The 144,179-nt window shown below is 45.1% G+C and overlaps 2 protein-coding genes across 7 annotated transcripts; both read left to right on the top strand.

The window, feature by feature from the left end:
• The first annotated feature begins 24,841 nt into the window (after positions 1-24,841).
• LOC115642554 (E3 ubiquitin-protein ligase TRIM71-like) lies at positions 24,842-83,087 on the top strand. Of its 3 annotated transcripts, none has more exons than XR_003998203.1 (6): positions 24,842-26,710; positions 35,766-35,933; positions 54,488-54,622; positions 57,349-58,025; positions 66,505-66,838; positions 83,047-83,087. XR_003998203.1 is itself a non-coding variant. In XM_030546176.1 (6 exons), exons 1-6 carry the CDS (start codon positions 25,988-25,990, stop codon positions 66,527-66,529), a joined length of 1,803 nt encoding a protein of 600 aa, XP_030402036.1. In that variant the 5' UTR covers positions 24,842-25,987; the 3' UTR covers positions 66,530-68,903. The 3 variants fall into 3 exon arrangements, 2 of the variants coding, with proteins under 2 accessions (XP_030402036.1, XP_030402037.1); XM_030546176.1 differs by lacking the exon at positions 83,047-83,087 and adding an exon at positions 65,785-65,859 and having other exon boundaries at positions 66,505-68,903; XM_030546177.1 differs by lacking the exons at positions 66,505-66,838; positions 83,047-83,087 and adding an exon at positions 65,711-65,855.
• Positions 83,087-97,588, top strand: LOC115642556 (bone morphogenetic protein receptor type-1B-like). 4 transcript variants are annotated; one of them, XM_030546179.1, is made up of 6 exons: positions 83,102-83,128; positions 88,830-88,995; positions 89,555-89,852; positions 90,862-91,037; positions 92,710-92,840; positions 95,971-97,588. In XM_030546179.1, exons 3-6 carry the CDS (start codon positions 89,677-89,679, stop codon positions 96,226-96,228), a joined length of 741 nt encoding a protein of 246 aa, XP_030402039.1. In that variant the 5' UTR covers positions 83,102-83,128; positions 88,830-88,995; positions 89,555-89,676; the 3' UTR covers positions 96,229-97,588. The 4 variants fall into 4 exon arrangements, with proteins under 4 accessions (XP_030402038.1, XP_030402039.1, XP_030402041.1 ...); XM_030546178.1 differs by lacking the exon at positions 88,830-88,995 and having other exon boundaries at positions 83,087-83,128; XM_030546181.1 differs by lacking the exon at positions 88,830-88,995 and having other exon boundaries at positions 83,119-83,198.
• The last annotated feature ends 46,591 nt before the right edge of the window (positions 97,589-144,179 follow it).

Raw genomic sequence — 144,179 nt, 5'->3', positions numbered from 1 at the left:
CCCAGCTCTGCCAGGAGACTGGGGAGCGGCTGTTACTGCGGGGGTGGGGTGCTGCCTTCCCTCCCCAGTTCTGTGAGGGGAATGGGAAACGGCCATTCCTGTGGCGACGGGGCGCTGCCTTCATTCCCAGCTCTGTGAGGGGCTGGGGAGCGGCTGTTCCTGCAGGGGCGGGGTGCTGGGTCCCCTCCCCACCTTAGTGAGGGGTCTGGGGAGAGGCCATTGCAGCGGGGGTGGGGCACTGCCTTCCCTCCCCAGCTCTGCGAAGGGAATGGGGAGTGGTCATTCCTGCGGGGGCGGGGAACTGACTTTCCTCCCCAGCTCTGCAAGGGGAATGGGGAGTGGCCGTTACAGCGGGGGAAGGGCACTGCCTTCTTTCCCCAGCTCTACCAGGGGACTGGGCACTGGCAGTCCAAGCGGGGATGGGGCACTGGTTTCCATCTCTGGCTCTGCGAGGGGAGTGGGGGGTGGCCATTCAAGCGGGGGCAGGGCCTGCCTTCCCTCCCAGCTCTGTGAGGGGACTCGGCAAATGTTGTTCCTGCAGGGGCGGGGCGCTGGGTTCCCTCCAAAGCTCTGACTGGGGACAGGGGAGCAGCCGTTGCTGCGGGGGTGGGGTGCTGGGTTCCCTCCCCAGCTCTGGCAGGAGACTGGGGAGCGGCCGTTCCAGCGGGGACCGTCCCCTGCCTTCCCTCCCCAGCTCTGCGAGGATAATGGGGAGTGGCCATTCGTGCGGGGACTGGGCAGTGGGTTGTCTCCCCAGCTCTGCGAGGGCACTGGGGAGTGGCCATTCCTGGGGGGGTGGAGCGCTGTGTTCCCCTCCCAGCTCTGCGATGGGACTTGAGAATATCCATTCCAGCGGGAGTAAGACTCTGCCTTTCCTCCCGAGCTCAACAAGGGGACTGGGCAGCGACATTTCAAATGGGGGCGGGACACTGATTTCCCTCCCCAGCTGTACCAGGAGACTGGGGAGCAGCTGTTCCTGCGGGGGCAGGGCGCTGGGTTCCGTTCCCATGTCTGCGAGGGGACTACGGAGCGGCCGTTCCAGCGGGGGCGAGATGCTTGGTTTCCTTCCCAGATCTGCAAGGGGAATGGGGAGCGGCTGTTCTTGTGGGAGAGGGGCGCTGCCTTCCTTCCCCTGCTCTGCCAGGGGACTGAGGAGTGGCCATTCCTGCGGGGGCAGGGCGCTGTGTTCCCTCCCCAGATCTGTGAGGGGACTGGGTACTGGCCGTTCCTGGACGGGATGGGTGCTGTGCTTCCTCCCCAGCTCTGCAATGGGACTGGGGAGCAGCCGTTACAGCGGGGGAAGGGCACTGCCTTCTTTCCCCAGCTCTGCCAGGGGACTTGGCACTGGGAGTCCAAGCGGGGGCGGGGCGCTGGTTTCCATCCCTGGCTCTGCGAGGGGACGGTGGAGTGGCCGTTCCTGCACGGATGGGGCTCTGTGTTCCCTCCCCAACTCTGGCAGGAGACTGTGGAGCCGCCGTTCCTGCAGGAGCGGGGCGCTGCCTTCCTTCCCCAGCTCTGCGAGGATAATGGGGAGTGGCCATTCCTGCGGGGACTGGGCAGTGGGTTCCCTCCCCAGCTCTGCAAGGGCACTGGGGAGCGGCCATTCCTGCAAGGGCAGGGAGCTGTGTTCCCCTCCCAGCTCTGCGATGGGACTTGAGAGTGGCCATTCCAGCGGGGGTAAGGCTCTGCCTTCCCTCCCCAGCTCAACAAGGGGACTGGGCAGCAAAAATTCAAACGGGGGCGGGACACTGCCTTCCCTCCCCAGCTGTACCAGGAGACTGGGGAGCGGCTGTTCCTGCGGGGGCTGGGCGTTGCCTTCCTTCCCCAGCTCTTCAAAGGGACTGGGGAGCTGCAGTTCCTGCGGTGGCGGGGCGCTGGGTTCCGTTCCCAGCTCTACGAGGGGACTACGGAGTGGCCATTCCAGCGGGGGCAGGGCCTGCCTTCCCTCCAAGCTCTGTCAGGAGACTGGGGAGTAGCCATTCCAGCGGGGGCGAGGTGCTGCCTTCCCTCCCCAGGTTTGACGGTGCTGCCCGTGGGAGCCAGCTGAGGTCACTCAATCAGGGTGAACTGCATACAAAACAGGGCAGACAAATCCCAAACACTGGTGGTTATTCCAAAACTTAGATTTACCAAGGCAGCACAAAACAGCTTCTATAGTACCTCAATGGTTACTTAGAATTTCAAACCATGCAGTTTCCTTCAAGTGCTCAACCTCAGGCATCCTTAATAAACCTCTGTCATGGTATAAATCTCCACTCTGAACATTAGCATCCAAAAGATAGGGTACCAGCATGAATTCCTCTAAGCTTAATTACCAACTTAGAACTTGTAGCGCTGCCACCAACCAGGAATTCCAGTAACTGGTACACTCTGGTCCCCCCAAAACCTTGCCCGGGGACCCCCAAGACCCAGACCCTCTTGATCTTAACACAAGGAAAGTAAACCCTTTCCCTCACCGTTGCCTCTCCCAGGCTTCCCCTCCCTGGGTTACCCTGGAAGATCACTGTGATTCAAACTCCTTGAGTCTTAAAATAGAGAGGAAAATTCACCTTGCCCCCTTCTTCTCTCTTCCCCTCCCAGACTCTCCCTGAGAGAGAAAGTAATCTTAACACAGAGAGAAATTAATCTCTTTTCCCCCCTTCCCACTTCCCCCCCAATTCCCTGGTGAAGCCAGACCCCGTCCATTGCGGTCTCACACCAGAATAAAAAAAACCAAACAATCAGGTTCTTAAACAATAAACGTTTAATTAAAGTGAGATAAACAGTAAAAATTATCTTTGTAAATGTAAAATGGAATATGTACAGGGTCTTTCAGCTATAGACACTGGGAATACCCTCCCAGCCTAAGTATACAAGTACAAATTAAAATCCTTTCAGAAAAGTACAAATTTGAACTCCTTCCAGCCAAATACACATTTGAACTTCTTCCAGCCAAATACACATTTGTAAATAAAGAAAACAACCATAAGCCTAACTCGCCTTATCACCTAGTACTTACTATTCTGGACATATAAGAGACTGTATCAGGAATATTGGAGAGAAACCTGGTTGCACGTCTGGTCCCTCTCAGAACCCAGAGAGAACAACAACCAAAATCTAACAGCACACACAAAAACTTCCCTCCCTCAAGATGTGAAAGTATCCTGTCCCCTGATTGGTCCTCTGGTCAGGTGACAGCCAGGCTCACTGATCTTGTTAACCCTTTACAGGCAAAAGAGATATGAAGTACTTCTGTTCTATTAACTCCTACTTATCTGTTTATGACAACCTCTCACTTCCATGCCAAGCCTCAGTTCTGACATAACTGGTGGCGCACAAGCGACCAGGGAGCTTAGCGAACAGGAGCTGCTAACAGGGAGTTTTGCAAGGGAGTTTGGAAGGGGAGTAGGAAGGGAGGGGGGGTCCCTTGTCGGTCTCATCTGTGACCCATTGGTCCCCTGAACCCATAACCTGAGCCACATCGAAAACCTTTCTGTTTACAGCAGAGAGGAGCGGACAGGGAGCTGTAGACAGGAATTTGAGAGAGTTTGACAGAGGGAGGCTTACAATGGTGAGGAGGACCCGCAACACCTGTGCCAGCACTGCTTCTGTCTCCTCCACCTGCGCCTGTAGCCAGACAGAGCACCAAAGCATGGATGCTTTTAGCCAGATTCTGGTGTGGGCTTGCAAAGACTGTAATTTGCAATTTCCACTTACTGATATCCAGGCTGGGGGTGGCATCCAATGTGAAAGGTGCCTACTGGTGGAATCTCTCAAGCAGCAGGTGGGAGAGCTACAGGAGGAGGTGGCCAGGCTGAGGAACATCCACGTCCATGAGCAATTCCTGGACAGTATCCATGTGGAGACAGCTGACGGTGCTGTCCCAGTTGACAGGACTATTGACACTCCAGTGGAGGAGGAGATGCCTCAGGGTGTATCTGACACACCAGTGGAGGAGGAGGCTCAGGGTGGACACAGCCAGCTGGTTACTTCTAGCAGCAGGCAGTGCTCCACCGCTGCTGCGAACCCTCCTGTTGTGGTAAAAGATAACCATTATGCTCCTCTTGATACAGGATAGAAGAAATCACCCCTAACAGTTAAGGGGGTGAAGCCTCGTACCCCTAAGGCTGGGAGGTCTGCTGCCACCACTGATAAGAAACGTAGGGTAGTGGTGGTTGGAGACTCTCTGCTGAGGGGGATGGAGACACCCATCTGTCGCCCTGACCGTTCATCCCGGGAGGTATGCTGCCTGCCAGGGGCCCGTATCTGAGATGTTACAGAGGCTTTGTCGAGGATTATCCGGCCTTCTGACTACTATCCCATGCTACTCATCCATGTGGGCACAAATGATACTGCGAGGTGTGTCGCTGAGCAGATCAAGAGTGACTACAGGGCTCTGGGAGTACGGGTTAAGGAGTTTGGAGTGCAGGTGGTATTCTCTTCGATTCTTCCCGTTGAAGGTAGGGGTCCAGGCAGAAACAGATGCATCGTGGAGGTGAATGCCTGGCTGCGAAGATGGTGTCACCAGGAGGCCTTTGGCTTCCTCGACCATGGGATGCTATTTGAGGAAGGACTGCTAGGAACAGATGGCGTTCACCTTTCGAAGCGGGGAAAGGCCTTATTTGCGCACAGACTGGCTAACCTAGTAAGGAGGGCTTTAAACTAGGTTCGACGGGGACAGGTGAGCAAAGCCCACAGGTAAGTGGGGAACAAGACCTGGGAGATGGGTTGGAAACAGGAGGGAGCACGGGCTATAATGGCAGAGAGGAAGGAGGGTCAGGGCAAAGCTGGGAGGCAAGATCAAACCAGTATCTTAGATGCCTTTATACAAATGCAAGAAGTATGGGTAATAAGCAGAAAGAACTGGAAGTGCTAATAAATAAATATAACTATGACATTATTGGCATTACTGAAACTTGGTGGGATAATACACACGACTGGAATGTTGGTGTGGATGGGTATAGTTTGCTCAGGAAGGATAGACAGGGGAAAAGGGGAGGAGGTGTTGCCTTATATATTAAAATGTACACACTTGGACTGAGGTGGAGATGGACATAGGAGACGGAAGGGTGGAGAGTCTCTGGGTTAGGCTAAAAGGGGTAAAAAACACAGGTGATGTCGTGCTGGGAGTCTACTACAGGCCACCTAATCAGGCGGAAGAGGTGGATGAGGCTTTTTTCAAACAACTAACAAAATCATCCAAAGCCCAAGATTTGGTGGTGATGGGGGACTTCAACTATCCAGATATATGTTGGGAAAATAACACCGCGGGGCACAGATTATCCAATAAGTTCCTGGACTGCATTGCAGACAACTTTTTATTTCAGAAAGTTGAAAAAGCTACTAGGGGGGAAGCTGTTCTAGACTTGATTTTAACCAATAGGGAGGAACTTGTTGAGAATTTGAAAGTAGAAGGAAGCTTGGGTGAAAGTGATCATGAAATCATAGAATTTGCAATTCTAAGGAAAGGTAGAAGGGAGTACAGCAGAATAGAGACAATGGATTTCAGGAAGGCGGATTTTGGTAAGCTCAGAGAGCTGATAGGCAAGGTCCCATGGGAATTAAGACTGAGGGGAAAAACAACTGAGGAAAGTTGGCAGTTTTTCAAAGGGACGCTATTAAGGGCCCAAAAGCAAGTTATTCCGATGGTTAGGAAAGATAGAAAATGTGGCAAAAGACCACCTTGGCTTACCCTTGAGATCTTGCGTGACCTACAAAATAAAAAGGCGTCATATAAAAAATGGAAACTAGGTCATATCACGAAGGATGAATATAGGCAAATAACACAAGAATGCAGAGGCAAGATTAGAAAAGCAAAGGCACAAAAAGAACTCAAACTAGTTATGGGAATAAAGGGAACCAAGAAGACTTTTTATCAATACATTAGAAGCAAGAGGAAGACTAAGGACAGGGTAGGCCCACTGCTCAATGAGGAGGGGGTAACAGTAACGGGAGACTTGGAAATGGCAGAGATGCTTAATGACTTCTTTGTTTTGGTCTTCATTGAGAAGTCTGAAGGAATGTCTAGTATAGTGAGTGCTTACGGGAAGAGGGTAGGTTTAGAAGAGAAAATAAGGAAAGAGCAAGTAAAAAATCACTTAGAAAAGTTAGATGCCTGCAAGTCACCAGGGCCTGATGAAATGCATCCTAGAATACTCAAGGAGTTAATGGAAGAGGTATCTGAGCCTCTAGCTATTATCTTTGGGAAATCATGGGAGACGGGGGAGATTCCAGAAGACTGGAAGGGGGCAAATATAGTGCCCATCTATAAAAAGGGAAATAAAAACAACCCAGGAAACTACAGACCAGTTAGTTTAACTTCTGTGCCAGGGAAGATAATGGAGCAGGTAATCAAAGAAATCATCTGCAAACACTTGGAAGGTGGTAAGGTGATAGGGAAGAGCCAGCATGGATTTGTAAAGAACAAATCGTGTCAAACTAATCTGATAGCGTTCTTTGATAGGATAACGAGCCTTGTGGATAAGGGAGAAGCGGTGGATGTGATATACCTAGACTTTAGTAAGGCATTTGATACAGTCTCGCATGATATTCTTATAGATAAGCTAGGAAAGTACAAATTAGATGGGGCTACTATAAGGTGGGTGCATAACTGGCTGGATAACCGTACTCAGAGAGTAGTTGTTAATGGCTCCCAATCCTGCTGGAAAGGTATAACAAGTGGGGTTCCGCAGGGGTCTGTTTTGGGACCGGTTCTGTTCAATATCTTCATCAACGATTTAGATGTTGGCATAGAAAGTACGCTTATTAAGTTTGCGGACGATACCAAATTGGAGGGATTGCAACTGCTTTGGAGGACAGGATCAAAATTCAAAATGATCTGGACAAATTGGAGAAATGGTCTGAGGTAAACAGGATGAAGTTCAATAAAGATAAATGCAAAGTGCTCCACTTAGGAAGGAACAATCAGTTTCACACATACAGAATGGGAAGAGACTGTCTAGGAAGGAGTATGGCAGAAAGAGATCTAGGGGTCATAGTAGACCACAAGCTTAATATGAGTCAACAGTGTGATACTGTTGCAAAAAAAGCAAACGTGATTCTGGGATGCATTAACAGGTGTGTTGTAAACAAGACACGAGATGTCATTCTTCTGCTTTACTCTGCGCTGGTTAGGCCTCAACTGGAGTACTGTGTCCATTTCTGGGCACCGCATTTCAAGAAAGATGTGGAGAAATTGGAGAGGGTCCAGAGAAGAGCAACAAGAATGATTAAAGGTCTTGAGAACATGACCTATGAAAGAAGGCTGAAGGAATTGGGTTTGTTTAGTTTGGAAAAGAGAAGACTGAGAGGGGACATGATAGCAGTTTTCAGGTTTCTAAAAGGGTGTCATCAGGAGGAGGGAGAAAACTTGTTCACCTTAGCCTCCAATGATAGAACAAGAAGCAATGGGCTTAAACTGCAGGAAGGGAGATTTAGGTTGGACAATAGGAAAAAGTTCCTAACTGTCAGGGTAGTTAAACACTGGAATAGATTGCCTAGGGAAGTTGTGGAATCTCCATCTCTGGAGATATTTAAGAGTAGGTTAGATAAATGTCTATTAGGGATGGTCTAGACAGTATTTGGTCCTGCCATGAGGGCAGGGGACTGGACTCAATGACCTCTCGAGGTCCCTTCCAGTCCTAGAGTCTGTGAGTCTATGAGAGTGTGACGAGGCCTTCCAAACGCTCAAAGCAAACCTCTGCCATGAACCAGTCTTGTATAGCCCATTTTTCAACCAGACTTTTATCCTGCAGATGGAAGCCTCGGAGGTGGGGCTCGGAGCTGTCCTCTCCCAAGAGGTAGATGTGGAAGAGCATCCGGTCCTCTACATCAGCCGGAAGCTGTTCCACCGAGAAAAAAGTTATGCAGTGGTTGAGAAGGAAGCCCTTGCAGCGAAGTGGGCTTGCGACGCCCTGCGGTACTATCTCCTTAGGGTCCCATTCACCTTGGTCACTGACCACGCCACCCTCCAGTGGTTAGCCCGCCTGAAGGACCATAATATGTGGCTGCAGCGGTGGTACCTGGCACTGCAGTGCTATGCCTTCACCATTCACCATAGGGCCAGGAAGGACCATGCAAACACGAACTTCCTTTCCCACCTGTGGGGTATGGAAGGTACTGGCCCCACTGCATGGGAGCCAGCCTTGAGCGAGGGGCCGTGTAGCGAGGCGGCCCGGCTCCCAGCTGCACCCAAAAGGGCAGAGCCAGAACAAACGCTGAAGTGGGCGTAGCCATCGCTGCCTGTTCCCACCCCCCGGAAGTCAAGGGGCGGGACTGGAAGTATAAAGGCCCGGCCCCAGCACTCAGTTGGCCACTGGCCGCTGGAGAGGACAGACGCTGGTGTCGTAGCCCCGGCTGAGCCGAGCCTGCCCCGTGCTCGCTACCCTGAGGAGCACTGGCCGAGTCTGCCCCACGGTCACTACCCTGAGGAGCACTGGCAGAGCCGGCCCCGCACTCGCTACCCTGAGGAAGATTGGCCGAGCCAGCCCCGTGCTCACTACCCTGAGGAGGACCGGCCAGGCCTACCCCTCGCCCAGTGCCCCGAGGAGCAGCATGTATGTCCCAGCGCCTGGTATTCCAAGGACCAGCCCCGCTTACCCAGCTCTCAGTATCTTGAGGAGCCCATGGTATGGGACACTGCGAAAGATGCAGGTGATACACAGGTACCAACTGGAGGGGAGATTGGAAGTGGCCCAAGGGTAGCCGACCCTAGTCTGGCTCCAGGAGACCCCGAACCAATGCCAGTGTGTTGCGGTCAGGATCCCCACTGGCACAGCAGCAGACTGTCTGCCGTTGTTAGGGCCCCGGGTTGGGATGCAGTGGAGTGGGAGGGCCTGCGTCCCCCCTGCCACCCTTCCAGGGGTGGCAGACTCCCCCTCTTGCTGGCCTGAGAAGGGCCTAAGCCCTGAACTGCTCGTTGCTCCACCCTGCCCAAGGCTCTGGGCTTCTGTCCTGTTTGTTTGCTCAGCCCCGTCCTGAGGGCCTGGGCTCCTGACTGTTTCCTGCTTCACCAGGCTAAGGCGACAGTTCACCCAACTCATGGAGTGAGGCGGCCTGGCTTCCAGCCGTGCCCAAGAGTGCCGAGCCCCCACACCGGACCCTTACACTGCTGATGCCTCATAGAAGAAAAATTCTACTGAAAGAATGCTATTCTATCTTTCTGTTCTTTCACTCTATTCTCTTCATTAGTAGGGATGCCTACAAGAAAGGGGAACATCAGTTTTTAAATGTTAACATGTTCTCCTGCTTAATTCTGTTCGTTTCACCATGACTGATGTCAAACCAGTGGTACAGTGCAGCAAAGGCTTATTAGAAAGTAATCTTTAGTTACAGTAGCAAGGCTTTGTGAGGGCTGGATCTGAATTACGAGTTCAGATACCAAACCAGGTTTATTGCAATCTTGGACACAATGGCAGTACCCCTGAGATTACTTAGTCTACCGGGCATACTACGAGAAAGTGCCTCTTGGCAATGGACCCGGCTCAGTCAGTGGCGGGACTTTCCACTGCCCCCTCGGCCGGACCAAGGCACCGCCCCAGGGATACATTCTTATACACAGGTACAAACAAATTACACGTCACTCCTGACGTACTGAGGTGCAACCCCTTTACCCATTAAGGTACAACCCCTCTACATAGTAAGGTGCCGCCTCTCACCTTGTACAGATTGGTTCGATCAAAACAACTCTATCCATCATATTACCCTTTTGCCCTTCTCATTGCGATGGGTCGGTCTGTTCCTTGTTATCTGTGTGGAATGTGCAAGTATGTGAATGTTCTGATCTCTAGTGTTCAGTACCTTTTAGGTACGTATCTTCTTGCAGCATCAGCCCTTTCCTTGCCAGTTTCTGTGAGCAGGGCGTGCCTCTGGCTCACAGCTTCACTTTGCTTTATGTTAGCAAAGTCTTGACCATTACTTTAGTTCAGGCCTTAGGCCTCATACCAGGCCTCTGATACCAAGGTTTACATCTTCGGGCCTCCTCTTACAACATTCCCCCACTTTTTGTCTTTTTATGGGGAGGATGTTTACCCATCATCCCGGAAAAGCATAATGCATAGACTAAAGATAACCCAGTGGGCTAAACACTGTTATGTGGTTACCTTATTTTACCATTCATACACTCATGCCCCATCTGTCTTTTTAGTCTGCACATTCCCTCGTACGACTGTTAGGCAGATTTTATTATCCAATTATTTTTTAGTCCCTTATGCTGGGCCTGGGAATGTTAGGCCTGGGATCATGACTGAGGAATGTAGTATTATGATTGAGTTTTAGAGGCATTCTCAAATAATTAATATGAATTATATGGCTATTGCATGTATATTTGTAGTGTGTATGGGCATATATGTATAGTATGTATGTGTACGTATGACACCAACTTATATCCAAGTGTAACCATGTTTTTCCAGGCTGCTGGTGTACTCTGGCCCTTTTACTTTGGTGATACAGACAGAAACACACTTCCATTAGGGCAATTCCAGTGACCACTTCTCTCATTATTAGTAGTAGGCTGAGTATTTTGAAATACTGGGATAGGGGTTGTGTAGTGTGTCCTAAAGCGTATATGAGAAGTAAAACAGAAATTTGGAGTAATGACACTACCACTGAGGCCTTTATATATAAATATATTGTAATTAGCTGCTACACAGTACTGTCTATTCATGTTATAGGTTACCCTTGCTGCTGGTTGTCACCCTTGGGGGTGTGCTTTACTGGGCAGGAAACAGAAGTGGGTAGCTTCTCTGTTCCATTGGTTGAACTGCTCTGTGATACACCAGTAGTTGATGTAGATCCAGTTGTTTCTTATGGATGCTGTCTTCCAGATAACCTACTGAACAGACAGTAACCAATTTATCAAATACTGCTGTGCCAGTATTTAATATTGGTACCCAGACACTAAACAAAATTGTTTTGACTAACATGTGCCTCAGTTAGGATGCAGTGTCACTGACCCAAATTATGACTTGTACTAACAGGGAATTTGTTTACCCAATTTGTAGTTAGTAAGTAACTTAATTTCTTTACCAATTTGTTTTTTCCTTGCCTTCATGTTGTTTGCTGCCATTTTTTTGTTGATTTTTACCTGTGGGTTGGTTAAACAATTTAGCAAGGTTATACACATTGTACATATTGTACAGCAATAATACAATACAGCAATAACACAGCAGTACAATAACAATACAGTAGTACAGCAATAATATAGTTGTTTTTACACAGTAACCATGTTGAAATTAAATGACAGTTTTCCTGATCCAGCTAGTGTTTTTTAGCTGATTGTCAACTTAATTGTCCATATATGGTAGATAGAGGTGTATTTGACCAGTCTCTTATTTATAAAGCATTTTTCTTTTCTTGATGCTTGGAGGTTTCTTCACTGTATACAGTTATTATCTGGTGTCTTCAGGGTGTGATATTTTCTAGCATCTTTGATCTGTGGGATGCAACTTAAACAACTGTTAGTAAATTTTTGTTTGTTTGTTTATTTTCAGTAACCCAAACTTAATACACAGTTTTAACTTAGTTTGTTTACAATGTAATAAGAACAATGTAATAGGGACCGAGCCTTTTATAACACAAGCTATACTTTTGCAATTGTTGTATAGACATTCATTTTCATTTAGGGTTCATTACAGCTAAAATAAATGCTCACAATCTTCCATGAGAAGGTGTATTGCTTTCCCTTGCTGAACACTTTGTTTCTGCAAAAGAGTTAGTAACATAATTTTAACAAGCTTTTCAGAGTTAATTTGCTTGTGATACCAACTTTACTTTTGTTAATTGTTTAGAAGCACAAAACCTTAACAACCACTGCTTCCCATTAACATAACATAACATAAAAGAAAAGCATATAAAATTAAACCAACTATAAAATTAAACCAAAACAAATTTTAAATACAGATACATGGAAATACCTTGAGGGTATTTGAGGGTATACTTTCAAGATGCTTTGTTATGTCTGGGAGCCAAAGGTGGAAACCTGTTAAAAATGTGGAAACCTGTTGAAATTGTTTGGTTAGCTTTATGCATAAATTGTGATTTTAAAACATTTTGGTTATGACAATCTTATAACTATCTTTAACAGTGCAAACAAGTTTATAAAAAGCCCAGACAAGAAATTGACATTTTGTTAATATTGTTGTTGGTGTCACTCTGGCATAACCCTAGGTAACTCAGAAAGGTGGTAGACCACAAGTGTCAATGAAGCCCTCCTGTTGTAGGCCTCAATGAACCAATGTTCCTCCATGTTAAACACTTTGTGTAACCTAGTGTAACCTAATGTACTAATAGCTGCAAAATGTAGTGTTAGCAGTTAGTTTTCGGTTGTAACAGCCAGTTCTCTGTTGTAATACATTGAAGCCAGGCTAAAGCCAGCTCAAGGCTGTTTTAAGATACTGTATACATGTCTCAGCAGCGGAGAGGGGGGAGAAAGGGGGAAGACAAAAGATTGAATGAGAAAAGATACTGCAGCTGGATGGGAAAGGAGGGGGGAGTAAGAGATTAGCTAGTAAGCACGAACAAGTTTTGTAGTAAACAACTGGGATATAAAAGGAAGAAACTGCTTGTTTTAGGGGGGCAGGATTTGAGATTTTCTCCCTTGCACCTTATTTGAGCTCAAATAAACTTGGTTTGCTTCTCCACCCTGGTGTGTTTATTGGCACAGCACACCAGGCGACGGACCCCTCTGCTGTTGCTTGGCCTCAGGTAGTTATCTGCCGGCAACATTATCTTTACCCTAATGTTGAGGTTTTCCCTTACATTTTTTCTTTGAATATCAAATTTAAAAAAATAAAAAACAAAATAAAACTGTGATTGATAAAACAGAATTCTTTTTGTTTGCAATTTGATTATTTGTTGAGGCAGAAATATATCTACATATATTTGTAACTGAAACCTTTTTGAACTTTGCACAAAAAATTGGTGTTAATAATACTATGATTATACCCCAACCATGATCTTAAAATAGTGTGGTACCACATATACTTATATATATATATATTTAAAGGGTATAAAATTGACTTTTGTTGCAACAAAAAAATGAAAATAATTTTTAAAAAATAGTCATGTGACACACACAACATAGACACAAGACACACACACATGACATACAGGACAAACTTACAATTAAAAACAAATGGCGCCAGAATTCTATTCATAACTATACAAAATAACAACACCAAAAATAAAAAGTAAAAAGGGTTAAACATTTGAATAAACAAGTTATTACCTTATTTAAAACTTGTAGCATGAATTTGATAAAAAATATATTAATATTTGCCAAATGTATTGTATTAATTTGGTAACAAGGAATTTTGCATTACTTTATATTTAACATTATTTTAAAACTCTGCTGTATGGAAATAAGAAAAGCCCATGTTTCAAATACTAGTTAGTGGTTAGGATTAGAAGCAGAAAGTGCATTTCTGTTGCTTGGCAACCATATCTTCAAGAAAGTTAGGAATCATTCCAGCTGTTGCATTCCTGAAGGGTTAAAATAATTAATTTACTGGATTTATTTAAAATTTTACCTTGTTTTCTTTTTGTTTCTTGTTTTGTTCTGTTTTCAATTGCTTTATCTTTTGGAGGTTTTTGTAAAAACTATAACTTTTAACTTTTAAAACAAAGAGAAAAAGTAGAAGTGAGGAGAGGCGGGGGAAAAAGGGGGGGTGGGTGAAGAGCAACCTAGGAAGGTAGCGAGACTTGAGCCAAGAGAGATTAACTCCATCAAGGTATTTGAAAGTACAGACAGCAGCAGCAAGTTTAGCAAACTGAGAAAACATATAAAAGACAAAACTTAACCGGTATGTAAAAATATTTGAGAAAGAAGGTTCTATTTTGAGATCTGAGCGCGGAGTGTGGTTTCATGGGTCAAAGCAATTGGGAACCTACACAGCTGGGAATTGCGCCCCTGGTTTTTATTCTGGCTCTGAGAGGAGATTGGGGGTAGTTACCTGAATTTGTTCCCCCAGTGTCTGTTGCTTTTGTGTGCATGCCAAATGGATAGTGGGAGTGACCATTTTTGCTGCAGTTAACTGTTTTTGGGCTGCTCCATGTGTTAATGCATCAATTCTAGGTGTTAACCCGCTTAATTTCAGTTTTTTAGTTTGAAATTCTTTTTTATTCACTCCCCTGTGATCCAGTCGCAGCTCCTGTCTCCTAATGTGCTCTGTGAACTGTTCCATTTTATCCCTTCATTTGACTTACCAATTCAGTGAGAGTATTGTTTGCTACTCTTTCCTTCTGTGCACTTACTTGTCCCATTCTGACAGGCACCAGTCTAGGTTCCGGTTTAAGTTTAACTCGAACCCAGCTTTTATCATAGGGTGATGGTTGCAATGCAGTGGACCCAATTTCATCTTTTACTTTTACTAGGACCACCTTTTTCCGCTTCTGTCCCCATTTTTCAGGCACAAGGTAGCTACCTGAAGCCTGCTGTTTACCATCAATAGTTATAATGGGACGGCACATGTATTTTTTGTAGGTTCCCTACAGTTGTTTCCTGTGTTTCACTCTGTTCCTGTACTGGTTGTCTCTGGGTTGCTTGCCACCCTGCAAGGGCGGTGGGAGCATTCCAGGGCTGTGTAGCTTCTTTTGATTCTTTTAACTGTTCCTTTGTTACTGTTACTTGCCCTGCTTTTTCCATTACTTGTTTGGCCAGCATGCCAGCATGGTGTTTCAGCCATCTCACTGCCATAGACAGTAGTTGCAAAATTGTTGCCTTTTTACTTTTATTACTATTTTTCAGAGCCTCGGATTCTACCATCGCTCTATATATGCCAGTCCATGTTTCCCCATTCTTTAATTCATATGGACCCCCCTTACTGGCAATCCAGCGGGTCCATGAGTTATAAAACTCCATGAGGATCAAAAAGGAGGGGATCAGGGGGTTCCCTAGCTCGAGCTTTGCTGCCATGTTAGATTGCAATTCTTGCCAAGGCAGGTTCGCTTACTCACCAGATCAGCGGTTGGGGTCACCAGTGTTGTCAGAGGTGTTGTCAGATGCTACTGGTGTGGTGCTCTGCTCTCTCCTTGTTGATATCACTCGGCTGCGTGCGTGTGTTCCCTCTGTGTGCTGCCCCAGCTCTGCGCAGATAGCTGACACAGCAGACCCGAAGAGAACCCCCAATGACCAAAGAGTCTAGTAAGGTTCGAAGTCACGTCGGCTAGGTTTAATGCGATCTTGGACACAATGGCAGTTTCCCGGAGATTACTTAGTCTACCGGGCATACTACGAGAAAGTGCCTCTTGGCAATGGACCCGGCTCAGTCAGTGGCAGGACTTTCCACTGTCCCTTCGGCCGGACCAAGACACCGCCCCAGGGATACATTCTTATACACAGGTACAAACAAATTACACATCACTCCTGACGTACTGAGGTGCAATCCCTTTACCCAGTAAGGTACAACCCCTCTACGCAGTAAGGTGCCGCCTCTGACCTTGTACAGATTGGTTCGATCAAAACAACTCTATCCATCATATTACCCTTTTGCCCCTCTCATTGCGATGGGTCAGTATTGTCAGGGACTCTAACCCCGACGGCAAAGTTCGTTGTCTGACCGCGAGAGAGACAGGCAACACCAGCAAGGTCCGATCAAAAGCTCTTTATTGACAAGTGCACGCATCAATAGAGAGCAGCTCGTCTCCAGAGAGAACCAGCCCCCTCTTACATCTTAGTATAAGCCTATATAGACAGTTCCGTTGCGTCATAAATTATTCACTGGAGCAACCCACCCCCTTCTTCTAACAACTAGAAACTAGACACCTTTAGTATACAGGCATGCCTAAAGTTAGAAATGTAGGGGAGTTAAAAACAAACAAAGAACAAAACCAGGGAGTGAAAACAAGGAGGCTGCGAAACTAGGACTCTTATTAGTTCTTCGAAGGAGCTGCCCGAACACAGCACATCTGGTACTATGCCAGGAATGCAGCTTCTCTCTTATCTCACTTTTTCCCAGCGCTTGTGAGACATGCTGCTGCTTCTCAGTGTTTTCCACTCAGGGATTACCCACAAACCTCTGTTAGCCTGACTTTGGTCAGGTTGGCATACCTGGTTTTGTCTGCTATATCTTTATTCAGGCCTAACAATCCCCCCTTTGTCCCTAGAGGACCATAATGGGACTCTTGGGACACATATCCATTTAACAATTGTACGGGGGAGGCTAGTAAACCATGACACAAGGTCTGAGTGGAGGTCCTTAAAACTAAAAGTGTGATTAAGAGATATAGCATGGAAAACAACAGCAACATTTTTAATAGCTTGTAAATCCTTGTCAATTAAGCCAGAGTGATTAACAGAAAAGCAACATTTTTCCCCGATGTGAGCACAAGCTTTTCCCTAATTTAGCATTCATAGCATTTAGCACACGTTTATTTTGCAAAGTTACTTTTGCTACTTCATCAGTCTTTTGTTGCAACTTTTGGAAAGCGTTTATTAATGCATTAGCTGTTTTTTTAAGCTTTGCAGAAATATTTACAACTGCTCTCTTGAGCTTAGCCACCCACAATTCAGGAATGAGTGCACGGACAAAAGAGTAGAATTCTGTTTGTCTGACAACTAAGGGATTGGGCACTGACTATAAATCAGTTAGGTACACCAAGTGGTCTAATTTCCCAGATGTTTCGGTGAATAATCCAGTTTCATGTGCATCCTCCCCATGGACCCGTCAGGATTCGGTATGTGGAAGCCCACACCCCCCGGTCCAAATGCTTGGAAGGAGCACTGTAAATGTTTACACTTCCACCCAGAAAGTTTTTAGTATATCTTCATGACCACAGATCAGATGGTACTTCTGATGTTTCTGTAAGGGCAGTGGGCCAAATCTGGTACTCAAGATCACTCCGAATGGCCATTAGCTGGTTATTCAGGAAATTCTGAATCTCCAAACATACTAGATCCCACTGCAATGCCTTTCCAGCCTCAGTGATATTTAATACCATTTTTTCTTGGTGTAGTACTATATTACATTTGTTATTTAACTATTTTAGGTACTTTTAAAAGGCATTGACATTAATAGCATAGGAGGGGGTTACATTATTAGTCACTGGAATGGTTTCAATACAGGTGAAATTTCCAGTGGCAGAACAAACTCTTTGGGTACTTGTTATTTAAAATCCAATACATGCTGAAGAATTTATCCAGAACACAGGGCACAGCCTGTAGAATAAACCTCAAAATCCAATCAATACCACATTCCCAAGCATGGGTCCCACAAATTTTTTCTGCCAGTGTACAATTCTTTGTTTCTTCACCAGGGTCAGTTCTTAATGTCCTTTCTAGTCAGGAATTCCTGGACTTTGGCAATTTCAGTGAAGTGAGTGTTTCTTCTTCTTTCCCAAAACAGTCCTGGTGCAGCATCATATAGGGCAGAGGTTACTAGCACATAACCCTGTAATGGCTTTGCTTTTTGTAGAAAAATTCAAAGGCACAATAGATCTGTCGGTGGACAAAGGAGAGGTTACTAGCACGTCACTTTGTACTTTTTTCCTACTGTCCAGAAGACACAGTGGAGCTAGAAGGAGAAATAGGCTAATCATCAATAGGAGAATTTTCCCGAGTTGGAGGGGTCTTTTTGCAGTGAGAATCATGAGTCCAAACAGTCAGTCTTTGGCACTTCACAGCGGTGTTGGTAGTCATCAGGACTTAAGGGCCTTTCCAGCATGGAGCCAAGGCAGTCTTTCGTTGGTGGACCTTTACATTAATCTTGTCTCCTGGTTGTAAGGAGTGGCAGGGCTGCTAGGGTCTTTGGGTAGCGCTTCCTTACCTGTGAGAAAAGAAACTTAACACATTTCATTAGTGCCTGGCAGTGTTTTTCAGATCTCATAGCTGCATGGGCAAATTTAAGCTCTCCTTTTCCTGGTTGTTAACCAAGTCTTAACTGTGAGCAGTGTCCTTGAATGGAGTCAGTGTCTTATCTATAGCCTGAGCTTGCTATTTTATTTTATTTTATTTTATTTTATTTTATTTTTTCAGTCAATTTATTCTGTTCTTTGTTCTGCTTTCCTTCTTGGCTTCTTTTAACCTGCAAAGGAAACTTTCACTTTTTACTTATACACATTTTTCCCAACAATGAATACCTACACACTGTCATTATACAGTACATTAGTCTTATTATTTAATGTATGCCACATATACCCTTTCACTAAAATAACTTTATTACAGAACTTTGGAGCAACAGGCCAGGACAAGCACACCCACTTTGAGGAGTTCACTTAATACAACCTCTAGTTCAATAGCTTTCCACCATCCCCAGCTCTCTGGCTAGAAATCTGAGGTAGCCAGAAGGATCCCATGTACAATATGGGGAGTGGGTTAACTTTTCATGTCTTTGCTTTCAAAGACTGTTGGTATGCAAATTTTAACAACAATTTTTGCAATTAACAATTTGGCCAATGAAGTTTTTTTTTCTTGAGGAAATGCATTAGACTTTAGTATATCACATTTTCCTGATTTATCCAAACACTTTGTATTCCAAGTTGAACAAAACAAATATCTGCATTTTAATTTAACCTTTTTGTTTGATTTTAAACTAGACTATTTTATAAAAATATTCAACACAAAAATTCCGGCCACAAGACAAACACCACAAGACAGAACATAGAACACAAAACATAATTTCTGTTGTGCCAGTAAATGCATGGTATGTTGAATGCTGTTCAGCTGGCATCAGTTTTCTCTGATTATCTGAAAGACAAAAAAAAAACAAGAGGTCTACCCACCCTTTCTGGGCAGACAATCATCACTTGAAATATACAAATACTCTTGTTGGCTTCAGGCAAAACAGAGGAATTACCCCATAGTTTCTTGTATTTGTTTCATAGGCAGCCCAGGTTTTTAATTACATAACACTGTATACATTTTTCAGCTAATTTAACTAAATTGTTCATAGCCACACCAAATGATTGCAATCCAATAACTTCTTTGCCTGAATTTATTTACAAACATTTCACAGACACCAAAAACTTTTTTTTTTCTTTAGCATTTTTACAAAGTTCAACTGCCGTTTTTTCCAGCAACTACAGAGTTAACTTCTCACTCTCCCTTAAATCACTTGCTTGTCTCCCAACAGCCACTTTTATCAACTCAAATCACCATTCCAAGTAAGTCCTGGGTATCTGAAATTCCCAGGCTTACACTTACTTACTCCTTCCTTCCACTACACCCTCAACATTTTTCAACCTGTTTTCCAATCTCTCTGTCTGTTGCCTGCCCGCCTGGGCCCAATCCTGCTTTTCTCACTGAACCGTCCCTTCCATAGGCACCAACTTATTCCACTACCAGTTTAGCTAGGAGGGTGGGCTTCTCAACTAGCCCCCCACTCCTCCTGGTCTCTTCCCTTAAACATTCTTACTTACAAAACTACCCGAGTCCTCCTTCATGAGGCTTGCCACCTGGACGAAGACACATGGCCCATTGGGCAAAGGCCATTTACTTAACATATAAGTTAAAGGACTATTCTTAGAGGGTTTACCCAGAGACTCATTCATCTGTTTGACACTTAAACAGAAAAGAGAATTACACAGAGAGCAGAGGGAATTACAGTCTAAGCCAGACTTTCCCACTTCTATACACTGACCGCTACAGGGGACAGGACAGAAGGATCTCAATTCCACCTTAGAGCTCTTTTGCACACATGGCTTCCACTCCGAGGAATTATGAACGAGAGGTTCAGTTCCACCCACACTCCTAACAATCCCAAATGAACAGAGCAAAAAAAAAAAAACAACAGTAACTGGTTAGATAGAACAGAACCAGAACCAGATAGTGTTTCCTTATCCTATTAGGACTCACTTTTACTCATGCAGTTTTCAGCATATAACACCAACAGTACCAAGCAAAGCAAACACAAAATAACAAGGGTAAAACAAATAGATGGTGTAAATTCTGCAGGGCTCCCCTCTTCTTAACTGCTCACCAAACTGTGACAAATTTCTGTTACCAATTTATCCCTTGTGTCAGGTGATCAGGCTGACACTACAGGATTGTTGGGGGAAGATAAAGAAAACACACCATATAACTGAATTTTAAAGCTTTATTAATAAAATAATAAAACAACAACGGAGAGTGTTGGGAACGCTCCCACATTACTCAGGAAAATATTAATGCCCCAAGCCCGAAGCTCCTTTTATACTCACACACGTACGTTCAGACTGGCCACTTCTGTGTATAATGTTCAGAGAGGGGGGAGAGGTGGATAGGAGATTATCCTGTTTACAGCTTGTCCAGAATTTCCAATATGCTTCTGCTCTTGGGAGGGCTGTTCTCTTACACCCTGGAATCTCCTGCGGCGTCTCTTTCAGAGATTCCAGTCCAGGTCGGCTGCCTGTGGCTTTTTTGGTGTCACCAAGCCACACCGACTTCAGGGTCACAAAGGCACTCTGTTGGATCTTACTGGACAGTTAAGCTTTGCAAATGTAATTTTAGTTTTGTAACTTGTATTTCCTTTGCTTTGCCTCTGTCTATATTTTTTTCTTCACAGCCAGCTGGGGCCGAAAGCAGCCCCTCCCTGCACCAAGCACAGTCCGCGCCGATTTCTGACCCTGAACGCAGAGCAACCCCCTCCTTCCATTCCGGGACCAAGATGATTTTTAAATTAACCCGTTCCTTATGTCTTTTTCTTTTTTTTTCTCTTTCCCATTAAACATTCTAGTAGCAATGCTAACTACTTCAGACAAACTTTTTCCTTGCGTACCATCTGGATGCTTTCTAAATCTCTTTGCAATATTTTTTGCACATTGTGACATGAAAACCATTTTAACCATCTCCTTTTCATGATCAGTTTTAGGATTTAAATTCCCATGCTTTTTAACTTCACAAATCAGTCGAGCACAAAAGTCAGAGAGGTGCTTATCTGGATGCTGAACACAAGCAGTTACCTTGCTCCAAATTGGAGTAGCCTCCCCTGCATTTTTAATACCATTCAAAACAGCTTTTAAAAATTCATCCAACTGTGTTTTTTGAGCTGGATTATTGGGATTCCAGTTAGGGTCAGTAATTAGCCAAGGTGCATTCAAATGAGCTGCAGATTTTTTTTTTACTTTTTGTCTTTCATCTTTTGTCATGAGAGTATTTAATAACTGCTTTACATTTGCCCAAGTGGGCACATGAGTGAAAAAGATTGTGCAGAACATTTTTTCCACTGCCTCAGGATTGTCTCATAAGTGAGGCATAGTGCACTGCCAGTTAAACAAATTTGAAGTTGCAAACAGGGTACGGGTAAAACCATCTCATGTTTCCCAGCAACCAGTAGAACCAGATAAGTTTTCAACGAGGCTTGTTATATCAGGGGTGTCTTAGAAACATTCTCCCCCATGGAGTTAAGTAACCTAGTGGGGGTCCACAAGGGCAAGGACGAGGGCTGCTGTAATATTGGGGGTGTTTGAAAAGCAGTCCCTGACCAAGTTTGCAAAAGGCTGGCTGGAGGCTGCACAGAGGGGGTGAGGCTGCCTGATTCTTCTGAAGATGAGGGACCATCACTCTGAGCTTTCCCTTGATTCTTCTCTGTCCCTGAACTGTCCCTAACCTGCTTTTGAATCTTTGCACTCCATTAGGTGGGGAAAAACAGGAACAAAATTGTCCTTCTCCCGGTGCAGCTCTGGGGCATATGGTGGGGGATTTTTTTTTACAAGAGCTTTTCATACAAACAGCTTCAAAAGCTATCCATCCCTCCATGGGTTCATAATTATACCATACAAAGAAGTAATCCATTTGTCCCGGCCTAAGATCAACCAAAATATCCCTTAAGGAGTTCATCCTATCTGTGGAAAAAGTTTCACCCTTCGACCAGTCTCTAGTCGGGGACAAATGAAAGGTAAATGATGGCCATTGGATCCACCACAGATTTCTCATCTTAAATTTAATTAGAACAGCTGTCTCAGAAATCTTTTTCCAATCTCTAAGTATTAGAGACAACGGGGCGTTCCCCGGGCACTTATTGCCAACTTGTCCCATTTTAGTGAAGGGACTCTAACCCCTCTTCCTGAAGGGACTCTAACCCCTCTTTCCCGGGTCGAGGTAAAGGGACTCTAACCCCCACCTCCCAGCGTCGAGCGCTTGCTTACCTCTCCAGGGACTTGAACACCTGGACTGGGACTCAAACCCAGACAACTTGGATCCTGTGCAAACCTGGACTGGGACTCTAACCCAGACCCGGACTGGGACTCTAACCCAGACCTAAGTTGTCAGGGACTCTAACCCCGACAACCTGGACCCTACTCAAAGGGTAGGTGGACGTTGCTGGATTTTTACGAGCTTCAGCTGGTTCACAGAACACGCCTTATCGCCAACGCAGAGATCAGATCACCAGGCAAGGCTCCTCTAAACTGGAGGATGCGCGCTGCGTTGCCTCAGGGTCCGATCCCCCGCCGGAGAGTCAGACGGGTCCCGGCGGAGTCGCCAAAGATGTCAGGGACTCTAACCCCGACGGCAAAGTTCGTTGTCTGACTGCGAGAGAGACAGGCAACACCAGCAAGGTCCGATCAAAAGCTCTTTATTGACAAGTGCACGCATCAATAGAGAGCAGCTCGTCTCCAGAGAGAACCAGCCCCCTCTTACATCTTAGTATAAGCCTATATAGACAGTTCCGTTGCGTCATAAATTATTCACTGGAGCAACCCACCCCCTTCTTCTAACAACTAGAAACTAGACACCTTTAGTATACAGGCATGCCTAAAGTTAGAAATGTAGGGGAGTTAAAAACAAACAAAGAACAAAACCAGGGAGTAAAAACAAGGAGGCTGCGAAACTAGGACTCTTATTAGTTCTTCGAAGGAGCTGCCCGAACACAGCACATCTGGTACTATGCCAGGAATGCAGCTTCTCTCTTATCTCACTTTTTCCCAGCGCTTGTGAGACATGCTGCTGCTTCTCAGTGTTTTCCACTCAGGGATTACCCACAAACCTCTGTTAGCCTGACTTTGGTCAGGTTGGCATACCTGGTTTTGTCTGCTATATCTTTATTCAGGCCTAACAGTATGTTCCTTGTTATCTGTGTGGAATGTGCAAGTATGTGAATGTTCTGATCTCTAGTGTTCAGTACCTTTTAGGTATGTATCTTCTTGCAGCATCAGCCCTTTCCTTGCCAGTTTCTGTGAGCAGGGCGTGCCTCTGGCTCACAGCTTCACTTTGCTTTATGTTAGCAAAGTCTTGACCATTACTTTAGTTCAGGCCTTAGGCCTCATACCAGGCCTCTGATACCAAGGTTTACATCTTAGGGCCTCCTCTTACTACAAACAGTAGATGATTTAACACATTGGGGAAAGAAATGTTTTTTAATGTAACAAAAGGTTGCTGATTCAAAAATGTGGGGGGAAGCATGCTCAGCAGAAAAATCCATTAAGCTATTAATTGTGCAGTTAAAGATAGATGAGGTGTATATGAATGATCAGTTAGCTAATACTGGAGTGTGGATCTCACCACTTTTAGAGTTAAATGCAAAACTAAGTTTAGCTTTGCTTCAATAATTTTTTTTGTACTCAAAATAAGAACCGACCCTTAATCAAAACAAGGACCTTGCTCTGATCTTTAAAGGGGGAGGGGGAGATAGAATTTCAATTTAAAAAACATTGTAGGTGTTCAGCTCTGCAGGTGATGATTGTGGCCTAAGAAACCCTGTAGGTAGCTACTTGTTTACAGCAGTTTACAAGCTCTGTTGCTGAAGTAGGAAGAAACTTTGCTGTAAAGCTTAGAAGGTTGAGAACGAATGCAGTGGATCTTGTAAGTGTTGAGGAGTTTACAGAATGTGTGTGTAACACCGGGACCCTGTTAGAGGTACTTGTAGGACAAAGGGGCAAAATTCCTTTGTTCAAGTTTATTAGCTGAAAAAGCCAACCAGTGTCAACGAGCAAAGCAGGAGTGTAAGCTGTACATGGAAATAGTCCACCTTGGAAATTCTGTCTGATTAGATTATTATGTCCAGATGAAGAAGCTGACAAGATCCACTGAGGAAGCTGGTGGACACTCTTATCTGATCTCTATGTGTGGACTTTTATGTTCTCAGGGAGTCCCACTCTTGTCAATGAGACTGTGCAAGAGAAAAGGTCCTTCTTCTTTGCAAATCTCTTTGCTGCATCCAGGACCATACAGAGTAGAGCCCCTGTTCTCCAAATACTTAAACATGTGCTTACTTCTTGGCACAAAAGGAAAACGTGCATAAATATTTGCAAGACAGAGCTAAAAGAGGAGCTGGAATGATATACAATCTGTTTACCCTGTTTTTCTCTTTCCTATTTTGCTCATTTATTTTATTAGCGTTTGCCTTTTAGCTGTTTGTTTCATACCCTGTTTACGTCATGTTTTGACAGTTTCAGCACTTTCCTAATATTTTCATTTATAGATTTGTACCCTTTCTGGCTTTGTAGCTCATTTCTAACTCTAATCCTACCTCCTTTTCATGTTTTAAATCTCTTCAGTATTTTCTCTTTCCCTTACTATATGTAAAACATCATGTATCTTTTCATGTCTGGTGCACTAAAGCACACCATATCTACAGAGGACAAGCAATCTAGCTGAGTTAACAGTGAAGCAGCAACTTTAACTCTTGGAATGTCCTGCCTTTTGAGAGTTTGGTTAAAACACAATCTTCATATTACATTAAGGCTAGTTTTGTGTATTTACTTATTTACTCATCTTCTTAACAGAGTTCTTAAATACTAATCCTAGAATCCTTGCACCCACCCCTTACATTTTGATACAGGAGTTCCTGTTGCTTCAGTTGTACAGGATCACAGGTATGAGGTTTAGTTAATGAATAGGTGTCCAGAACATAACAAGAGGTGTTATTTAAACTGAGTGATTTAAGGCTCAGAATAATTTTTTTAATAAGATGTTTTCAAAATTTAATCAAACTTGTATAATTGTCCTCTCAATACAAGTCGCTCCTTGTTTACAATGCGAATCCCATGATTACACGTATAAAGGACAAAAGGCAAACTAATCACAATTCGTACATAAACGCATCTCGCAGTTATAGGACTATTGGAGATTAAAAGGATTCCGAACTCCCAGCAGTTTTAATAACAGGCGTCCAGAGAGAGGGAAAAGGAGAGGGTGCGTACCGAGAGCCCAGGCGCTGCCATGCTCTCAAACTCAAGCTGAGGGGAAAGCAAACACCCCAAGCCCCCACCAGGACAGAGGGGGCACCCTCCCCCAGTGCGATGGCTCTGCTAGAATCCAACATTCTATCATTTGGGATTCTGCTGCTGCGGAGTGAGTAACTGCTATTGCTGCCGCTGTTGCTGTTGCTGATTCAAACACGGTGCCAATTGCTAGTGGATTTGGTTGTGCACATTGCGGGGGAAGTGCCTTTTTGGGGGGTTGTATTTACTTTTGTTTCTTAATCAAAGATCCAGGAAGAGGCGAGATGACAAAGGAAATGTGATCCCATTCGTTGCAGAGGCTCGCGAGAACCAGAGAGGAGGATGGGAGTCTCGCACAGCTTTGCACAGCGGCTCTGCGAGTCTAGAGGGGAGACCGCGGACTGGAGCCAGCCGGTCTGGGGCTGACCCGGAGCGGGAGCAGCGCAGGGCCTAGGGGGCGGCGGGCGAGCAGCGGCTCAGAGCGATGGGGAGAACGCGCCCACTAGGCCAGAGGAGCAGCAAAGCGATCCCCTGCCGACGCTCCCGCAGCGCTGGGGCCAGTTCACACTTGAAGTGGGGGTCAGGAGTGGCGCCCGCGCACTGGAAGAGGCACGTGGTCACCACGTTGTCGAGGCGCCCGCGGTGGTGGTGGGGACACGCAGACTCTGTGTCAGCCTGCCTCCTTCTGGGGACCCGCTACACTGTGGCCACGGCGCTCCCTGGCGGGGGCGCTAAGTAGAGGCAGCCGGGCAGAGTCCGTTGCGCAGTAGCGAATTGGACACGACTCCGCGCGCTCAGCAGTCCGAGGATCCGGCTGGCCGCAGACACCGACTAATCGTCGGTGCCAGCCAGTGATTCGCAGCCCGGCTTCTGCACGAGTCCCTGCTGCTGAGGCGGCCGCCGCCGCCTCCTCCCCCCGCACCCAGGCCGCTTGCAAATGGATTCGTCTCCCGAGGCGGACTTTCAGCGCTGCCTGCTGTGCCAGAAGCTGTACGGCCCGACCTGCCGCCTGCAGGCTCTGCCCTGCTTGCACCCCGTCTGCTGCCAGTGCCTGGAAGCGCAGCGCCTGCCCGCGGCCGCCTTCCCCGCGCCCGAGCTGCGTTGCCCCATCTGCGAGCAGAAGGCCACGCTCTCAGAGCCCTGGGGCATGGACGAGCTGCCCTCCTCCAGCTTCCTCCTCGGCAACCTGCAGGACGTGGTGGGGGCCGCCGCTGAGGAGCAGCACCACAGCGGCCGGGGCCCCACTCCTCCCCCGCGCCAGCAACAGCAGCAGCACCGCTGGTCCAGCAGCGGCTTGTCCCCCGCCGCCGCATCTGCAGCCGCCCCGGCCCCGGTCCCGGCCCCGCTGCTGCCCCGGTGGCCGTACAGCCGGCATGGCGAGCCCCCCTGCAGCTCCTGGAACGAGCACAACGCTGCCAGCTTCGGCTGCCTGGACTTCCCGGAGCTCCTGGGCGACAGCGGCGTGCGGGCTCCCCGGCGTGTCAGCCTCACCATGGACCATTTCATCGAGCGCTTGGGCCGGGCGCCCGACCCCGAGCCGGGCGCCCAGCCAGCCCCGGCCCCCGCCTCCGCCTCCGCCTCCGCCGCCGCCTCCGCGCGCGACGGCATCTTCGCCTTCTTCCTGGACCGGGCCAGCCACTGCCGGCACCACGGCGACGAGGTGAGCCTTGCCGGCGCCTTGGCAACTCAGGGCTGCCTCTTCCTTCCCGCGCGCCCGAGCCCCCTCCTGCCCCCATCCTCTCTGGGAGCTGCCTTCTAACCTCCCCCCCCGCCGGGCTCAGGTGTGCGCCGGCCGCCCGCTCGCCCTTCTCCCCGCTGGGTGCCCTTGCGGGGCGCCGGGTTCCCTCCGCCTGCACCCGGCCAGGGCTCGCCCCAGCCAGCAGGTCCCCTCTTCGCTCCCTTAGGCTGGCGATCGCCGTTAGCCCTTGGAAATATCGCGGGGCGGGTTTCCCATCAGGATGGGCCTGAAAGCCGGGTGAGCGTTAGGTTTCTGGGGAAGAACTTGTGTCCTGGTTGACAGGGAGAATTGCTGGTTTGCTTTCGACTGTCCTGTTCGGGAGGCTTCCCTTCTCAACTGCCCCCTCCTGCCTTAAGCAAAGGGCGGGGGTTAGAGGAGATCTAACCCTTCTACTTTCATTTGGTGTCAGTTGTTTCTAGTCCCCATGAGGGTGGTTTGATTTGTGTAAGAGGGCTAGCTATAAACTTTTACAATCTCATTGGCACTGGACCACTAGAAGACCCACCAATGTTCTCAACAGTTCACTTGGGATTGTAAGGATTTCTATTTCAGTGGAAGAAGTATTGACTTTAGGGATCTAACATCTATTTTTGTTAACCTAAAAGTAGGTGAAAAGTTGTCATGGGGTCCATTTCTTCCTTGAAAAGATGGTGGTGCATTTTTTTAAAATTTTTGTGTTTGTGGTGTGGAAATTAGTACACATAAACAAAGAGTGTGGTTGTGAATCTGCCTTCTGGTCAGACCTATGCGATGGGGAATGTGTATCACTTTTTTTTTTTTTTTTTTTAAAAAGGCAGTGTTGTTGTAGCCCTGTGGGTCCCAGGATATTAGAGACACAAGGTGAGAGAGAGTTTTTATTGGGCCAGCTTCTGTTGGTCTCTCTCACCCACCTTGTCTCATTTACTTTTTTGTGGAGGAGAGGAGTAGTTGGGGAGGGGGTGGGGGACATATGCTTTCCACAGCACACACTGCTTTTATACGCTTAAATAGTTTGAGTAACAGATTCCCCTAAAACTTGAAAGCACATATAGTGAAATTAGAAACAGAGTCTTAAAGAGTTCCTGAATCTCAAGCTTATAGCTGATCAGAATTTTGGAATACATGGTAAGCTGGCTTGAAGGGATGGGGTATCATACACTTTTTTCCAATTTTTTTTTCATATCTATATACTCCGAATGGAATGACAGGAAATTGATAATTGATGTCCCAGTGATGGGATGATATGTGCAGTTATATGTTTAGGATATCTAACTTGGTCTTGGATCTCTTTTACAAACCCTTGTTCTCAGAGGAGAATATCTTAATGTCTGCTCTGGGAATAAGATGCTCTGTGATACAATAAAACCCAATAATAGTTCTTTGACATGAGGTGCTTGTTATACCTTTTTTTCTTTTTAAGAAAGCTCTGTTTTTTAAGAATCCGATTGGTTTTTTTTTGGTTTCCTAAAAACCCAAGGTGGTTGGTCTGTGCTCATCTTGTTTATTCTCAAGCCTCCCCAGGAAAGGGGGTGTAGGGCTGTGGAGGGGAAGATAATATGGGGGAGATAGGCTCCAAGTGGTCCTCCCTAAATGTTTGTTTGAATCACTAGGTGGTGGCAGCGTTTACCTAATCTAAGGTACAAGGGAGAATTTGTGCCTTGGGGAAGTTTTAACCTAAGCTGGTAGAAATCAGCCTAGGGGATCTTTCATGTGGGTCTCCAAATCTGTACCCCAGAGTTGAGAGTAGGGAAGGAACCCTGACACTGGTATTTAAAGAAGATTGGAATGTAGCTCACAATTGGACATTTTCTTCTATAGTGCCAATAAGGTAAACTAATCACCCGAATAAATGATCTCCACTAACAAGCTCAGCACCTTCTCATATTTTACATGCATATAATGTATTTTAAAAATCAATATAGTTTGAAGGTTGCTCCATTGAAAATGTTAAGGACCCACAAACCCAGCTTTACCACTTGTTTATGAGTTAACAGTGGCACTAACTGCCAAATATCCCACAAGTGTAAACTTTCAGGGCCATATTCTCTCTCTTCTCCTCCCCAGGTATGTAGAATCATAAAATCTAGGGCCAGACTGGACTTCAAGAGATCATCAAGTCTGGCCCCTGTGCAGAGACAGGACCAAGTAAACCTAGACCATCCCTTACAAATGTTTGTCCAACTGGTTTTTAAAAACCTCCAATGATGGAGATTCCACAGCTTCCCTTTGTAAGCCTGTTCCAGAACCTAAGTATCCTTATAGTTAAAGTTTTTCCTAATATCTAACCTAAATCTCCCTTGCTGCAGATTAAGCCCATTACTTCTCATCTTACCTTCAGTGGACGTGGACAACAACTGATCATCATCCTCTTTGTAACAGTCCTTAACGTATTTAAAGACTAGTATCAGGTTCTCTCTGTCATCTTTTCTCAAGACTAAACGTGCCCAGTTTTGTAACCTTTCCTCCTAGGCCAGGTTTTCTGAACTTTTCATAATTGTTGTTGCTCTCCTCTGGACAGTCCAATTTGTCCACATCTTTCCTAAAGTGTGATGCCCAGAACTGGATGCAGTACTCCAGCTGAGGTCTCACCTATGCTGAGTAGAATTAACAATTCCCTCCCATGTCTTACATACAGTATTGTTGTTAGTGCATTTTAAAATTAGATTTAGCCTTTTTTGCAGCTTCATGTTGTTGTTAACTCATTCAATTTGTGATCCACTGTACCCCCCAGATCCTTTTCAGCAGTACTACTGCCTAACCAATTATTTCCATTTTGTAGCTGAACATTTGATTTTCACCCTCTTCCTAAGTGTGGTACTTTAACAAAGTGGAGAATATTTAAAAAGAAAATCACTTATTCCTTAACTATCTTTAGAACAGAACAACCTAGTAATAATTACAAAACCAAACAGTAAATCCAGTAAAAATAGTTCATGTGATCCCTAATTATTATTATGATTATTTTTCTTTAATTTAGGAAGAAAGGGATATCTTTATCTCCAATTTTCCTTCTCCACACTACCTGCCCCAAACAAGATGGCTGTTTATTTCTGAGGCTATATTCACAAAGCATTTGTTCTTAAATTGAGCAACTGTGGATGAATGGGCAGCAGTTAATAATGCTACCATGGCTTAGAGGTCATTCCAAAATCCTATCCATTAAATTACAATGTGGCTATCTGCCCCTGCCCTTTCATTATCTGTGTGTCTTCAAGTGGGGCAAAAAATGAAGTTTCAAAGAGGGGGAAAAAAAACAATCTTATGCTTCCTGTCCTTATGGTTTTTAAAAACAAGAAAATAACAATTTAAGTGGAAGGCACCCCCAAATGTTACACCTAGAAAGAACTTTTTGCAAAGCAGCTATATATGTTTGGTTTGGGGGGATGCGATTGAGTGGGGGAGAACTTGAAATCTTTTTGAAACTTGTCTGAGGCAAACATAAAACATAATTCTTTTCTTAAAAATGAGATAAAATGAATACATTTTGTTATGATAGAATACTCTTCTGTAATGGAAGATTAACTTTTTATCCTTCTACAGATTGTGTTTTTACTAATCCAAGATTAGTCATAGTTTTTTAAAATGTATATGATGTCCAATAATCATGATCCAAACCCTTCCGATTTCAGCTGCTACTCCAGAAATGGGAATTGGGGGTGGGGTGACCAAATGTCCCGATTTTACAGGGACAGTCCTGATTGTTGGGTCTTTTTCTTATATAGGCTCCTATTACCCCCCATCCACTATCCTGATTTTTCACACTTGCTGTTTGGTCACCCTGTGTGGGGGGCAGCAGATCAGGAGGGTCTTTTATATGTGGGTCTCTACAAATTTAGTACATATTTGTCTGCTTGAAAGAGAACCCTTATATGTATCTTTCTACTGGAAGAAAAAACTGGAATCTCTGTGGTTTTGGTGCAAGATCTCAACTTGTGCTAAGAGCAGGGGTTCTCAAACTTCATTGCACCGTGACCCCTTTCTGACAAGAAAAATTACATCATGATCCCAGGTGGGGGGACTGAAGCCTGAGCCCACCCAAGCCCCACTGCCCTGGGTGGATGGGAGGACCAAAGCCCCAGGGGACAGGTGGGGAAAGCTGAAGCTCAAGGCTTCAACCCCAGGCCAGGGGGCCTGCAACCTGAGTCCTGCTGCCAAGGGCTGAAGCAAGTTTAAGCCAGTCCTGGCAAGCCCATTCGAAGGGAGTCGCAACCCACTTTGGGGTCACAACCCACTTTGGGGTCCCGACTCACAATTTGAGACCTGGTGATTTAGAAGATTCTAGCAGGTCATCTTGAAGTTGACTACACTCTATCCTCCTCCAGCTGCCTTTCACTGTCTAGTCATCTTTATTGCAGAGTGAACATATGTTGAGGTCTCTGAGGGGGAGATTAGATAAGCTTTTAAAAAAAACAAACAAAAAACTAATTGTAAGAAAGGGTGGTGGAGCTGGAGTAAGCTTGGTCATATTAAGTGGTGGTCCCCCACTGATTCTCTTTCTCTTGTGATTAAATCTACATTGCAAAGCCTATTGATATATCACCTTAGAACAGCGGTCCCCAAACTTTTTTTTCATCACGCCCCCACCCCATCTGCGCTCCCTCACTCCCTCCAAGCTGGGGCCAGAAGTGGGGTCATGGCTCGGGGGGCGGGGGAACACAGACAGGGTATGGGCCTGAGGCTGCAGGTGGGAGCAGAGCCGAGACTGGGGCCCCAGGCATGGGGCGGTATCTGAGGCCTGGGCCCAGGCCAGGAGTGGGGCTGGGTGGCGCTCCCTGGATGGAATGCAAACATGCAAGCAGTTACTGCTAGTGAATATGTACATGATATGACGTATACAGAGTTCCACTCTGGAGTGAATGTGGGTTTGGGATTTAGTTTAGTTTTATTAACCAACATGATTCCATTTGTCTTAAAAATGTGGTCAGTCTAATCTTTTAATTCTGTAACTAACTTACAATGTACAGTTTCTTCCTCCTAATTCCAGCTTCTTCCCAGAAGTTCCACTGACACTGAAAGTGCTGGCTGGCACAGGAGAATTGCCAGAGTTCTTGACTTCGACACCACCTTTGGTGATGATGGCAAGCGTTTGCATTCAGTTTGCCTTGTATGTTCTGTCTTGCAAATAGAGAGGATTGTCCTTGTTTTTTTGCTTGATGTGCCCAGTGCAACAATAGGACAGTAAATTTAAATGGCTCAGTAAGTTTATGCATTGTTTGTATATGCAAGAAAAGTTATCTGAAATGTGCAATAGGCGAAGTACCCAAATGGGTGAGCGTTGGCAGATGGTTTCTGTTCTTGAGAGAAGGGTGGGATGGACATCTTGGTACTGTCTTGTTAAGGGTATGCTTATGTTAATTTTGGATAAAATGTGGTTTGCAGGGTGCTCATGCATAGGGAAGCAGGCTGTTGCTCACCGCCCTAGGAACGTTCTAGAGAAGGTCAGGGGGAGAGGGGCGAGCTCAGCATGTGGAATGGAGAACTATGAGCATGTGGTAAACAACCCCATATGTGGAAAGATTAACTCTTATTGGTTAGAGGTTCATGTTATGTAATTTGTTATGTAAATGCCATGTGCTCTAAAATAGCAAGGGGAGGGGCTGATTTTTTGTACCAGGGGCTGTCCTTTTGTTCACACTGAATAAGGCCTTGTTGAATTGAATCAAATCACATCAAATTGAATCGCATCAGAGTCCCTTGATTCTACCAGCATCAGACTCATTGGGATCCATAAAATCCCAACAATTGGAAAGTATCAGAGGGTAGCCGTGTTAGTCTGGATCTGTAAAAGCAGCAAAGAATCCTGTGGCACCTTATAGACTAACAGACATTTTGGAGCATGAGCTTTCGTGGGTGAATACCCACTTCCTCAGATGCATGTAATGGAAATATCCAGGGGCAGGTATATATATGTGTGCTAGCAAGCAAGCTAGAGATAACGAGGTCAATTCAATCAGGGAAAATGAGGCCCTGTTCTAGCAGTTGAGGTGTGAAAACCAAGAGAGGAGAAACTGGTTCTGTAATTGGCAAGCCATTCACAGTCTTTGTTCAATCCTGAGCTGATGGTGTCAAATTTGCAGATGAACTGAAGCTCAGCAGTTTCTCTTTGAAGTCTGGTCCTGAAGTTTTTTTGCTGCAGGATGGCCACCTTAAGGTCTGCTATAGTGTGGCCAGGGAGGTTGAAGTGCTCTCCTACAGGTTTTTGTATATTGCCATTCCTAATGTCTGATTTGTGTCCATTTATCCTTTTCCGTAGAGACTGTCCAGTTTGGCCGATGTACATAGCAGAGGGGCATTGCTGGCATATGATGGCGTATATTACATTGGTGGATGTGCAGGTGAATGAACCGGTGATGGTGTGGCTGATCTGGTTAGGTCCTGTGATGGTGTCGCTGGTGTAGATATGTGGGCAGAGTTGGCATCGAGGTTTGTTGCATGGAATGGTTCCTGAGCTAGAGTTATTATGGTGTGGTGTGCAGTTACTGGTGAGAATATGTTTCAGGTTGGCAGGTTGTCTGTGGGCAAGGATTGGCCTGCCACCCAAGGCCTGTGAAAGTGTGGGATCATTGTCCAGGATGGGTTGTAGATCCTTGATGATGCGTTGGAGGGGTTTTAGCTGGGGGCTGTATGTGATGGCCAGTGGAGTCCTGTTGGTTTCTCTCTTGGGTTTGTCTTGCAGTAGGAGGCTTCTGGGTACACGTCTGGCTCTGTTGATCTGTTTCCTTATTTCCTCATGCGGGTATTGTAGTTTTGAGAATGCTTGGTGGAGATTTTGTAGGTGTTGGTCTCTGTCTGAGGGGTTAGAGCAGATGTGGTTGTACCTCAGTGCTTGGCTGTAGACAATGGATCGTGTGATGTGCCCGGGATGGAAGCTGGAGGCATGAAGGTAGGCATAGCGGTCGGTGGGTTTTCGATATAGGGTGGTGTTAATGTGACCATCACTTATTTGCACTGTGGTGTCAAGAAAGTGGACCTCCCGTGTAGATTGGTCCTGGCTGAGGTTGATGGTGGGGTGGAAGCTGTTGAAATCATGGTGGAATTTTTCCAGAGTCTCCTTCCCATGGGTCCAGATGATGAAGATGTCATCAATGTAGCGTAGATAGAGAAGGGGTGTGAGTGGACGAGAGCTGAGGAAGCGTTGTTCCAGGTCGGCCATGAAGATATTGGCATATTGTGGGCCATGCGGGTGCTCATAGCAGTGCCACTGATCTGGAGATATATATTGTCATCAAATTTGAAATAGTTGTGTGTAAGTATAAAGGCACAGAGCTGAGCAGCCAGTTGTGCTGTGGCATCATCAGGGATAGTGTTCCTGACAGCTTGTATTCCATCTGTGTGTGGGATGTTTGTGTAGAGAGCCTCTACATCCATAGTGGCTAGGATGGTGTTTTCTGGAAGGTCACCAATGCATTGTATTTTCCTCAGGAAATCAGTGGTGTCGCGGAGATAGCTGGGAGTGCTGGTGGCATAGGGTCTGAGTAGAGAGTCCATATATCCAGACAGTCCTTCAGTGAGAGTGCCAATGCCCGAGATGATGGGGCGTCCAGGATTTCCGGGTTTGTGGATCTTGGGTAGTAGATAGAATGCCCTCTACACGGGAGGTCCACTTTCTTGACACCACAGTTCAAATAAGTGATGGTCACATTAACACCACCCTATATCGAAAACCCACCGACCGCTATGCCTACCTTCATGCCTCCAGCTTCCATCCCGGGCACATCACACGATCTATTGTCTACAGCCAAGCACTGAGGTACAACCGCATCTGCTCTAACCCCTCAGACAGAGACCAACACCTACAAAATCTCCACCAAGCATTCTCAAAACTACAATACCCGCATGAGGAAATAAGGAAACAGATCAACAGAGCCAGACGTGTACCCAGAAGCCTCCTACTGCAAGACAAACCCAAGAGAGAAACCAACAGGACTCCACTGGCCATCACATACAGCCCCCAGCTAAAACCCCTCCAACGCATCATCAAGGATCTACAACCCATCCTGGACAATGATCCCACACTTTCACAGGCCTTGGGTGGCAGGCCTATCCTTGCCCACAGACAACCTGCCAACCTGAAACATATTCTCACCAGTAACTGCACACCACACCATAATAACTCTAGCTCAGGAACCATTCCATGCAACAAACCTCGATGCCAACTCTGCCCACATATCTACACCAGCGACACCATCACAGGACCTAACCAGATCAGCCACACCATCACCGGTTCATTCACCTGCACATCCACCAATGTAATATACGCCATCATATGCCAGCAATGCCCCTCTGCTATGTACATCGGCCAAACTGGACAGTCTCTACGGAAAAGGATAAATGGACACAAATCAGACATTAGGAATGGCAATATACAAAAACCTGTAGGAGAGCACTTCAACCTCCCTGGCCACACTATAGCAGACCTTAAGGTGGCCATCCTGCAGCAAAAAAACTTCAGGACCAGACTTCAAAGAGAAACTGCTGAGCTTCAGTTCATCTGCAAATTTGACACCATCAGCTCAGGATTGAACAAAGACTGTGAATGGCTTGCCAATTACAGAACCAGTTTCTCCTCTCTTGGTTTTCACACCTCAACTGCTAGAACAGGGCCTCATCCTCCCTGATTGAACTGACCTCATTATCTCTAGCTTGCTTGCTTGCTAGCACACATATATATACCTGCCCCTGGATATTTCCATTACATGCATCTGAGGAAGTGGGTATTCACCCACGAAAGCTCATGCTCCAAAACGTCTGTTAGTCTATAAGGTGCCACAGGATTCTTTGCTGCTTTAACAATTGGAAAGAAAACAATAACACATCTATTTTATTCTTGTCCACGTATGAGTGGCTACTTACAAGAGGGATCGCTTTTCCTCTATAGAAGCTGTTGTGAATACTTGGCTTACTACCCATAATATCACCTCTTATGGTTAAGATACTTATTTTCTTCTGTGGGTGGCTTAGTGTGTCATGGGGGAAAAAATGATGTGTCCTTTTCCAGGTGCTGCATTTCTTCTGTGACACTTGTTCTGTCCCCATCTGCTGGGAATGCACCACGGGACCACATGTGGGTCATAACTTTCTGTACCTCCAAGGTGCCCTCCAGGATTCCGGAACCCTCACCATTCAACTGCTAGGAGATGCTCAGCAAGGACTCCAGGCTATTCAGGTAAGTCACTCACGTGACTAAGAGAATGTTCCCTTTTGTGTACCACCAGCTGTGTCTGCTTCTCCAATGTTCCTTGTGTGTGAAGGGCAAAAAGCTGTCCCCTGTTCTCTACCCCACCCTCTCCCTTTAAAGGAAATGCCAGCACACTATTCACATGGATCTTTCTTGCATCCTCCTTTCATAAATAGGGACATCATGCTGTTTCCACGTGAGACTGTACAATTTGACTTGTAACTTGTAGGCTCAAAGTTCTGCTCTTGTAAAGCTATCTTGGTTTGGAGGTGGCACATGCCTCATTGCTGCTGTATAGCTGCCAACAACTATCTCCAGCTTTTCAGAACAGGGACTGTCTCTTAGTATGGCTCTGTCCAGTGCCTAGCACAATGGGTCCCCAAGCATGGTTGGGAGTTTTGGGCAGTGCCACATGACTAGTAGTAAACGTCAGCTATTTGGATTAGAATGATCAGAATAGGAACGCAGATGAATTTAAGCAGAGTGTGGGTGAAGGCATTTCTGCATTCAAGGATCATAAAGCATTTTGTAAGAAAAGTGGAATGCAGCAGCGCACAACAAATCTAAATACGGGAGAAGGATGGAAGAAAATTACCATGCCTCTTCAAACTACAGGAACCGTTTTGGTAAGCAGAAAGGAATTTGGCCAGATACACAGGTAAGGACCCAATTCAGCCATCCTTACTCTCTCTGGGTAATACCTGACTGCAGATAATCCTGCTGATGTCAGTAGAACTTCTTGCCAAGTAAAGTACTGGTTAGCCTGAGACACATGACAGAATCAGGCCCTAAACTACTATCTTCTCCTGAGCTGTAATAAGTAACACATCACTTATACAGCACTGCCCACTTTCAAAGCTCTTCAAATATTAATCTCATAACACCCTTGTAGGCAGTTTAGCCAAACTCAAACATTGACAAGTCCTAAATCAGACCTTAAACCAGATCTTAATAAACCAGACTCTCAAAACAATCAAGAGATTCAGCAATTCTTGGTAGTTGTATTTTATTTGCTCCATCTTACAGATGGTGATACCGAGGCTCTGAGAATAAGTTGAATTTTTCAAAGATGGTCTCCATTTAAATGCTTAATTTTAGACACCTAGAACATGATTATCAGAGGTGCTGAAAACCTACAGTGTGTAAGTGTCACGGAGTCACTGGGCGATGCTCTGGAACTGCTCCCCACCAAGCCAGTCTGGACTTTGAGGAGCCTCCTCTCCCTTGGAGCAGACTTGTTCAGGACAAGACGCTCACACGGCTTCTCCTCCTGGGTCTCTCCTTGGAGCATTCAGCATCCTCTGCCCCTCCGTGCGCTTCCCACAGCGAGTCCACCCCAGCGGTGTCCTGGGGAAGCCACCGGGTTCTGCACCCCCACTTTGCAGTCAGACGTGACTCTCAGCCAGCCAGTAACACAGAGGTTTATTCGATGACAGGAACAGGGTCTAAAACAGAGCTTGTAGGTACAGCGAACCGGACCCCTCGGCTGGGTCCATTCTGGGGGTCAGTGAGCCAGACCCCCACGTCTGCCCTCAGCCAGCTCCAAACTAACAACCGCTCCCAGCCCCTCCTCTCTGCTCAGCCCCTTTCCCGGGCCAGGAGGTCACCTGATCCCTTTGTCTCCAACACCTTCAGCTGGCACCTTTGCAGGGGAGAGGCCCAGGCCATCAGTTGCTAGGAGACAGAGGGTCAGGCATTTAGGTGCACTGGCCCTTGGCTCTGCCAGATACTTAAGAACTGCCATGGGGACACTGAGGCACCAACACAGTATTCAGAGAAAACATTAAGAACTTTCCCAGTTCGTCACATCTCTCCCCCCTTTGAGACCGAACTGAGCGAGGTCACTCCAGCCAGTGACCTGGGGAAGTTCGAACCCACCAAGGTTCCCATGGATGCCCCAGCATCTCTCCCATCCCTTGGTGTGAGTTACACCAGGACAGTCCAATCTTATGCCCTCCCTTAGGTCGGGTGTGCTTGATGGCACTTGCAGGCCGCATGTGGGAAGGTTTATGCAGCCCACACCCTTTGCCACCCCAGTACCCCTGGGCTTCAAGCTGGGATTGGGTCTTTTCCCAGCACTCTGGTCTGTGATTCGGGCTCCCTTGGTTAAGAGCCCCCATCTTGGCCTTTGCCAGCTCTGGGCTTGGGCAGCCGCTTCCCACTTTGTGGCCCAGACACAACACCTCTGCCGTCCCCCCTTGCACTTTCCAGCTTTTACCATCAGTCCCACCTCCTTGAGGCAGCCCAGCCCCCTCTTCACCTGGGACACCTGTTCCTCCCAGGTCTGGCTAAAGATTCACATGTTATCAGTGTCTGCCAGGGCCAAGTTCTCCATCCCTCTCAGCTTGTCTAGAATCTCCCCAGGCCTAGGCATGGGGTCAGCATCGGACACTGTGATGGCTTTAAGCTTCTGATAGCCCCCATAAAACCAGATCATCCTGTCTCGCTTGGGGATCAGCCCCACGGGTGAGGCCCATGGGCTGTAAAATGGCTGGATCCCATCTAAAGCCAGCATGTCCCTGACCTCTCTCTCCAGGTTCTGGGCTGCTTTCCCAGTGACTCTGAATGGGGAACACCTGATGGGGAGATTGTCTCCCACCTCAGGGAAGAGATCCCCCCGGGGGTCTTCCCCCTTCTCCATCCAATCTTCCCCCTTCAGGTCCAGGGGTCCCCTCACTCTCCTCCCATCCAGCAGCTTGAACGGGAAGAACCCTGTGGATTCCTGGGGTATCACCAGCTGCCTCCCGATTCCCCCCAGTTCTACTTCCCCTTGGGGAGCCCATTCCCGGTACAGGAATCCCTCCTCCTGCAGGACTCTGTCCCTGCAGCCTTCCCCAAGGGGGTTTGCAGTGCTGTGGCCAGCAAGTTCTCTCAGCTTCTCCAAGGAGGGATCCCTCTGCAGCTCAGTCTGGGATTCAGCGGCTGGGGCAGGGAGTGGGACCTGTTCCCTCTCGCTGGCTGGGCCTGGCGTCACAGCCCCCCCTGAGCCCTGTCCCTGGTAGCTCCCTCCCTGCTGTGTAATCACTTCCCAGCAGCACGTCTGGACCAGGCAAACCTGTTTGGCAGCTGACCTGCCCTGCCCGGGTGTTTCCCCACTCAGCTGGGGTCTCAGCTCCCCCCGTGCTCAGCGCTGCCCTTGGTGTCCCAGTGGGGGCAGGCAGTGAGCTCTCTGCTCTGGTCACAGCATTAGAGCCAGTGTGAGCCCCCTCTCTGGTGTGCAGGGGGGCGGGGAGCATCTCTCCCTCCCACTCAGCCCCAGGGGGCTGGTTACAGGTAGGCAGGTATCCTGAGCCCAGCAGCCCCTCCCCCCTGCCAGCCAGGTTATTTGCATTTTCACTGATCATTTTCATCCTAGCCAATTGGTTCCCTGGATTTGAATTCAAACCCTCGGCCGTTACAGGAGCGGGGCCTGGATCCTGTCCCATGGGGAGACAGTCACCCCTCAACAGGGCCTCCGGGCCGATATCCTGGAGAACCCCAACTACCAGCCAGCCCGACCCCTCCTGGGTCTGCACAGGGATCTGGGCCATAGGCAGAGCGAGGGGCTTCACCCCAGGGAACTTCACCCAGGTCCCACAATCCCTCAGCATCTGGGGCTGCACCACCACAGTTCTCTCTGTCCCAGGGTCTCGCCCCCGCAGGCGTGTTTCCCCACTGACCCCTGGGCAGCTCCCTATGTCTCTCCGCTCCACCATCGCCAGTCCATGCTGCTGCTGCTTCTTCTGCAGCTTTTCCTCAGGCTCTTGCTTTCTTTCACGGTCCTCTCGCTCTCTCGGGCTCTGCTCCCATCCCATCCGTCTCCAATCTCCTGATGGGGAACCCAATTGTGAAGACCCTCGTCTGATTGGGGACCAGACTCCCGGGGATGCCTGGCTGATGCTCCAGCTGCTCTCAGATCCTCTTGTAGCCCCATTTGGGCCAGGAATCTGCTCCTCAGAGCGGTGCTTCTCCTTCAACTGCACGATTAACTGTGCCTTGGTGAATTTCCCCATGTGTAACCCTTTCTTTGTGCACAGGATCACAATGTCCTTCTTAAGGAGATGGTGATAGGCCATCACTTCACCATTCCCAAGTGGCTCTGGACTCACAGGCCTGTGTGCTATGGCTCCCCCATGGTTTCCAGGAAGAACCCCTGGTGTGCCAGCCCTTCTTGTGATTACCACCTTTTTGCCAGGGTCGAGCTGCAGACTCCTCAGCCCCTGGGACTGCTCCTGCAATCCCCAGGGGAACCCTGCTACTGCAAAGATCCTTCTCTCTCCCAAGGTCGAGCGGCAAGCTCCTCCGCCCCTGAGACTGCTCGCTGCAGTCCTCAGGGGGACCCTGTTACTCCAACAGTCCTTCTCGCTGGTCACACACTCCCAGAGGTTAACCGCCCCCTGAAACCGTCCCACTCTGAGCCTTCAGCACGCCTGGTCCTCATTATCCCTCCTTTGTTTTACTGCTCCCCAGTCACTTACTGCAAGCAGCGCCATTCACGGGGTGCAGTACATCCCACCGCTACCACCAGTTGTCACGGAGTCACTGGGCGATGCTCTGGAACTGCTCCCCACCAAGCCAGTCTGGACTTTGAGGAGCCTCCTCTCCCTTGGAGCAGACTTGTTCAGGACAAGACGCTCACACGGCTTCTCCTCCTGGGTCTCTCCTTGGAGCATTCAGCATCCTCTGCCCCTCCGTGCGCTTCCCACAGCGAGTCCACCCCAGCGGTGTCCTGGGGAAGCCACCGGGTTCTGCACCCCCACTTTGCAGTCAGACGTGACTCTCAGCCAGCCAGTAACACAGAGGTTTATTCGATGACAGGAACAGGGTCTAAAACAGAGCTTGTAGGTACAGCGAACCGGACCCCTCGGCTGGGTCCATTCTGGGGGTCAGTGAGCCAGACCCCCACGTCTGCCCTCAGCCAGCTCCAAACTAACAACTGCTCCCAGCCCCTCCTCTCTGCTCAGCCCCTTTCCCGGGCCAGGAGGTCACCTGATCCCTTTGTCTCCAACACCTTCAGCTGGCACCTTTGCAGGGGAGAGGCCCAGGCCATCAGTTGCTAGGAGACAGAGGGTCAGGCATTTAGGTGCACTGGCCCTTGGCTCTGCCAGATACTTAAGAACTGCCATGGGGACACTGAGGCACCAACACAGTATTCAGAGAAAACATTAAGAACTTTCCCAGTTCGTCACAGTAAGTGAGACTGCAGTTGGAACTGTTGATGCTCAGGACCCTCTGAAAATCAGTCCCTAGATTTTTGCCATCGGGCATCTGAAATCCTCAAAGCACAAACTTTGATGAATGCCATGAATTAGTAGCAGAGCTGGGATTATCATTTTACATTCTGATTCCAAGTCTCTCAGCCTTTGCAGTAAACCTGCTATATTTCCTTCTAGAGATCATGCTCTTGCCTAAAATACCAAGGGCAGCTCCGCTCCCAACTCAGACCTGGGCAGTGTGAGTGCCACTAAAAATCAGTTCACGTGCTGCCTTCGGCACATGCGCCATAGGCTGCCTACCCCTGGCCTAGGCAATCCCTTAGTTGCCTTTGCTGTGGTGTTTGACAGTAATAGGCCTGGGTCATTAGCAGAACACAGAGGTGGTAGGCAGGGCCATTAGGGCAATGCCTTTTTATCTTACTGAAATAAATTGAGGGGATTGCCTGTTGGCAAGGTAATAAGTAGCACCCAGCTGGGGAGCAGATGTACTGGAGTATGACCACCTAACACTTAAGAACTTGAAAGGAATCTAGAAATATCATAAGCAAAACAGATCAGTCTCCCCATCCCCCTTTCTCCAACTCACCAGTGAGTCTGGAAGGCTACCCTAAATCTTTGCATGCTTATCTTGCATTAGTAGGAATGTAATGGTTGAGAGGCGTGGAACAGTACACTAGTTGGTGGGGTTTGGGGGGAGAAAGGGATTTATTTATTTATTAGCTGGCATTGATGTCTTAGGTCGGCGGACATAAATTTTAAATCTGAAAACTCTAAAATGCTGCTGCCAATCCCTTGATGGAATAAAAGGAGACTGATTTTTCAGGACAGTACTGGACAATACAGTTGCTAACTTTTTTTCAATTTGATATAACACACCAGTAATTATAATTTGCTAGAGAATTGTCTGCACCACTGCTGCTGCTGCTGCTGAACTGATTTGAGTGCTAATGTAGGCAAGACAGCATTTGTTCCCCAGCCTTGTTTCCTAGACTTACTCTGAGCTGTGTCAAATGACAAAGGGATGAAAATGTTGGTGCCCTGTCACATCTAGTGCTCTCACCAGTGAAGCTGCATAGTAAATACCCCCCCCCCCAAAGTCCAATATCCTCAAGGCCTGCTGGCTGTATCTTTTTTCACCACTGTTTCTACACTTCTCCTTAAACTGTCTTTTTTGCCAGGTCCTGCCTTGTGCAGGCTTTGCACTAGTATTATCCTAGTGACTATGTAAGAAATGGGCCTTTAGTTCTAAGTTTTCAGATGCCACGTGCTTGTGTGTGCGCTGTAAAATGGCCCTGAAAACAATAGCGATAAACTTTATTATTGGTCAGCCTGTATTTGGTCCCAAATACAACTTTTTTTGGCAGACCGGAGCACCTTATAAAGCCTAGGACAAATAGAAACATGTCGACAATTTACAAATCCACTTGAACCGCTTATTTTTTAACTTCCATCCCCATGCACTGAGAACCTGAAACTGACACTGATTTTGCCAGTGAAACCGGCTTGGTTTTTTTTGTTGCCCAAGTTAAAAGAAATGTAAAACTGTAAACACTATAAATAGCGTCAGGTCAAACAGATTTACTCAAATCACTCTTAGATTTAAGATTTTATTTATAAAGTGGTAGAAATGTTTGTTTATCACATGTAATTTTTGGTTGATTGAATTCCTTGAATTAAAATTTTGGGGTGGGAAGAGTGTCAGGAAAAATTAATGTTGCTTATGTTGGCATTTCTGCAAATTGCTCATAGCTAAACATTTTTGGGAAAAGCTTATATATAAAAATTGCAAACCAAAGTTGTCTACTTTCTGCTGTAAAAATGGAGCTTTGTTGCTATTTCTAGTCTACCAATTTTCTTGCCTTTTAGCCTTATTTCCATCAAAACTCCTTGTTTTTGCTTTAGTCCCCTTTACTTCACCTCCCCTCCCAACTCAGAACAGTTCCCCCTCCCCTCATTTTTTTCCCCATCTGACTGGTCTCTGGCCTAGTCTATGTTGAAAACTTGAACCTGCTGAATTAGGTCGATTTTTAGGAATAGTTTTTAGTTTAATCCCAGTAAATGTGGAGCAGAGACAGATTGATACATCTCTGGGTAGTCAGTTTTTACTCTGGGGAATATCACTGTATAGGGGTTGGAGCAGGACCACACTGGAAGCAGTGCGAACATCCCAAATGCCAGCAAAGCATTGGAGCTTTCAGTTTTACCTTAATTTGACAAAGTATTCAAAACCAAAACAAACCCAGAAACACAACTTGTCACTAGTTGCTATATATAGCATCTTTGCTATTTTAACCCATCTGTTTTAGCTTCAGGCCTTACCACTTGCAGATTAGATTTAAACTCATAAAGGTACCCTCTTTCACACTGTCTCCCATTGTTCCCAATAGTCATGGTACCAAAGTTCACTCACTAAGGGCTTGTCTACATTGGCACTGGCATAGGTCTCACCCCCACTCTGAACTTTAGGGTACAGATGTGGGGACCTGCATGAACACCTCTAAGCTTAACTACCAGCTTAGATCTGGTCTCGCTGCCACCATCCAGATGTCTGAGTCATCTGGAAAACTTGTCTTCTCCCCCAAAAACCTTCCCCTGCCGGGGTAGCCTTGAGAGACTCCTCCACCAATCCCTGGTGAGTCCAGATCCAATTCCCTTGGATCTAAGAAACAGGGGAAAATAATCAATCAAGGTCTTAAGAAGAAGGCTTTTAATTAAAGAAAAGTAAAAAAAAAAAAAAACCTCTGGGAGACAGCATACAAGCTGATGTCACAGACAACAGATTTAGAACACAGGATGTTCCCCTGGGCAAAAAACATTAGTACATGCAAGAATACCCAATTTTGATTATTCTTCTAATTGCACAAAGATAAGTTATAAAAGAAAATAAATTTACTACTATGATAAGAGGCAGGTTCCTTGATCTTTTTTCACTTTGGCTGAAACTGACCAAAACAAAGGAAACTTTCCTCCTTCCTTTTGAAACATCTTGTTCCCCCATTGGTTCCTCTGGTCAGGTGTCAGCTAGGCTACGTGAACTTCTTACCCTTTGTAGGTAAGGTGGAGGGTACATATCTGTAGTTCACAGAATAAACACATTGCAACGGGTGTTGTTGTAATCCTCCCTAAAACAAGCATTACTAATTCAGGAAATTCAGAGTTAGGGTCAAGGTGTAAATTTAAAAAAAAATGTAAACATATTAAAATTTGGAAATGCTGTAGTAAAGGCACTTAGAAAACGTTGTGACCACAAGTCAAAAATGAGAAATGAAAATTTTTTTAGAAGCCAGTTGAATTTAATCCAGACCAGCGAATACCATAATATACTAATGATAATTGTAGATTTGTTTTGCATGATATCATAGGCTAGAATTGAAGTTACTTGCAAATGCACGGTTAAGACACCTATACCTTAACTTGTTTGGATTCCTTCTAAGTTTCCTGGTCTTGCAATGCTTTTTGTGGTGATAATTGTGACATCCTTGTAAGGATTTTACTCTTGAATTACTGATCCATACTTTCAACCTTAACTCTATTTAATGTATTTTTTATATTCATAGATAACATCTACATTAGCCAGATCCTTAACTTATGTAAACTGGTATAGCTACATTAATTTCAGTGGACCTGTGCAGATTTACAACAGCGGAGTATCTGGCTCTTGAGTGTCACATATGATTCAAAAGGGACTGGAGCAAATCCCTGTCTTTGAAAGATGCAAATTGTTTTCATGTAGTTTCTCAGTGGGATTACCAGGTAATCCTTTTATGTAGATTTTAAATGGCATATCTCTGTCATATCTTGGAACAATAGGGAAAGAATGATTCTAAAAAGTCAGTCATTTTTATGCAGCTGATATAAAAAAATAAATCAAGATGGAACTGTTTTTTTGGAAATTTATGCCAGCATTTGGCTTAGTTTCTAGCTTCTAGTATATTGATTGGAAAGAAGTAACAACTTGGTGCAGCATAATTTGTTATAGCATTTTATAGTGATTGGATACTGTTTTCTTCATATATTCGTCTTGCCTCCTAAAGAGTGGAAAACAGATGTGCTCTGAGCTGCATGTTTGAATAATCCTAATGGTTCGTAAGCAGCTCTCTAATGTTCCTTTTGTCTTTAAAGAAATGCACCTCTTTTACTTTAAGTGTCAATCAGTTTCTAGTTTCTTCCGCCATCCAGCTGTGGCACCCTTGCCTTTATAGCATGATGAATGTAACTGATAACACCCCTTTAATATCAAGACATCTCTGAAGTCCTAGTCCCATGGTCTCTGAAGTGTGACAGTACTAGCCTATCTCCTATTAAATTGCAGAATGCATTTCCTCAATGTATGCAATCCAATCAGAAGATGAACTTCTCGGCTAGAGCCTGGAGTGTCCTTGAATCCCTCTGTCATAACTAAAAAGGGAAGGGAACAGCCCTCCTGTGTACAATACTATAAAATCCCTCATGACCAGAGATACCAAAATCCTTTTACCTGTAAAGGGTCAGAAAGCTCAGGAAACCTGGCTGACACCTGAGCCAAAGGACCAATAAGGGGACAAGATACTTTCAAATCTTGGTGGGGGGGAGATTTTTGTTTGTGCTCTTTGTTTTGGGGGTTGTTCGCTCTTGGGACTAAGAAGGACCAGACATCAATCCATGCTCTCTAAATCTTTCTGAACCAGTCTCTCATGTTTCAAACTTGTAAGTAACAGCCAGGCAAGGCGTGTTAGTTTTATTTTTGTTTTCTCAACTTGTAAATGTTCCTTTTTGCTGAAAGGATTTTACCTCTGTTTGCTGTAATTTTGAACCTAAGGCTAGGGGGGGTTCCTCTGGCCTGTATGAATCTGATTACCCTGAAAAGTTATTTTCCACCCTGATTTTACAGAGATGATTTTTACCAATTGGATCTGGACTCACCAGGAATTGGTGGGGGAAAGGAGGGAGGATGGTTAAATTCTCCTTGTGTTAAGATCCAAGAGGTTGGATCAGTGTTCACTAGGAACTTGGTGAAGTCTCTCAAGACTATGCAGAAAAGGAAGCTAGTATTTTCCAGATAACTCAGAAATCTGGATGGTGGCAGCGACACCAGATCTAAGCTGGTAGTTAAGCTTAGAGGTGTTCATGCAGATCCCCACATCTGTACCCTAAAGTTCAGAGTGGGGAAGGAACCTTGACAGCTTCTGATCTCTGTTTACTGTTCCCCCTTTTTGTGGCAGTTCCACTCTGGCTATGGAATATAGGAACTGGTTGAGCAGGTCTGGGTCTGTTGTCTCACCTTGGAACGTTTGATTCAAGTATTACACATTGGTTTCCTGAGTCCAGATCCTGCCTCTAACTATGTTTGTATATGCTAGGGTGTTTGTGTAGCACAAGTGCTTTGAAAATGTCAAATGTTGTCTGTTTTAAATACTGTACTAAGTAATTATGCCTATTAATAATAAACTGAAAAATTACATATCCTCTTAAAAGCTCCCAGGTACTTGGAGAATAAAGACTGTCCCAATAGAAGCAATTGCAGTATATATAATATGTGCTTTGAAATCTGAAAGTATGAAGAGTACAGTATGCCCGACTTTTCCTCCGCTACTAGAGTTCTGTACACTTTGCACAGTTGCTACTATACAAGTGGGCTTGTGTCCGATCAGAGAGCTGGCAGGGCAGCAATAGCTCAATGATTAGAAGTGTTTCAGTGCTACAGCCATCCTTCATTGAGACCAGGGGTAGGCAAGCTATGGCACGCGTACCAAAGACGGCACTTGAGCTGATTTTCAGTGGCACTCACATTGCCTGGATCCTGGCCACCGGTCCGGGGGGCTCTGCATTTTAATTTAATTTTAAATGAAGCTTCTTAAACATTTTAAGAAAAACCTTATTTACTTTGCATACAATAATAGTTTAGTTCTATATTATAGACTTATAGAAAGAGACTTTCTAAAAATGTTAAAATGCATGACTGGCACGCAAAACCTTAAATTAAGTGACTAAATGAAAACTCGAAACGCCACTTCTGAAAGGTTGCTAATCCCTGATTGAGACTATTCTCACTTCCACAGTCAGCTGGGGTTTTGGAGTGACTACTTTTGACACATGCATACGTTTTATTTGTATGTGGTGTATTTTAAGGTTCAGGCGATGAAAACAGGAATGAAAAGACAACAGAGGCTGAGGCAGGTCAAATCCTGAAAGATCAGTCTTTGTCTTTGAGCACTACATTTTCATCTTCTAGGTAGGTCACTCCAAAAGAACTAGGAACAATCAATAAATAGTACAACTCAGTAAATGTGATTTTGGGACTCTCTATAGGAGCATATGTGTTCTATGGATCAATATCCAATCACAAATGGAGCCTATTCTTTTGTGGCCTTAACAGTAGAGTATTCCTGAGGTACTTACTGAAAACCAAGCTGAGAAAACGGATACCTGAACCAAAGACAGGTTTGAAAATGGACTGAACTGTGATTTCTAGAGAAGATGGAAGTGTCAAAACGATGGTGTGACGAACTGGGAAAGTTCTTAATGTTTTCTCTGAATACTGTATTGGTGCCTCAGTGTCCCCATGGCAGTTCTTAAGTATCTGGCAGAGCCAAGGGCCAGTGCACCTAAATGCCTGACCCTCTGTCTCCTAGCAACTGATGGCCTGGGCCCCTCCTCTGCAAAGGTGCCAGCTGAAGGTGTTGGAGACAAAGGGATCAGGTGACCTCCTGGCCCGGGAAAGGAGCTGAGCAGAGAGGAGGGGCTGGGAGGGGTTGTTAGTCTGGAGCTGGCTGGGGTCAAGGGTGGAGGGCAGACCTGGGGGTCTGGCTCACTGCCCCCCAGAATGGACCCAGCCGAGGGGTCCGGTTCGCTGTATCTACAAGCTCTGTTTTAGACCCTGTTCCTGTCATCGAATAAACCTCTGTTTTACTGGCTGGCTGAGAGTCACGTCTGACTGCAAAGTGGGGGTGCAGAACCCGGTGGCTTCCCCAGGACCCCGCTGGGGTGGACTCGCTGTGGGAAGCGCATGGAGGGGCAGAGGATGCTGAATGCTCCAAGGAGAGACCCAGGAGGTGAAGCTGTGTGAGCTTCTTGCCCTGAACAAGTCTGCTCCAAGGGAAAGGAAGCTCCTCAAAGTCCTGACTGGCTTGGTGGGGAGCAGTTCCAGAGCATTGCCCGGTGACTCCGTGACAGATGGATAGCAGAATTTGGAAGTCTGTGGAGAGCCAGGAGAGTTTGCTTCAGATAGAGTTAAAAAGATTTCTACTTGAACTGGATAATTAGACTACAAAATCAGCCTTGATTGTGTGGAGGATTCATTTTGTCTTGGATTTGTTCCTTGACTATCTTGAGGAAAGGTACCCTATTGGAGGAAAATACAAAGATCCACATTTATCTTAATTATACACTGTGTTTAAACAGCATCAACAACAACAACAACAAAACCCACAAGGCTCCTAGCAATATTAAAGTGACAGTTTAAAAAATGAGATTTCCTCTTGCTGTAGCTGGAGAAGCTCAAGTTCAATTTCAGAAACACTCACCTTTTCACTGCAGCGGAGGAAGCTGATAAGTATTTAGATTACTTGGCCAATGGTGGGTGAGGTAGAAGATGTGCAAAATGAATTGCTCACCTCAGACTAGGACTGAATTAATCTGGGTCTGTCTCCACAGCTTCACAGGAGAGTTATGGATGCCTTCTGCTGAGCACCTGCTTTCAGAGCCTCTTTAGTTTTATTGTTTGTTTGTTTGTTTAAATGTAAAACTGGAATCATCTTTTTCTAAACTGTATTCATTTGGCTAATGCAGCTTACAACTGAGCTGGTTCTTAGTTCTCAGAGGCCATTTGGAAGGCTGTCTAAAGCAGACTCCTAAGAGGAAGTAGAACTTTCTTCTCATCTAACCCACATATTCCAGCCCTTTCATTGAAGGGGACCTCTGTCTTGCTTCTGTGAGAGAGCTCACAGACAAGCAGACTGTGATTACAGGAATAAAAATGGGCTGCTTCCATCTCCATGCATCTTTCTCAGAATCCTCCTCATCACGCCATTCTCTCTGAGGCTGTAGTTCCCTGACCTAATCTACTGAGCCACAGAATCTCCACTGTTCCTACCACACAGAATATTTGTTAACTTGGTCCAAGTTATCCAGGCTTTAAGAGACCAAATTTAGGTGCCTGGAACTTTAATACCCCCCTCTTTTTGTTTTTGTTTTGTTTTTGTTTCCCGTTTCCTTTTTAATGTAACTTCCTCTCTCCTCTTATCAAGGAGATTGTCTACCAGTCAGGAATATTGCTCCCCTTGTCTTAAATTTAGGCGTTACCCATACTTATAAGCAGATTATAGAGTTCTAGCATGACATTCTTTTACTGAAAATGACATTCTTAAGTTCGTAACCCAAGTCAGATTTGATCCAGATGTCCTAAGATTCTATAAACATCTTCCCTACCACCCCATCCAATGACTGTTACCACGAGACTCTCTATACCTAGTTTGAAGCCCTTACTAGCTAGATAGCTACTTACAACACTTTTTCTCTAGTCTGTTATGAGGATTGCATTTCAGAGGATTATTAGCCTCAGCTGCCAAAACATAGATTCATTAGACTCTAGGACTGGAAGAGGCCTTGAGAGGTCATCAAGTCCAGTCCCCTGCCCTCATGGCAAGACCAAATACTGTCTATACATCTCTGATAGACATTTATCTAACCTACTTTTCAATATCTCCAGAGATGGAGATTCCACAGCCTCCCTAGGCAGTTTATTCCAATGTTTAACCACCCTGAAAGTTAGGAACTTTTTCCTAATGTCCAACCTAAACCTCCCTTGCTGCAGTTTAAGCCCATTGCTTCTTGCTCTCTCCTTAGAGGCTAAGATGAACAAATTTTCTCCCACCTCCTTATGACACCCTTTTGGATACCTGAAAACTGCTATCATGTCCCCTCTCAGTCTTCTCTTTTCCAAACTAAAGAAACCCGATTCTTTCAGCTTTCCTTCATAGGTCATGTTCTCTAGACCTTTAATCATTCATATTGCTCTTCTCTGGACCCTCTCCAGTTTCTCTGCATCTTTCTTGAAATCATGGAATCATAGAATATCGGGGTTGGAAGGGACCTCAGGAGGTCATCTAGTCCAACCCCCTGCTCAGAGCAGGGCCAATTCCCAAATAAATCATCCCAGCCAGGGCTTTGTCAAGCCTGACCTTAAAAACCTCTAAGGAAGGAGATTCCACCACCTCCCTAGGTAACCCATTCCAGTGCTTCACCACCCTCCGAGTGAAAAAGTTTCTCCTAATATCCAACCTAAACCTCCCCCATTGCAACTTGAGACCATTACTCCCTGTTCTCAGGTACCACTGAGAACAGTCTGGTTCCATCCTCTTTGGAACCTCCTTTCAGGTAGCTGAAAGCAGCTATCAAATCCCCCCTCATTCTTCTCTTCTACAGACTAAATAATCCCAGTAATCTCAGCCTCTCCTCATAAGTCATGTGTGCCAGCCCCCTAATCATCTTTGTTGCCCTCCTCTGGACTCTTTCCAATTTCTCCACATCTTTCTTGTAGTGTGGGGCCCAAAACTGGACACAGTACTCCAGATGAGGCCTCACCAATGTTGAATAGAGGGGAATGATCATGTCCCTCGATCTGCTGGCAATGCCCCTACTTATACAGCCCAAAATGCTGTTAGTCTTCTTGGCCACAAGGGCACACTGTTGACTCATACCCAGCTTCTCATCTACTGTAACTCCTGTGTCCTTTTCTGCCGGACTGCTACCTAGCCATCCGGTCCCTGGTCTGTAGCAGTGCATGGGATTCTTCTGTCCTAAGTGCAGGACTCTGCTCTTGTCCTTGTTGAAACTTATCAGGTTTCTTTTGGCCCAATCCTCTAATTTGTCTAGGTCTCTCTGTATCCTATCCCTACCCCCCTGCGTATCTACCACTCCTCCCAGTATAGTGTCATCTGCAAACATGCCGAGAGTGCAGTCTACGCCATCCTCTAGATCATTAATGAAGACACTGGACAAAGCCGGCCCCAGGACCGACCTTTGTGGGCATTCCGCTTGAAACCGGCTGCCAACTAGACATGGAACCATTGATCACTACCCATTGAGCCCGACAATCTAGTCAGCTTTCTATCCACCTTATAGTCCATTCATCCAGCCTATACTTTTTTAACTTGCTGGCAAGAATACTGTGCGAGACTCTATCAAAAGCTTTGTTAAAGACAAGGAATAAAACATAGACTGCTTTCCCCTCATCCACAGACCCAGTTGTCTCCTCAGAGAAGGCAATTAGGTTAGTCAGGCATGACTTGCCCTTGGTAAATCCATGCTGACTGTTCCTGATCACTTTCTTCTTTTCTAAGTGCTTCAGAATTGATTCCTTAATTCCAGTCCTACTCCGTGATTTTTCCTGGGACTGAGATGAGGCTGACTGGCCTGTAGTTCCACAGATCCTCCTCCTTCCCTTTTTTAAATATAGGCGCTAGATTAGCCTTTTTCCAGTCATCTGGGACCTTCCCTGTTCGCCATGAGTTTTCAGAGATAATGGCCAATGGCTCTGCAATCACATCCTTCAACTCCTTTAGCACCCTCAGATGCAGCGCATCTGGCCCCATGGACTTGTGCTCATCCAGTTTTTCTAAATAGTCCCGAACCACTTCTTTCTCCACAGAAGGCTGGTCACCTTTTCCCCATACTGTGCTGCCCAGTGTCGAGAACTGGACACAATACTCCAGCTGAGGCCTGACCAGGACAGAGTAGAGTGGAAGAATTACTTCTCATGTCTTGCTCACAACACACCTGTTAATACATCCCAGAATCATGTTTGCTTTTTTTGCAACAGCATCACACTTTTGATTCATATTTAGCGTATGGTCCACTATAACCCCTAGATCCCTTTCTGCCAAACTCCTTCCTAGACAGTCTCTTCCCATTCTGTATATGTGAAACTGATTTTTCCTTGCTAAGTGGACCATGTTGCATTTGTCTTTGTTAAACTTCATCCTGTTTATCTCAAACTACTTCTCCAATTTGTCCAGATCATTTTGAATTTTGACCCTATCCTCCAAAGCAGTTGCAATCCCTCCCAGTTTGGTATCATCTGCAAACTTAATAAGCGTACTTTCTATGCCAACATCTAAGTCGTTGATGAAGATATTGAACAGAGCTGGTCCCAAAACAGACCCCTGCAGAACCCTATTTGTTATACCTTTCCAGCAGGATTGGGAACCATTAATAACTTCTCTCTGAGTACGGTTATTCAGCCAGTTATGCACCCACCTTATAAGAGTCCCATCTAAGTTGTATTTGCCTAGTTTATCGATAAGAATATCATGCGAGACCGTATCAAATGCCGTACTAAAGTCTATGTATACCACATCCACCACTTCTCCCTTATCCACAAGACTCGTTATCCTATCAAAGAAAGTTATCAGATTGATTTGACATGATTTGTTCTTTACAAATCCATGCTGGCTGTTCCCTATCACCTTACCACCTTCCAAGTGTTTGGTCTTCCTCTTGCTTCTAATGTACTGATAAAGTCTTCTTGTTTCCCTTTGTTCCCATAGCTAGTTTGAGCTCATTTTGTGCCTTTGCCTTTCTAATCTTGCCCCTGAAATTCCTGTGCTGTTTGCCTATATTCATCCTTTGTAATCTGGCCTAGTTTCCATTTGTTTGACTCCTTTTTATTTTTTACATCATGCAAAATCTCGTGGTTTAGCCAAGGCGGTCTTTTGCCACATTTTCTATCTTTCCTACCCAGCGGAACAGCTTGCTTTTTGGGCCCTTAATAGTATCCCTTTGAAAAACTGTAAGCTTTCCTCAGTTGTTTTTCTCCTCAGTCTTGATTCCCATAGGACCTTACCTATCAGCTCTCTGAGCTTCCCAAAATCCACCTTCCTGATTCCATTGTCTCTATTTTGCTGTACTCCCTTCTACCCTTCCTTAGATTTCCGAACTCTATGATTTCGTGATCACTTACATCCAAGTGAGGTCCTAACCATACAACTCTGGTGTATTACACCTTTCATGCTTCTGAAAATGGTATTTAGAAAGGAGTTTATTCTTACTGTGAAATCGAACGGTCCTTCACAGAGTAAAACACATTTTTTCTAAATTGTCAGTTATAGTAACATTTAGGTATCACTTGTCTGAATTTTTTTCTATCTCCTGTGGGCTCCAAGTGTGCCTTCTAAGTTGACTCTTCTTTTTAATGTTTGCACCACACTTCTGACTACATTGTATAAATGCTGATAGTTTCACTTTATTAAATAGAAAACAGGAAAGTTGACTACACTTGTGTCTAGAGGACTTGAAGTTTCAGTCTCTATCTAAGACTTACTCATGTCTCTCCAAGTTTAAAGAGCCAATAGGCTTAATTTTATTTTCATGTGCCACCACTCCTTTCTCCAAGTCATGTATAAAAAGTATTGCTGTCTACATACAATTGACTTGCATAGATTAGTACAATGGTCCTCAAACTTCTGAGAGTCAGAGCCCCAGCCCCCTTTCCCCTTGTCCATGCCCCGACCCTGCCGCAGGGCTGCAGCTTGGCAGGTGATAACACAGACAAGGATAAGGGGGCTGAGGCTGGGAGTGGGTCTGGGGCCATGGCCAGGGGCCGAGGTTGGGGGTGGGAGTGGAGCCACAGCTGGGCTGCAGTGCAGGCCAGCAGCCTGGCCTGCGGCAAGGTGCAGCTCTGTTTCCAGCCTCTACTCTGGGCCAGGAATGGAGTCGAGGCTGGGGGTGAGGCCAGGAGCCAGGGACAGCTGGGAGCAGGACCGAGCAGAGCTGGGGGCAGGGGGGGGCTGAGTGGCACTCCCTCCCTACCCCTGTGGGGACTGGCCCAAGCCCACTGCACTCCCTGCACCTGGACGTTCCTTCATACCCCCCTGCGGGGGCATGCTCCGCACTTTAGGGACCTCTGCATTAGTGGAAAGCAGAAGTCTTACTAGAAGACTACACTTGTATTCTGTAGCAAATGTATTGTTAGTCTAAAATACTTGGGGATAAGAAGGTCATTTTGAATTCTCAACACACATCTCTAAAAAAAGTAGGTTTGATATCGGACTTAATCAACATGTACATTAACTTGAATCCTGTGTCAATGCTGGTATCAGTGGGGTTTCCACAGGCTATATTGGGGAAGCATTTGGTCCTATGTAGTGAATTTTGTATAAATTCCAGCATCTAATATGTGAAACTGACATGCACTCAGGAAAACTATGTGAAAACAGCTGCTTTGAACTTTGTACTACAGCAGCATTATGAGAGGCTGTTGACCTGTTTCTGTTCTAGTGCTGGAGGCATTGGATTAAGTGTAAGCACCATCACCTAATGCAGCTTAAATTGGTTTGACTAAGCAATATGTGTGTCCTGTTTATTCTCCAGCTGAGTATTGAACAGGCCCAAGATGTGGCAGAGGAGCTTGAGATTAAATCACAGGTGCTGCAGTCTGAAATCAAAGCTATGACATATCGACCTAAGAAGGCCCTGGAAAAATGGGAGCATGAGCTGCTATGGAAGGTTAAATCTTTTTATATAAGTATATTTATCTGTTATAGTTACTAACAATTAACCTTTAATATGGAAATCTCACCTGTCTTTAAATTAGAATAGGGCCATGTTACGAAACCCTTGTGTTGAGTTGTATTTTGAGTAGTAGTTACAAAACAGGCAGTCCCATTTTAAAATTGAGTTGAGGTTTAAGGTATTTTCATCATGAATGAGCATGGTAGACTCTGACACATGCTAAATATATATCCGTTAGATTCAAAATGTGTACTTTTAAGAACACAAATTTACTGTGTCAAAGGAATGAATAGGAAATGCAGTAGCTCTGATTATTGCTGGATCTGCAAACAGAGTTGGGCAAAACACAGGATTTCTGGTTCACAGAGAAATTTTGAAATTCAATTTCTGTTGGACTTTCTGCGTGGCCCTGCAGCAGCACTGCACAACTCTGGGAACAGGGCTTCAGTTATTAAACAGAGGAATTCTGACTTCTTCTTTGAGTGATGGTCCCTGTTATATTCCACTAAGGATTTACGTATGCACACCATGCATCTGCAGCTGGAGATTTTGAAATTCATAATGTCCATTGGTCCGCACTGAGCCCTTGTCTTGCCTCATGGTTTCGTCCAAGGGATAAAGGGTGGGGCGGACCGGCCGCATTTCCAGTTCCTTCATGCTGCTGCTGCATGGTCTGGGTTGGAATTGTTAGTGTCCTCTTCTGTGTGTGATGCACTTAAAAAATACACAGTTGTACATAGCCAGTTATAGAGCGGTTTATTGTGTTTGTAGATCTTTTATAGTTTTAGGAGTAGAATTGGGTTTTTGGAGTCATTTCTTTCTCTCCCACTCCCCCTCCCCTCCAATGCAGAAACCTCAGGCTTTCAAATATGCGTCTCCTGCCTGTGTTCCTTCTCAGTTCAAGCCTCCAGGGCGATTACAGACAATTTAGTGGAGAACTGTAAATGACACAAGTGATAAAATTAAAGACTTTGCTCAACTATTTTATGTTAAATAAACAGGCTTCACTATGTAGCCATTCACTGCATTTATACTCTCATTCTATGGTGAAACGATCCATTCATGGGTGATCAGTCCTTGACTGAGAAGAAAGGGTATAAACCTTTCTCGGCTGGATGGGTGTGCCTATCCAAAAGCAGTGTAGTACTCCTTTTATAATCAGTTACAATAACCGCATAATTAGCATTAAATCCAACTTTTCACCATAATTAAATATTTTCTATTTTCTCATTGGCTATTTATGCCTTAATTAGCATCTGAATAAATACATATCAATAACTATCAATGTAACATTTTTCCAAAATATTTGCATTTTATCTAAAACACTTGTAAAACCCAGTTAGGACCAAAACATATCTACAATATGATCTGGAGTTATTTCCTAACTTCTCTCCAACTTGCCTCTGAGCTGTCTCACTTATTTCACCCAGCATTAGGCCTCACTGTTGTCAGGCCCCAAACTCAGGCCCAACAACATGTTCTTCACTTCCATGTTAACACATTTCTATTTCAGAAAAACAAACACCACTTTGATAGCTACTCATCTCTACATTTTGAATGTTGCTACTGTGACATAAACTAAGCTTTTGATTTTCCTCATTTAAAACAACTAAACAAACAAAAATACCCAGCAGAGAATATTTTTTACCACTTCCTAGCACTCCTTCGTACAGGTGTGATTCCACATGTTCACTAGACACAGACACCAGAACCATTTTCCGAATTAATTTTAAAATAGCTTGCTTTTTTTGAAATGTCTCTGTAAAAGAGGAAATGACCAGCTGCTGACAGCTTTGACAAAGTTTTTCTTTTAACTCAGTACATCCAGGAAAAAAAATGTAAGTAGCATTTTAGGCCTAACTTTTCAGAAGTGATTAGTGACTTTCTAGTCACTTTTGAATAAATATTAAGCCTTAGGAATCTGTTCTAAGAAAGGGAGAAACTGCATGCCTTGTAAGTTTAACAACACATGTCCACACTTCACCCTTGCAGGGCTTCTTCCTTCATCTGTTAAACAATCAAGCAAACATATAACTGCAGTCTTCAAACAGTATGCACATTGAGCAGCTGGACACACTACCTGACATTTCTGAATGTTTGCTTGGCTGCAGAACTGATGGTGGAGTACACTCTGCAACAATGAAGTGATTACACATTTCATTAACTTTCCAAGGCATGTGTGTTTGCCATTAACATTAACATCTTGAATGGATTGCTAAAGTACTGAAGAAAAACATATATTAAAAGAAATGGGCAAAAAAATTGTCACTCTGCCTATAAATCCTATTATGCCAGTCACTTAGTGCTCCTTGTAACTGGAAGATGGGACAATTGCAAAGCAAGGAGACTATTTTTTATTTAATAATAATGACCTTTCTTTTAAATAGCAAGCTGTTGCAGCAGAACTTAATGGCAGAAGTGTGTGTTGCTTTTAATTAAGGCTATATTTGTCAGAGGAGGGACCAGTGATTCTCAGCAAGTTCGTTTTGCAATAAGCATCCACATTTCCCCTAATCATTTTCCTCACATGGACCACATTTTTATAGAGAGTTTGTCCTGCAGACCACTTCCACTTCCATTCATGATCTCTTAACATCCCTGTGGCAACTGCACTACAATCTTTTATGTAGGAATTAGAAAAGCACCACTAGAAAAATATTTCTGCCCTGCTAGCTGTCTTTTAATATAAATGTAATGCATTTGTTTTGTTTGTTTTTAAGGTGGAAAAGATTAATCAAGTCAAAGCCAAGTCCCTTTACCTTCAAGTTGAAAAGTTGCGTCAGAATCTAAACGAACTGGGCAACACTATTAGTGCAGTTCAGCAGGTGCTAGAGGAGGGTTGTAGCACGGATATTCTCTTGGCTCGGGATTGCATGCTGGCTCAAGTGCAGGATCTGAAGAATGTGAGAGGCCTACAGCCGCAGGAGGATGACACAGTCACGTTCACTCCTCCTGACCAGGCTCTGTATACAGCCATTAAATCAATGGGGTTTGTCGGCAGTGGGGCTTTTGCTTCTCTGACCAGAGCCACTGGGGAAGGTCTCAAATGTGCACTACAGGGCAGAGTGGCCTCCTTCACAGTGACATGCTATGACCATGATGGTAACCCATGCCTTTCAGGGGGCGATACGATCTCTGCAGTGGTGATGGGTCCTGATGGAAACCAGTTCGACACAGATGTCCATGATCAGCAGAATGGAACCTACCTGGTCAGTTACAGACCACAGCTGGAGGGAGAACATCTAGTCTCTGTCCTGAGGTGCAACCATCACATAGAGAACAGTCCGTTCAAGGTCATGGTAAAATCTGGGCTCTGTTACATTGACGTTGGACTACAAGGGCTTTCATTTATCAGTGAGGAAAACAAAGGAGGCGCCTCCCTCCCGCCCCTCCAGCAGTAAGTTTGACCTCTTACCCACATGGGGCATCATGCACAAACGTGTTGCTGTGCACATTAGGTGGTTGCATGATGAAGGATTTGTGTTCTTGATCATACTGTGGTTTTGTGGGAGGTGGGTTGTTGACTCAAGACTGGAGAAGCCCACACGCCTGTCTTTATTTGTGGGAGGCATAATGTCTTCCTTTACAGTTTGTTTACTTGATTCACTGGATCTGATTACAGGACAAACAAGACTATTTGATTTTAAAGTATTTCACATCACTTTGGGAGGCTTTTGGTGTTTTTTTTTGTTTTGTTTTTAAAAGGGCTATGTGGCTACCCAAACGATTTCCTGTAGTGTTACTGTAATAGTGCTTAAGCACACTTGCTCTCATTGAAAAATATTAGTGTAGCTTATAAAATGGAGTGCTTATAATGCAATGAGAATAAGTAGTGTAATATTATAGGAAAAGTTTAATGCCAACATCATATGCCCCATAGGGGCTTGTTCATTTGGTATATCATTGGTAGGATTTCAAATCGGGCGCAACGTTTGTTCTGTGTATGTTCAGTTGTTGGATAATGCCTCCAGTGTCCTGATACATATAGAAAACAGGCGAATAGACATACAGGACAGGAGTGTAGGGAAGGTGAGCAAAGGTCTGACACTGAGTTGCAAACTCCTGCATTTTCTTAAACTGTTCAGTATAATCTCCTGAACTGGTAGAAGTGGATTAGGGGAAGGAGAAGGTTTGCTTCTCTCTTCACCCCCACCCCAGACTCTAGCTTTGGAGAAGAATAACAGATTTGGATCTACAGACTTGTGCACTGAATGCTCCCAAAGGAATGTAACTGTGCCAATGTTGGCTGTCAGTACATTTTCGCTTTGTGAAATGTTATCATCAGTTAATGCTCATCATCTCCTAATTCAGCCATATGAAGGAGTCCTGTCATTTCAAAATTGTCTTAGTGAGCGTTTCAGTGTTGTCCTGGCCTAGGTCTTATGAGGTAGCCATGGTGCAAGATGATGCAGTACCAGTCACTCCTTTAATTTGTACCCTTTAAGTATAACTGATATGGGGAAGCCCACAAGTGCATACCATAAAGAAGGGAAAAACCTAACATTTAATGTATATGAGGGCTAAAAATCATCAAGTTGGAAACAGAAGGAGGCACTTCATTGTGGCATTCCATTGGAATTGCTGGCGATCAACTCAGTCTATTTAGTTCTAGTTAAGCCAAATGCATTTATTTCCAGAGCAGTCTTTAGGCTTGATCCAGCCCTAGGTTTTACTTCTTTTGAAGATCATAAAATTTCTATGTTCATTTCTGAGTTTTTTAAAAAATGTGCCAAAGTGTTGTTTGTTTCTGTTTGTTAAAGGTGTACATCCAAATGGTGCCAAAAGGTAATAGGATATTTTTATTTATAAATGAATAAATAAATAAATGAGAGAGAGAGAGAAAGAGAGAGAGATTTAGAGAAACAATGTGGAGCTGTCTAAAAAATTAAACAATGGTACTTGTATTAGATATTGTACCACATATCCTTGAGTCCTTTGAAGACTGGTAGAACCCAGTTTGCTGTGGTACAGAATGCACATATAGAGACCCACCTGTTTTTGTTTCTTAAAGTTCTACCTCACCATGGAGAAGTAAAGCATTTTACTTCAGTTTAGTATCAGATGGTCTCAGACAAAAGTGTAAGGCTGCATGCAGGGGAAGGGCACATCCTGTCTGTAGGATACACAGTTTTGTTTAAATGGAAGTATTAGATGTGTACAGGTGGCTATTTTTTGTTGTTGTAGCCTCCATGTGGAAATAGTGGGCTGCCCTGGCTAAAGAACCATAAATAAAAACCAAATATTCCTACATTCGGGGAAATTAATTCTAATCCTCCCGTTATTTTGACTCATTTTCAAACTAGGAATTATGCAAACTGAAACTGATTTTTTTTCAGTATTATGACACCACCAGTTGACATGACACATTTTGTGTCTTTATTTGCAGAGTTCTTATGTCCTTAAGACCTTTAGGTCTTCTCTCTACAAGAGAAAAATGTTTTATCTATATTTGCATGCCCACAAATGTATCCTGTCAGAAAAGACTCTAAGGGTATAATTTCTTTAAACATCATGCTATACCAAATGCTTGAAGGGAATGAGATAGATTACAAGTTCCTGTTCCTGGAAGGCAATTCAGACTCAATGTTCTTACCAGAGGCAGCCCTTGTGTTGAATGTGTATTTGACTTTAACAGTGGCATTCAACAGACCCATTATTTTACATGTGGAGTAAAGTTTAGAGAAGCACGTTGTCAGATTACTGTATTAAAAATTCTTGTTTTTCTCCCCTAGTCATTATTGAGTGACAAAAGTTGAAAGAGGAGGGTACAGAAAACCACTAATGGTTATATGCTGTGGTGGGTTTGGTAAATATTATGATGGAAAATGTACCTTGATGTCTTTTTAAGTGATCTTAGGAGTTAACAAGCCAATTTGGCATCTTCTTCCTTCTCTTAATGATTGTATCAGCTTACAAACTCAGGTGGATATTTTTGTTTTAAAGCTCTTTTTACAGAGCCTTACTGACTGTTATATGTCTGCGTAGTGAAGTAGGGTAGATACCTTTCTTAAATTAACAGACCCGTAAACTCCTTTGTAGGTTTGTAGAATACTTCTCAGTCTATGTAGTAGCTTCCTTCCGAGGAAGAGATGTCCTATTCCCGAGTTTTGCTTTGTTTCCCTCCTAAAAGGACTAAAGTTTTTAACTAGTTTGTAAGGTGTGTTTAATCACCCATATTGGTGGGGGGAGGGGAGGGTTCTTACTGTATGTTACTATTGTTTGTATTGTGCATTACTTATCATGCCTGTCTTGGTTGGTGTTGATACAGTTTTCAGTAAAAAGAGTGAGGGCCCATACATACTATTTAATTTGGTCCTTTTGTTGAGACAGATTCACAGAAATTGGAAACATCAAAAGCAAGTGGAAGCTCTGTCCAGTTAAGACCAGTGTAACAAATTCTGTGGACAGTTTAAGTCCTCGCTTGATTTACTGTAGATACAAGCCCATCTTATAAAATGTAATTACTCAGTTAGAAGTATTGTCATCCTGATCTATTTCAGCATAGTAAAGCCATGAGCTTCGAGAATGATTCTGTCAGTTCTTGGCAGTTGTGCACCTTGAACCAATTGCTCTTGTAGTTTACTGTTCTTCTGCTCTCTACTTTTCTATTTTGTGATTAATCGTGCTGTTTTCCTACTGAGAAAAAATGCTCAGTGGGACAGACATTGTTCTGAGCAGCTCATTAAAAATAGAGCATTTATAACTGTTAATGGAACAGGTCATGTCAAAAAAACCTGCCATTAACGCAACCCCACATCATCCAAAAAAGGATTCACTTGTCTATTTAGACAAAAATTGGTGGGCTTTGTAACTTAAAATGTTACGTACTGCAAAGAAGAAAGCATGATAGGTTGTGGGCAAACTGTTACGTCGAACAAACTAACAGTGTTAGAGAACTTTTGTGTTAATGGAGACTTCTGAATGTATCTTTGTGGTCCATAGAGAAGGCTGAAGGATATAGCAAGGAGATGATGTATCAGCTACTGGCAGCCTTAAAACAAAGTCAGTGTCTCTGTGGACTTGAAAATGTTCCTATGCAGTTTTTTTGTTTTTGTTTAATCAAATAAATGTGAGTTTTTCATGGCAAGCTTGGGTCATGTGTCTGTGTGTGTTATCCATTTAAAAAAACGTTCTGTTGCATCCTATAAAAAAGGACAAAGCACATTGTGGAAAAAGTGAAACTGGTTCTCTGTAAATGATAAAGATTCTAAAACAAAAATTGAGGAAGTGTATGTCGTGTTCTGAAAGACCAGAGGAATAAAGTATAGGAAATATGAGTCCTTTGTTAAAAATACAACAAACTCTTTCCCAATAATATGCAGGTAATAGTAATTTGTTGCAAGGCCAAAATATTTCCAGTTTAACAAATAGGTTGGTTTTGCACTGTGCCTTTATAAATCAATATCACTTTTGTGAATGAAGGACGATCTTTGGCTAAGGCATGGGCCTTATATCAGAATATATTCTCAGTTCTTCCAGAGAGTTCCAGTGTAGCCATGGGCAAGTCGCTTAATTGTGGTGCCTCCATTTCTTCATCAGTAAAATGTGGGTGATACTCCTTTACCTCTTGGGGTGCTAAATTTGTTGTTTGTGAAGTACCTTGAGGATCCTATGGCAGGCACAAGTGTCAGCCAGCACAGTCTAGTTTAAAGATGACATCATAATTGGTCATGCAGGCAGCAACCCTCTTTAGCCCCCACGGCTTTGGACAAATGTTGAAAGAAAACGTGGGGAGGGTGGTCTGCAGTAGACTTGGAGATGAGACAAGCATCTGCCCCAGCTCCTCTGTTCTCTAGACCCCCTGCCCACCCACTCTTTCCTCCTCTAGCCTTCGGAGATGAAAGGAGTCTCGTGATTCTGGGGCCTCTGCCATCACCCCTGGTGGTTGGATGACAGGCTGGCCCGTGGCAGGGAGCTCCCAGTACAATTTAACCAGCTGAGACTGAAGTGGAAAGAGAGGGGGAGTAAACCCTGTTAGTAAGCGGGGGAGCCATGGTGGGTGAGTGGGGCAGGTTGGGGGGGAAAGCTGGACATCATGGCATAGTGTGGGGTTGGTAGTGTCAGTAGGAAGGGCTGGGGTTGGATGGATGGTGTGGCATAGTGTAGGGTGAGGGTCTCTCTGGCTAGGAATTAAGAAGCCAGTTTTAGAATACAGACATCGATAGCCAAATTCTGAATGGCTGTGTACTGTATACACCTTCCCAGAAAACGGATACATAGGCTGTGTGCCCGGCTCCCTCCTCTGGATGTGAGGGGCGCGTGCAACGGGAAAGCTGAAAAAACATACTGGTCTATAAGGAGTGAAGGGAGGTCTGGTTGTATGTGTGTAGCTGTTTACAATCTAATCTCTTTTAGAGTTTAGCTCAATGGTAGTTCTTCTGATTATTAACAGGAAGCACCTCAAAGTATTTGAATTTTCAAAGCTTTTTGTATACAGGCAACGGAGATTAGTAGTACACAGGTGTGCTCCTATGAGTGACATGTTGCCGTGGCTAAATGCTGCATATTCCAGGGTTCATTTTTCACACTTCTTTTACCCTTTGTTTGACATGCTGTGTGAAATTCTTCCAGTCAATTTCTCCAGTTATTTCTTCTCCATTCCCCACCCCCCTTCCAATAGGGGAATGGATGTGAGATTTATGACGTCCGTACCAGGCCCTCTTACGCTATTAGGATGAGGACAATACAAGTAACTGTGTAGAGAGACCAACACTCTTGCATATTAATTATGATTGGCTATCACTGCTTCAGGGCCGCAGTGGACGTTAGTCATTGCTTAATAATATTCTTCTTTAATAATGGAGTCAGACCACAGGTTGCTCTGTTACCTCTGCTCAAGGTGCATTATGACACAGACCAGAACATAATATGGAAAAAAGCATGATTTCATACTTAAAAAACACAGCATCAAAAAGCAAAATCCAGGCATTCACAGTACAAAGTCAAGGAAGATCACCACCAATTATTTTTTAAAATGGACTCTGTAGCCTTGCCTATATTTTTCACAAAAGAGAAGCAAGACATAATTTCATTGAATTGAGTCCTTGCAGACTGAATTGCATGTGAATACCTCTTCACGCTGCATATTTAAACCATCCTCTTGTCTTGTGTTGGTTTTTTGCTTTTTCTTTTTATTTAATAGAAATATGTTTTGCTTTCAGTTGTGTTAAAAGATAAAATGAAATCCACTAATCAGTGTGTAAGTTTAGGCTTATAAAGAATTATGCAATGTTTTTGTAAACAGCATTTTTAAAAATGTGGTTATAATATTTTATTTTCTGTGATAATTACATTTTCTACATACTATTTTTGCTACATAAAATTACAAAACCCCTCTATGTTAAAAGAACATTAATGTTATGAAGTCAAATACTTAAAAGTTAGCAAATGCCAGAATACTGCTGCATGGTCAGTGGATAACCGGTCTCTGAAGCAAAGCTGTCGTTATGTTCAATACAGTGTCTGTGCTTTTAAGTAAATCAAAGGCCTTCATGGAGGTTTCTCACTGATTTTACAAGAAATCATGAGAGAAATCATGCTCTTCTTGGTTGACATTCACATGTCAGACTGTGCAAATTAATGAGGGAGTTATGGTTGTATAAAAATGGACCTAAGATAATCAAAGGAAATGATTCTTTTGATTATAATTAATGATCAAATTAATTCAAATACTTTTGAGAAAAAGCCAGTGTATTACTTTGAAAGGCACATTATCCAATTGACTACACCACTGAAGCTGCCAAAAGTTGTATTGTGCTAAAAATAGTGAGAATTGATATTAAATTAAAAATGTGACCAAACATTGCTTGTGAGGTGCCAAGTAATCTGAAATAGTGCCTCCCCCCAGCCCTCCTCTCAGCGACCCCCCTTGTGCTCCCCAGCATCATCCCTCGCAATATTTAATCACAGGTATTTTTAGTATAAATCAGGGATGGGTTAGGGGCCGTGTATTTTTGTTTATTGCCTGTGACTGGTCCTTGACTTCTACTAAAAAATACCTGTGCCTAAATCAGACCCTTAATAATAATCCCAGAGAGAAATTGATTTGGATTAGGAAACTGACAGTTTCAGTCTCAGATGCCAATTCTATCAGGGCACTTCTCTTTTCAATTTCAGATGAATAATTTATGTAAGGTCATTACATAGAATAATATCACAAAAATGCTTTTTTTCCTTTTAAGAATCTCAAAAAAAAATCCCAATTTGAAGCTCAAACAATCGATAATTACATTATAGTTCGGGGGGAGATTTTTTTTAGAGAGAGGGCCCAAATCATGGGACTTCTCACCTCCCAAAAGTGAGCATGACTTAGCTGGCAACTCATTTTTCCTGTGCATGACCACGATCCATTCCTCATCTGGACCGCAACATTTGGCCCTCAGTTGTACACTCATAGATAGTGGCTTTGGGACCAAATGCATCTCTCATGTAGTTCCACTGCAACTAGTGAAGTTACACTAGATTAAATTGATCCATGATGCCTAATTTTTACCTCAGAAGCAATAGTTCAACTCTGTCTCAAGTGAGGGGGGTTATTTACAGATTTCTAAGGATATGGTGTTTAAAAAAAAAGTCACTGAGAGAAGAAAATAATCTCTGTGAAACATAAATCCCTGGAATGCATTTTGATCATAGAGGGTAGGAAAAAAGTGTCCCACAGTCCTCTCTCTCCCGATCTGTGCCCTCCTACCTGCCTCGACAGGAACTGCTGGGAGTCATCTAATGTGGAATGGACACGAGCAAGCGCTGGACAAAGAAAAGACAGTTACCTGTTCCGTAACTGGTGTTCTTCGAGATGTGTTGCTCATGTCCATTCCATGACCCACCTTCCTTCCCCACTGTCAGCGTTTCCAGCAAGAAGGAATGGAGGGTGGTGGCAGCTTCCAAGTTTACACAAATCCCTGTGTGGGCAGTCAGTCCATGCTCCTGTCTCAGGGATCCACTCCAGCTTGGGATCCTTGCTGCCATTTTGTTGTCCCCACGAGGGGACAGTTGATCACCTCCCCACGAGGTGATCAACTGAGGTCTATGTGGTGACAGAACTGGTTTGTAACAGGCTTGTCTTTCACATTCTCCTCTCAGGCTTGCTGACAGAGGCTAAGCACAGGGATTACCCAAAAGAACACAGGCAAATCAGAATCTTTCCTCTCCTGCAGCAATGGGTTGCCTGGAAGAATCAAACTGGCAGCTTCACATTTCCTTGATCATGCTACTCTCCATGCACATGAAGGGTAAGGAGAAAAAAGTGTTCCGCAGTGTAATTCTAACAGGGTGGTGAGCTGAAAGATAAAAGGGAACTTTTCAATTTTATTATGAAAGGAAATGTTTAGCTTAGAGAATTGTAGCTTAAGAATCTCCAAACCACAGTGCAGTCTGGGAAAGTACAGCATTTTAGCTGTCAGTATGGTGCTCCTCCTGCCACACACCCCAAAGGATCCTCTTGCACACCCCACTTTGGAGACTACTGTATGAAACAGTTAAGCTTTCTGTGACGCACCTACAATCCTTCAGTATTGGACCTGTGGTTTGTTTTGGGGTTTTTTTTTATGCCTTAGGGAATCTTACTCTGGCTTCCTAATAGGACATGACCCAGTTAAACCAAATGGCCAGAAGAAGCAGCAGTAGTACCTCTGTATAGTCAGTTTGCTCTCCAAGATTTAATGTGTGGTAGGAAGGTAGTAATCAGTAGGAGAAAATTAACTTCATGAGTCTGCTCTGTGCACCGAGACCAAATAAAACTTTGGATCCCAACACCCTGAACTATGAAGTTCAGCTCAAGGTCCCACCTTCCCTGTTGACAACTATCTTGGAATATGGTTCTTAACTTAGTGATTTGGACTCATCTCTCAACAAACATAACATTTCTTTGTTTTTAGGTGCCTTGGCTGGACCAGTTGTTGATCCACATGTAACAGCAGTTTGGGAAGAATGTCATCCTGAAATGCATAATTGAAATAAAAGGAACAATAACACAAATCTCATGGGAGAAGATGCATGGTAAAAGTAAACAGACCATTACTGTTCTTCATCCTGAATATGGGTTGCTGTTCGAGGACAATACCAAGGAAGAGTGTCACTTAAGAACTACTCACTTACTGATTCAACTATCATCCTAACAATATAAGCTTCTCTGATTAGGAGAATATGTATGCAAAGCAGTTACATTCTCACTAGGAGATACTCAGTCATCAGCAACTGTAACTGTATTGGGTATGTTTGCATCTTAATTTTATATTTGATTATTTTACCCCCCGAAACCTCCACAAAAAGCTAAATAAACTTCATAGGACTTGGCTCCATGGAGACATCGTATGTGGCAAGCTGAGGTCTGAATCTACAGCACAATATCTTGCCACATAATGATTGCCCATATTTATCTTCCTACTGTGGACTGAAAGTTCAGTAGTGGGGTTTGACAAATGTTTCAAATATTGTTAGCGGGCTCCAGCTTCGTAGAGAAGTGATCGAATTTCTTAATGCTGTGACTTACAGAAGTATATAACTTATTCTTCTGTCTCAAGTTTATTTTAACAATCCTCTTAGCTGACTTGGAAGACAACACAGAGCAGGTGTTGTAATGCAGTATTAGTTGGTTTGTGACTTTTTTTTGTCATTGTGGCCACATCCATGAGAGGACTACAAGCCTTTTGATTTAAAGTCATTCCTAGTGATTTGGGGAGAACTTACATATTTTAAATCAGAAGATCCAGGCACTCTGTCAAATCATCCAAAAGCTGAGAATAGTGGAAGAAGGAGAAAATAAACATTAAGTGATGGAATGATATACTGGACAGTGCTTGCTGAGTGAAGAGATTCTTTGTTGGGTCACAATAGGCTGAGATGAAATTGTTGCTACTTCAAATATTGGACAAATATGTGCTAAAATAGTGCAATTAATTAAAAAATAAACTTTCACACTCTAGTATGTTTAAAATAAACTGCACATGAATGGGAAAAATTTCAAGCATTTTTATGTATAAGCTTTCTTCTCAAATTTTAGAAACAGTTCAAGTAAAGGCAAAAAACAACTTAACAAAGCTTGTTCTGAAATTTTGAATAAATAATTTAGCTCTTGACTTAAATGGAAAAATCAATATGTAATTTAAAGGAGCTCTGTTCAGGATGTTTCGGGTGTATTGATCTGATGAGATACTAAATGACTACAGAAAGGCTTTTGATGGTGAAATAAGTTAATTGCTGCGTACTGTTTTAAAAAGAAATGTAATGGCTCATTAAAAGATTAGGGCGGGTAGTCCAGCAAATATGAAGCAATTCATTTTTTCCAAAAAATTGGATATTTAAGATGGTTGAAGTAAAAGCTTAACTGGGGCCTTATCTTACTAATCCATATTCTTATGTTTTTTCTTTGATATTAATGTCAATAACAGTGGTTAAAATGAGTTTAGTTTGGTTATAAATTAGTGATTTTAGCTAAAACGCTAGAGACTAGAGATACAGGCAGGAAGAAAAAAGTGTGGACAAACCCTCACCAATCGGAGGTGAAATGATGCATTGTTTCCATTCTGTACGTAATTTTGCTCTTGGCTGTAACAGCTTTTTTTGTAAAAAAGAGCAGCTGTATTTAAGCAAAATAAAAAGATTTGATGATGGAGAAATTCCTGAAAATAGCAGAATAATATATCACCATTAAACATTTTACGCAATAATATTAGTTTTAATACACAGGGACATGTTTGGTGCGGCAATGACAGTAACGAGAATGAATTTTTTTGAGTTGATATTTGTCTCCTAGTTACTCTAGCACAGTAAGTCCTAGAACTGCTTCTGTGAAATATGGACTATTATTTTCTTTGAGGGATGCTACTTTCTACAACTTGGATTTGAAGCAACAAGTTTCTAGTTCCTCAGTTACTTTTCTTCCTTAAAGAATTAATTTAAGAGGCTGAATGAGTAAAGTGTTCCAGGTTAAGTACGGCACAAAAGAATTGTTTGTCAACTGTAGAGCTCTGTGGGTAAGGGCACCTTGAAAAATAGTTGGATACAAATAAATTCTTTGTCATAAGGGCAATCAGGAAGGCCTCTGTCCTGCAGACTGTCATTGTAAGGACAGAGAAGGCCATAATTGTGGCTTAGATGGTGCATTGTGGAATACCCATGAAACAGATGTTGTGTAGGTAGAAAGTCTCCAGGACTATAGTAACATGAAGAACAGTACACATTTTGAGTTTAGACCTGACACAGGTCATGCTACATTTTGACTTTAACGTGTTGTCATAAACAGATAGTTAAGGGTTAATGTCTCTTTTACCTGTAAAGGTTAACAAACAGGGAACCAAACTCCTGACCAGGGGACCAATCAGGAGACAAGATACTTTCAAATCTCGGTGGAGGGAAGCCTTTGTTTGTGTTTTTGGGTTTGGCTTTGTTCTCTCTGGGTTCTGAGAGTAACCACATGTACCTACAGGCTCTCTAATCTTCTGTTCAAATTTAGTAAGTACAAAAGGTAGAAAACCCATTTAGTCTTTGTGATTGTTTTTCTTTATTTGCAAATGTGTATCTGGCTGGTAGAAATTAAATGTGTATCTGGCTGGTAGAGTTTTAATGTGTATTTGGCTGAAAGTATTTTAAATTGTATTTCTGTTGGAGGAGGCTTTTTCACCAGTTTCTATAAGCTGACAGACCTTGTAACTTTTACCATCTAAAATACAGAGACATCTTTTACTTTTTTCTTTCTTTTTATTAAAAGTTTTGCTTTTAAGACCTGTCTGATTTTTCCCTCTTGTTGAGGCTCAAGGGAATTGAGTCTGTACTTAACAGGGAAGGAGAAGGGAGGGGAAGGGTGGAATCCCTTTGTTTTAGATTCACGGAGCGTGAATCTATCTATCTCTCCAGGAGATCTAATTTCTCTGTGTTGTGATTCAAGGAGTTTGAATCACAGTAATCTTCCAGGTTAACCCAGGGAGGAGAAGGCTGGGAAAGGCAACGGTGAGGAAAGGGGTTTACTTTCCTTGTGTTAAGATCCAGGGGGTATGGGTCTTGGGGGTCCCCAGGGAAGGTTTTGGGGGGACCAGAGTGTATCAGGCACTGGAATTCCTGATTGGTGGCCGCTTATCAGATCTAAGCTGGTAATTAAGCTTAGAGGAATTCATGCTGGTACCCCAACTTTTGGACTCTAAGGTTCAGATTGGGGAAAGATACTATGACATGTGTAGTCAAAGGGGAATGTTTTTGAGAGGTGTGAACTTCGGAAGCTTTTAGTTGAGCAGTAAAGTGAGATGTCCTTAAATACTGGTGGAGTTAAAGTATGGCCGTGTGTTGTCAGACAAAGGAAACTTCTCGAAAGTCCTAGCTTAAATCAGGAATCCTACTTCAGTTTCCAAACAGGCTGTGATAAGTACTTCACTAGTGCTAATTTGTTTAGCTGCTGCTCTTAACCTGGGAAAGTGTTAAAATGAGTTATCAATATTTACCATCCATTCATCAGTTATGCAGTGTCTGATCAAGTCTTGATGTATTACTGAGCTCTCTTCCTTCCTCCCCTTGTCTGTGTGGACTGCAGAATAGTCTATTACTGTCTAAGCCTTAACATATAGTGCTTTATTGCTATCATTGGTTAGGTGAGTTGGTTAAATTGCACTGTGAGCCCCTCAAGCCTCTCTCTCAAGAATTAGGTGTTTAAGTCTCCCCCATGCTTTCTTTTCTTCTTCAGGTTTCCTGTAGGTTTCATCTTGAGCAGGATGGTTCCCAGCTTCAATTTTGATACTTTTCTTGAGGAAACCTCTGCCTCAAAAGTGTTTTGTCTATTTGAAATGTTAGTCGCCTCACTTGATCTGGATTTTACCAAATCATTGAGTTTTGACTTGAGCTGTTTAGTCCTGTTAAGAAAAAAGAGATGTCACAAATCTAGTAGTATTTAATGCACCAGAAAGCTTAAAAGCTGTTAAAACTGTAAGGGATTTTAGAAAATAAGTGATAAATATAAAAAGAATGCTTTTGTCTTGTAAAAAAGATATGTGGCCTCTATTTGATCTCAGTGAACAATAAATTCCATATACATTTTGTATATATTTACTGCTTTGAGCAATTCTGTTCACGGTTATGTTGTCTTGTAGCTTTTCTTCATTTCTTTAATTTCTGTGATGGAAGGTATTGCTGTTAAGATGCAAGCATATGGAAGATAGAGAAAGATGTATTATCAAAGATGTTCACTTTTTTGGCAATGTGCTGTTTCAGACCCAGAAAGCAACAGTTTCTTTGAGTGATGATTCCTATGTGTATTCCACACATGGGTGCACATGTGTAAATAATTTTTTGTCATTTTCATAGTTTAGTTTAGTATCATAAACATCCTCCCTGGTTAAGAGACACAATCCCTTGTCACCTGGGGACTGTGCCAAGGATCTCAGGCTTCAAGAACTGTCTCACGCTCATTAATTTTCTATTAGCAATGAGTATTCATAGTGCCTCTACTGCCTGGTTGAGGCACACATTTCAGTAAAGTGCAGCATCTGTAAGGCCTTCCTACCTAGAACTAGAGTAGCCTGTGAGCCCCATCTCTGCGAGTTCCATATCGAAGCGGTAATGAGGTTCCTGGTGCACTCAGATCCTGGCCAAGGAGACTGCCTCCACTGATATGTAGTGCCCCTCTGAGCACGAGCCATTGTGTGGAGCTGCTGGCACTGAAGCCTAAGGACAATCCCCACCACAAGAATAAGAAAAACTCACGAGCATAATAGCACTCAGTGGACTGCTGATAAGAGATTAGTTCTCTCCCCTATCTGTACTAGGTCAGGTGAGATGCAGCCCTTGGATCCAGTGGAGACAATGCTGAAGGCCCCCCCGGCTGGAGGGTGAAGCAAAGAAGAAGCAGGATCTGTTGGCACCAGTGGTGACCTCGGTACTGGGACACTTAGAGCATCAGTCTACAAGCATAGCTCTGGATGCTCCGTCACTGCTGCATCCCCAGCGTGCTGAACTCAAGTCCCTTTGGAATCTCAATGGGTACCCGTGGACTCAGGATGTAGAGACTTGCCTAACACCAGAGGAGATATTCCTTCTGTATCTGCAGTGTCCACTCCTCATGGGTCCTTCCATCCTGCAGTACAACTTCACTACGTACAGTAGACTGGTAGACCTTAAGTACAAGTGCCCTGCAGATGACAAGGCCCAGCTCTAGGCCTTAGTAAATGAAGGAAAACTAGTGGGCACTATTTCTCTCAGAGCTTGACTCCTTGATGGTTCTTGGGGAATAGAGGTACAGCAGATCCTATTAAACAGCAGAAAGATCTGGGGCAGAGCTAGCTACTGTGGCAAAGTACCTGTCTCTCCTCTCCTAACTCAATCCTCCTCAGCCTTGGAGACACAGGCTTGGGCAAAGCAAAAGCCCTTCACAGTCGCGCAGGGTCTGGCTGATCCCTTCTCCGTCAGGCCCTTGTTCTGTTTTCCTCTCCTTCTGGGGAGAGTGCAATCTGCCTTGCCAGAAAAGTTTTTAGAGTTCAGCTGCCTCTACTCACTGGCAGCTATTCTACTTCTCTCCTCCCCCCCTGCTTCCCTGCCAGGGAGAGTTTAAAAAGGTCTCCAGCCATTGGGGCCAGCTGAAACTAATTACCTCCCTGGTAACCCCTGTTCCAGCTGAACCTTATTCCTCCAGGGTTAAGCCTTCTGGGACTAATTACTACCCCACGCTTGGTAGCTAAGTGTCCTGAGTTTGCCACACTACTTTGAAAAGTAGAGATTTCATCACTGATGTTTTCATTGGCAGTTTTTCGTACCTGTTCCCCTCTTTACTGTTCTTGATAATCTTTTGGAATTAAGAAGGTCAGGCGATAGCTTGAGTTCTGTCAAAGATCTGGTAGTAATCACAACTTTCCCTTTACTGGAGGGTGAGGGTGGGGGGCTTCAGTATTTGCCTACCCCACACTGACAGAGTTAATTAAAGCACTGATAAATTTATTTCCGCAAATAAGACAATCTACTCTGGTATGAGACTTGAACTTGCTCCTTAACAGCTTCATAGATTCATAGACTCTAGGACTGGAAGGGACCTCGAGAGGTCATCAAGTCCAGTCCCCTACCCTATGGCAGGACCAAATACTGTCTAGAACATCTCTGATAGACATTTATCTAACCTACTCTTCAATATCTCCAGAGATGGAGATTCCACAACCTCCCTAGGCAACTTATTCCAGTGTTTAACCACCCTGACAGTTAAGTTGGACATTAGGAAAACGTTCCTATGTCATGGAACCTTCATTTGTGGCTCTAGCTACAGTAGTTGTTTTCTATTCCCCTTGCCTATTAAAATAGCATCACTTCTGCACCTGGGCCTGATCATTAGGGGCATTAATATTGGAGCCTCTTTACAGTGTTAAGGAAAAAGTTGCATTACAGCCTCATCTCAAACTTCTACCTAAACCATTCTTCATTTTACGCACTAACCAGGCCATATACCTTCCTCTGTATGTGTGGTTCCCCCTCCCCCACTCTGTTTTCCAGCCACACCAGTCCAGGGAAGAATCTGCATTCCATGCTCTGAATGTCGGAAGGGTGTTAGCTTTGTATCTGGACAGAGCCGAACCATTTAGAAACTCTGACTGTTTCTTTTGTGTCTTGATCAGAAAAATATACACTTTCCACCCAAAAGATTTCAAAATGTGTTTCTGGGGATATTCTGAGTTGTTATAAGCTCACTAATGTTCTGTCCCTTTCCAGAGTAATTGCCCACTCAGCTGTATCTCGGTCAACTTCTATACACTGTTGAAAAGTGTACCAGTCACTGAAATTTGCAAAGTCATAACTTGGTCACCAGTTCAGTTTTTCCAAACAATATGTCTTGGTACAGGCTTCCAGGTCAGATACTGCTATTGCCAGTGCTGTTTTGTCAGCAGTCTTAAATCTGACTCCAAAGCTGCTCCCTCCTATGGATGCTGCTTGGCAGTTGCTTGAAGTGGAGCACTCATCAGGACACTACTTGAGAAAGGAAAGGTGGTTCAATTTTACAGGAACTGAAGTTCTTAGATGTCTTGATAGGTGCTCTACTGTTTGCCCTTTTCCCCCTTTGCTTTGTGGTCTGTCTTTTGGTGATAGCAAAGGAACTGAGGGCTATTTGCCTGCACTGCTTCCTTTATTCTTAAGACGGGACATGAGGTGGTCTGGAGTCACCTGCATGTGCTGAACAGGCAGTGCTCCCGAAAATGTCAAAGATGACCCTGAAGTGGAGTGCATGTAGTGGGATGCACCTTGAAGAACTCAAGTTACTATACAAAGTTGCTAACCTCTGAATCAACAAGTGATATTATTTAAACCGTAGACAACACTTGGATTAAGTAAGAATTGTACGTTTGGTTAAGAATTGGTGGATGACTAACTGTATTCACTGGGCGGATGCATAATTGAACCTTATTTATAAATAAAATATACAAATTGACTTTAATTTAACACTAACTCCTGTAAGAATTATTTTCTTTTAAATATAAACTGCAATAGAGATGCTCTGGACACCTGAGTTCACAAAATGTTGGGCAGTTGGATATTCCCTGTTAGTAGCTTGCAGCATGTGAAATCAGTCTCTTATTTGTAACTGGCTTGACATTCATAAGTCGACTAAATTTCCTTGTGCTTAAAAATGTGATTTCTTCAGAGACATTCCTTAATGTATGCGAGTTCAACCTCCTGGACATCATTTATTTTTGGGCATCTCTTAGATCTTTCCTGATTATTGAGTTTTTGCATGTTGATTATCTTGTAGCTATATTAAAAAAAAAAAAGAAAAACGAAAAGAAGAGAAAAGAAGGTTTTATGGCCAGAGCTTAATGCTACAAGTCACACTGTAAACTACCAAATAAAGTAGGCTGAAGGACATAATGGGGTCTGATTGGTTTAATAGCTTGTGGAGCAAGAATCTTTAGTACTACTTTCTCTTTAACCACAAACAACCAAAACCTAAACAACCAAAAAAAACCCCACCCAGGTATCTATGAAACTAGTTAGGTGATAGCACTTGAAGTACATAACAAAGAAGATTTGAGTTCTAACCACACTGGAGATGTGTAGTTGTAAATAAGTGCATCATGCATTTCTGTGATATTGATAAAAAAAACCTGAATACATGTAAGTTAAACTACAGAATTGCTTAAGTAAACGTGTAAAATATAGTGTCTCTTCCTGGTTAGTAAAAGCAATCCCACAAAATGTAGCCTAAAGGCTGTATTTAGTTGCGCTTCACATGTTTTAATGGTTACCAATGAATGAGCATCAACCCTATCTTAAGAGAGGAATAAAGTACAGATACAAAGCTAGATTAAAATAAATGATTTAAAACAAGATTTCTTGCTTGCTGATTAAAATTTGACTTCTATCACTTTGATTTTAAATCAGTCCATCCTGGCAATGTGCAGCACAGGGATGTCAGAGCTGTCAGTTGTCCAGACTACTTTTAAGTATCCATTGTATCATCAACTTTACCTGCTGGTTAACAAATCTGCCTTGAAAGTGAGTTAGTCGCTGTTAGCTATTGGAGATAAAATGTACATACAGGAATTGAAGTGAGGTTAATGAAACTTTTCGGTCTTGACTGAAAACATACTTTTTACATTTTATTTCAATAGTTGAGCCCATTGTGAGCCTAACAAAGGGACCAAACTCTTTAATAGATGGTGAAAATCAGGCAGTAGCAGCCACTGGAAAATCTGCTGCAGATATTGATTGGGAAGGAGGTCTTGGAGAAGTGGAATCCAGTTCTACTTTATTTCCAAATGAAACCGTGACAGTTGTCAGTCACTACAAACTCATACCCACCAAATTTGCCAGAGGAAGACACATAAGTTGTGTTGTGAATTTTTGTTTACTGCCTGTGACCTGTCCGTGACTTTTACTAAAAATATCCATGACTTAAAATGTAACCTTAGACATTAGCGATCTTCCAAGCATCGGGAACAGAGGCTTGTTTCAGCGATGGATTACCTACCATGGTTAGTAGTTCTGCAATTTCACCTTTGAGTTCCTTCCGAACTCTTGGTTGAATACCATCTGGTCCTGGTGACTAATTACTCTTTAATTTTTCAATTTATTCTAAAGCCTCTTCTGTTGACACGTCAGTGTGGGACAGTATTTTAGATTTGTTGCTCCCAAACGATGCCCCTCCCATCAGAGCTATTTCCCCCACATCCTCTGCGGTGACGACTGATGGGAAGAGTTCATTTAGCTTCTCCAAAGTGGCCTTGTCTTCCTTGAGTGCTCCTTTGTAGGCAGTGGTGTTGTAGTCATGTTCGTTCAAGGATATTAGAGAGATAAGGTGGGTGAGGTGGTTTTTTTTTTTTTGTTGGACCAATATCTGTTGGTGAGAGACACAAGCTTTTGAGCTTAAACAGAGCTCTTCCCCATTTAACACTTGGTTGTCCTGTGTCTCCACTGGCTTTCTGGAAAGCTTTCTGCTTCCAATGTACTTTAAAAAAAAATCTGTTCATTCTTGCATCTTTAGCAAGCGGATTCTCAAATTTCTTTCTTGCCCTGATTTATTATACTCATTGTGTCAGAGTTTGTACATATTCCTAGTCTCCTCACCGGAATGTAACTTTCAGATTTTACAGGATATCTTTAATGACCTCCATAGCTCTGTTGTTTAGCTATGGTGACATAGATTCATAGATTCTAGGGTCAGAAGGGACCAATGTGATCATCTAGTCCGACCCCCTGCACAAAGCAGGCCACACAACCCTACCCATCCACTTCTGTAACAAACCCCTAACCTATACCTGAGTTATTGAAGTCTTCAAATTGTGGTTTGAAGACCTCAAGCTGCAGAGAATCCACCAGCAAGTGACCCATGCCCCACGCTGCAGGGGAAGGCGAAAAACCTCCAGGGCCTCTGCCAATCTGCCCCAGAGGATAATTCCTTCCCGACCCCAAATATGGTGATCAGCTAAACCCTGAACATGTGGGCAAGACTCACCAGCCAGCACTCAGAAAAGAATTCTCTACAGTAACTCAGATCCCATCCCATCCAACATCCCATCACCAACCACTGGGCATACTTATCTGGCGATAATCAAAGATCAGTTGCCAAAATTAGGCTCTCCTGTCATACCATCCCTTCCATAAACTTATCAAGCTTAATCTTAAAGCCAGATATGTCTTTTGCCCCCAGTACTCCCCTTGGAAGGCTGTTCCAGAACTTCACTCCTCTAATGGCTAGAAACCTTCATCTAATTTCAAGTCTAAACTTCCTAGTGTCCAGTTTATACCCATTCGTTCTTGTATCTACATTGGTACTGAGCTTAAATAATTCCTCTCCCTCTCTAATATTAATCCCTCTGATATATTTATAAAGAGCAAGCATATGCCCCCTCAGCCTTCTTTTGGCTAGGCTAAACAAGCCAAGCTCTTTGAGTCTCCTTTCATAAGGCAGGTTTTCCATTCCTCGGATGATCCTAGTAGCCCATCTCTGAACCTGTTCCAGATTGAATTCATCCTTCTTAAACATGGGAGACCAGAACTGCACACAGTATTCCAGGTGGGGTCTCACCAGCACCTTATATAACGGTACTAACACCTCCTTATCTTTGCTGGAAATACCTCGCCTGATGCATCCTAAAACTGCATTAGCTTTTTTAACGGCTATATCATATTGGCGGCTCATAATCATCTTGTGATCTACCAATACCCCAAGGTACTTCTCCTCCTTTGTTGCTTCCAACTGATGCGTCCCCAATCTATATCTAAAGTTCTTATTATTAATCCCTAAGTGCATGACCCTTGCACTTTTCACTATTAAATTTCATCCTATTACTATTACTCCAGTTTACAAGGTCATCCAGGTCTCCCTGTATGATATCCCGGTCCTTCTCCGTGTTAGCAATACCCCACAACTTCGTGTCATCCGCGAACTTTCTTAGCACATTCCTGCTTTTTGTGCCAAGGTCAGTAATAAAAAGGTTAAATAAGATTGGTCCCAGAACCGATCCTTGAGGAACTCCACTAGTAACCTCCTACCAGCCTGACAGTTCACCCTTCAGTACGACCCGTTGTAGTCTCCCCTTTAACCAGTTCCTTATCCACCTTTCAATTTTCATATTGATCCCTATCTTTTCCAATTTGACTAATAATTCCGCATGTGGAACCTTGTCAAATTCCTTACTGAAATCAAGGTAAATTAGGTCTACCACATTTCCTTTGTCTAAATAGTCTGTTACCTTCTCAAAGAAGGAGATCAGGTTGGTTTGGCACGATCTACCTTTAGTAAAGCCATGTTGTACTTTGTCCCAATTACCATTGACCTTAATGTCCTTAACTACTTTCTCCTTCAAAATTTTTTCCAAGACCTTACATGCTACAGATGTCAAACTAACAGGCCTATAGTTACTTGGATCACTCTTTCTCCCTTTCTTAAAGATAGGAACTACGTTAGCAATTCTCCAGTCGTACGGTACAACCCCTGAGTTTACTGATTCCTTAAAAATTTTCGCTAACGGACTTGCAATTTCATGTGCCAGTTCCTTTAATATTCTCGGATGAAGATTGTCCGGGCCCTCCGATTTTGTCCCATTAAGCTGTTCAAGTATGGCTTCTACCTCAGATGTGGTAATATCCACCTCCATATCCTCATTCCCCTTTGTCATTCTTCCATTACCCCTAAGCTCCCCATTAGCCTTATTAAAGACTGAGGGAAAGTACTTATTTAGATGTTGGGTCATGCCTAGGTTATCCTTAACCTCCTTTCCATCCTCAGTGTGTAGCGGTCCCACTTCTTCTTTCTTTGTTTTCTTCTTATTTATATAGCTATAGAACCTTTTACTATTGGTTTTAATTCTCTTTGCAAGGTTCAACTCTACTTGGCTTTTAGCCTTTCTCACTTTAACCCTACATGTTCTGACCTCACTAAGATAGCTTTCCATGCTAATCCCACCTTTCTTCCACTCCTTGTAGGCTTTCTGCTTTTTCTTAATCACCTCCCTGAGATGCTTGCTCATCCAGCTTGGTCTACAACTCCTGCCTATGTTTTTTTTCCCCTTTCTTGGGATGCAGGCTTCCGATAGTTTCTGCAGCTGCGACTTAAAGTAATTCCAGGCCTCTTCCGCATTTAGATCCACAAGTTCTTCAGTCCAATCCACTTCCCTAACTAATTTCCTTAATTCTTTAAAGTTAGCCCTCGAGAAGTCAAAAACCCTAGTCCCAGATCTATTTTTGTTTATCCTTCCATTTAGTTTGAACTGAATTAGCTCATGATCACTCGAACCAAGGTTGTCCCCTACAACCATTTCTTCTATGAGGTCCTCACTGCTCACCAAAACCAAATCTAAAATGGCATCCCCTCTTGTTGGTTCTTCAACTACTTGGTGAAGGAATCCATCAGCTATCCAGGAATCCAGAAAAATCTGAGCCCTACTATTCTTGCTGGCACTTGTCCTCCAGTCTGTATCTGGGAAGTTAAAGTCTCCCATGATCACACATTGCCCATTGGTGTTTACTTCCTTAAAAACATTAAAGAGGTCTATATCTATCTCCAAATCAGATCCCAGTGGTCTGTAGCACACCCCAAGCACTATCTCAGGGGAGGTAGCTTTCTTTCCCAGTGTGATGTTTGCCCAGACAGACTCTGTCTTGTCCATTCCATCACTTCTTATTTCTTTACAGTTAACTTCCTCATTGACGTACAATGCTACTCCACCACCTTTGCCTTTATTTCTATCTTTCCTAAACAACACATAGCCTTCAATACCCATACTCCAGTCATGACTACTATTCCACCACGTTTCTGTTATCCCTATAATATCCGGTTTCACTTCCTGCACCAGTAGCTCTAGTTCCTCCATTTTGTTCCCTAGGCTCCTCGCATTAGTGTACAGACATCTTAATTTTTGCCGTTTGGCTTCACTCACATTCTGTACCCTGTTAGGCACAGACATTCTACCACCACCATCACCTGTTAGTCTGTTATCTACACTACCCTTCCTCCTTATGCCAATTCTTCTGTCCACGGCTGTATCCCCTCTTCCATTGTTTACTTCTCTCTCAAGGTTAAATTCTGGCATGGAGATCTCCCGAACATCTCCCAACCATCTCCCCCAAATTTCTAGTTTAAAGCTCTCTTAATCAGGTCGGCGATTCTCCATCCTAGAAGTCTATTTCCCTCCTTGCTCAGGTGAAGTCCATCCCAAGAGAACAGTCTTTTGTCCGTAAATGCTTCCCAAAGGCCATACATCCCAAAGCCCTCCTTATAGCAGCACTGCCTGAGCCATCTGTTGATCACCATAATCTTGTCACACCTTTGTCACTCTTCTCTAGGAACCAGCAGAATCCCACTGAAGATCACCTGAGCCTCGATTTCCTTAAGCGTCTTCCCCAGTCTGGCATAGTCTCCCTTGATACATTCCAGAGAGTATCTAGCCGTATCATTCGTTCCCACATGAAGGACAATCAATGGATTCTTCCCCGCTCCCGCTAGTATCCTTTTCAGCCTCAGGTCCACATCCTGTATCCTAGCACCCGGCATACAGCACACCCTTCTGTTCTCCCGATCAGCTCTAGTCACAGGCCTGTCTACTCTTCTCAGTAAGGAGTCTCCAATCACGTAGACCTGCCTTCTCCTGGTGACAGTGCGCTTCTCCGGTCTATCTCCCGCACCCACTGGCTGTAAGTCCTCTCGATTCCTATTCCCCCTTGCAATCCTCCTGGTGCTCACATGTGGTGTTACCTCCATTGACTCCTCCCCTCCTCTTGCAGGACTAACAGCTCTTCTCTTTTTCCTTGCCCTCTCTCCTTCAGCGGCCACCTGCTGTGCCCCTTCTTCATTTTCCAACTCTGCAAACCTGTTCCTGAGTTCTATTTCTCTTTCACTGGCCCGTCTTTTCTTCTGCCTGGTTCTCTTAGTCACATGCTTCCACCGTCCACTTTCCTCACCAAGCAGTCTCTCTTCTGAATTCTTTGGTCCTGCTTCCATCTGCACATCTGAGCTTATCCCTTCAGTCCCCTCGTGTCTGTGCTCCATCATCTGCTCAAACACCTGTCTAAACTCAACCAGAGCTTGCACCTGCATCTCCAGTTCTCGGATCTTCTCTTCCATCAGCTCTATCAGGCGGCACTTCATGCAGACAAAGCTCTTTTCAGGCGCCCCCTCCAGGATCATGTACATACCGCAGCTTCTACATCCAGTCATCCTCATTGTGTCTTTCACTGCTACCTCTGTATCAGTCATGGCCTTCCCACCTGATGCCTGGTAGTCAAAACAACACAAGCCCCCAGCAGGCACCAGACCACCACCGTATCCCTTAATCAGCTTGTCAGTTCTTCTGTCTTAGTCTCCCCTGCAACCCCCCCCGGAAACTCCCACTGAAACTCCCCTGTTTACAGCTCTGTTTGCTGGCTCCTGTGCCGCTGCCTGGCTGGCTGACTACTTATATAGGACCCCTAATCAGGTAAGCTCCGCCCCCTAATCAGGGTTCCGCTGCTCTCCCAGCACACTGCCCCTAGCAGCCTACACACACACACACACACACACACACACACACACACACACACACACACACACACACTACACAATACAATCCACAAACTACAAATTACAGAAACCTGCTTCTCCAACAGAACTCCCACTGAAACTCCCCCATTTACAGCTCTGTTTGCTGGCTCCTGTGCTGCTGCCTGACTGGCTGGCTACTTATATAGTACCCCTAATCAGGTAAGCCCCACCCCCTAATCAGGGCTCCACTGCTTTCCCAGCACACTGCCCCTAGCAGCCCACACACACACACACACACACACACACTACACAATACAATCCACAAACTACAAACTACAAAAATCTGCTTCTCCAACAGAACTCCCACTGAAACTCCCGTTTACAGCTCTGTTTGCTGACTCCTGTGCTGCTGCCTGGCTGGCTGGCAACTTATATAGGACCCCTAATCAAGGCTCCGCTGCTCTCCCAGCACACTGCCCTAGCAGCCTACACACACCACAATACAATCCACAAACTACAAACTACAAAAACCTGCTTCTCCAATAGAACATGGTTTTGGTCTTCTTACTGTAGGGGTTCTCAAACTTTTTTTGCTGAGACTGGCTTTGAAAATATTTCCTGCTGTAATGATCTCTCTCCACCCCACCCCTGTACCATGCCACCCTTACTTCTGCGCTGCTGTTAGCGGTGACTCTGTCTTCAGAGCTGCCCAGCTCTGAAGGCAGTTCAGAAATATGGGTGACCCCCCTTTTGGGTCAGGACCCCCACTTCGAGACACTCTCTTGCCTTTTCCAATTTGGGTTATACTATTAGTCTGAACCCATATTGGGGTGATTTTCAGTGTTCCCCATGCTGCTTTCAGGCATTTAACCCTTGTGACTGCTCCTTTTAATTTCCACCTAGCAAGCATCCTCATTTTTGTGTAGTTCCCCTTTTTAAAGCTGAAGGTTTCCATGGTGGTTTTTTCCAGTATTATCCCCCTTACAAAGATGTAAAATTTAATTACATTATTGTTACTATTACTGAGCTGGGAGAACCGAATCCTGTGGTCCACTTAGGACTAAATCAAGAACTGCCTCTCTCCTGGTGGGTTCCAGGACTAGCTGCTCCGAGAAGTAATACATGGTGTTTAGAGGTTTTCCCTCCACATCACACCCTGAAGTGGCATTTACCCAGTCAATATGAGGATCGTTCACATCAGCCACTGTTGTTGGTTCTTTCTGGTTTTGCAGACTCTGTAAACTTCTGTAGCATTTCACAGTCCTGGTCTGGTGGGTGTTGTTATATCCCTACTGCTATACTCTTTTAGTTCAGGCATGGAATTTCTTTCCATAGATATTCCATGATACAGTTTGTTTCATGTATGCTTTTTTAAATTTTGTGTGACTCTCTGCTTTCTTTAACATATGGTGCCGCTCCCCAACCAGTGTGACCTACTTTGTCATTCTGTTATATTTTGTACCCCGGTATTACCATGTTCCGCTGATTATCCGCTTTCCACCAAATTTTCATTATGCCTATTATATCAAGTATCAGAGGGGTAGCCGTGTTAGTCTGGATCTGTGAAAAGCGACAAAGAGTCCTGTGGCACCTTATAGACTAACAGACGTATTGGAGCACACGCATGTATTGGAAATTTCCAGAGACAGGTATAAATATGCAGGCAAGAATCAGTCTAGAGATAACGAGGTTAGTTCAGTCAGGGAGGATGAGGCCCCCTTCTAGCAGTTGAGGTGTGAATACAAGGGAGGAGAAACTGCTTTTATAGTTGGCTAGCCATTCACAGTCTTTGTTTATTACTGAGCAGATGGTATCAAATTTGCCACTCAACTGAAGCTCAGCAGTTTCTCTTTGAAGTCTGGCCCTGAAGATTTTTTTGCTGCAGGATGGCTACCTTTAAATTTGTTATTGTGTGTCCACGGAGATTGAAGTGTTTTCGTACAGGTTTTTGTATGTTGCCATTCCTAATGTATGATTTGTGTCCATTTATCCTTTTACATAGGGACAGTCCACTTTGGCCGATGTACATAACAGAGGGATATTGATGGCACATGATGGCGTATATTACATTGGTGGACCTGCAGGTGAATGAACTGGTGAAAGCTTTATAACTATTAAAACACGAACAGTCAGCATCACGTCAGACTATACCAAGTAAATAGTCTTACATCAAACCCTAATAAGTTCTCAAGCAGCATTTTTCTTATTTTGCCTATCTAGAAATATAGATGATTATTGATTAGAAATAGTTTTCCATCAGTCTGTGAATGTATGGTGAAATCAATGGTCATCAACATGTACTAGTAAAAATCTTATCTTTCCAAGTCTAACTATGAAAGATCTGCCCATCTGCTATAACAACTTCAAAAGTGCATGGAGGGTGTGATAGTCATGTGGGACCATCTGCTGACAGGAGACTGTGTGAGGTTCCTCTCCAGGAGTCCTTGGGAGAAGGGAGGGCAGTGGGAGGGAAGAAGGTGACGGGGAGCTGGTGCTCGTGGGATGTCCCAAAGGCTCTTACGCAAAGTAAGCTGTCGTGGGATAAGAGGGAAGGTTCTCATGGTTCGGTAACTGGTTAAAAGACAGGAAACAAAGGGTAGGAATAAATGGTCTGTTTTCAGAGTGGAGAGAGGTAAATAGTGGTGTCCCACAGGTATCTGTACTGGGCCCAGTGCTATTCAATATATTCCTAAACGATCTGAAAAAAGGGGTAAACAGTGAGGTGGCAAAATTTGCAGATGATCCAAAACTACTCAAGATAGTAAATTCCCAGGTAGACTGAAGAGCTACAAAAGGATCTTTCAAAATTGGGTGACCGCACAACAATATGGCAGATAAAAATTAATGTTAATAAATGCAAAGTAATGCACATGGGATTATGTTTTCCAAACTCTACATATAAAATGATGGGGTCTAAATTAGCTGTGACCATTCAAGAGAGAGATCTTGAAGTCATTCTGGATAGCTCTCTGACAACATTCACTCAATGTGCAGCGGCAGTCAAAAAAGCAAACAATGTTGGGCATCATTAAGAAAGGGATAGATAATAAGTCAGAAAATATATTGCCTCTCTATAAATCCGTGGTACACTCACACCTTGAATACTGTAGGCAGATGTGGTCACTTCATCATAAAAGAGAGATATTGGAATTGGAAAAGGTTCAGAAAAGGACAACAAAAATGATTAGGGGTATGGAACAGCTGCCATATGAGGAGAGATTAATAAAACTGGGACTTTAAGTTTGGAAAAGAGACGACTAAGAGGGGATATGATAGAGGCCTATAAAATCATGACTGGTGTGGAGAAAGTAAATAAGCAAGTGTTATTTACTCCTTTTCATAACACAAGAACTAGGGATCACCCAGTGAAATGAATAGGCAGCAGGTTTAAAACAAATAAGTATTTTTTCCACATAATGCACAGCCAGCCTGTGGAACTCCTTGCCAGAGGACGTTGTGAAGGCCAAGACTATAACAGGGTTCAAAAAAGAACTAGATAAGCTGATGGAGGATAGGTCCATCAATGGCCATTAGCCAGGATTGGCAGGGATGGTGTCCCTAGCGTCTGTTTGCCAGAAGCTGGGAATGAGCAACAGGGGATGGATCACTTGATGATTCCCTGTTCTGTTCATTTCCTCTGGGGCACCTGGCATTGGCAGGATACTGGGATAGATGGACTTTTGGTCTGACCTGGTACTGCCATTCTTATGAGGGCTGTGTGGAAGAATCGGACTTACAGGGAATCAGGGAGTTGGTTGAGGAAAAGAAGGGAGAGAATCAGGGGCAAGAGGAAGGGAGTCAGGGAGGCGAGCTCCTGGGAACAGGTAGAGGGGTTGGTTGTGGGAGAGGAAGATGGGGAATGGGGAAAAGGGGGTAGAGAGCCCAGCAGCAGTGTGAGAGGATTGGGTAGGAGATTTGGGTTACCTGGGAATGGGAAGGGAAGGTTTCAGGGAGGCAAAGATTTGAGGCACGCCACTGAAACTGCTATTGACAAAGTCTCTGATGACCTCTCCCTTGGCAAAGCTCAGAGCCAGCTCTCCATCCTCCTCCTCCTCCTTAACCTCTCAGCCGCTTTTGACACCCCTGATCATGCTTTTCATTTTGAAATCTTGTCTTCCCTTGTCCTCTCCTGGTTCACTACCTCCCTCTCTAAATGCTTCTTTGGCATGTCCTTCAGAGGATCCTCCTCACCCTCACTCCAACTTTCCGTGGGGATTCCATAGGGCTTCGCCCTCTGTCCACTTCTCTTCATCCTCTGCTCCCGATCTCTGGGTAATCTCATCTGCACACACACATTCAACTACCATATCTGTGCCAGTGACTCTCAGATCTGCCACTCTGCTCCAGAGCCATCTCCTTCTATCCCAATGAAAACCTCAGTTTGTCTCTGACCTCTCCTCGTGGATATCTAGCCATCAGCTCAAGATCAACCGTGAAAATCATGGCTGACCCCAAACCATTCCATCATCTCCATTCTCTATCACTTCAGACCACCACCACCATCATCTTGCTTGTCATTCAGGCCAATAAACTGAGCCACATCTTTGACGCAGACCTCTCACTAGGTCTTCACATCTAGGCTGTGTCTACATCTTGTGTCTTCTTTCTGCTTAATGTCCTCAAGATCTGGCCTTTCCTATCCATCCGTACAGCTGAAAATTCTTGTCCAGGCTCACATCATCTGCTCTCTGAATTACTGTCATGCCTTTTTTCTCTGGCCTTGACAAATGCAACCTTGCTCTGCTTTGTATGCATTCAGAAGTAGACATCCATAGAGCTTTCTCATCCTCAGACTTGACCTCTGGAAGGTCCTGAGTGGGGGACCTGATAACAAATCTTAGAGGCTATTATAAAGAGGGTGGTGATCAAATATTCTCCGTGTCTGCTGAGGTAGGACACAAGTAATTGGCTTCATCTGCAGCAACCAAGATTTAGTATGGATATTAGGAAAAATTTTCTAATGAGGCAGATAAATAAGTTCTGGAATAGGTTACCACGGGATTGTGGAATCCCCCATTACAGGAATTTTTTTTGGAATTGGTTAGACAAACACCTGTAATGGAGGGTCTCGGTATACACTTGGTCATGCCTCAGGGCAGGGGGATGGACTACTAGATGACAAGTATGCATATTTTTTCCCATAAGATTATAACTCCACTTCCCTGTCCCAGAGAAAGAATTAATGACTGTTTGAAGTAAGATAGGCCTGTCTAGGTTGGCAAGAAGTCCATGAGTATGAATGGAGCACGCTGGAGAGACAATGGAAGACACAATCACTGGATGTTGACTTGCAGTGACTATGATCCAAGAGAAGCAGAACATGGTAACACAATGGGACTGCAACTTGAGATGAAGGGGCTAGGTTATAAACTGCCTAGGCTTTCAGTTGGCTGCTTCCCAAGGCAGAGAAATTTGAGACAGGAAAACAGAGAGAGAGAGGGACTCAGGCCATGTCTTCACCAGCACTTCTGTTAACAAAATTTGTCACTCATGGGGTGTGAAAAAACCACCTCTGCCCTGAGCGACAGACATTTTACACCATAAGCATTTGTGGGCGTGGTGGGAGATGCTCTCCTGCCAACATAGTCAGTGCCACTGGTTTTATGACACCGGCAGGAGGAGCTCTCTCCCGTTGGCATAACATGGCTACACGAGTGGCCTTATGGCAGTCCAGCTGTGCTACTGTAAGCTCGTAAGTGTAGATGTGATGAAGTGGGAATGTTCTTAATGTTTCCTCTGAATACTGTGGATATCTCAGTTTCCCCTATGCATTTCTTAAGTATCTAGGTCGGGGGATCAGGGAGTGTGATTGTTTCAGAGCCCTAGAGGGCCAGTGTGGTGTCTGCACAGAGAATGGCCGACACCCTGTCTTCTGGCAACTGATGGCCTGGGCCCTTCCCCTACAAGGTGCCAACTGAAGGTGTTGGAGAACAAAGAGATCAGCGTCCTCCTTGCCTGGGAAAGAGACAAAGGCTAGATGAGGAGCTGGAGGGAGTTTCAGTTTGGAGCTGGCTGGGAAAATGAGAAGAGGCCCAGAACCTGGTTCTGGGCTCCCTACACTCCAAGATGGATCTGACTGAGGGGTCCTGTTGTCTGTATTTACAAGCTCTGTTTTGGACTGTGTTCCTGTCGTCTAATAAAGCTTCTCTTTTACTGGCTGGCTGAGAGTCATGGTGAATCGCAGGAAGTGGTGGGGTCAGTGACAAATAGACATGGCCTAAATTGAGGGGGCTTTGGAAAAGCTGGGCAGATGATCCCGACTACATGAATTTTGAGTTAAGTTTCGCTTTACTGGACTAACCTGTTGACCCTTAAGTACTGTATTCTGCTTGTTCATCTCAGCTCCAGAGAATCCACACAGGGGAGAGGCCCTATGAATGCAGTGAGTGCGAGAAAACCTTCAGTCACAGCTCGCACCTTATTAGGCATCAGAAAATGCACACAGGTGAGAGAACCTGTGAAAGCAGTGAGTGTGGGAATACCGTCTCTTAGGGTCCAAACAAATTGTTTGTACAACTCCACTTCCTAGTTCAGTGTGTCTCATTACCATTCCAATGGATGGCAGGGTTAGATTGAGAACAATCATCCTTCATCCATTGGATTTAAAGAGAGAGTGCTTCATAGGACATTCCTTCCCCGGGGATCCCAAACTGGCTGCCTGATTGGGTAACAATGACTTTCAGGCTGTAGAAATAGTGATAACCAATGAGGCAACAAATGTGTCAAGCTCCAATTTCAGACTTCTGGATGCTCGCATGTTGAGTCCTGATTCTAAGGTTGTGTGTCTGATGCTGTGGCTACAAAATAAAGCTGATGTTGGTGCAGCTGTAGCATTGCTTTTACAGATGCTCTCTGCCAATGGGAGAAATCTCTCCCCAAGGACTTTATTAGCCCAGCCCCTACAAGCAGCGGTGACTATGTTGGAAGGCAAAGCTCTCCTGCTGATGTAGTGTTATCTCACAGGGGAGTAGGGCTGTATAACTACATTGCTCACCGGTGTGGATTTTTCATACCACTGAGCAATATAGTTATATCAATAAACGTCTTTAGTGTAGAACAGACCTTAGTTTTCTCTTGTGTTTTATGAATTTATATCACTTCTTCTCTACCTCCTCCTACTTTGAATGATTTAAAAGTGTGATGAGAGGTATTTTTCCTGATGATGCACACATTCCTATATAGGAGACCCCTTCCACCAACACACATGGCAAAAAAAACAGGGAGAGATGAACTCACAGAAGTGGTTGGGACCCAAGCTGGGACAAACTACAACATGAGCTAAGGTTCAGTTGTTGGCAATGGGGATTACAATAAAACTAACATATATGAGAAGAATTTGTGATCTTTGAATATGTTATTGGTACCAATGAAAATGAAATTATAGGTTAAGTTCTTGGTTAAAGAGTAATAGACTAATTGTTTGATAATCTGAATTATTTTGGAAAATGGAAAGTTGTCTTGGTTTTCGTTTTGTTAGTCATACAGGAAATGATGGCTAATCTTAAAAAGTTAATTTGATTAAATTAACCATGTGTAGTGTAAAGAGTTATGGTAGAAAACTCCCTCTACAGGCTGGGATGGGAGAGTGTGTGTGAGAAAGAGTGTATAAGAGAATATTGGCCCAGTATAGATTTACTTTTTTTTGTATTTCAAATAGAGCTTATTTTGCTTAGCTTCAAAGTTAATTTCTATTAAAAGGAAAACTACTCAGAGACAAGTTGTATAACTTTTTACCCACTTAGCCTATAATGGTCACTGAGTTCCCTACTTCTCTAATTTGCAAAGGAAAGGCATGACAACTGTCATAGGATGCGTCCAGCAGGTAAAAAAGCTGCCATCATCAACCATCAATATCAAGGAGAAGGCTGAACTTCACTGCCTTTCATCTCTAAAAGCCATCTTGAGGCTGGTCTACAATGAAAAGCTATGCTGATATGGCCACATCTCTGAGGTGTGAAAAATCTACTCCACAGAGAAGTAGTTAATGTGAGCCCCTGTGTAGACAGAGTTAGGTTGTCAGAAGAATACTTCCAGTGTTTGAAGTATAGACATTGCCTTAGGGCTGGTCTACAGTATGCAGTTATTTTGGAATTAGCCAAGTTAATTTGAAATAAAACTGATTCCGTTCATACAGCTGAGCATTCCTTCGACTCTTCCCTTGAACAAGCAAAGGACAGAGGGTTTTTTTTTGTGTGAAGTCCCCGTCCCCCTCGATCACAACCTGGGGATTAGACAGAAACCACTGATAACCTTTAGCATGAGCTGGTCTTAATATAGCTTTGGAATCACTCAGAGTAATTGTTGCACGCTTTTTTCATGCAGTATAATCCACTTTTTTAATACGTGCTGATGCAGGCATGGTTCATATCCTTACTAACTGAATACAATATAGATAGGATAAAGAAGTTGAACTTTGAAACTCACAAGTAGCTGAGAGAGAATGTAGAGTCGTGTGTGATATTCAAAAGCCCTGAAAAATATTAATCTGAAAATATTTCCTCCCCCCATAGGGTTCATTGCTGCGGACATTAAATGTACGGGGTCTTTGACCGAACTGTAGCTTATCACAGACTACCATGAGCATAGCTCCCTGTATGATTATCTGCAATCCACTCCCTTGGATCCAAAAGCCATGCTAAACCTGGCCTATTCCTCTGCTAGCAGCTTTTGCCACTTGCAAACGGAGATCTTTGGGACTCAAGTCAAGCCAGCTATTGTCCATCGGGATCTGAAAAGTAAGAACATCCTAGTGAAAAAGGATGGAACCTGCTGTATAGCAGACTTGGGCTTGGCAGTTAAATGGTTTAGGTGAGTAAAATGAGGTGCATTTCTTTGTGGGTGAATTTTTTCCTGTCCCCAGGCTTGTTAATGTCAGCAATAAAATGGATGTTTTTTAATTGAAAGGGGTCAGAGAGATACCACGGTATCTTTTTGTATCATTGACATGCATCCGATGAAGTGGGTATTCACCCATGAAAGCTCATGCTCCAATACGTTTGTTAGTGTATAAGGTGCCGCAGGACTCTTTATTGTATGTGGGGTGTAATATATATGATACACACTTATACTATACTAGGGGCAGGTACAAGTCTGTCGCATCTTATGCGCATTTAACTTGCGCAGTTTCAGTTTTATGTGGTCGGCAAAAACAACAAAATGAGAAAAATAACAATTTTAATACCGTACTTGTAGTGCAGGCAATTCTGCCCGCCATTGTACTGCATGTAATTTTGATGAGACGTGATTTTCGCTTTACGCTCTGACTGCAAAACGTAACCCCAATATAAGATGTGACACACCTGTATATTATATATTGCATGTTTATAAATAGCGGTTTTGTATTTAAATGGTAGTATTTGCACACAAATTCCATTTTCAATAAGTTGTCCATTTTCAATAAGTTGCCCTTAATAGACAACCGATTAACATTACTGCACGCTGAAAACATGTTAAGAAAACAAAATTTAATGAAGATTTGGTTGGTATCGCCTGCCTTAGCGTTAAGTCTAATGCTAAACAAAATCTCACAAATGTTACCAGGGTCTCTGTTGAGTCTTCTCTCTGTTGTGGTTCTGCATTTGAATGCTTAATACCGCCTGAGGCAAGTAAGCCTTTTAAGAAGGGGGGGGCTGGTCACAGTCAGTACCTTTCTCTAGAAGAACTGTTCCATTAAGATTATGCATTATTTTTGACCTTGTTCAAGAATGATTTTTGTTTGAATTTGTTTTTTCTCCACATCCAGTTGGGTTTTCTGAGGTGATTTTTTTTCAAACTACTTTTTGTATGTTTGATTCTTTTCTTTTTCTTTTCCTTTTAGTGATAAAAATGGGGTGGACGTACCACCTAAAACCCTGGTAGGAACAAAGCGCTATATGCCTCCTGAGGTGCTGGATCAAAGCTTGAATAGGAACCACTTCCAGTCATATCTCACGGCTGATATGTACAGTTTTGGACTCATCCTTTGGGAGGTAGCAAGGAGATGTGTGTCAGAAGGTAAATGGCAAACATATTGTTGGTAAGTGGAGTGTGACTTTTCCTTGTAGCAGCAAACTCCATTTATAACCTGAAGCTTCAAGTTCCATCCTTCCTTTCTGGGTAGTAGATTTTGTTGCAATAAACTAACCTGGGTAGACACCTTGGCAGTCCTGAGCCTATTCATTTCTGCTTCCTTGCACTGAGGGCTTTTCAGCTTCAGTCTTAGTTTAATAACAAAGATTTACACTATGTTTTAGTAGCCTATTTAAAGATGCAATGATGCATCCCTGTGGTGGGAACATGGAGCTAATTTGTGGGCTCTTTCAGGGAAGGGCTACACTACAGCCAGGATGCTCTGAGATCAATCCACCAGTGGTCAATTTAGTCGGTCTAGTAAAGACCCACCAGATCGACTGCAGATCGCTCTCCAGGTGACCCCATACTGTAACCCCGATGAGAAGAGTAAGGTAAGTCGACGGGAGATTTTCTCCTGTCGACCCGCCCCCCATGGTGTAGACCCCGTGGTAACTCCACCTAATGTACGTCGACTCCAGCTACATTAGTCACGTAGCAGAAGTTGCGCAGTGTAGGTCAACTTACTGCGGTAGTGTAGACATAGCCTCAGAGTGGTAAACATTTCTGCTGGAGTAGGAACACTCTGCTGTTTGAGCAGAAAGAAAACGGGGTGATTTTCCATAGGTGTTATGGTTAACAAATGATTTAAACAGACAACTATTAGGCAGTTGACTGTTGTTCTCTCTCTGTTATCCTTAAAAAAACACAAGTTGCTTCCATGGCAGGCAGAAATGCAGCCAGGATGCAGGAATTAGTAAGAGGGAAGAGAGGCACCTATTCAGTCATCACCATTCCAACATCATCCTGAATTTTCCTCGGACATCTGCTATCCAAGTACAGAATGAGGCCCCGATATTACAGTTGGATGCCATACGAAGTCATTGAGGCTCTTGTAGGCCCATGAATCCACCCATGTGTATCACATTGCAGGATCAGGTCCAAATTCCACTCATGCTCGGATTGTGAGATCTGAATCCAAATGGTATTATTACAAGCCGCAAACCCAGAAAAGCAGCAAAGAGTTCTGCGGCACTTTATAGACTAACAAATGTATTGGAGCATATGCTTTCATGGGTGAATACCCACTTTGTCAGATGCATTCTTCACTTTCTTCAAAAAGATGACCCCCTCTCCAAAGCAAAATAGAAAGAATAGCTGACATGGATGATGCTCTTTAAGCCTGGTCTACACTGGGGGAGGAAGGGGATTGATCTAAGATACGCAACTTTAGCTACGAGAACAGCGTAGCTGAAGTCGACGTATCTTAGATCGACTTAACTCCCATCCTCATGGCGTGGGATCGATGGCCGTGGCTCCCCTGTCGACTCCGCTTCTGCTGCTCGCTCTGGTGGAGTTCCTGAGTCGATGGGAGCACGTTCGAGGATCAATTTATCACATCTAGATGAGATGCGATAAATTGATCCCCGATAGATCGATTGCTACCTGCCGATCCGGCGGGTAGCGTGGACGTACCCTTAGTGTCTATGCTGAGCAAAACAGAGATAGGTGTGTCTGGTAGAGTCCAAAAGGGTGTAGTTGATATACTCCAGACATCCTTAGTCCCCTGGGATTTTTATCCTGAAGTTATGATTCATCTGGAAAATGTTTCTTTCAGGAATAGTTGAAGAATACCAGCTTCCATACCATGATCTTGTGCCCACTGACCCCTCCTGCAAAGACATGCGAGAGATCGTGTGCAGCAAGAAGCTCCGTCTCTCATTACCCAGTAGATGGAGCAGTGACCAGGTAAGAAATCCTTTTAAAAAAAGCAAGTTTTATTACGTTGCCATTTATCTGCCCTCAAAACTGTGGTGATTTCATCCAGAATAGATAGGGTGGGATTTTCAAACATAGCACTGTGCCTGTTAGGATCAGTGAGATGGCTATATTTGATTTTAGCACCCGCCACGTTGCCCTAAAACGGAATGGCCATTGAAGTAGATGCTCTGATTCCCTGAGGAGCTGGCCTGAAGTCTTTTCAGAAGGACGTGTTATGTTTTTTCCTACCGACCGGAATCACATCGTGAAAGCTGAATGCACGCAGACTGTATGTTTCAACTCCGCTCTTATACATGTTTTCCCTTTCCCTTGTCAGAATTACTATTGTTGAAGAGTGGCTGGCCGGAAGCTCAACCTACTTGTAAAATTACTCATTTCGCAGTGCACTGGAGATGGCTGTTTGTTTTAAATCAGGGCTACAATTGTCAGTGGCCCTTTTTCTGAGAGCCCTGGTTCTGTTGCGATGGGGGCAATCCCATTCGTGCAGTCCTGAGGGCATGATTCCAATAAGTTTCATTTTACCATCTGTACACAGTATCACAGCGTCCAGGAATCGCAGCCAAAACCCTCACCTAGCACACTTGTTTAGAAATACAGCTAACGGGCTACGTTAGGGTCCGCTTGCCTTTACACTGTACCTTTTAAAAAGGAGATTGTATTGTATCCGCATCCGATTCGCCATCTGCAAAAATTATCTGTGGATATCTGCAGTATCCATGGATTTGCAGGGTGCTACACTGGGGGCCGGCTGAGGCAACCCCCTAGTCGGGTGGGGGTGCACTGGCAGCTGTGGGGTGCCTGCATGGAGTTGGCAGGCGGAGACACAACTGGGGGCTGCTCTTGGTGCCCCCCCTGCACCATGGGCAGGAGGAGAGTCCGCTGCAGCTCCCTGCCTGGGCTCCACGCCGGCCTGGCCGAGGGAAGAAAGGAGACCTGTGGTGCTGCACTGGGGCTGCTCGGGGGCCCCTGTCCAGGGCAGGTGGAGGATCCGCTGCTGCTCCTCACCGCTGCCTGCCCAGCTCTTACCATGGCCAGGCAGCAGCTCTGAGCTGGCAGCTGTGAGGAGCCTCCACTTACCCTGGGCCTGAGGCCCAAGCAGCCCCAGTGTCCCTGCCCCCCCGGGGCAGGTGGAGGAACCCTGCTGCGGTTCCTCACAGCTGCCTGCCTGCTCTAACTGTCTGACCCCTGTGCGTATTTGTAGCCACAGCTGTGCCGCTATCTGCAGAAATGGTCCGCGGATCGAAAGCGGCTACCGGTGGATTTGCAGGGCTCTAGGTATTGATGCATCTCTTTGCCTGCAGATGTGTATGTTTCCTCTAAGAATGGGCTCTAGGATACGGCATTCCCAAGCGTACTGGTGTTTTTCCTTTAGGGATGCTGGGTTTGAGGGGAGGAGAGGATCTGAACTCAGTCCTCTGAGAATTTCTAATGAATCAAAATGGCGTTTCGGCTCAGTAGAACAATAATGGATGTACCTCAGACAAACTTGCCGACTGACGATGGCGCTCTGCGGAGGTCACTCATCTTGTGGAAGGGGATAGTGTAGTGCTGTTATTGTAGCAGACAGGTGTGGTTTGGGAATAGCAGTGTTCGGTTGAGCATTCAGCAATTGAATCAAAGATCTAAGCTGCAAGAGTTGTAAGCGGTCAGAGAAATGGGGTGTGGGTTAACCCCCCCCCCCACATCCATTCCTGGAAATTTGAGTACTTGTTTAACAGTGAAGGAACCACCCATTTCGCACTGCCGCTGACCAAAGCCTAAAGGGGAATTCATCTTGGGAGTCAGGCAAATGGGAAGTTGTGTTGTAGTGGGGCTGGTTAGAAAGGCTTTAGCGCAGAGAAATAAAGAATCTAGTCTGGCTGCTACCACACCTCAGGTGCTGGGCAGGCTTGCTGAGTTGGCTACTCTTCTCCGAGCAGTTGGCATCACCAGCTCCAGGATGGGGAACACACTGCCAGGTAGCAAACCTAGTAAATTAGTGCATGCCACCACATGGGTTCCCAACCCATTTTTATCTAAGGCACTTCCAGAAAAGATTCTGGCTTCATTGGTTATTTAGTAAACGCTGCTGCGCTTTCATGCTCTACACCCACCTTTCTGACCTGTGCTGTTTGCACTGTTCTTGCCATTAATGAAGGAGGTTTCATGGAGGTAGTATCAAGGAGTGGTGACAAGCAGGGCCATCCGTAGGGGGGTGCAGGGCCCAGACATCACCCTGATTCACCCTACCCAAGGGATGGCTCCAGTTACAGGACACTCCTATCTAGGGCCCCTCTAAGGCCGCTAAAGCCTTCCTGGCTTTATGCAAACATCAGGAAGGGTTTTTTCCAAAACCATTTTTTTTCTAATATAGAAACAGGGACTTGCAGTGATTTAAATCCTAGGATTCACCCCAATGCAGATGGCCTGCGAGGGCCCTCTGTGACAGGGCAAAGAATAGGCAGAAGAGCTGTGCATCACGGCCTCTGCACCTCCTTTCCCATGTCAGGAGCAGTGACTGTCCCCCAGTGGGCCGGCACAAAAGAAGGAATCGTTGTGGCAGACAGGAGACATCGACCAGATCGCCTCATACTATGGCGATAAGGGTAACATAGAATAGAGTCGGGTGAGTGAGAAGTCCTGCAAGACGACTCTGTGGGACAGCAGCTGGAAAAGCTGCATGCTCAGGCTGTGCTGAAGCCCTGGGGTCAGTTTGTAGACTGGAAGAGTGAATTCAACCCTATCGTCTGTGTTGCATTCCAGACCAAAAGCCCTGCTGCACAAGGGTCATGCAACCTATATTAAGGGGAAGTTATCAGAGAGGTTTTCCTTAGCATTCAGGGAAGGGAGATGGGAAAAGTGCTTTTCTGATGTTGGATTTTTGAACCAAATGTGGAGCCCAATTTGTCATAAATGTTCAAATTAAGTGACCTGCTGAGAACTGCAGTCGATATACAGAAAATGTCATCTCATCCAGTGTGTGTCATCCCATCCAGGTGCCTTTATTTGTGGCATGGCACCTGGCATCGCCTTTAGAATACACTGCAGTTTTTCGGGACAGCAGTCTTGCATTCCAGCTGACCCAGGTATGAGCGTTTTTAATCTTTTCTTTCCACAGTGCCTGAGACAAATGGAAAAAACTCATGACAGAGTGTTGGGCACACAACCCTGCTTCTCGACTCACAGCCCTGCGAGTAAAGAAAACACTTGCCAAAATGTCAGAGTCACGGAACATTACAATCTGATTCAACAAAAGATATCTCTGGCGAAAGCCCATCCAAAACGACTTTCCCTTGTGGTCAGAGGACATGAAGAGGAATTAGAAGCATTCACTAATGTGGATCCTGAACACAGTCATGCTTCAGAGCAACTGTAGATTTAACTAACATCTTTTGAGGAGAGGAGCCTTTGCAAAATCAGCAGCCTTTGACACACAAGATCAGAAAAGGCTCGTCTGCTCCCTGTTTGTGTGGGGAACTACCATTTCAGTAACTGGTTCAAGATTATGCATGTTGCTTTCTGTGAAAGCCCATTATTTTGATTTTATTTTATTTTTGATTGTTTAAAAGAAGACACTGTTTTAAATTTTTATGGTTCTAGGATAAGGCAAAGCACACTTTTTCTAGCCTTTATTACTGAAAAGTAAAGAATTTTGATACGAAAGGAACAGGTTCACTCAAGAATGAGTTTGGTTCATCTTAACAGCCACTGAAACCACTGGTGAGTGAAACTGCTGTGAACCGCATATAAAAATGTTGCATAGGAGACAATTATACACAACACGAGTGAGGGTTCCCCTTCAGCATGTGAAAGAAGCATTAACACTTTGGGGGAAAAATGTCCCATTTATTCTGGGGGATTATTTGTTGTTCCTTTTTTAAATGTAGTGAGACTTCTTAACTTCCTCTTGATAAGGACTGAAAGGAGGGAGCTGCTGACAGTTAATTGATCGTGCAGTTTGGATTTATTTAGGCAGAATTGGACCCAGTGCTGCGTTTCTCTTTCAACCAAAACCTCCCGCTGCAGTCAGTGGAAGAGGTGAGGGTTGGGCAATCTGGTCCAAGCTTTCGCCCATTATGAAGTGTTACTCTTTATGAAGAAAAATTCCATGGTTACTGCACAAAGAAACATTAGTTCTCAGAATCCCATTTGAAACACTGTTTGAATTATTTCTTTATTCTGACCATTATCAGGTCTTATCACTTTTTAAAAAAGACTTGAAATACATAAAGAATTATTTTTCTAAAATGCATACAGGGAGTGACATTTCTAACATTAGGAAAACATTTCCCACAATATGTTTTTCTTCTCCAGTTATGTTTAATAGAAGGTATTTGGGAGAAAATTAACAAAAATCTGAGCTGACCGCTTTCAAAAATCTGAGACCAAAGTTCATTCCCTAAATCTGCATTTAAATGCAGAAGCAAGAGGCTCGATTTCCAAGAACGCTCAGCCCTTTTGGAACAGGCCACTGATTTTGAACACCTAACAATGGATTTAGAGCCTAATGTTAGGCTCATGATTTTTTGTAGATCTTGGCATGAAACTTTAGCATTCTTGTTACTTTAAACAGCCTTTGCAGTAACCTCTGCATCTCTGGGTGGCATTGCTCAGTCATGAGTCTTCCACCTGAGGACTTGTAAGTCATAATGGATTCATAAGGAAAGGAATTGTGTTTCCCTTTTTGGACAAAACTGGTTTATTTGTATCACCCAGGTAAACGTCATTTGAGTTCAGCTTCATGGCTTGCCTCAGTTATTTATAGGTTGAAAAATTATTACTTCATATTTTAACACTGATAAAAATGTGCAAATTCTAGAAGTTTGAACGGAAGAGTTTCAGTATTGGTTAAGCATTTTCTAAGGTCAATTTCCATTGGCTTCAGTGGATGCTGCATATGCTTATCTGAGAGCAGGACCTGGCTTTCTAAAGCAGTGGTTTCTGTGATTTTCTTTACTGAAATGTTCATTTTCCAAAGTGGGAAGAATAGCACAAACCTTTTCTCTTTCTTCTCCTGTGTGCACTGAGTCTAGACAACTGTACTATAAATTACCCCTTCTGTGGTGTCCCCATTGGTGATTAGATAATGGTGGTTAAAAATGCAAAGCCCCAAAGTAATTAACGACAGTAGACGGAAATGAGAAAGGAAATGAACTAGTGACTGAATAATTCCTCATATACTGTGCCTCTGCAAATTATTTTAATCCTGAGGTCCTCGCTCAGATGAATAGAGAGAAATTTGTCAGGTTGAATAATAACCGAGGGACAGATCCTGGTCTCTGCCACCGCTCTTATTCCTAAGTAACTCTAATAAATGCAGTGGAGTTAAATCAGCTTTCGCTGCAGTAACAGACAACAGAATTAGGTCATGAATAAGAAATGCCCAAAGAGGGGAAATACGTTACTCTCCATTTTGAGGACAGCAAAGGTGCTAGAGGTAATCTTCACAAGTTCCACCAGTCATAACTATGTGAGTTTCCAGCAGTAATCCCCCGCAGTATAGAGATGAACATGCTGCAGGGAGGGTTCTCCCTAACAATGACCCTGCAATGCCCACCCCAAAGCTGTGAGGCCCAGACCTTGCTAGTTCTCCTGCAGATGGTATCCCAGGTGGTTTTTCCTTGTCCATTTTTCCCCAATAGAGGGAAATGTGCATCTCGTTTATGTTAAAATATTCCGTTTTTTTAATTTATTTTTCCCAGACTTATCTTAGAGCGGCTCAGCTGCCATTGTTCTGGTGATTGGCAGGCACAGAGCAACCCCACTGTTCAGCAGGTTTCAGATAGACTCCTCCAAGCGCCCTGAACCAGATGCTCTCAGTATGTAGCAAGGGAGAGAGGCCTCGTGCCAGCCACTCGCTGATTGTCCCAATGAGTTCCCAAGGATTTTAATTTTTTGTTCCTGAAAGAAAGGGATTCTAAGATGCCAGTTGGTAGGTCATAATATTTGTTATGTTAAGATGTTCAGGTTTATATGTTATAGATATAGATATATTCAGTTGGGAGTTAGAATAACTCTCATATGTGGATTAAGAGGAAAATATTATGGATGATAAAGCACTAAATGAAATACAATATTTATTAAAATGCACAGATTGACAAATAACAGTGACAGTGCTATGTGGTGGGAGGGGAAAGAAGAATACGAGGAGATGCTAGGCCAAATTTTGCCCTCAACCACACGCAAAATGGTCCAGGGCCTTCTTCAAACTACTGCAATGTCACCTTCAGTGTTAGCTGAGGGCTTCATCCTGCGCCAGTGGAAATCAGCGGGTTACGAATGAAAAGACTTGAAGAAGCTCAAGTGTTGTCCCTTTTCTAGCATAAACAAAATGGTTTCTTTTGAAGGAAGGTTGCCAATGGAAAGACTTTTCAGAGACTAATGGGCCTTATGGAACCTGTCAAATTTAAAAACTTTATCGGGGTTGTGGAAAAATCACTTGGACTGTATGAACTGTATTGTAAGTTCAGGACATCAGTAATTGACCTCACAGTCCCATGCATCATAATTTGTCCCGTGTAGTTTCCTTCTACACAATAAGTTGGCAGAAGTGTTAACGGGCTAGACCGGACCTCAGCATTGACAGGCAGCCTGTTCACTGCACCCTCCCTCCCCTGTTTTCTGACTGTCAGAACTGCTGCCTCCATAGCACAAGGTAAGTGGTGGTTCATTGTTCATAGCCAGCTGACCCTGACATTACCAAGACATGAGGCTCAGAATGAGACAGGCATCTTGGGTCATCCCCTCTCCAGTGCAAATAAACCCTATTGGAAGCTGCTGAGACTCTTAGGAAGAAACTCTAAGGACAAGGCTCTCTGCTCCCCTTCTCCCAGTATGGGGACCCTAAAACCATGGGTTTGGGATCTGGTAAACTTGCTGTTAATCATAGAATATCAGGGTTGGAAGGGACTGCAGGAGATCATCCAGTCCAACCTCCTGCTCAAAGAAGGACCAGTTCTCAGACAGATTTTTACCCCAGTTCCCTGAATGGCCCCCTCAAGAGTAGAGCTCACAACCCCAGGTTTAGCAGGCCAGTGCTCAAACCACTGAGCTATCCCTTCCCCCACAACTATTGCTCTGATCAAGGAGGAAATGAAAAGCTCTGGCATAATTTCAATGGGTGAGGAAAATAAACCAAGGGGAAATCAATGGTTAAAAGCTAATCAGGAAGGCCAGTACTAAAATACATTTTAAAGAGGAACTGTAATGTGGAGATAGACTATAGACTAACATCCAGACCCGTGAGATAGATACATGTTGCTATAAAAAATGCAAACAAACCACAGTCGAGGAAAAAGGGTGGATTGGTATTAGCAGCTATTAAAAAAGTGGAAGAAAGTTGATAAGGGAAGTAAAGAGAGACAAGGAGAAATCTGCCAACAGAGTAAAGGTCAACAAGGAGGAGGAGTTTTTGAAAAGGGTAGTGGGAGAATTATCACTAATAATTCAGACCAGGCAGAAGTGTTAATTAGCGGAGAAGGAAAAGCCCAACATTAAACAACTACTGTCTAGTTAGTGGTAACAGGCCAGTGTTCCAGCCCAGTCAGGTCTCCGCAATGAGGCAGGTGCATGGCACGAGATCAAGGGACATGCCAGACAGCGCCGTGGGAGGCTCTTTCGTGCAGGTGAGCCCTGTCACACTTAGCGAGCCTCTGAGTATGAGCCCATCCCACCCACCACCCCTTCTAAATTAACAGTACATCCCCCCCACCCCCATGTAATAACCGGGGGGGGGTCCCAACCCCCAGTCTGAGACCCCCTGAGTTAGATACCTCCGTCTGGGTTTAGTTCTGTGTGACTGTAACTAATCCGATGGCGACGCAGCTGCACTCCAGCCCCGCCAGACTCCAGCTTTTTCAATCCTTGCCCCCTTGTGTGCGGGTGGCAAAAAGCCAGCCCAAGCCACAGTGTCCCTGCTTGACCTAACCTAGGCCAGAGATGTCCCCCGCCCCCAATGCAGGGAAGTTGTAGGCCCTCCCTCATCCTGCCCGTTGACATTGCCGAAATCCGGGGACCCGAAGCACTGAGCCTGGGTAGGGAGCAGGCCAGGTGCTCCCAGGGGCCCGGCAGCCACTCGCCTCTCTGGCCTCTTCCGTGCTCTGGATGCTGGAGCAGCCGCCACACGTGAGCCGCTTCCTGCTGTACACCACTGCCGTCGCAGCCCCAGCCAATGGGAACTCTGGTCCCAAATGCGCGCGCTGCACAGACAACCGGTTGGCGCAGGACACAGACTGGTCCAGGGGGCAGGGGTGGGGCCTGGCTCCCCGACAGAGATGCTGCTTTATTCCCATGCACAGTGTGTCTGCACCCGGGGCTGACAAGAGGGGGAGGGGGATCTGGTACAAATTACCAGGGCCTGGCGGTCCGGAAGGGGACCCGGGGCCCGGCTTCGTCAGCCCTGTTTAGCCGGCCCGCCCTTGCTGGGGGGCATGAACCGACTTTCAGCGGCCCTGTCTGCACCACCACCACCAGACCAACTCACTTTCCCCACGTGCTCCCTGCACAACCAGGAGCAGTCAGTTTGTTCCTCGCCCCTGCTCGCTGCTTCCCTGTGCGAGCGCCTCGGTTCCCGGTGAGGCTGCTACTTTCCCCCATCCCTGAGACTGCACAGGCCAGGCTCCCGTAATGGGTGTTATCACTCGAGGAACCCAGTCACCGAGCCAGGCCAAGCCCTGCACAGACCCAGAGCCAAAACCAAAACCCACCAAAAAGCTGAGAAATAAGCACACGCCAGCAGCTGGGGCACAGCAATAACTGACCCGCTCACACTGATTACACTGCTCTACAGCCAAAATGCTTCTGAAACAAATGTAGTCCAGCTTTACTAATTCTGGGTCACTGAGAATGAAAATGATGCTTAAAATTGTTGATTGGCTCTAGTTTTCAAGATATGCTATTGAGTCAGTATATACGACCCTTGACTTGGGAATGGCGGAGGATAAGTGAGTTATAAAGGGAAGGGATCTCAATTTAAACCAGAAATGACTAAAATACATCTTTGACTGGATCTATGAATAAATCTATGACTGGGTTTGGACAGTACTTGCTTTTTAGGCAAAACAATGAACGATGCAATCTGAAGCTGGTATTGTGTCATACATGATATGAATTGCATCATGTTATTTCTAGAAGTCATGGATGATGCAATCATAACGAAGCTTCCATCACTCTGCTGAACAAATTGCCCTATATCAGCTCTAGAAATCATCCAGTGTCATGCTCTCTTATTTGTCAGTGTTTGATTTTGCAAAGGGACACATTTCTGTTTAGCCAAAGTGAGCAGAGATGCCTCATACTTGTGTGAACAGTGCAGATAACTTCTGCTATGTTTGTGGTGAAGTGATTTTTGCATCACAAACGCGCAGTATAACCACTATGGTTAAGAAAGCCTATCCCCTTTATTTTGGCTGCAAAATTGGAGATCATGACAAGAGGTGGGCCCCACACATATGCTGCAACACTTGTGCAACAAATCTTTGCCAGTGGTTGAACAGGAAAAGGAAATCTATGCCTTTTGCAGTGCCAATGATTTGGAGAGAGCCAACAGATCATACCAGCAATTGTTACTTCTGCATGGTGCCTCCATTTGGGAAAGGTGTGTCAAAGAAGAAAAAGTGGACTGTGCATTATCCAAACATTCTATCAGCTATACGCCCAGTACCCCATGGAGAAGGACTGCCGGTTCCTGATGCACCAGAATCCTTCTCACTTGAGTCGGATGAGGAAGAAGAAGACGATGAAACTTCTGGTCCTGAACCATCAATGTCACAGGACCAACATTTTCTCCCATCCTCCTCCTCTGAACCACACCTCATAACACAAGGTGAACTGAATGACCTTGTCAGGGATTTGGAACTACCCAAGAGTAAGGAGAGCTGTTGGGCTCCAGACTACAGCAGTGGAATCTCCTGGCAGGCTATCAGGGCAAATGGAGCCCATCAATGCTTGCAGACTATTGCTGGACAGTGACAAGAGATGCTCCATTTAATGAATACAAGAGACAAGCCAAGAAGCGCCGAGTAGACACTGAATAGGACTAAACTATGTACATAATAGTTTTTTACCTTTTGTTTCATAATCAATTTTATTTATATAACCCTTTTGCTGATTTTTAAAATGTTACATAAACAGGACAGGTGAAATATTATCATGTAAAGCAACCGTAAACACATGAAAAGACCTAGGTTTACAATTTATGATTAAAACTCTACTATCTACACAATATACATAGACATAAAATGTAAAAACTTAAATATCTTAGAAACAGTAGCCAATCAGTTGTTTTAATTGTCACATTTGAATTCAGCATATCAAAATACATAATAAATAGCACATTTTATCTCTGAAGCAGACGACTTCTCAAAAATTGTAGACCAGTGAAATTAGACGAAGGTTTCTAACCATTAGAGGAGTGAAGTTCTGGAACAGCCTTCCAAGGGGAGTAGTGGGGGCACAAGACATATCTGGTTTTAAGACTAAGCTTGATAAGTTTATGGAGGGGATGATATGATGGGATAGCCTAATTTTGGCAATTAATTTGGCAATTGATCTTTGATTATCAGCAGGTAAGTATGCCCAGTGGTCTGTGATGGGATGTTCGATGAGGTGGGATCTGAGTTACTAGGGAGAATTCTTTCCTGGGTGCTGGCTGGTGAGTCTTTCCCATGTGCTCAGGGTTTAACTGATCACCATATTTGGGGGTCGGGAAGGAGTTTTCCTCCAGGGCAGATTGGCAGAGACCATGGAGGTTTTTCACCTTCCTCTGCAGCATTGCATTGCATCACTTGCTGAAGGATTCTCTGCATCTTGAGGTCTTTAAACCACAATTTGAGGACTTCAAGAACTCAGACAGAGGTTAGGGGTTTATTACAGGAGTGTCTGGGTGAGATTCTTGGGCCTTGAGGTCAGACTAGATGATCATAATAGTCCCTTCTGACCTTAAAGTCTATGAGGTGAGGGGGAAAGTGCAACCAAAAACATAATAATATATCTAAGGGGAACTAGGATAGGGACTGCAACCTGGCATACTCCAGATAAACATGTGGCAGGGTTTCCCTCACACCACAGAAGGGGAAGGTGAACCGCGCCAAGTACATGCCCGTGCTGACGGCCCCGTGAAGGAGCCACCAACTGATATCCCTGTCGGGCCTTGGAACCAGGGTGGAGTATAGGCTGGCCCACCAGGGCTCCTCACCCTCGAGAGGTGGCAGAAGGTCCTCCTACTTTGTGTCGGGGAGGGACACGAGGGTGAGGAAGTGAAGGGTGTGGAGCACGAGCATGTACAGATGTTTCCTTGGCACAGTCTGGAGCCAAACCAGCTGCAAATTGTGCAGGCGGCTCACGGTGAAAGGGCGGGGCAGCTGGTTGGGTCCACGGGGCAGGAGTACAATGAAAAGGTCTGGAGGGCCCAGGGTGGAGCGTGGGCAGGGCATGCCCTCTAGCAGGACTCAGTCGAGGTAAGACCAAGACGCAGGCAGCAAAGCGGCCCTCACCTCCTGAAGTACATGCCAGGGAGTACAAGGCCTGGAGAGCCCCATGCACTGAGCGAGCATCAGGGGATCCAGCTAACCTCCCCAGTCATAGTCCAGGAGGACTCCGACTCTGGTGACTTCTGCCAGGATCAACCTCTGGCGCACCATGGGGGACTCCGCCACCTGCACACGGAGCTGGAGGTTGTGTAGCAGGGACTCCGTGAGGAGATCAGCCCCCACGGCATCCACCACGAACCTGGTCATTGAAAACAGCTTCTAGGTCCCCAGGAGGTCTTGGTAGAAGACCGGCAGCCTGGAGAGGTCTCACGGAAGACCTCTTGGATGGAGATAAAGGAGCTGCCGGTCGTATCAGAGACCTTGGAAGCAGCGCAGGAAGGCATACACCAGTACTGTCCACGCTGGACTACCTGCACCATAAAGGAGCCTCTGAAGGCAGAAGACATGGACCTGAGTGCGTAGACACTTCAGGCCCTGCCCTCCTTCCTCCAGGGGCAGGTGGAGGACCCCTGCAGTGACCCAGTGCAGTCCTGGGAAAAGAACTCCAGAACTGACTTCCGGAGGTTGGCCAGGAAATCCGGGGCCGGGCCCAGGGTGTTGAGACGGTACCAGAGCATGGACAGGACTAGTTGATTGAGTACCAGTGCCCTCCCTCAGAAGGAGAGGCACCGGAGTAGTCCTGTCCATTTCTGGAGCTGCTCCATCACCCTGCCCGTTAAACCATACCAGTTTTCCAGGACAGACAGATGCATGGGAGAAAGGTAGATGCTGAGATAAAGCAGCAGACCCATGCTCCACTGGATGGCTTGGCACTGTGGGCAAGGCGGAAGGCTGGGCAGCAGTGCATCCCTTCCTGGTTTTCCAGGGGGCCTCCACATCAGATGGCAGGAGCAGAGCTCGAGCCTTCCGCTTGCCCTGCTTTCCTTGTACTAGGGTCCAGCCCTCCATGGCATTGTCTGCGGGCTGGTTAAGAGGAGTTGGGTCAGGGGGCAGGGATGATGACCCAGGGAGGTAACCGTGGGGCAGCAGGGGGGGTGGATTCCTCCTGGGGTGAGCCCTCTCCCACACCAAGCAATACTCCCACTGCACTCTCCTCTACGGGCCCCGCCACAGTGCATGCAGCAGAGGCAGGGCTCTCCTGCTCATCTGAGCATGCTGGGAGAGGTCTCCCTTGGGCCCGAGCGGGAGCAGTGGTGGACTGAGAAAGAGGAGGGGCGGCTCCGGGTGCCAGGCAGTCAGAGGCGCCAGTGAGGCCGGGGCCGGCGCCCTGCCAGGGCTTGGGATTCCCGGGCGCTCCTCCATGTCGGGCTAAGGGGCAGTCCCTCTTGATGTGCCCCATCGCCTGGCAGAGGCGGCACCGGGGCCTCCCCCATGGAAAAATGCACCCAGTAATGGGCCCCCTGGTAGGGTACCAGGAAAGACCCCTCAGTGCCTCTCTGCCATGTGCTGCCAGTGGCAGTGGAAGCTGCACCTCCTGGTGGAACGAGAGGAGTGACGCAGGGCGCGGTCTTTGCAGCCCAGCGGGAGAGGGCTGATGATGGAGATTGGTTTCCCCAAGGTAGAGAGGGTGGGCAGCAGGGCAGCACTGGGGAGCAAAGGAGGAATAGAAGTCAGGACTACATGGACACCCAGCTCCTCCAGCGGCTCCAGGGTGACGAACATGCCTCCCACCACCGGGCCCTTCTCCACCACCTCCTGGACAGCAGCCTCCGAGGCAAGGAAGAAGATGACCTTGCCATACATTTTGAAGGCCGCCACGATGGCCGTGGGCCCCACCACCCTCGCCAACGCCCACACGTAGGTCTCCACGTGGGGCGAGGCAGGCACCAGGAAGCAACGGACGCTGGGCTTCCTGGTCAAGGCGGGGAAGGGGCCCCAGCCACTGTAGATGGTAACAGAGGCAGTGGCTGGGAGAGATGATGCAGTAGTTGGCGGGAGAGGCCGCTGCCACTTGGGCTATGCTCTGGGGGCCAGAGTGGGGGGGTTCCCACTTTGCTGGTGGAGGAAACAGCACAGAGGGACGCCACGGCCGATGGCGGGGCCGTGGCAGTGGGGGAAGCCTCTGCCACGGAGGGTCTAGTCTTCTTGATGGGAATGTTTCCCTACTTCTTGCCCTGGCCTCTTCTGCTGGCTGGAGGGGCTCCCCCAGAATCAGAGGGGGCAGGGACATGGCAGCAGCGGAGGTCAGGTCACCCCATTGCCTGCCGCTACCGGCGCACCAGAGGGGGCGATAGCCGGCGGCTCAGCAGCGGTGGTTAAAGTAGAGGCTGGGGGGGGTTGTTGAGCGAGGGGGCAGGGTCTGCTCCAGGGATCCCACCCACCATGTCTCCCACCATGATGAGCAGGAAGAGAGGGGAAAAACACTGGAGAAGAGGAGGAAGGGGAAGCAGGTCAACCACTCCTCCCCGCTAGGCTGCAGGCAGGGGAGGAGGGTGGGGGAGGCAGGGGAGGAGGCAGATAAAGGGGCTCTCAAGGACTTGGGGGGCGGGGGGTCAATCACTGATGTAAGATGGAACTCCTGCTCCTCTAGCTGCACTAGAGAAGGGGTGGTCACAATAACATCAGGGGGTGCAGTGATTAACCAAAATGGGAGAGAAGCCATGGGCACACGAAGGGAAGGGCCAATCAGGGCATGGGGGGGCCGCAAGGGAAAGGGAGCAACCAGGCTGGGAGTGGGGCTGAGGAACCAAGGGGCCGGCTGCAGGGCTGGGGTGGGACAAACAAACCAAGCTGCAGAGGGAGATGGGCGAGGCAGACAAACACACTGAAGCTGGGGAGGGGCAAAGGGCAGCAAGGGGCAAAGCTGGGGGGCCTGTTGCAGAAGCGAGGGGGTCAGTCCTGGGGGGGGTGTACATGCACCCATGAGCACTGGCACAAAGTAAATGTTTGGGCTGGCTGCTGCTGCAGGCCCAAAAAGGTGTCACTAGGGCATGACAGGCCAGGAGAGCAGGAGCTGAGGCAGATGGTAATTAGCCAGTGGGGCTGAGGGAGAGGGCAGCAGTGGGGGGCAGGACACAGATGGACCGGTGGGCAGGCTCCACACCACACCCCTTGTGTCCCCACAAATGCAGGCTAGACCCTCACCACAAAAGCACAGTTTGAACGTTACTCAGTCCTTGGTGGCCCCCTCCACAGTGGTCTGCAGGCTCTCTGGGCACTTCCCCAACAGCAGAAGGTCCTCGGCGTCTTCCCCTCCTCTAGACTCCAGTAGCTCCCGGGCAGCCAGGACAACAGCAGCTCCAGCAACTCTGAGGGCCAGGCAGGGAGGACCCATCCCAGGTAGTGGAGAGGGAGGTGGTGGTGGTGTCCTGGTTTCTCCCTCCAGGGGCAGGTCAGGCTGGCAAGGCCCCTCACTCAGCAGTGGTAGCAGCAGTCTAAGGAGGGAACTCCAGTCAACAGCAGCAGCCCGAGAAGGGAGGAAGAATGAGCTCAAGGCAACAGCAGTAGGCCAAGGACACTAAGCACTCCCTGGAACAGTGTGATCTCCCCGCTCCCACCTGGAAGGGCTTAAAACAGCCCTTCTAGAAGGCTGGGGCAGGGGAAAAGCTGAGCTGGTTGGGGGGAAACAGCCTCAGCTATGGCCATGCCCCAAACAGACCCAGCTGCCCTACCAAGGCCAGAGAAGCCATGAGCAAATACTCTCTCTCTCTCCTTTAGAGGAGAAGGGCCTGGCTGCTAGGGAGTGGACCTGGGTACCTAAGGTAGAGCAGGGCTGGGGGAAGGCAAGGGAAGCTGGGGAGCTCTGGCCTGGAAATGCCCCAGGCTTCAGGCCTAGGGTAAGGCCAACTGGGTACTGGAGTTACACAGAGGCAGCAGGTCTGAAGCCCTTTGCCTGTGATGAGTGGCTGACACTGCAGTCTGCCCCAGGGAACAGGGGCTAAGTGATGACTGGGCAGTAGCCATGACTGAGGCGAAGTGGGGCTAGTAGGTGGGGATTCCTCTGGGAGGAAGCACCCCAGATAACAGGGCACCGGGTCCTGGGAGGGACACGGGGGCCAGAGTAAGGTAAGATGGATCACCGGATTGCAGAGGGGGCTCTGGAGCTGGGACGAGCTAATTTCCTCTGATGACCAGCAGGAGGCTCTGCAAGGGTGAGTCCACACCCTCACACCACCCTTACCCCACCCCACCCCAAGGTACATGGCTGGGAGGCTGGTGTATCAGGGGGCAGGGAGTCCTGCAGCCCTCGTGGAGGAGAAGGGGGTGATTCCCCGCCTTGACTGCTGATGGCACTGGCGGGGTGGGGGCACTGGTGGATTTTGGTCTCATCCTTGCGGGGCTGGAGATGGAGCACTGCCTGGTGGGAGCTGATGTCTCCTCCATATGTGGGAAGGTGACACTGGCCAAATTGTGGGACCACCCTGTCCCCCCCATCGGGACAAGGGAGGGGCCTCAGCCTTACCCGCTCTTCTCTCTTTCACCAGGATCTGCCCAGGCAGCTGGCCCAGCCTAGGCCCACCTTCAACGCCAGCAGTTTCAAATTCTGGTGAGTGGAGCGGCTAGGGAGTGGGGGCCTCTCAAGCCCACCCCCGGGGAGCAGGGGCCGGGGCACTAGAGGGGGGCAAGGGCTGTGATGTGGGGAGGTGGGGTTGGAGAGATGTCAGGGAGTGAAGCTGCGACTCAGGGAGGGAATGGGCAAGCTGCAGGGAGAAAGTCTAGAGAGGGGGGATGTCATAGGGGCGGGAACTGGGGGGGAGGGGAGACAGCTGGGGGGAGGGATTGGGGAGACCGTAGAGAGAGCTGCTCAAGAGGCAGTAGGCATGGGGGGTAGGCACAGGCGGCAGCTCATACAGGAGTTGGGGTGTCAGGCCATCTCGGTTCTCCTTGTGAATGCCACCAGGCTGCAGGGAACCCCATGGCCGGCAGAGCCCCCTGCCTCCCAGCCTGGATTCCCAGCATGTAGGCGGCTGGGGGGATGTGACTGCCTCAGGGGCATTTACCCCACTCCTAGTCCAGGAGGGAAGTGTGGTGGAAACACAGGACCTGCACTGGGTGCGTGGAGGCCTTGAGCTCCCCTAGCAGGTGCTTCAGGGCAGCCATCGTTCTGCGCACCACATACAGCATCAACGGGTGAGCCTGGCACCAGGGGTGGGGGCGCAGGCTGAGCCTGGCAGCCAGGTGGGTGAGTAAGAGAGAATAGCCCCCTGGGGGAGGACACTTCCAACCCCCCCCACACTTCTTGGTGACAGCAAAGTTCTCACTGGGGCAGGGGCTTGGACTCTCTTGGTTACGGGCCAAGGGATTGGGACACCTCCTAGAGCAGGTGGGACTCTATGGGGGGAGCTTTCGTGAGTGGACCTCTCATGCCTGGATCTATTATTAGGGGATCTTCATATGTGAGCTCTGTAATGAGGAGATCTCTAGTGAGGAGACCCACAGTGAGGGGATCTCAGTGTTAGAGATCCATATTTAGGGGATCTCTCTGGTGGGGATCTCTAGTGAGGGGATCTCTCTGGTGGGGATCTCTAGTGAGGGGCTCTCAATGTTGGGGGTCTCTAGTGAGGGGCTCTCTAGTGAGGGGATCGCTCAGTGGGGATCCATAGTGAGGGGCTCTCTCTGGTTGGGGATGTCTTGTGAGGGGCTCTCTCAGTTGTGAGGATGTATAGATGGGCTGAGACAATCCGTAACAGGGGAATGGCTCTCCTTTGTGGATTGATGTACAGTACTGGGGTCTCTTGATCAGGGGATCTGTAATGGGGTGATCTGCAGGACAGCACTCTCTCAGGGGGATGATTATGGGTACTCTGTCAGGGGTGGTTCTGCCTATGGGGCAGGTGGGGCTCCCTCTCCTGGCAGTGTTCTATGGGGTGGGGTAGGGGCTCATGGAGGAGGCTGGTGGCACTGCAGTGCTAGCATCATGGGGTGATTTTACCTCCCCCGACTCCAGCTGACACCAATTCATGTCCCTTTTGCACCAAGTATTCCAGAGCATTCCTCCTGCCCTGCAATCACAGGTACCAGGTACCCCCTGTGCTCCTGCCCCATAGGCTCCCTAGGGCCCCGTCCCTGGTGTGAGGGGCTCGGCTCATCCCTGCCCCTTGGGATCCCTGGCCTTTTCTGGCTGGGTTTGCCCTTGACTGCTGATGGTTTGTGGAGGGGAAATTTCTCCCTCCCTCTGTTATCACCCCAGTGTCCTGCTCTGTGGTTCATCCCATCCTGCCACCGCAGCTCCACTCCTTTCAGGAGGCTTTGGTTCCCATCATGGGAAAGGAGCATGAGCCGCAGTGTGTGACCCACAGGTTTTCTCGTGCTCCCCAGGGGCCTGCAGGCGACAGCTGTGGGGCAGAGTAGGGGACACTGGGGATTCTGGGTAACGAACATTAGGGCACTATGTGTGAGCAGGGGCTAGAGGGAATTCTGGAAAACAGATTGGGGTGCTGGGATTTCCAGAAAGCCTTTGACAAGGTCCCTCACCAAAGGCTGTTACGTAAAGTAAGCTGTCATAGGATAAAAGGGAAGATCCTTTCATGGATTGAGAACTGGTTAAAAGACAGGGAACAAGGGGTAGGAATTAATGATAAATTCTCAGAATGGAGAGGGGTAATTAGTGGTGTTCCCCAAGGGTCAGTCCTAGGACCAATCCTATTCAATTTTTTCATAAATGATCTGGAGAAAGGGGTAAAAAGCGAGGTGGCAAAGTTTGCAGATGATACTAAACTGCTCAAGATAGTTAAGACCAAAGCAGACTGTGAAGAACTTCAAAAAGATCTCACAAAACTAAGTGATTGGGCAACAAAATGGCAAATGAAATTTAATGTGGAGAACTGTAAAGTAATGCACATTGGAAAAATTAACCCCAACTATACATACAATATGATGGGGGCTAATTTAGCTACAATGAGTCAGGAAAAAGATCTTGGCATCATCATGTATAGTTCTCTGAAGATGTTCATGCAGTGTGCAGAGGCAGTCAAAAAAACAAACAGGCTGTTAGGAATAATTAAAAAGGGGATAGAGAATAAGACGGAGAATATATTATTGCCCTTGTATAAATCCATGGTATGCCCACATCTTGAATACTGTGTACAGATGTGGTCTCCTCACCTCAAAAAAGATATTCTAGCACTAGAAAAGGTTCAGAGAAGGGCAACTAAAATAATTAGGTGTTTGGAGAGGGTCCCATATGAGGATCGATTGGAGAGGCTAGGCCTCTTCAGCTTGGAAAAGAGGAGACTAAGGGGGGATATGAGAGACGTATATAAAATCATGAGTGATGTGGAGAAAGTGGATAAGGAAAAGTTATTTACTTATTCCCATAATACAAAAACTAGGGGTCACCAAATGAAATTAATGGGCAGCAGGTTTAAAACAAATAAAAGGAAGTTCTTCCTCACACAGTACACAGTTAGCTTCTGGAACTGAGGAGGTTGTGAAGGCTGGGACTATAACAGAGTTTAAAAGAGAACTGGATAAATTCATGGAGGTTAAGTCCATTAATGACGATTAGCCGGGATGGGTAAGGAATGGTGTCCTTAGCCTCTGTTTGTCAGAGGGTGGAGATGGATGGCAAGAGAGAGATCACTTGATCATTGCCTGTTAGGTTCAGTTCCTCTGGGGCACTTGGCATTGGCCACTATTGGTAGACAGGATACTGGGCTGGATGGACCTTTGGTCTGACCCAGTACAGCCGTTCTTATGTTTCTATGATTGGGCAGAGCCCCGAGGGATTCTGGGTAACAGAGAATGGGACATGGGAATTGTGCAGGAGCAATGGGGGGGTTGTGGGTGCTGAGGCCAAACAGGGGGTTGGGGTCACAGAGACTGGGGACTTGGGGCTGGGTAGGGCCGTATGTTTTGGCTGAGCTGAGCTCCCGCTCCACTGCCAGACCTGCTACAGAAGCTCGGAGAGGATCTGGCCCTCCTGCAGCAGGGCATTCTGCAGGTTGATGCGTGGCAAAGTTTTTACTTCTGCTCCGCAGTTCTTGGCCTCGCCACCCTTCTTCTCCCTCTGGGGGCTGCAGGCTCCCCAGGTCTTGATGCAGCTCAAGGTCTCTCTCTTCAGCAAGTTCTCTGCTGGCTGCCTGGGGAGGGAACCAGGGATTTCTCCCTCCGTCGGCTCTGCGAAAACCAGGGACGCATCTTCTACTTCCCTTCAAAGCAGCAGAGTACCCAGGCCCCTGCCCCGTCTGGTGGGGACTGGGAGGGTCATGGGGCTCTGCAGCAGAGAGCCCATTCAGGGAGGTTCCCCCAGAGAAGGCTGGAAATCAGGGTCCCCCTCACCAGAATAAAGTCTTCAGGAAGGATCGAGTGAGTCTGGTGCGATGGCTTAGTTTGTTAGCATGGCCCCCTACACAACCACTGCCACTGGCTCCGTGCCCCCCAGGCCTCTGGGGCACAACGTGGTTCTAAGAGAGGTGGGGGAGGGAAAAGGGAGGAGTCCCCTATACAAGCTGGGGGGCTGGGAGGTTGGTGACAGCAGGAGCACCTGGCCCTCAAGGCTGAGACTCGCCAACTCATCACAGCAGTGGCTGTGCAAAGTGCTACCAGCTCTGTGTGTCTGCACCCCCTCTGCTCCATCCTGCCGCTCCCCGCTGCACCCCAGGGGGCGGATTCAGGTCATTGCAGCACCTCCACTGTACCTGGTGGGGAGTTCTGGTCACTGCAACCCCCCTGCTGCACCCTGGGGGGTGGACGGGTCTAGTCACTGCAGCCCCACTCCCCGCTGCATCCCTGGGGGGTGTCTGGTCACAGCAGCCCCCCTGCTGCACCCCCAAGGGGGGGGCTCAGGTCACTGCGGCCCCCCTCCCCGCAGCACCTGAAGCGGGGTCTGAGTACCCTTTCCCTGCTACACTCCGAGGGATGTCTGCTCACTGCAGAGAGCCCCCAACCTCGCACTCAAATGCGGGGGCGGAGCTTTCTTCTTGCGCTCCGATTGGTCAGGGAACAGTCTCCGCTTCCTGTTGGCTGCGTCCGGAGGGGCGGAGCTTCCCCGTGGGCGTCACGTGGTCCTGGGTTGTTCGCGAGGAGGCTCCTGAGCAGCAGATGGCGCGGCCCGGAGCGCGAGGGGGTAAAGGCGGCGGGGGCCCGAGCTGCCCCAACACTACCCCCCTCCGAGCTCCTCCTTCTAGCCCTGCCCCCTCCCCAAATATCTCCCACCACCTAGTCTGGCCCCGCTCCCCAATGCCTCCCTTTTCTCATGGGCTGCCCCCCAATAGCTCCCACCCCCCCTCTACACCCCACCCCCAAATATCCCCGGCCCCCCCGTCTGCAAATATCTCCCTCCCCCTTATATCCCACCCTCCAATGCCTCTCACCCCCTCTTCTACCCCACTCCCATATATTCCCTGGCCCCCAATGCCTCTCACCCCCCTTCTACCCCGCTCCCATATACCCCCCTGCCCACAAGTGCCCCCACCCTCCTTCTACCCCACCCCCACATCCCCCCGGCTCCCTAATGCCTCCCACCCCCCTTCTACACTGCCCCCAAATACCCCGTGGCCTCCCAAGTGTCCCCACCCCTTCTTCCCCCCAATACCCTCTGGCTCCCCAAGTGCCCCCACCCCCTTGTAGCCTGCCCCCAAATATACCCCCAGGCCCCTAATGCCTCCTACCCCCTTCTACCTTCTGCCCCTCCAAATACTCAGCCCCCCAATGCTTCCCACCCCCCCTTCTACCCTGCCCCCAAATTCCCCTCAGCCCCCCAAGTGCCCCCACCCCCAAATACCCCCACCCTCCAATGCCTCCCACCACCCTTCTACCTCTTCCCCAAATACCCCCTGGAATGCATTTTGATCATAGAGGGTGGAAAAAACATGTCCCTCAGTCCTCTCTCCCCCACCTCCCATCCGCACATACATACCACAGTTGCTTAAGTGTGGAGTGCACACTATAATACATGTAGCTGTAAACAGCTGAGCATTTGAAACATAATGTCACTTTGGCGGGTGGGAATGAATGAACCTTTAGCAAAGCTTTTCATACGGTCTCCTACTGTATTCTTGCCAGCAAGTTAAAGTAGTATGGGCTAGATGAATGGACTATAAGGTGGACAGAAAGCTGGCTAGATCATCAGACTCGGTGAGTAGTGATCAACGGCTCGATGGCTAGTTGGCAGCCAGCATCGAGCAGAGTGCACCAAAGGGTTGCCAACTTTCTAGTTGCACAAAAGCCAAACACTCCAGCCCTGCCCCTTCCCCAAGGCCCCGTCCCCCGCTCACTACATTCTTCCTCCCTTGGTGGCTCGCCCTGCCCCACCCTTGCTGTCTTTCACTGGTCTAGGGCAGGGGGTTGGGGTGTGTGTAGGGGTGAAGGCTCTAACTGGGGGTACAGGCTCTGGCATGGGGCCAGAAATGAAGGGTTATGGGTGCAGGAGGGGGTTTGGAGTTGGGGTGCGAGAGGGTGAGGGCTCCGGCTGGAGGTGCAGACTCTGAGGTGGGGCAGGGAATGAGGGACTTGAGGTGCAGGAGAGGGCTGGAGGGTGGGGCTGAGAGATTTAGAATGCGGGAGGGGCAATGGTTTGAGGCTGGGGGTTGAGGTACAGGAGGGGTGAGGGCTCTGGGGTGGGGCTGGGGATGAGGGATTCAGGTTGTGGGACGGGGCTCTGGGCTGAGGTGCAGGGTGGGTGAGAGCTCTGGGGTTGTGATGGGGATGAGGAGTTTGGGATGCAGGAGGGTTCTTTGGTTTTGAGGTGGGGCTCAGGGCTGGAGCAGGGGCTTGTGGTTGGGGCACGAGCTTACCTTGGGCAGCTCCCGGTCAGTGGCACAGCAAGACTAAGGCAGGCTGCCTACCTGTCCTGGCACCACACTGCATGCACCCCAGACGCAGCCAGCAGGTCCGAGTCCTAGCCCGGGGGACCAGGAAGCTCCCTGTGCAGCTCTCGCCCACAGGCACTGCCCCCCCCAGCTCTCACTGGTGCTCAGGGTGGGGGCATCATGCAGAGCCCCTGGGCCCCCCCGCCTAGGAGCCACACCTGCTGGCTGCTTCTGGGGCACAGCGTGATGCCAGGACAGGCTGGGACTAGCCTGCCTTAGTGCCCCAGCACCGCTGACTGGACTTTTAATGGCCAGTTCAGTGGTGCTGACTGGAGCCACCAGGGTCCCTTTTCGACCGGGTGTTCCAGTTGAAAACCGGACACCTGGTCACCATAGTGCCCTAGGGGTCGGTCCTGGGACCAGTTTTGTTCAACATCTTCATTAATGATCTGGAGGATGGCGTGGATTGCATCCTCCACAAGTTTGCAGATGACACTAATGTGGGGGAGAGATAGATACGCTGGAGGGTAGATATAGGGTCCAGAGTAACCTAGATAAATTGGAGGATTGGGCCAAAAGAAATCTGAGGAGGTGCAACAAGGACAAGTGCAAAGTCCTACACTTAGCACAGACGAATCCCATGCACCGCTACAGGCTGGACTGTGTCTGGCTAAGCTGCAGTTCTGCAGAAAAGGACCTGGGGATTACAATGGATGAGAAACTGGATATGAGTCAGCAGTGGGCCCTTGCTGCCAAGAAGGCTAATGGCATATTGGGCTGCATTAGTAGGAGCACTGCCAACAGATCGAGGGAAGTGATTGTTCTCCTATATTTGGCATTGGTGAGACACGTAAGGAGTACTGTGTCCAATTTTGGGCCTCCCACTACAGAAAGGATGTGGTCAAACTGGAAAGAGTCCAGTGGAGAGCAAGGAAAATGATTAGGGGGCTGGAGCACATGACTTACGAGGAGAGGCTGAGGGAACTGGGTTTATTTAGTCTGCAGAAGAGAAGAGTGAGAGGGGATTTGCTAGCAGCCTTCAACTACCTGAAGGCGGGTTCCAAAGAGGATGGAACTCAGGTGTTCTCAGTGGTGGCAGATGACTGAACAAGGAGTAATAGTCTCAAGTTGCAGTGGGGGAGGTCAAGGTTGGATATTAGGAAAAACATTTTCAATAGGAGGGTAGTGAAGCACTGGAATGGGTTCCCTAGGGAGGTGGTGGAATCTCCTTCCTTAGAGGCTTTTAAGGCCCAACTTGACAAAGTCCTGGCTGGGATGATTTAGTTGGGGTTGGTCCTGCTTTGAGCAGGGGATTGGACTAGATGACCCCTGAGGTCTCTTCAAACCCTGATCTTCTATGATCCTATGAATCTTAAGACAAGCAATTTGTTGGTATAACTAATTTTCAGTAGTTCTAATAGTGCAAAACTCTATGGAACCCACTCACTTGTCATGGGGACATTTATATTTACCTATCGTATTTACGGAATTTGTAAGCATTTTTTGACTCCTCTTCAGTTTTTCATGAATTTTTATTCTATGTGATTCTAAAAGGCTTTAAGACTGTGGGGCCCTGATTCTCCACTAGGTTTAAGCCATAATTGGTCACAGTGGAGAGTAACAGCTTTAGCACCCTGATTCAGAGACTAAAAAGTGGAGTGCAGAATGCGACCCTTTCAATTTTACAACATGGTCTGATCTTTGACATTCTAGTTCTTTTTCATGCCATACATTTTAATTATCATCTTTAAGGGGGAAATATCATCTAATTGTTATACTATCATATGGAATTATTTTGATGAGTGTCTACATGTGGTTTCTCGAAGGCTCTAGAGAATTACTCTAAGTAATATGTCTGTGCAAATCTAGACCACAGACACTGGATTGAAGTAGCTAGACTGTGAGCTGGGCACATAAGCAGAAATAGCCACAAGCCTCTACTCCCCAGAGGTGCTATATATCTGCAGTAGTGTTGAAACAATTTTTATAATAGGGTACTGAAGGCAGAAACAATGCGTTTGAATTTTTACTACTACTTCAACCCAGTGGGTGTGGTGACACTCCTAGTTTCAGCATCTGTGTATATCTGTTGCTAGCTTCAGAATGCCTGTTAGGGGGATCTGTTCTATGGGCAGGTCTTAGATCCTAGCCCGTCCTGCAGGTTTTGTATCTTCCTTCCACCCAACCCTCTCTTGTACAGCATATCTACAGCACTTGTATTACCAGTGGGCTCTCTGTAATCATGAAAGAGAGAGCTGGATCTGCTCTCTGTGGTATGAAAATAAAATGCCCGACAAAGAGAAAATGGCTTTCAATTGAAATTTTAAATGGAAGACAAATTGAAGAGGTGGAGAAGTTCCAGAAAAATGTTTCAGTTGATAGGAACTGCAGAGGAAAAGGCTCTTGCATCAATCATCGGAAGTTTGTACAAGAGGATGGGGATAATGCTAGACAAGTAAAGCAATTGAATGGAGGAAAGAAAGAAAGAAAGAAAGAAAGAAAGAAAAAGAAAGAAAGAAAGAAAGAAAGAAAGAAGTGGCTTAGGAGACAAACATTACTTTAGATTATCCAGTAAGAATAGAATTTATTTTCATATACTTGTGGTATGGCTCGCTGTTGTGTTAGTAATATAATCATCCATCTGTCTGTCTGTCTGTCTATCTATCTATCTATCTGCACCATAGTTAATTCTGTGACAATTGATCATTAGTTCCTAATCTAAATCAGATACAATTTTAAATAGACTTGAAAACAAAATCTTTCCCAGCTTTAGCCTGTTAATTTATCCTGTAGGTGGCTTGTTAAAATGTGCCTTAAAGCCTTCCATAGTGATTTTGATCACCTGTTGTTATTGGTAAAGAGTAAACTGATTAATTGTATGCTGCCTGATTGGTGATTTTTCTTGTTGGGGAAGAGCTCACTGCTATGATATTCAGCCTTCTCGGGACGGCCTGTGAATCTGCAGTATATTCATGTTGTTCTTGATGCATGCTTTTGTTGCCCAGGGTTGGCACCGGAGAAAAACAGACATCTATTTTTCACCATGTGTGTAAAAAGGAGAATACACATTTTAAACTAGGATGCCCTTTCCAGACTGGGTGGAATATTTTTGCAAAGTACGCTTGTCACATCTTTTAAATGGTGCTAATCTTAACATCTGTCAGTGTTTGAACGTTCAGTTCCTGAACCCTTAAATAGGAGCTGAAATGTGAAAATCCCACATTGTAACCAATACAACCCTACTGTAGTTTCTTTAATCGTCTCACTTGGTTGGAACTCTTGAGGTGATGAACGAGTCTTATTTGTCATTGATTTTTCCTTTTTTTAGTTAAGATCCGCTATAGAGTATAATTCTCAGGCTCAGTTTCAACTACATTAACAACTTTATCTGGATTAGGTCTCTGCCTTTATCTCTTTTTCTATATAGTGATTTGTTTCATCTCCAGCAATTATTTTAGCTTATGCGCACACTCAGCTTTTTTTACCTAACTTAGATGTCCTGTAATTTTTCCATAACTGTCCTTTAAAGACCAAAAATGGGCAAGTCAGTTGTAGCTAGATAACCATTCTTCTGTCTCTATGGGCACAGGTTGATGATGACTGATCAGTGAATCAGCAAAGAATCCTGTGGCACCTTATAGACTAACAGACGTTTTGGAGCATGAGCTTTCGTGGGTGAATACCCACTTCCTCAGATGCATGTAATGGAAATATCCAGGGGCAGGTATATATATGTGTGCTAGCAAGCAAGCTAGAGATAACGAGGTCAGTTCAATCAGGGAGGATGAGGCCCTGTTCTAGCAGTTGAGGTGTGAAAACCAAGAGAGGAGAAACTGGTTCTGTAATTGGCAAGCCATTCACAGTCTTTGTTCAATCCTGAGCTGATGGTGTCAAATTTGCAGATGAACTGAAGCTCAGCAGTTTCTCTTTGAAGTCTGGTCCTGAAGTTTTTTTGCTGCAGGATGGCCACCTTAAGGTCTGCTATAGTGTGGCCAGGGAGGTTGAAGTGCTCTCCTACAGGTTTTTGTATATTGCCATTCCTAATGTCTGATTATTGGTTTTCGATATAGGGTGGTGTTAATGTGACCATCACGGTGCAAATAAGTGATGGTCACATTAACACCCCCTATATCGAAAACCCACCGACCGCTATGCCTACCTTCATGCCTCCAGCTTCCATCCCGGGCACATCACACGATCCATTGTCTACAGCCAAGCACTGAGGTACAACCGCATCTGCTCTAACCCCTCAGACAGAGACCAACACCTACAAAATCTCCACCAAGCATTCTCAAAACTACAATACCCGCATGAGGAAATAAGGAAACAGATCAACAGAGCCAGACGTGTACCCAGAAGCCTCCTACTGCAAGACAAACCCAAGAGAGAAACCAACAGGACTCCACTGGCCATCACATACAGCCCCCAGCTAAAACCCCTCCAACGCATCATCAAGGATCTACAACCCATCCTGGACAATGATCCCACACTTTCACAGGCCTTGGGTGGCAGGCCAATCCTTGCCCACAGACAACCTGCCAACCTGAAACATATTCTCACCAGTAACTGCATACCACACCATAATAACTCTAGCTCAGGAACCAATCCATGCAACAAACCTCGATGCCAACTCTGCCCACATATCTACACCAGCGACACCATCACAGGACCTAACCAGATCAGCCACACCATCACTGGTTCATTCACCTGCACATCCACCAATGTAATATACGCCATCATATGCCAGCAATGCCCCTCTGCTATGTACATCGGCCAAACTGGACAGTCTCTACGGAAAAGGATAAATGGACACAAATCAGACATTAGGAATGGCAATATACAAAAACCTGTAGGAGAGCACTTCAACCTCCCTGGCCACACTATAGCAGACCTTAAGGTGGCCATCCTGCAGCAAAAAAACTTCAGGACCAGACTTCAAAGAGAAACTGCTGAGCTTCAGTTCATCTGCAAATTTGACACCATCAGCTCAGGATTGAACAAAGACTGTGAATGGCTTGCCAATTACAGAACCAGTTTCTCCTCTCTTGGTTTTCACACCTCAACTGCTAGAACAGGGCCTCATCCTCCCTGATTGAACTGACCTCGTTATCTCTAGCTTGCTTGCTAGCACACATATATATACCTGCCCCTGGATATTTCCATTACATGCATCTGAGGAAGTGGGTATTCACCTACGAAAGCTCATGCTCCAAAACGTCTGTTAGTCTATAAGGTGCCACAGGATTCTTTGCTGCTTTGACAGATCCAGACTAACACGGCTACCCTCTGATACTTGACACCATGCAAGGCACTGCATTTAGCCGTATGGAATGGAAATCCATCAACCTCATGAAGAAACTTGCACAAATACAGACAGACATCATCTTCCTTTCCAAATGCAAACGGATGGACATCATACCAAATGGACTAAAGGTAAAAAATCCACTGCTATCTACATACTACACGGACCACAGTGAGAGATTATGTCATACTCTATCTAAAAAACTGAGGAACCACCTGATCAGCATCCTATACAGCAAACAGGAAAACATCAAAAAAGAGCTCTCCAACCTGGAGACTCTCATTAATAACCAAACTTCTATACAAACGGACTTCACTAGAATAAGACAGGAGATCTACATTACTCACTTCACCTCTCTTCAAAGGAAAAAGGACTGTAAGCTGTCTAAACTCCTACCTGCCACATGGGGCCACAACAGTGGTACCCCTAACCCACCCAGCAATATCGTCAATCTATCCAACTACACACTCAGCCCAGAAGAAAAGTCTGTCCTATCTCGGGGACTCTCTTTCTGCCCTGCCACCCCCACCAACATGATACAGTTCTGTGGTGATCTGGAAGCCTACTTTCGCCGTCTCCGACTCAAAGAATACTTCCAGGACAACACTGAACAGTGCACTGATACACGGGTGCCCTCCCACCAACAGCACAAGAAAAAGAACTCCACATGGACTCCTCCTGAGGGTCGAAATGACAGCCTGGACCTATACATTGAATGCTTCCGCCGGCGTGCACAGGCAGAAATCGTGGAACAACAACATCGCTTGCCTCACAACCTAAGCCGTGCAGAACGCAATGCCATCCACAGCCTCAGAAACCACCCTGACATTATCATCAAAGAGGCTGATAAAGGAGGTGCTGTTGTCATCATGAACAGGTCTGACTATCAAAAGGAGGCAGCCAGACAACTCTCCAATACCAAATTCTACAGGCCACTTCCCTCAGATCCCACTGAGGAATACACTAAGAAACTACAGCATCTACTCAGGACACTCCCTACACTAACACCAGAAGAAATCAACATACCCCTAGAGCCCCGACCAGGGTTATTCTATCTACTACCCAAGATCCACAAACCCGGAAATCCTGGACGCCCCATCATCTCGGGCATTGGCACTCTCACTGAAGGACTGTCTGGATATATGGACTCTCTACTCAGACCCTATGCCACCAGCACTCCCAGCTATCTCCGCGACACCACTGATTTCCTGAGGAAACTACAATGCATTGGTGACCTCCCAGAAAACACCATCCTAGCCACCATGGATGTAGAGGCTCTCTACACAAACATCCCACACACAGATGGAATACAAGCTGTCAAGAACACCATCCCTGATGATGCCACAGCACAACTGGCTGCTGAGCTCTGTGCCTTTATACTTACACACAACTATTTCAAATTTGATGACAATATATATCTCCAGATCAGTGGCACTGCTATGGGCACCCGCATGGCCCCACAATATGCCAATATCTTCATGGCCGACCTGGAACAACGCTTCCTCAGCTCTCGTCCACTCACACCCCTTCTCTATCTACGCTACATTGATGACATCTTCATCATCTGGACCCATGGGAAGGAGACTCTGGAAAAATTCCACCATGATTTCAACAGCTTCCACCCCACCATCAACCTCAGCCTGGACCAATCTACACGGGAGGTCCACTTTCTTGACACCACGGTGCAAATAAGTGATGGTCACATTAACACCACCCTATATCGAAAACCCACCGACCGCTATGCCTACCTTCATGCCTCCAGCTTCCATCCCGGGCACATCACACGATCCATTGTCTACAGCCAAGCACTGAGGTACAACCGCATCTGCTCTAACCCCTCAGACAGAGACCAACACCTACAAAATCTCCACCAAGCATTCTCAAAACTACAATACCCGCATGAGGAAATAAGGAAACAGATCAACAGAGCCAGACGTGTACCCAGAAGCCTCCTACTGCAAGACAAACCCAAGAGAGAAACCAACAGGACTCCACTGGCCATCACATACAGCCCCCAGCTAAAACCCCTCCAACGCATCATCAAGGATCTACAACCCATCCTGGACAATGATCCCACACTTTCACAGGCCTTGGGTGGCAGGCCAATCCTTGCCCACAGACAACCTGCCAACCTGAAACATATTCTCACCAGTAACTGCATACCACACCATAATAACTCTAGCTCAGGAACCAATCCATGCAACAAACCTCGATGCCAACTCTGCCCACATATCTACACCAGCGACACCATCACAGGACCTAACCAGATCAGCCACACCATCACTGGTTCATTCACCTGCACATCCACCAATGTAATATACGCCATCATATGCCAGCAATGCCCCTCTGCTATGTACATCGGCCAAACTGGACAGTCTCTACGGAAAAGGATAAATGGACACAAATCAGACATTAGGAATGGCAATATACAAAAACCTGTAGGAGAGCACTTCAACCTCCCTGGCCACACTATAGCAGACCTTAAGGTGGCCATCCTGCAGCAAAAAAACTTCAGGACCAGACTTCAAAGAGAAACTGCTGAGCTTCAGTTCATCTGCAAATTTGACACCATCAGCTCAGGATTGAACAAAGACTGTGAATGGCTTGCCAATTACAGAACCAGTTTCTCCTCTCTTGGTTTTCACACCTCAACTGCTAGAACAGGGCCTCATCCTCCCTGATTGAACTGACCTCGTTATCTCTAGCTTGCTTGCTAGCACACATATATATACCTGCCCCTGGATATTTCCATTACATGCATCTGAGGAAGTGGGTATTCACCCACGAAAGCTCATGCTCCAAAACATCTGTTAGTCTATAAGGTGCCACAGGATTCTTTGCTGCTTTGACAGATCCAGACTAACACGGCTACCCTCTGATACTTGATCAGTGAATGACATAGAACTCACTCCTGTGAAGAGCTCAGTAGTGTGTAGGCTACTTTTGTGTATATGGATGTGACAAAGCAATGTATGTGGAAAGGGGTTTTAGCATCCATCCTTTTGGAGAAGTTCTCAGTTTGATTTTGGAGGTGGATTTCTAGGTATATGTTGTCTAAAGTTGGATGCAGTTTTATATTTAATAGAATATTTGTTGTTTTGCTATTTCTGTCTTCTGTCAATATTGGTAGTGTAAAACATGGCAGTTACTAAATGTTGAAACTGTAATATGGCTGGTCAATAATGTGCAGCAGGGATTCCTGGCCTTTTTATATAAAAGATTCTCTTTAAAACCAAACCTTCCATTACATGAGTACCTACTATCATCTCTCCATATCGCCTGTATATGATATTGAGGTTATTGAGAGTAAGCAACAAATAACTTTGTTCTGATGGGAGTACAGACAATTATTTTTTTCTTTTAACCTCTGATGTCCTGCCCCCTGCATGAATTCTTTTGGGATCATTTGATAGTCTGGACTATTTGCCTCTTCCCCAGCTCCTCCTGTGAGTATGGTCAGCTGTAGGAGCAATATAGCTGCTGGGAAACTCAAAATAAGATCCCTCTAATAACTAAAGGCTGTACAAAGTAATTCTCCACTTTAAGTTTTTATTTTCTATTTGGACTACATTTTTGCAGTGCCGACAATTTAGTGCCACATCATGCAGTATGTTTAGATTTAAACCCTATAAAGGGAATACCTGTGAAAGGAACACAGCTTCTAAGAATACAGTTCTACTTGATGGTACAAAACAGTGAATTTCAGAAGTAAACTATTCATTATAAATCTGTTCTGTTGGCCTTTTGTTAATGATGTGTTTAAAACAAAAGCTAGTTTGTCCTCGTTTTTTACATCCTCACTCATGCTGCTTGTCACCTTACTCTAAGAACAGTCCCATTGCAATCAGCGATGCTACAAAACATAAGCAGCAAAGAGTCCTGTGGCATGTTATAGACTAACAGACGTATTGGAGCATGAGCTTTTGTGGCGATGCATCCAATGAAGTGGGTATTCACCCATGAAAGCTCATGCTCCAATATGTCTGTTAGTCTATAAGGTGCCACAGGATTCTTTGCTGCTTTTACAGATCCAGACTAACACAGCTACCCCTCTGATACACTACAAACTGTAAGATCTGAGTAAGAGGATCAGTATCTAATCCTCAATAACTAGATGATATAAAAATATTCCACTATAAGTGAATCTACTTCAACTTCCAACAGCCCTTTTCATTCCCAGTTAGTCAAAGATTAACAGTTTGTATTCAATTTTGATTAAAATGAATTAGATAAATTTAAGAAATTACAAAAAGCCACCATTAATTCTTAAGATTTTTCTGTTTTTTTTTTAAACTAACCATGTAAATATACTATAATAAATAAAAAGGAATAAATGCTATTTTCTCTAGGGATCATGTACTCGTTCAGATAAGTAACTGTTAACTAGCAGACTTAATAGAAACATATAGATTCATATTACATATGTTTGTAATGGGCAGCCCAAAGGCATATATTTTGGCAAATGGAGCTACATTATGTGAAATTACTGTTAGCTGATACTAATTCAGGTAACAGCAGTAAAATGTATCTTGTTTGTAAGTGTTTCATTTTTTAAATTACTATAGCAGAGATCACCTCTTGATGTGAAAGTTGTCCAAAGATGATAACACATCAGTTCAAAAGCATAATAGATTTGAGAATACAGACGAGTCTCATCTTACATTGGGGTTATGTTCCGCTGTCAGCACGTAAAGTGAAAAACGTATGTAGTCAAAATTACATTGAGTGCAATGGCGACCGGAATCGCCTGCACTACAGGAACAGTATTTAAATTATTTTTCTCTTTTTTTTGTTTTGTTTTTACTGACCGCGCAAAGCTGAATTCGTGCATGTTAAATGCATGTAAGATACTTGCCTGTGCAGTATATGATCAGCATGTAGATGCAGTTTATCAACCACACGAACACACTGTGTCCCAGCTAGAATCATTATATATTTGTTCTTTTGTTTTCATGTTGTGTGTATTATTTACATTATAATATGCTGTTTCTTAAGGCTTGCTTAACTTTACTATTTTTTATTTGTTCGGTGAAGAGCGTATTAATATACTGAATTTGAAATAATAAAAAAGACATTCTGAAGTAAGCTATAAGGATGCATATGCCTAGTCCTTAGCAATAGTACCTTCTTTGACTTACAGAATGTGCACAGTTGATTAATTATTGTAAGAGAGTTTGAAATTTCAAAGTGCATCTTATTGTTTTCTTTTGTTCAGTTTACTTTACCTTAGGGCACTATTCTAATCTCGGATGTGTGACTATATATCACTACGTATTTTGTAAAATAAGCTACCTTCCTTTTGTGTGAAAGATCTGTTCTCTCTCTTTAGCCTAATCTTATCTGATACCCTCACTACGAGTTATCAAAATCCCAAAATTTGAGTACCCAGAGAAGATTCAACATTCGTAAAATTAAATTGAGATTTCATAATAGGTTCCATTTTAACCTCTTATTTATATAGTGTCTCATAATTTTCTGAAACCTTCACTTTTTGGTTCAAAATCTCCCTGTCTACCGAAAGTTGATATTGTTTCTTTATTTTTGCATATGAAAGGAATAAAGTGGAGATTTCCCATTATTATAGGTTGGGATGGTAGCACTGCCTGTTATTGAGGTTGCCTGACACTTCCTATTATAAGACCCTGTTCTCAGTTGATTATTATTTTGCCAAAGTCTAATGGACATTAGGAAGTTTAGACTTGAAATTAGATGAAGGTTTCTAACCATTAGAGGAGTGAAGTTCTGGAACAGCCTTCCAAGGGGAGTAGTGGGGGCAAAAGACATATCTGGCTTCAAGACTAAGCTTGATAAGTTTATGGAGGGGATGGTATGATGGGATAGCCTAATTTTGGCAATTAATTTGGCAATTGATCTTTGATTATCAGCAGGTAAGTATGCCCAGTAGTCAGTGACGGGATGTTAGATGGGGTGGGATCTGAGTTACTACAGAGAATTCTTTCCTGGGTGCTGGCTGGTGAGTCTTTCCCATGTGCTCAGGGTTTAACTGATCACCATATTTGGGGTCAGGAAGGAGTTTTCCTCCAGGGCAGATTGGCAGAGGCCATGGAGGTTTTTCATCTTCCTCTGCAGAGTGGGGCACGGGTCAGTTGCTGGAGGATTCTCTGCACCTTGAGGTCTTTAAACCACAATTTGAGGACTTTAGTAACTCAGACATAGGTTAGGGGTTTGTTACAGGAGTGGGTGGGTGAGATTCTGTGGCCTGCATAGTGCAGGAGGTCAGACTAGATGATTATAATGGTCCCTTCTGACCTTAAAGGCTATGATTTTATGAAATCTAACATGCTGGGTGTATACCTCAGGCAGATTTTTTTTGTGGGATGCAGTAATTTCAACCAAAGTGGTTCAGCCATTTCCAAGAATGAGAGTAGGGAAAATATTTTGTTTTGTCCATATTAAAAAATTCTAGTATCCTTTTCTTTGAGACACTTTAGCGGTGCCATACTTTGGAGTAGGACTTGAAATTTCATTTTTGGGGGGAGGGTAGTCTTGTCATCTCTGTCAAAATCCACACAAATATGGCCAAGTTATAAACTTCTGAAAAATCTCAGTTTTTACATGCTCAGTAGGGACTTGCTTGAGCTTTTTAGCTTAATTCCCTGAAGTTTCAACTTGCACTAAGCGTGGTCTACCCTGGGGCTGAGCAGGACTTTACCTACAAGTCCTGTTGTTCCCTGCAATTCCCAGCTGTTCGATGCTGTGCTGAGTCCAGATCTGGGCACCAGAACTAGGCACCTGTCTCTGCTGTGTTCCCAATGCCACCCACTGCTGCCACTCAGGCAGCATGGAAAAGGAAGTCTCATAAATAGAATGCACAGAAGAAAAGAACTGACCCCAAACAAGGAGCCAAGGCTTTTAGCAGAGAAAGAAGGAAACTGGGACTGAAAGTTGCAAGAGGAGACTGGGACTATCTTGGGAAGGAGACTGGTAGCCAGCAGATTGGAAAGGGTTGGGCAATGAACCTGCACCTGGACACGGTGGGTGGGTGGAAACAAAGATCGAATGAAAAACTTGAAGGAGAGATTGTTTTTGCAAGGAGAGTGGGACGTTATGGGCGGAGGGAGGAGGTGAGGCACATCAGACAGGGAATCAGGGTGAGGAGTGAGAACTAGGACTGGCCTGGCAAAGAGACCAAGAAAAGAACTGTGTGTGTGTGAGAGAGAGAGAGAGAGAGTGAGAGAGAGAGAGAGAGTGAGACACTGAGATTGGACAAAGAGCGTAGCTGTGGGAGACTGGGAAGGATGAAGCACATACAGAGTAATACAGTTTCTGAGTGTCTTGGATTTCTGATAAACACAGACATATAATACAGTATAGAATCTCATGCTAATATGTGGCAATATATTAATAATAAAATGAATGGTGGCCATTTAAAAAAAAATACAACGAGTAAGGGAATAATTAAGAAGACACAAAATTCCATTGTATAGAAGTAGTAGGCATTCAGATATTTAGTAAGGATTAGATAATGATCCCCTGAATATAGAAATTATAGAGAGTGGTAGTGTCCACTGCCTTTTCAGTCTTTCTTTTTATAACAAAGTGAAACAAAATCAGCACAATCCAATAAAAGAAGAAAAATTCATATTGTAAAACTTAAAGTATGACACAAAAGCTCATGAGCACTTCTAGTAAATAAATACCATTATCCAAAACAAATTAATGTCAGGATTTGCTCCGTTTGTTTTGGTTGGTTGGTTTGAAGGGAATAACTGATGAATTATCAGGGCCAGCTCCAGGGTTTTTGCCGCCCCGAGGGGGCAGGGGGTGGGGGCTGCAATTGGCGGAAGCTCCGCAGCATCACTTTCTTCTTCAGCGGCAATTCGGCGGCAGGTCCTTCCCTCCGAGAGGGCCCAAGGGACCCGCCGCAGAGAACCCTGACATGCCGCCCCAAGTACCTGGTTGCTGAGCAGGTGCCTGGAGCCGGCCCTGCAAATTATCAAAACTATGCTTCTGCAGCTGATAATGTTATAGCATTTTACTTTACCAACTTTTATTGCTAGAGTAGAAAGAACCACAGCTTATAGACCCACAATGTTACAGGTATGCATTGTATGAAAGAATATTGTGTTAAATACATCATACATCTTTCCCTTGTAGGGAACGAAGAAATTATTTCTGTCAACAGAGGGTGGGTTGATATCATACACAGTGAAATCCTTTACTGTCTTTATTATTTTCTTCTTTGTCATAGTCTTTGCCATGAGCAGTGTCTTGGATAGTGTTAAATAATCTTGCTGCTGTTATCTGATCCCAGAATGTCTACTATTTCCCATCAAAAGTGGCTTTGAGTTTTGCCTGATAGGAAGCAGAGGCTTTAGTTTCTTTGCTCACAACATTCTTTCATTCTTATTTTATTTTGTTTTATTTTATTAGACTAGGGCCTTCTCTTAGCCCATGTCGCTGGCCCAAGATCTTGGGAAAATAGCAGTTTGGCCTTTTAAATTCTGTTTTCTTCATAGTACATACAGCAAGCAGAATTCTGCTGCAGTCCTTCAAATTAGATAGCATTAAAATTAGGGCTGTCAAGCAATTAATTGGGCTGTTAAAGAATAATAGAATACCATTTCTTTAAATATTTTTGGATTTTTACATCTTTTTACATCTTTCACATTATCAAGTATATTGATTTCAATTGCAGCACAGAATACAAAGTGTACAGTGCTCACTGCATATTTTTATTACAACTATTTGCACTGTAAAAGTAAAAATAGTATTTTTCAATTCACATAATACAAGTACTGTAGTGCAATCTCTTTATCATGAAAGATGAACTTACAAATGTAGAATTATATACAAAAAATAGCAGCATTCAGAAATAAAACAATGTAAAACTTTAGAGCCTACAGGTCCACTCAGTCCTACTTCTTGTTCAGCCAACTGCTCAGACAAACAAGTATGGTTACAATTTGCAGGAGATAATACTGCCCACTTATTGTTTACAGTGTCACCTGAAAGTGAGAACAGGCTTTCACGTGGCACTGTTGTAGCCGGCATCACAAGACATTTACCTGCCGGATGTGCTAAAGATTCATTTGTCCCTTCGTGCTTCAACCACCATTCCAGAGGGCATGCGTCCAGGCTCATAATGGATTCTGCTCGATAACAATCCAAAGCAGAGTGGACTGGCACTTGTTCATTTTCATCATCTGAGTCAGATGCCAAATCTCACATTGATACCTTCTTTGCATTTTGTCAAATCTGCTGTGAAAAGAACAAGGCGTGCTTGTGGCACCTTAGAGACTAACATTTATTTGGGCATAAGCTTTCATTGGCTAAAATCCACTTCATCAGATGCATGCAGTGGAAAATACAGTAGGAAGATAGATATATACACAGAGAACATTAAAAATGAGGGTTGCCATACCACCTCTAACGAGACTAATCAATTAAGGTGGGCTATTATCAGCAGGAGGAAAAAATACTTTTGTCTTGATAATCAGGATGGCTCATTTCAAACAGTTGACAAGAAGGTGTGAATAACAGTAGGGGAAAAATTAGCTTGGGGAAATAGTTTTTAGTTCGTGTAATGACCCATCCACTCCCAATCTTTATTCAAACCTAATTTAATGGTGTCCAGTTTGCAAATTAATTCCAATTCTGCAGTTACTTGTTGGAGTCTGTTTTTTGAAGAATTGCAACTTTTAGGTCTGTAATTGAGTGAGTGACCAGGGAGGTTGAAGTGTTCTCCGACTGGTTTTTGAATGTTATAGTTCTTGATATCTGATTTGTGTCCATTTATTCTTTTGCATAGAGACTGTTCGGTTTGGCCAATGTACATGACAGAGAGAAATTCCTGGCACATGATGGCATATATCACACTGGTAGATGCTCAGGTGAATGAGACTCTGATGCTATGTCTGATGTGACTAGGTCCTATGATGGTGTCCCTTGAATAGATATGTGGACAGAGTTGGCAATGGGCTTTGTTGCAAGGATAGGTTCCTTGATTAGTGTTTTTGTTGTGTGGTTGCTGGTGAGTATTTGGTTCAGGTTTGGGGGCTGTCTGTAAGCGAGGACTGGCCTTGTCTCACAAGATCTGTGAGAGTGAGGGATCGTCTTTCAGGATAGGTTGTAGATCCTTGAAGGTGTGCTGAAGAGGTTTTAGTTGGGGGCTGAAGGTGACGGCTAGTGGCGTTCTGTTACTTTCTTTGTTGGGTCTGTCCTGGACTAGGTGACTTCTGGGTACTCTTCTGGTTCTGTCAATCTGTTTCTTTGCTTATTCTTAAAACGAATATGTGCTCGATCATCATCCAAGACTGCTATAACATGAAATATATGGCAGAATGCGGGTAAAACAGAACAGGAGACATCTAATTCTCCTCAAGGAGTTCAGTCAGAAAGTTAATTAATGCATTATTTTTTTTAACGAGACCCATCAGTATTGAAGCATATCGTCTGGAATGGTGGCCAGAACATGAGGGAGCATACAAATGTTTAGCATATCTGGCACGTAAATACCTCGCAACACCAGTTACAAAAGTGCCGCACGAATGCTTGTTCTCACTTTTAGGTGACATTGTAAATAAGAAGCAGGCAGTAGTATCTCCCGTACATGTAAACAAACTTGTTTCTTTTAGCAATTGGCTGAAGAAGGACTAGGACTTAATAGACTTGTAGGCTGTAATGTTTGAGTGCAGTTTTTTTTGTACATAATTCTACATTTGTATGTTCAACTTTCATGATAAAGAGATTGCACTACAATACTTGTTTTAGGGGAATTGAAAAATACTATTTCTTTAACAATGCATACAAAATAATATAAAGTGAGCACCGTACACTTCATATTCAGTGTTGCAGTAGAAATCAATATATTTCTTAAATATTTAATAAATTTCAGTTCGTATTCTATTGTTTAACAATGTGATTTATCATGTTTAATTTTTTTAATCATGATTAATTTTGGAGAGTTAATCACATGAGTTAACTGTGATTAATTGACAGCCCTAATTAAAATGTTTTGTCCTAATATTGTAATGCAGACATGAGTAATATTGTACTCCTATGAATGAAGTAGGGTTTTATATAGTGGATAGGATTTTCTTCAGTATCTAGCATAAGAGCTTTCGGTACAAGATTTTCATAAAAAGAAAGCAGTTCTGAATCACCTTCCTTTGATGAACACCTACCACTTACTTTTCTGGATCTTACTTGGCTTGTTAAGTATTCCTGATGATGGTCTGCACCATAATGTCCTTGAATGGTTTTGTAATCTGTTCCCGTAGTTCAGAAGATGCAATTTTCAATTAATTTGATCTTGCTGTCCAACTCCTGCACTTTTTCATCACATTTTTTTTCCCATCCTGGCTTCCAAATTAATAAGTTTAGCTGAGGTTCCCTCCGTTTTGTTTTCCACAGAGTAAATGGCAGCACAAAGAATATCTTGGCATATTGCTGGGAATCAAACCACTCCAGTATTCTTTGGACAAAAAACTGTCTAGAAATGTCAGCAGGTGCAGCCAATCACGTGGTGCTGCGAGATGCCATAGGTTCAATTTTTTTATTTTATTTTTATTCATATGTTCATATCTCCAGATTCAGCATCTCTGAGGATTTTGATGACATTTATTTTTTCTTTCAGTCATTCAGTGAAAGAAAGTAAAAAAAAGTGGCTGCTATTGATGAAATAAGCAGGAACACCCTCCTACTTCTCAGCTGCCAACTCAGTCTTTGCCCGCAAGAGTTTGTTTTTATAAAATAAACTGTTTTAAGTACAGTAGAGCTGTGACAAATCTGTGTTTTGGAATTGCAGGATACTAAAAACTTGAGCCCCTAAAATAATCAAATATCAGCTAAATTTTTTAATAGAAATGTATTTTACATCATAATAAAAATAGAGGAGTTTTTACTTCAAAAAAGCTAATTGATTCATTGAATTAAACACTGGATAGCCTTTCTCTGGGAATTGCCAATTTTTTTATTAGAATTCTGCAGTCTAAAAGTTTTAATAAAAATTAAAATTGTCACTTGCATGCAAATCAAGTAAGTGCTTGTAAGATGATCATTTTTTTAAATGAAGATCTGCAATTATAGATGATATAAGCTTTTTGTGAGATAAGACAGACTGTAATTTGCTTTTTTGTCAATGCCTGGTCAAGTACCGCATATGCAGTTTAGTCTTTAGAAATTAATTGCTCAGATACCTTTCTGATGAACATGCTATAAAAGTGTAGGCAGGTGGATAAAATCAATTGTGGGCAAATTATATTGCGAGGGCACAAGGCTTTCCACACTATCTGGAAACAGCCTGGATTTGTTGTCACCCATAGCATCCTTCTGAGCATTTCATGGGAAACACTAGTTAGCAAAGGTTCAGATCCAAGAAACAGGTGCACAAGATGTGAAAGTCTGATAGTGTTAGACTTTCAAAATTAACATTTTGAGTTAACACCCCCGGAGAGACTGCAATGACATTTACGTCGTAACTCCACTCATTGGAAATAGAGAGATCCAAACAAATTTCCTTCACCAACGGTTGTTCCTTTTGTCTTTATTTCACCTCTTTTGGTATTTTTTGCCTGGCATTCTTCAGCCAGCCTGTGTATGTGACAACTGTGGCATTGTATTGATGTGATTTAGAGAAGAAAGGGGAAGAGCTTAAAGTGAAAAGCCACAATGTGTGCTACCTCAGACTCCACAGTGCTGAACTTTCAAATAGAAAAGACAGAATTTTCCTTTGTTGCCTTGATGCCTGAGGTAGATTGTCAGAGCCTTGACAGCTGGCACCACCACCAATACCCATGCATTTCTCCAGTTGATCTGTGAGAACAACTCCTCAAAGGGTTTAAGTATTTGGATCAGAGTCTCTGCTAGGCTCTGCTGTACCAACACCAGCACCTCAGCTTTCACTTTTTCTGAGAAGAAAGTGATCAGAGCCTGATTGTTCTCTACCAGGCTTTTTTTTTGGATAGAATATATGGAGTCCCAATTTGAAAGCTTGTTAAGACCCATTTCCATTTGCAGCTTTTGGAGCCTAGAAACCGCATCAGAAGAATGCTTAAAATGGCAGATCAGTCCAGCCAAACCAACTTCATGTTTTGCATGGAAGTTTGTTTTAAAAACAGCATTTTTAGTATAATGCTCTTGAGCGTGCTTTCGCCACCCAAAGTGGCATACATTAACATACATTTTTTTTTTGCCACTTTTGTCATTCAGCACAAAAAACAGCCAGACTGGGTCAGACTGATGGTTCATCCAGCTCAGTATCCTGTCTTCTGGCAGTGGGCAATGCCAGGTACCCCAGAGGGAAAGAACAGCACAGGGCAATCGTCAAGTGATCCATCTCCTGTCGTCCACTCCCAGCTTCTGACAAACGGACGCTAAGGACATTCACAGCATGGTGTTACATCCCTGACCATCCTGGTGAATAGCCCGTTATGGACTTATCCTCCATGAACTTATCTAGGTTTTTTTTCTGAGCCCTGTTTTAGTTTTGGGCTTCACAACATCGCCTGTCAATGGGTTGCACAGGTTGACTGTGCGTTGTGTGAAGAAATATTTTCTTTAGTTTGTTTTAAACCTGCTGCCTATTCATTTCATTGGGTGACCCCTAGTTCTTATGTTACATGAAGGAGTAAATAACACTTCCTTATTTACTTTCTCCATGCCAGTCATGGTTTTATAGACCTCGATCATATCTCCCCTTTGCTGTCTCTTTTCCAAGCTGAAAAGTCCCAGTCTTTTTAATCTCTCCTCATATGAATGCTGTTCCATACCCCTCATAATTTTTGTTGTCCTTCTCTATAACTTTCCCAATTCTAAGTAAGATTGGGTGACCAGATCTGCACACAATACTCAAGATGTGGGTATAGCTAAATTTATATAGAGTCATTATGATTTTCTGTCTTACTATCTATCCCTTTCCTAATGATTCCTAACATTAGCCTTTTTCACTGCCATTGCACATCTAGCAGATGTTTTCAGAGAACGATCCCCACTTACGTCAAGGTCTCTTTCCTGAGTGGTCCTTTTGTATGTACTGCTGAGATTATGTTTCCAGTGTGCGTTACTTGGTAGATGAAATTCAGTGTTGACAAATGGAATTTTGTTGCCAGTCACTCAGTTTTGTGAGATCCCTTTGTAACTCTTTGCAGTCTGCTTTAGACTTAACTATCTTGAATAGTTTTGTATCATGTGCAAATTTTGCCACCTCACTGTTTACCCCTTTTTCCAGGTCAATTATGAATATGTTGAACAGCGCTGGTCCCAGTACAGACCCCTGAGGGACCCCAGTATTTACCTCTCTCCATTCTGAAAACTGGCAATTTATTCCTACCCTTTGTTTCCTATCTTTTAACTAGTTACGGATCGATGACGGCTTAGTTTGTTTAAGAGCCTTTGATCAGGGACCTTGTCAAAGACTTTCTGAAAGTCCAGGTACATTGTATCCACTGGATCACCCTTGTCCACATTTGTTGACCCCTTTAAAGAATTTTAATAGATTGGTGTGTCATGATATCCTTTTACAAAAAAAAAGTGTCGATTCTTCTCCAACAAATTGTGTTCATCTATGTGTCTGATAATTCTGTTCTTTACTAGAGTTTCAACCAGTTTGCTTGATACTGAAGTTAGGCTTACCAGCCTGTCATTGCCAGAGTCTTCTCTGGAGCATTTTAAAAAAATTGGCATCACGTTAGATATCCTCCAGTCATCTGGTACAGAAGCTGATTTAAATGACGGGTTACATACCATAGTTAGGAGTTCTGCAATTTCACATTTGAATTCCTTCAGAACTCTTGGGTGAATCCCATCTAGTCCTGGTGACTCTCTTACTGTTTAATTTATCAGTTTGTTCCAAAACCGCCTGTAATGACACCTCAATCTGAGACAGTTCCTTAGACTTGTCATCTAAAAAGAATGGCTCAAGTATGAAGAATGATGCAAAGAATTTGTTTAGTTTCTCCGCAATAGGTTTATCTTCCTTGAGTGCTCCTTTAGCCCCTCAATGGACCAATGGCTCCACTGAATGTTTAGCAGGCTTCCTGCTTCTGATGTACAAAAAAAAATTTGCCATTAGTTTTTGAGTCTTTGGCTAGTTGTTCTTCAAATTCTCTTTTGTCTTGCCTAATTATACTTTTACACTTGACTTGCCAGAATTTATGCTCCTTTCTATTTCCCTCAGTAGGTTTTAACTTCCAGTTTTCAAATGATGCCTTTTTGGCCTGTAACCGTTTCTTTTACTTTGTTGTTTAATCATGATAGCACTTTTTTGGCCCTCTTACTATGTTTTTTTTTATTTGGAATATACAGTTAATTTGAGGCTTTATTATAGTGTTTTTAAAAAAGTTCCATGCAGCTTGCAGGCATTTCACTTTTGGGATTGTGCCTTTTAATTTCTGTTTAACTAGCTTCCTCATTTTTGTGTAGTTCCCCTTTCTGAAGTTAAATGCTATGAGGTGGGCTTCTTTGATGTTCCCAGATCTGCCATCATTACCAATAGCTTTAATATTGTTTACAAGTGAAGTTCCTTATGCTGTATATTAGCAGGAATCTTCTCAGGCCGGGCTAGCTCCAGGCACCAGCAGAGGAAGCACATGCCTGGAGCAGCACATGCTATCCATTCTTGGGGCAGCAGAGTCTGGACGGCTTTTTTATTTTTTTTCTGCTTTGGCAGTTCGGGTGGTAGCAGTCCGAGCATTTGTGTGGGTTTTTTTCCCCTGTTCGGCAGTTTGGGGGGTGGCAGTCTGAGTGTGGGTTTTTCCCCCTGTTTCAGCAGTTCGGGCGGCCGCAGTCCGAACGTTTGTTTGGGGGTTTTGGGGGGCACTTAGGCAGTTCGGGCAGCGGCAGTCCAAGTGTTTTTGTTTTTGCTTGGAGTGGCAAAAATGGTAGAGCCGGCCCTGTTCTTGGGGGAAATATTTCAAAGAAGGGCAGCTGATGCCAAGGTCCACAGTGCAAATCCTTCTCAAAGCACAAATTTTCCTGGTTATCAAGTGACCTTATTTCTCCCAGGGAGTAAAAGAGCAGATTCATTCCTGATATAACTCCAGTGTATCTTATTGAATAATAATTATATTATAACATAATTATTATAAATAATTTTATGATTTGGCCACGCTCTGTTTCCTCCTCTGGAATGCACACACCTATATAGTTCTGTCTTGCTCTTGGTGTTTCTGGCAACAACAAAATTCTGCACAGTGCTCCGGTTGGTGATGATTTACGAGCTTGTTGAAGCCTCATTCGAACGTGTTACCTCAGAGCTCATGTAGAGTGGCATTCTGCCCAGAAATTTCAGTGAAAAAATGTACTCAGCGTTAGCATGGTGATTGATTCATTAAGAGAGTCCCAAACGTTGCTTTATTTTTTTCCCCTCTAATTCTGCCTACAACCTTTTTGGGCAGGTTTGCAAAACAATTTTTTACCTACCCAATCCCCCAAATTAAACCAGCTCCTGTGTCCGTGATCACACCTTAGTAAGGTGATGGCCACAAACGTAAACTGAGGATTAGGAAATGATTCATTAGGATACATCAAAAACGAAACTGCCTACATTTGCCAAAAGTTGCCATGCAGTTATATTTGAGATGCTGCTGTTTTCCCTGTATCACAGTTTCAGGGTCACTGCACCATTATCCCCCTTGTCCTTGGTCTGCTCCTGGAGTGCCCAGTCAAGTCTTAGATCTCCAGCTGTTACTGGTCTCTGGGCAAAGACCCTTGTCTCACTCCCGTCTGGCTAGGGTTTTTGGAAGGGCACAGCCACCTGCCTTACACTATGGTAAAGACTAGTGTCTGTCATTGCTTTTTCTCCAAGGGCTATGACCAGTATATTGCCAGCAATTCCAAGTTATTACACAACTCTTTCTAAGCAAGCACATTTGTTCTTAAGGTAAAAGCATTGCAGAGAAAACAACAAATGTTCCAGGGGTCACTCATCAGTCTTATGGGGCCCTCTTAAGCCAAAGCATTCCCACTCTTTTGAAAGGATATGGGAGCCCCGTTGGACAGAAGGTACTGTTCATTTCCTGGATCAGCAAGAAGGCCCTGGGTCTGTTCAAGGTCATCCTTTTATACCGAAAGCCCTTTCTTTATCTCCCGCTCTCTGGAAATCCCAGCTTGAGCCAATATATTTCACGACCCCAGGTGGTGCTTCTCTGGAGTTACTGACAATCTCCAAGATAATCACCCCTCACTGTTTTTAGTTCCCGGAGGAACTCTGGTAATTCTCACTAGTGGAGCAGAACCCAGTCATACATGAAACTCTACATAATTTTAACATAGAAGTATCCAAAGATACTGCACGGGGTTTCAATATCTGTCACACTCTGTATTTAGACTAAGAAACAATTGTGATAGAGGTGTGGTATCTGGAAAACATTGATCCCTGGAGTATGTGACATAGTTTTATAACATTGGATTCAGACGAAAGAAGGCCTGTCCACCCTTATCTGAGAATTTGGCAAGAGATCTGCTAGCTACACTGCCTACATTACTGTAGTTTGTGTGGTTGTGGTCCCACTGTGGACAGAGTGTGTATCACAAATATTTTCACTTCTACTTTAAAAAATATGCTGTTTTTTTCTGTGCAAGTGTTGTGCAATGTATTGGTTTCAAGAATCTTTGTAGGTTGAAAAAAATGTAAGATATTAAAAAAAAAAAGGCAAACAGGTTTAAGGAGAACCAAAAATGTCTCTGCCTGTTCCATTTGTTTATTTATTATTGTGTTTTAATAGAGTCTTTTTCTCCCACAGGCATTTCTTATTCTGTTCAGTACTGCAACACCAGGTTACACAATGGAATCTGGCTCTGTTTCTGCCCCGCCCACTCAGCCAGTACCTAGAAATAAACGATCAAGAAGTGCTTTTAAATTGAAGAAGTGTTCAGAGTGCTGCAGCTGGAAACATGCTGCACTCTGTGCTATAAAAGTCTCAGTGCTACTGGCAGTACTGCTATGCTACTGTATAGGTAACTTCTAGTTTATATAATTATCATCACCATAAATCTGGATGTCTGTTTTGTTGGTTATATATGTACTATGCCCAACTGTACTATATAAAGCTTTATTTTTATCTGTGGTTTCTGGTAACAGCTTAAACCTTCAGAGAAATTTAATTGAAATGTTCATTCTTTAGATAGGATCTTAAAAAAATGAAGTACTTTGCAAGTATTTTTCAGCAGAATAGCAGTGGAAATACCTTAAAAAAAGACTGTAAATCAGAAATGTCAAATTTTTAAGATACATCTCTACCTCAATGTAACGCTGTCTTCGGGAGCCAAAAAATCTTACCACATTATAGGTGAAACTGCGTTATATTGAACTTGCTTTGATCCACTGGAGCGCGCAGCCCTGCACCCCCCTTCCTCTCAGAGCACTGCTTTACCATGGCATGTCCAAATTCATGTTATATCAGGTCGTGTTATATTGGGGTGGAGAAGTATATAAAATATAAGCTGTAAATACCTGTAATTCATATCATACACAATTTCCAACATGTGTATTGTATATTCTCTGTTTTCCTCCCCATCAGGCATAACTTACTTTATGTAGCATTTAAAATTTTTGTTGTTGTTAGTTGTTATGATCTCATGTATTTGGATTTATATCGTGATCAAAGGATTACTAAACACTTCAAGCAGAAACAAGTATTTATTATCTGTCTAAGCAGATGACATAAAGGCAAAAAAGTGGGAAAAAATAATGTTTTTCCTCTGTCTGTCCTATTTTTAAATAATTTTATAGTTTGCTTCATTGTCTGTTAACGTTGTTTCTTCCTCCTCTTTCGTGCCACTTCCCTGTTCGAGGTCGGTGAGCGTTATAACCTTCTGCCAAGACTCATGCTTATGTCCACTGATATCTGGTCCATGTACCAAGCCTTTGGCCTCTCGTTTGGTCATTTCCCATTCCCGATCGTTCCAAGAGCCATCCTACCAATATAACTCTCAGGTCTCCACTGAACATGTCCGTACCATCGTGGCCCAGCCTGCCTCAACTTGTCTGCAATGGAGGCAGTCGGAATTAGGTACCTCACAAGCTCATTTCATGTCCTGTCACAGAGTGTTGAACCATTTCATCATCTCAGCATCTTCATTTCCGTAGTGGAGAGCATACTGCTTTCTTTTCCTGTAGCGGGCCAAGTCTCTCTTCCGTACTGTAGTATGGGTTGACTTCAGTTCAATATTGGGGTCAGTTCACACCACTTGCACCAAGCAATTTGGTATGAAGCCGGGCATCACTCAGAATGGCACAGTTATCGGCAAGTGTTGATCCTTGGTATTTACATTATTTCACTCTTCTAAGCTCTCTTACTCCTCCCACAAGTTCTCAAAGCCTCACTCTTACTGACGGTCACTGTAAGTCCCGCTTGCCCAAAACTTTGTTGCCCACTTTTCAGAGTTGGTTTGCAAAGTCTCAAAATCTTCAGCACATATTATTAAGGGTACAACCACACAGCAAAAAAAACCCTGCGCAGCATCAGCTCAGAGCCTGGGTCAGCTGACTTGAGCTCCCAGGGTTCACGCTGTGGGGCTACAAATAACAGGGTAGATATCCCCACACGAGCTCTGAGACCCTTCTGCCTTGCAGAGTTTCAGAGCATGGGCTGCAACCCACTGTGGTTTTAAGCTTCATAGTGCAATTTCAGCGAGCTAGAATCAGTTGACCCAGGCTCTGAGAATAGCTAAGACACATTTTTTTTGCAGTGTAGACACAACCAAAGTCTTCAGCGAATCACACATTTCAAGGTGGCTTCCTTCATATAGTCACAAACTGCCCCGTCCGTCTGGGGCGCCTCTGCATCACAAACTGCCCCGTCACTCTGGCGCGCCTCTCCATCAAAATCTGCCCCGTCCCTCTGGCGCCTCTTGGTCACAAACTGTCCCGTCATTCTGGGGCTCCTCTCCCGCACAAACTGCCTCATCCCTCTGATGCGTCTCTCCTGCTCACGCTGTCTCGTCCCTCTGGCGCGCCTCTCGGTCGCACACTGCCCCATCCCTCTGGCGCACCACTCCTGCACACACTGCCCCGTGGTTCCGGGGTGCCTCTCCAGCACCGACTGCCCCGTCCCTCTGGGGCAAATCTCCTGCAAACACTGCCCTGTCCCTTTGGCGCACCTCTGCTGCACAAACTGCCGCATTCCTCTGCTCCTCCCCTCCGTCACACACTGCCCCATTCCTCTGGGGTGCCTCTCCATCACACACTGCCCCGTCCCTATGGGGCGCCTCTCCATCACACACTGCACCGTCCCTCTGGGGCATCTCTCCGTCACAACCTACCACGTCCCTCTGGGGCACCTCTGTGTCACACACTGCCCCGTCACTCTGGCACCCGTCTCCTGCACAAACTGCCCAATCCCTCTGAGGCGCCTCTCTATCACAAACTGCCCCGTCCCTCAGACGCGTCACTCCTGCTCACACTGTCCCGACCCTCTAGCGCTCCTCTCGGTCGCAAACTGTCCAGTCCCTCTGGCACGCCTCTCCGTCACAATCTGCCCCGTCCCTCTGGGGCATCTCTGCGTCACAATCTGCCCCGTCCCTCTGGTGCACATGTCCTTCACAAACTGCCCTGTCCCTCTGGGGCGCCTCTGCTGCAAACACTGCCCTGTTCCTCTGGGGTGCCTCTCCTGCAACCAGTGCCCCATCCTGCTGGCGCGCCTCTCCATCACACACTGCCCCGTCCCTCTGGGCGCCTCTCCTGCACAAACTACCCCGTCCCCCTGGGCGCCAGCGATTCCACCCAGCGGGGTCCTGGGGAAGCCAGAGGGTCCTGCATCCCCACCTTGTAGTCAGATGTGACTCTCAGCCAGCTAGTAAAACAGAGGTTTATTTAGATGACAGGAACAGAGTCCAAAACAGGTCTTGCCGGTACAGACAACAGAACCTCCTCTAGTTAGGTCCATCTGGGGCCACAGGGAGGCCACAGCCCCGCTGGGAGGCCCAAGCCTCCTCGGGGCTCCCCTCCATCTTGCAGCCAGCTTCCAAAACTCTCAAACCCCCTCCATCCCCTCCTCTCTGGGCTGTCTCTCTTTCCCGGGCCAGGAGGTCACCTGATCTCTCTGTCTCCAACACCTTTAGCATCCCCTTGCAGGGGGAAGGGCCTGGCCATTAGTTGCCAGGAGACTGAGGGTCGGCCAGAACTGAGGTCCCGCCACAGTATTCAGAGGGAACATTAAAACCAGTCCCACTTCATCACAGGGGGGGAACTCTGCAGTAGGGTTCTGGGGGTAGGGGACAGGTGTCTGGGATAGGAGGCACCCCACAGCTGGACTCTGGAGGGGAGGAGGTATGGATATCGGGGCTGGGGGGGACTGCAGTTGGGCTCTGGGAGAGGGGGTATGGGTATCTGGGATGGGGGGTGCCACACAGTGGGCTCTGGTGGGAGGGGATGCACGTGTCTGGGCTGGAGAGGGTGCCCCATGCCTGAGCTCGGGGGCGGGGGAGGGGAACAGAGAAACAGAAACTGGGGTTGCCATTGGGGTTTCTTTAACTCTTGACTCCTGGGGTATTTTTTGTTGTTGTCTGTATTTTTACAGATATAGCTGCTGACAGGTATTTTGAAATAAATTACCAAAATAATTGAAACTAGTGTCATTATATATAGTGTTATTTTGGCAAATACAATATGCAGAATTTTAAAATATCAGGCACAGAATTTAACTTCTTGGCGCAGAATTCCCCCAAGCGTAATAGGTACACTCTTCTGGGTGACTCATCAGTATTCATTAAGGAGGAGGGTGCGAGGATCAGAGAACTGCTTTGCCAAAGGACGCATCAGCTGTAGAAGCATGCACATGCGCATACTGCCTCGCAAAAGTGTGAACAGAACCCCATGTTTTCGCTCTGCTGATATCCAGGAGAGAGATATCTTAAAATCAGACTACTGATGCAGGCTGGGCTCTAGTTCAGTGGGCTCTCATATATTGTAGTGGAGAGGGTCACTGGTAACTAGCCAGAGTAGGAGGCAGTAGACTGAGATTCCACAATGTTATTGGAGAAAAGATTCTGACGAGATCTTTTAGAAACCATACTGTGATAGGATAACTGAAGGCCAAGTGGTTTTCTGCTGGATGTGACTAAGTGCACCTGCAGGGATCCAAAAAATAGTCCTGAAGTTTGTAAGGTGAGAAGCTAGTCCAAAATGTCAGGGATGTCAAGCATTCCCTGGGATTATCTGGCAATGTTGGCACCAGATAGAAAAGCTCTTCCACTTTGTTGTGTCCTTCTGGAATCCTTCCTAGATTGCTAAGGATAGGTTCTACCATCTTCGAGCGTGAGTTCTCCAGGTTCATCATCCATCCAGCTATCAGGCTGTTAGGAATAGGGATCATGGATTGATGTGTTTGATCTTGCCTATGTCCTGAGTCAACAGTTCCATGAAAAGTTGGACACAGGTGCATGGATGTGCTGAAATCTGGAGTATGCTGGGGAACCAGAATTATCTGGGTAAGACCAATCAAGATCACTGATGCTCCTTCTTGTTTAAGCTTCCTCAGAATTCGAGGTTAGAAAGGAGCCATGACTTCCGCAGCCCTGGAGCAGTAGGCTTCTTCAGGCACAAAGAGATCTGAAGATGGGGACCTCAGCTGATGAAGTATGTTCTTTACCACCATTCATGATCCCTAAAGATATGCCTGCAGAGAATATAAACTAACATCATAATAATTGGTGATGTTCTGCTGACAGGGTGATTGGGTGGTGGATATACCAGTTCCGCAGATTGATTGTTTCTATGCAAAAAGGGACGGACCTTTCTCCTCCTTGTTTGCAGGTGTAATATGCTGCTGGTGATCCTGTTTAACGTGACTTGGATATGCAAGGTCTGAATGAACAGTTGGAATTCTTTGCATGCCTCAAGTCCTGCCTGTAGCTCCAGGAGGTCTATGTATAACTGGGATTCCTGGAGGTTCCATGTAACTTGTGCTATACCTTCATCCAGATTGAACTACGGTGGTGAACCAGAGGCATCTATGGTCAGTCTTTATTTGGGTGGAGAAAGGACAAAGGGAACCCCATACAAACACTCTCTTTGTTCTCCCACCAAGAGAGAGATGCCTGAACTTTGTAGGAGAACAAGACTGGTTTATCCAGGCTGTGCTTGTTTGGCACATAAATTGTCTACAACCAACCCTGAAGACATTGAAGATGGAGTTTCACGAAGGATGTCACAGAAGTTCAAGTATGTGAGGCTATAAGACAGGTTTGGACTGTCATCTGGAGGCTCCGACAAAGTTGAGTGATGAGTTCCTCCTTAGCTGGGAATCTGTTCTGCGGTACGTATGCTTTGACATTGATAGAGTCCAGGGTTACCTCCATGAAGTTTACAGTCTGTGCGGGAACTAAATGGATTTGTCCATGTTTACTCAAAGCTCCAAGGAATGTACGAAATTGAGATTTCCTTGTGCATAAGCAATCATCTAGATAGGGAAAAACTGCAAATCATGGTGGCAGAGATGGGCTGCCACTACCAATAGCATCTTTGTGAACATTCTTGGGATTGTGGAAAGCCCAAAGGGAACACATTGTGTTGGTAGTGGCCTTGACCCACAGGGAATCTCAGGAATCTCCTGTGTGCAGACTGGATGTCTATATGGAAATAAGTGTTCTTTAAGTCAAGAGTTATAAACCAACTGCCCTGGTCTAGAGAGAGAGTTATGGAGGACAAGGTGATCATCCCGAACTTCAAGCTGCAGATGCAAACATCCAACCGTCTAAGATCCAAAATGGGTCTCCATTCTCCTTTCTTCTTGGAGACAAGGAAGTATTTCAAATAAAATCCTTTTCCCTGTGCTGAGGAGCTACTGGTTCTATGGCTCCCAGGTGGAACAGGAAGTTTATTTCTTGCCTGAGCATCCTCTTGTGAGAGGAACCCCTGAAGGGCGACACAGAGGGGAGGTTT

The sequence above is a fragment of the Gopherus evgoodei genome, unplaced genomic scaffold (assembly GCF_007399415.2).
Source record: "Gopherus evgoodei ecotype Sinaloan lineage unplaced genomic scaffold, rGopEvg1_v1.p scaffold_41_arrow_ctg1, whole genome shotgun sequence".
Taxonomy (NCBI): Eukaryota; Metazoa; Chordata; order Testudines; family Testudinidae; genus Gopherus; species Gopherus evgoodei.
The sequence above is the reverse complement of the archived record's forward strand: the minus strand, read 5'-3'. Positions and strand labels throughout refer to the sequence as shown.

Excerpts from the sequence above, each read along its gene's own strand:
- LOC115642554 (XM_030546176.1), top strand. The coding sequence starts at position 25,988 with ATGGATTCGTCTCCCGAGGCGGACTTTCAGCGCTGCCTGCTGTGCCAG. Across the intron at positions 58,026-65,784 it reads TCCCTCCCGCCCCTCCAGCA|CAATGGGTTGCCTGGAAGAA; the intron begins GTAAGTTTGACC and ends CCTCTCCTGCAG. Across the intron at positions 65,860-66,504 it reads ACTCTCCATGCACATGAAGG|GTGCCTTGGCTGGACCAGTT; the intron begins GTAAGGAGAAAA and ends CTTTGTTTTTAG.
- LOC115642556 (XM_030546178.1), top strand. The coding sequence starts at position 89,677 with ATGCTAAACCTGGCCTATTCCTCTGCTAGCAGCTTTTGCCACTTGCAA. Across the intron at positions 89,853-90,861 it reads TTGGCAGTTAAATGGTTTAG|TGATAAAAATGGGGTGGACG; the intron begins GTGAGTAAAATG and ends TTTTCCTTTTAG. Across the intron at positions 92,841-95,970 it reads GTAGATGGAGCAGTGACCAG|TGCCTGAGACAAATGGAAAA; the intron begins GTAAGAAATCCT and ends TTCTTTCCACAG.